The 144,179-nt window shown below is 35.2% G+C and overlaps 1 protein-coding gene across 1 annotated transcript; it reads left to right on the top strand.

Annotated features, from left to right (window-relative positions):
- Positions 1–55,644: 55,644 nt before the first annotated feature.
- Positions 55,645–105,700, top strand: MTPN (myotrophin). Its single transcript, XM_074193609.1, has 4 exons — positions 55,645–56,014; positions 77,412–77,525; positions 78,717–78,800; positions 102,417–105,700. The coding sequence occupies exons 1-4, from the start codon at positions 55,943–55,945 to the stop codon at positions 102,501–102,503; spliced, it is 357 nt and encodes a 118-aa protein (XP_074049710.1). The 5' UTR covers positions 55,645–55,942; the 3' UTR covers positions 102,504–105,700.
- The last annotated feature ends 38,479 nt before the right edge of the window (positions 105,701–144,179 follow it).

Genomic DNA, 144,179 nt, shown 5'->3' on the forward strand with positions numbered 1-144,179 from the left:
AAGCCCAATACATTCTCTACCAAATACCAATTTTGATGCCTTTGTAGACCTAATGACAGTTGATATCTTCTGTCCTCTGAAGATGAACTCAGCTAATTTCACAGTCTCATTACCAGGTTGGAGAGATGGTGTTTTTCCTTACAATTCTCAAAAACCATATACTAAATGGGTATAGTAAATGGGTATTGAATTAAACTAGAGTATTCCAGTTTCATCTAATTTAAACAAATACTTCAGTTATGGTCTGAAAGCTTTCTTTTTACTACAAATATACATTTCTTATTCAGTGAATAATACTGTTCCAGGTTGCCAGCCTCATGCAAATTCCATATATACACTAATGGATGAATGTCATCAATTAAATCATTAATGCCACTTCCCAGACTGACTGATAAGTTTCCAATACTGTTCAGTGATGAAAATCAAATTGAGGGATCATATAATTATAAAATAATAGATATGAATAGGAAGGGCTCTGCGAGATCCACCAGTCAATCTCTCTGTTTTCAAACAGGAGCATACTTAATCCATCTCAGAAGATTGTAATTTTATTCTATATTTAAAAGCGGCCTTTTTCTTCCCTCATCAGCATTTGATGGGGAACTCAAAATATATTTATACAAGATACTTTCCTCCTTTAATTTCTTCTCAATTCCTAATTTCCCCAAAGAGATAACTGGACTTAAATATTAAATTCCTCCCCCCCCCTCAACCTTTATTTCCAGAGAAGATATGCTCCACTGGATTAAGGGGAGTAGAGTTTCCTAGAGACTTCCAGTTTCTATAAGCATAATATAGCCATATTATGTCATAAGTCAAGAGTAGACTGTAAACTGCCTTAAAGACAGAAGCTGTTTTCATCCTAATCTTTTATCTCTTTTTATTTCCATCAGTCAGCACAGTGTCAAGCACATAAGAATTTAAATAATTGTTTAATTGAATTGAAGAAAAAAATCTCTGATTATCAAATTTTAGTATCTGTGATTATTAGAAATAGCTTTTTCCCCTTTGTTTTATTCTCTCTTGGATTTGGGGTGGGAAGAGAAAATTGAACATCAGAAACTATAATTTATCAGCATAGGGAGCTTCCAGGATGGAAGCTCCCTCTACTAATGAAGATCAGTAATTCATCAATAACTAATAGGAGACTAGGCACTGAGGGATAAGAATAGACTAGAACTGTGATTTCACTGGAATAGAATATTCCCAAATAGAGAAATTCTCTCTACTGGTGCAGGCCAACACCTTGACCATAACTTTTAGTCTTATTAAGTTATCTGGAGTATTGAGATATTACAGGACTGCTATTTAAAACATAGTTAATGTATCAAATTTAAGACTTGAACTCACATCTCCCTTCCATTGCTCTATGTGACTTCTCTCCAGAATTGCATATTATGTTAAATTAATCTTGCTCAGTTCAAAATTTGGAAATCTGTAAGGGAGAGTAGGAAAATGTCATTGTCTTCCAAAATGACTAAAAATGTTCTGCCTGTATGTCCCAATGGTAACTATTGGATGGGAGGCAGAAATATGCTAATGATGTGACTACTATTCTCCACCTAACATGCTCTTCAGCCACCTTTCTTTTATTCTGTACTCCCTCTGCTCAGCTGCTACAGATACATATAAAATTACAGTGATTCCCCTCCACCACCATCATCCTTCAACAATACATAAATATCCTAACACATAAACTCAATTTGTGCAACTTGAACAATATTTGAAAATACTGTCCCTTTGGGTTGTCACCTTGCATGTACCATTTGATTTTGCAACTCCATTGCAATGCACATGATTATCTATTACAACATAACACCTCTGTTCCCTCAAGAACACAGTTTTCTGGTTTTAAAAATACATTTTAAAAAGTAGTATTAAAAATTGCCTTTCATTATAGTTCCCATGTGGTACTTCAGGCAAATGTTCATGTCACCTACTCCTGATACAAGTTTTGCCCCCTCCCAGTAAACTAGGGACATTCATTCATGCTTGAATCTGGGGGAAGAGATTTAAATATTATGATGACAAACTGCAGTAATTAAGTAATGGGATATTTTATGCAAAAAAAAATAATGCAAGCAGGCATTTTAAATAGCTTTATTGGTATTCAAAGAGCAGGGGAGGGAGGGAGAGAGGGAGGGAGAGAGGGAGGGAGGGAGGGAGAGAGAGAGAGAGAGAGAGAGAGAATGAGAGAGAGAGAGCGAGAGAGAGACAGACAGACAGAGACAGAGAGAGAGACAGAGAGAGAGACAGACAGACAGAGACAGAGAGAGAGAGAGACAGACAGGCAGACACTGTATGCTAAGAATGCATGAATCCTCCCACACAAGGAAACATTTTATTTCAAACAGCATTATGAATAAATGACTTAAATCTAATGCCATTTCCTGATCCTTTTAACTTGTTTCATTATTTAAGTAACAAAGAAAAACAGTTTAAACTGATTCTTTTCTAATTTTGACCTCTAAACCACATTGCCTAGTTAGGGGGTATTTTAGGAGAGCTATATTTCAACCACAAGTTTGCATCATAAGGCATTTTTTTCCTGTGGGTATGCTATAAATCTACAAGATGAATTATGATTCAGTCCTGTAGGTGTTAGCATGGGATTATGTAAGACTTGTCCATAAAGGAGGAGGAAAAAATATTACTAGAAATTATGGCAAAGAAACTGAATGGAAAAATATGGTTATAAATTCTTTAAAAAATGCTACATGTCCTTTTATGATGGAATATTGGTCAGAGAAAGATAAAATAATTTGCAACAGTCACTAAGCAAATTCCTCATTTAAAGTTCTCTCACAGTGCTTCATAATGTAGGGGTGACCCTGAGCTCTCCAAGACTAGACCAGCAAAGATTAGATTCTTGAAGTTTCTAGTAAATTATGGAACCAGAAAAGGATTGTATTTGTTTTTGAGAGACAAGCCTAGCTCAGTTTGGAGGCCTTTATCAACGGAAGTATGACCACCACATATTGATTTATTTCATTTTGAACAGGGCAGTTTTAAAGGTTAGCTACTAAGGCATTCAAGGATTGCTGTCTGCTTCCATGAGGGAGGGATCAACATATAAAGTCACAAATCATTAACAGTTGGAAGCAAATCAAAATTTTTTGACATCATAATCAGTCAAGTCTTCTCCTCAGTCCTCAAAAAAAGAAAAATAGAGCTCTCTCCTCCTGGTATCTGTCTTTCTTTAACTGTCCTCTTGTTTGCCAGATGAGTTAGATTATTTCTGGTCTCTCATTGTCAGTTACTTCATGCAGTTCAGCCCTGCTTTGTCAATCCAGGTTCTATTCACTTTGGATATATGTGTCACTGTGTCTGTCTAAAATGTTTAACTCCTAAAGGACAAGGACCATGGCTAGGATCATAACTCTTTGGAAAGCAATTAATGCAACGTCATATGCAATGAGACTTTGGAATTTGATGATGGCATAGTCAGCAGATACAAGACTCAGTCATATATACCTTATTATGTGAGTCTTTAATTTCATGTATTGTCTTCTCAGTAAGATTGTTTACTCTTTAAGGTTGAATATCATGCCTTAGATTTTGGTTAAATCCTTCATGTAACGTATTCTACATATAGTAGATAATCAGTAAACTCACTGAATAAATGAAAGGTTGAACTCTTTTTGAAAGGCACCATCCTGACTTCAGAAATTAATCCAACCCTGGTCCATTCTGATTGTCTTAATCAATACCTTTCATAGGGTGGGGGAACTAGCATAGGGTACTTGGATCCCTCCTTTGGTTGGTGAAGATACTTAAGAGCAAGCTTTTGTGATGCTGAAGAGCAGTTATTTAGCACAGTGAATAGAGGGCTTGTCAGAAGTCTCAGTTCAAATCTTGTCTCTTGACACTTGCTAGTAATGCAACACTGTGCCTCATTTTCTTCATCTGTAAAAGGAACTGGAAAAGAAAAATGGCAAACCACTCCAATATCTTCACCAAGAAAACCCCAAATGGGGATCATAAAGAGCTGAACATGACTCAAAAACAACCAAACAATTTGTGGCATTGAATATGCATCCCTCAGCATGAATGCTTTGAAAAAATCAGTATCCAGCGTTTTTATAACTAGGGGGATTTTACAGGAGCTATATGAATGTAAATAATATTTCCAGGACCTGAGGGAACACTCTAGCTTAGCTCTGATGCATATTTCTTGTTGTTAAATTCACCTTCACAGATTCTTCATTTATCTTAGAGAAACAACCAATTTGACAGTTTGAACCTAAAGTAGATACAGTGCATGGGGAAAACAAACAGGCTAGATAGAACCAGGATACAATTTAATTCAATAAACATTTATTAAGGCTCTTATGTGGAAGGCACTGTTTTGATACTGGGGAAAATGTGAAGTTAAAATAAAATATAAAGCCCTAGCTACTTACAGTTAAAGGATATGGGATAGGGACTTAGATTTGTGAGTTTATCAATCTAGGAGACTCTCAGTGAGGTACATCCTCAAAGTTGTACCTTCTCCACAACTTACAGTCTTAGAGAGATACTTATAGCACTAAGGGGTTGAATAACTTGCCCAGGGTCACACCACCAGTATGTCAGAAGCAGGACTAGAACCCAGTTCTTCCTGGCACAGTGACTAACCCTTTATACACTCTATTATGCTGTCTTAAGTTTGTAGGGGAGGTGTGGGAAATTCAAAACACCAATGCAGAAACAAAGCAAGTGCATTTGATGTTTTTTTTTAAGATTAATGAAAGGTCTAACTCAAAAAAGGCTTCCTGAACATATGAATTTTGTGTTAGTCTTTAAAGTATAGCCAGGATTTCAATAAGAAAAGGGGAGAGGGGGGGAGGACATTTCAGGCATAAGGAGTTGTAAGTACAAGCTTGGAGGTAAGGGGCAGCTAGGTGGCTCAGTGGATAATCAAGTACTGGCCCTGGAGTCAAGAGGACCTGAGTTCAAATCCAGTCTCAGATACATAATAATTACCTGGATGTATGACCTTGGGCAAGTCACTTAATCCCACTGCCTTATAAAAAAAACAAAACAAAACAAAAAATGCTTGGAGGTGAGAAAACACAGGATGTGTCCAGAGGTTGCTTTCCAGTTTGTCTAAAATATGGAAGGGAATACAATGAGCTAAAGGAGAAAAAATATCTTGGCACAAAATTGGACAACTTTATTTGAAATGTATTGGGCAATGGTATCTGAATTTCACTTATCAGCAAATATTAAATGCTTGAAGATTTCTGGAAAGAGTTAGTGACATGACCAGATCTATGACTAAGATAAATTGTTCTGAGCAACACACAACATAAATGATAAATTAGAAGAGGGTCAGAAAATGGGACCACAAGAAAACCCATTATTGGTGTATAGTCCAGTCAGTAATAAAGTTCTACATCATGATAGAGTCGATGAGAATGAAGACAAAAGAAGGCTATGTATGTGTTGTAGAGATAGAATTTGCAGACCTTAAACAATTTACAAATAATGAAAAGTGACAGAGATAAAAGAATAAAGTGTAACCCTGAGATTATAAACCATGTTAAATAGGGTAAATGACAACTGTCTCAGAAAAAAAGATAAGAAGCTTTGTTTTAAACATTCTAGTTTGTGGTTCTGGTAGGAAATGCAGATTTCTTGTAATCAGAGGTGCGGACCAAAAGGAACTCAGAAGATAGATATAGATTGTATGTCATCTTCATCAAGGTGATAGTTGAATTGTAGGAGTAATTAAGATATCCCATGGAGTGAATACAGAAAGAGAAATGAGCTGAAGACAGAGTCTTGGCAAAGTGGAAAGTGGTTGGCAAACTAGAGAGGAACCTAAAAAAAGTAATTAGAGAGGTAGGAGGAGAACTAATAAGTGTGGTGCCTCTGAAGCCAGTGAGCAAAAAAACATCTAATAGGAAAAGAAATCAGCAATCTCAAAACTACAGAGGGTCCCAGATGTTGAGGATTTTAAAACAGTCTAATAGATATGATGATCACTGAGCAAAAAAATTCAGTAGGATAAAGAGGACAGAGACCTTATGGAAGGTGTTGAGAAAGCATGTAGTGAAGAAGTTATGACATAAGATGAAGATAACTCTTTTAAGAAGAAAAACTGGGAGAAAGCTGAAAAAGAAGCACCACACCATGAGACACAAAATAGAAATACGCCATATGAAGCAAACAAATGCTGATGATTAAAACCTGACACCTGCTTTCATCAACACCTGGGCTTGAAATATATTAGAAGAGAAATTACATTCCCAGAGAAAGAAATGTCATAGCAACTAATAATCCTCTACCTCCTGTCCACATTCATAAAGTTGGGGGTGGTAGTGAACAACATTTTAACTTTCTTAAATGGTGAAAACTATAGAAAAGAATGCCCATGCCAGTGAAAAAAATACAAGGCAAAAATATATTGTTCTATTCAATAACATGCAAATCAATGACAGTCAAAATTCAGATGGAGCTATATTTGTGACAACAGAAAATTACAATGTGGGGTTAATTCTAAAACTTCTATCATTTAAAGTTCCAGCGAATTCCAGTGCATCCAAATTTACAAATATTCTCCTGCATTTTAATGAAATTTTATGATAACAAACTGCTACAGTCAATATTCTTCCTACTCTAAAATTTATCATCGTTTTCCCTAGTATTCAAATGAAAACAGAAGTACCACTGAAATATAACTATTCATCAAGGATCCCTGACCTAATGTATTCTTCTATGTCATGTGTATCATGATTGACTCCCTTTGCTGGTTCTTTTTACACCAGTGAATTTTTAAAAATATCCTTGGCTTGAATTTATATTTTCTTCCCATAACTTTCTGATACTTTCTAAAACTGATTCATCTATTTAGCAGCATCAGAGATTCTGTCTTCAAATCAGCTCTAAGATATCCATAGATGGCAGAGATCTGGAGGAGGGGACTTCAGATACCTTCTAGTCTAACCCTTTTACTTTATTTTTTTTATTTGTTTCCCTGATTTTTACAAGACAATGGGGTTAAGTGATTTGTCCAAGGTTACACAGTTGGGTAATTATTAAGTATCTGAGGCTGTATTTGAACTCAGGTCCTCCTGACTTCAGAGCTGATACTCTATCCACTGTTCCAATTAGCTTCCCCTCCCCTTACTTTATAGATAAGGAAAATTAAGCCCAGAGAAATTAAGAATATATCCAAGAACATCTGAGTATCACATAGCAGAACTGGGATTCTAAATAGGTTCCCATCACTTCTCTAATCCATATGACTTTGGGCAAATTCCAAACTTTACTGGGTCTAAGTTTCCTCTTCTGTAAAATGAGGAGTTGTACTATAATCACTGAGGGCCTCTAAGATTCCTTCTAATTCTAGACAGATAATCCTTTAGGCATATTGAAGAGCAGAGAAAAAGGTAAATTTCATCACTTAGATTACTGCTTTAGATCTCAGAAAATTTGAGGCATCACCTAAGAATAAACATCAAACAGACTGTGGCAAGATCAGTATCAGAACTCCAGCTATCTTCTCCATCAACAGTGATCTCTGTAGACTATTCCATTGTGTAACAGCCAGTGTGAGTCATTAAGAGAGAGAAAGAAATTAGATTAGCTTTACCATGATCCAATTACTTTAGCCCTATATTCAGATAATTCACACTGGGGTTATTATTCCAGAAAATGTGATTCTTAGAGATAGATGTTGTCCTGAATAAGACACACTGACATGGATCAAGAACAGCAGAAATCCAGCAAGAGCTAAAAATTTAGCAGGAAGGTATTTGGGCTGGGTTGTGTCTGGGTTTAGCTAAAACATGTGGTAGGACAGTCAGAAATGGAAACCTGGAAAATCCCTGACAGAAATTTAATCCAAGGTGCAGTTGGGGATCAGGAAAATGATTGGTAAGCAGAATTTTCCCCAGAGAGAGTATCTTAAAATCCTTCAGAGGACCAGGATAAACAGGGACCGAGACCAAACTAGTGGATAAGGCACATTGAAGCCAAAAGAAGTCAAGTTCCAAGAAGATGAGGCAGAAGCTTGGGCTTAGAGTTGAAGACTAAGAAACTCCATACTTGGGTTTTTATTTTTGATCTGTGTCTTCTTTTACAATCAACATGTAAATATGCTTTGCAAGATTGCATATGTATTAATTATGTCAAATTGTTTACCATCTCAGGGAGAAGGGAAGGGAAGGAGGTTGTTAGAGAATTTGGAACTCAAAATTTTTAAAAAGCGAATACTAAAAATCATTTTTACATGTAATTGGGAAAAATAATAAAATATTTTTTAAAAAAGAAAATTCACACTTAAATCTACTTCCAAGGAAAACTATTGGCAAGGGCATGGATGGGAAGTATACAGATTTTTTCACCTAGATAGGAAAAAAAGATTGAAGAATGATAGAATTCAGGAGTTATATGCATTCTGGGAACTTTAGAACTCCTGAAATGTCAGGGAAAAAAAAACTGTACTTCCCCTCAGTCTTGCTGATTAAGGACTACAGTGGACACAACAAAAGAGCATAAGAACCATGTTGCATCATATCTGTAATCCATCTGACCTCATATTCTCTCTTATCCAATGGTACCTAGGGAGGCATCATTGTTCCAGTTTCTGTCAGTAACCTGTTATAATTTTGTCATCTATGATAACCCCTGTTGGAGCTTTCTTTCTAAGTGTCTGAACAATTTGAGTCTAACAAATTAAAAGAGATATTTCAAGCAGGTTAATACAATAGATTTGAAAGACTGAAAGTTCTTGGTGTCCTGGAGCCAGGTTATCTAGTCCAACCCTATCCTTTTATATGTAAGGCAACTGAGATCTAGAAAGGGAGAATGTACCTCATTTTGACAATTAGCTTCAGGTTTAAACCCCAAAGTCAATGGGGTTTAAGAAGAAAATAAAGGAAAGGAAAAGTACTAGTGAGAGGAAAGGGAGAGTAAGGGATAGAGTGAGGGTGAATGGGAAGTTAAGTCCTATTTGTTACTATGCTGGCTGAGTGACCATGGGCAAGTAATTTAACTTCCCTATGCACAAAACGACTTACTAAGATTATATAAATTGCAGATGAATTGTCCATCTGACTTGGAGGAGGGAGTTTCCAAACCTAGATCTCCCCCAACCTGACTCTTAAATAGAGAAGATAGAGTGATAAACCTGAAGTAGGAAAGCTGTTCAGTCATTCTTCCATCATGACTGACTCTTCATGACCCATTGGCAGTTTTCTTGGCAAAGATCCTGGAGTGGTTTGCCATTTCCTTCTCTTGCTCATTTTATAGTTGAAGAAACTGAGGCAAATAGGGTTAAATGACTTACCCAGGATCACCTAGTCAGTGTCTAAGGTCAATTTGAACTCAGAAAGATGAGTCTTTCTGACAAGTCTACTACTCTGTCCATTTTTCCACCCAACTGCCCAAGAAATAAGAAAGACCTGGGTTCAAATCCTGCCTTCCCTACTTATTAGCTATGTGACTATGGGCAAGTCATTTAAACTCTCTGAAAATCAGTTTCCTTAAATATAAAATAATGTTAATAATATAGTAGTATCCACATCACAGAGTCATTGGAGAGTTCAAATTAAATAATGCACACAAAGCACTTTGTAAACTTTAAAGTGATAGGTAATTGTCACTTATTATTGGATTTGTTGTCTAAAACACCAAGAAGATAAGATTGACTTTGTAAAATAGTGCTGTTATTATGGTTTACATCAATTCTTTGTGTACAGGTTATACCTAACAACAAAGCTCTTTTCCTCCAGTGTCAGCACTGTAGCATCAATAGAGCTGTGGAAGAGAATTGCATTCCCTTCTGACTCATACATCACTTACATAATTACAAGCAAAGATCCAATTCTCAATTACCAGTACAAAACAGGCCTATATTTTAGTGTCCACCAGGCCCATCTATTTCAACAACTTACTCTCTAACTTTGATGTATTACTTTAATACAGGCCAGAGTATTAAAAGATCTCATAAAATCCCTATCCATTAGACCAGAGTCATAGCAGCATAAAATATCAAAGCTAGAAGGAGTTTGGGGATCATCTAGTCCAAGCCCATCCTTTTACATGTAAGGCAATTGAGATCTAGAAAGAAAATGGATCTCATTTTGACAATAAGCTTCAGGTTCAAACCTCAAAGTCAATGGAGAACAACTGTAAGAAGGAAATAAGGGAAGGGAAAAGTACTAGTGAGAGGAAAGGGAGAGTAAGGGATAGAGTGAGGGTGAATGGGGAGGATAATTGCCACCACCTCATTACCAGTGTTTGCTAACATCAGAAGACTAGCCAAAATCCTACAGTGTAATTAATTCAAGTTTCCTGCCAATCTGAAAAACTGAACAAGAGTATACCCATCTCACTTTGGTCAAAGCGTAAATTTCCCTTTGCCTGTGAAGTAGACCAACACAAACTCTCAGTTATAATGCTGATTGATCCACTGATATGGATGACTAGATGTGATTTGCTCATCAAAAAAATATAGGATCATAAACAACAGTCTGTCTCAGAGGATTATTTAAAAAACCATAAAGCTAGATGGGGTTCATGAGAAGCAGCCCAATGAAATACAAAAAATAATCACAATAATAATAACTAGTAGTTGTATTTTTCTTTAAGGTTTCAAAGCTCTGTAGTATCTCATTTAATTTTCATAATAAATCTGGGAAGTTGGTGCTATTCATTTGAATTCACTAAACATTTATGAATGTCTATACTGTACTTAACATAGCTGGGAAGTAAGTGCTATTCAATTGAATTCAATAAACATTTATGAATTAAGTGCCTGTATGGTACAAAATGCTGAGCAAACTAAAGGAGACAAATGACTGTCCCTGCCCTCAAGGGGTTTGCAATCTAATGGGGGAGACAATTAAACAAATATAAACAAAGCAAGCTAAATAGAGGACAAACACGGAAAGAATAGAAAAAAGGGATGGAGAGGGTTTGGGGAAGAGAATTGCTTTGGGGAAGGCTATTTCTATCCACATTATATAGATAAGAAAATTGAGTCAGAGAGAGGTGAAGTGACTTGCCCAGCATCACACACACCAAGTATCTGAGGTCACATTGGAGCTCAAGTCTTTCTAACTCCAGATTTTTAACTCTGTCCAGGGTACCACCCTGAGGTTTAGGACCTAGAATCAGGAGATTTGTGTTTAATCTTAATTGTTTGTGTCATTTAATGTCTCTGATGCTGACATCTGAAGACAGACTTTATTTTCCCCCTTCTCCTTCCCTCCAGTCCTAGAGGGGGAAGGAGAAAACTTCAGAACTGGAGGTTAAAAATTTTTTTTTAACAAATAGAAGCTTCAATCCTCAGACACTTAATAATTGCCTAGCTGTGTGACCTTGGACTAGTCACTTAACCCCATTGCCTTGCAAAAACCTAAAACAAACCAATAGGGGCAGAAGCCCCTATACCATGTGTGGTTCCAATAATATTGGCAGGGAGTTGGAGGTGTGGTCTATCAGATCATTTTTGGTCCAACAGGGGTCTGAGGAAGGATTATATACTTTGGACTTCATTCTGCCTAGAGAAGGGATATTTCAAGGACTGCTTGGCATATTGTAGGGAGTAGGGAGAAGGCACCACAGTTCCCAGACAACTTATAGGCAAATTATGGTCTTAGATATGGTCCTCTGACCACAACTTGACCACAGGAAAAAAAACTACTTCAGACCTGACCTTTCCAAGGACATGACCCAGGACGATTTGGAGAATACACTTCTTATCACCACTCAAAAATGACATCTCAGCTAGATTATTTTTCTGTGAAGGAAATGTTTATTTTTCGATCTTAACCATTAAAAGTCAGCATACTGTACTGGTAAAACACTGGTCTTGGATTCAAGAAGGGCTAGGTCAGTCCAGAGGGAGAGGCAGTGAATATCCCAGGCAACCCAGGAAGGAGTAAATGACCTATCACAATTGAATGTGCCCAAGGTTCCAGAATTCTTAATTCTGTCTCTTCCTCAGTGTTGTTGTGAGGAAAGTATTTTGAAAACCTTAAAGATCCATATAAGTGAGTTATTATTTCACAAAAGTATCTGTATGAGTGTGAATAAATCAGATGTAACTCAATCACTCCAATTCACTATAGTAAAGGCCTCCTTTTATTTGGCATTAAAGTGACCTCTAAGGAATGAGGACAGCTGACTATCTCAAGTCCTAGTCTGATCAATCTAAGGCTCTACAAAATCATGCAATCATAAAAGAGATCTTAGACACGAAGTACTTTAACCCCTCATTTTACAGATGAGGAATGAAGGCCATTGAGGTTAAATGATTTGCCAAAGTGATAAATGGGAGAGATGAAATTCAAATCCCAGTCATCTGGGATTCCAAATAGACCATTTTTTTTTTCCGGGAACCCTATACTGCCTCTCCAGAGGCCTATACTTAGTTATTTCTGAATCAAAATGAGTCCTAAGTAATACTGACAATATAAACAAGAAAAACTAAAAATTACTATGTAAGTCTGGTTTATGGGAACACACTATTTAGGAAAGGGTCTAGACCTATGAAAAGACGAGTACACAATTCCTGATGAGGAAACTCCATCTACAGTACCAACAAGTATGGAATCTACTCTGCAATCTATAGTCCCATGGAGTTCCTGGACACTGAGAAGTAAAGAGACTCGCCCAAAGTCATATTTATGAGAATTGGGACTTGATCATAAAATCATATTCACATGAATGACTTTATTATTTATGTCCTAACCATGTATTATTCATGATATTCTGAGAGAGTCATAGTTTCATTGATGTGAATATAACACTCCACAGTAAGGATGACTACTTCTAATGCTGTGTATTTTAATTATAAGTATAGGGTTAGGGAGATACTGCAAAGGGAACTATTGGATGAGGAAAATTCTCCAACCAAGCATGTCAACACTTTCTTTGCAATTAGTATTCTTATAAAGTGGAGCACTGAGAGGCTAAGTGATTTCCCCCAGGTTATATAGACAGTATATATCAGAGGCAATATTTGAAACCTGGTTTTCCCAACTCTAAGGCCAGCTCTCTTTCCATTCTACATTACCTATCCAATGTATATACATATTATTTCATAATTCTTCCAAGATCTCTTCTCCACCCCCATCAAATGCCCGGGAGGCTTTCCCCTGATACCAAAGTGCCTTTCACACTGTCAGTTCTCTCTTGTTTTTAATATATGTCCAGTCTACTTCCTTTTCCTATTATAAGTATAAGTGCTCCTTCCCCATAACTCATCAGTGTTAGTATACTGAAGCCTATTTATACTCATTAGTAATCTTTCCATTGCCCTTTGGGTTACTTGCAGTTTTGATTCTTTCAAGATCATAGTGCTCCATGAGGCATAACCACATAGCATCACCAGGAGAATATTGGCATTAAAAAGATATGCCTTTCTGGCAGTGAGCAGTTTGGGATAATTGAAAAGAGCACAGAATAATTTCCCAAGTGTAATTCAGCCCCATATCTTTCTACTCAATTCTGAACTCAGTACATTGTCAACCTGCATTTCATGGCAAAACAAAGTGAAGAGAAGGCCAGCCTTGGAGTCAAGAAAACTGCTTCTGACACATACCGGCTCTGCAACCTTCAGTAAACCACCTTATCTCTGAATGGTCCTGGCAATTGAGAATATAAATTATAAGTGAATTCCCAATATGACTAAGATTTATCCCACAAGGAAATTATAAACTCTTGGAATCACAGTCCAGAATATAAGAGATGGACTACCTTGATGTTATTCAGTTACATATCATAGTTGTCATAATATGCAATTTTCATCCACTCTGCTTTTCTAAAATGGACAGGTAGAATAATTTCTTTTGTTTTTCTATGGATTACCCTGAAGAGGCTTTTCTTAGTTCTCGTGTTTCATGTCACTGATCTAATGGCATAATAATGGAATAATGCCTTTAATCATAGAAAACCTTTTCATCCATAAGTACTTCTTTTATTTGATCTTCATGCAGGACATTTTTAAGGTCACCAATTAAAATTTTAGTTAAGCATATTTTTTTTCATTTTGCTCTATGTCTTATTGAACAAAGCTATCTCCATAATCACATTTTAGAGAATTCTGACATCTGCATGGATACCTTATCTAAAAGAAGTCTTTAAGGCTCTGTTTTTTATCAATCAAGTCAAATGTTTTTAAATAAAAATAAATAAATAGTATATATTTATCATATATTATGTTCCTCCAAGTTAATTGTATGGAGGAAAGATGTGGTCTAATGTAGAAAATTGTCTGCAAAAATATGCTTTTGACCTTTCATGTTGTTGTTATCAATTAACCAGGTATAGTTTTAATGCATGCTTAAACAATCTTCAGAAAGATTTTGAAGAGGTAAGACAACAAGCATATGACTAAAAGTTACTGATGCCTCATCTTTCAATAAAATGGGGGGGGCAAGTCAATAAATACTTCTAGATAAAGGTTCTTAACCTGGGATCTGTGAATCTTTTTTTTAAATATTCTGAGAACTACATTTCTATGGAATTGATTCCCTCTGTAATCACGTGTGTGTCTGTGTGTGTGTGTGTGTGTGTGTGTGTGTGTGTGTGTGTGTGTGCTTTTAAAAGCAGGGATCATAGGCTTCATCATCATCAGACTACTGACCTTAAAACAATCCATGACACCAAAAAAAAAAGTTAAGAATCTTTATTCTAGAGGAAGTTATGAAATTGTGTTAATTAGGTCAACTACGTATTTATGTCAATTACCTCACTCACTTATTCTTCCTACTGCCCTATTCTCCCTTGTCAATCAGATTTAAAATCGAGGAATCAACTTTTATTCTTCTCTCTCCCTCATTTCCTATACCTAAAAAGTCAGCAAGTACTTGCAATTTTACCTCCAGATCTACATGCATCACTTTATCTCTATTCTTACTTCTATCATGCTAGTTCAGGTCTTTATCACCTCTGCATGGACTATTGTAATAGCTTACTATCTAATCTCCCTGCTCCAAAATCATCTGTCACATAGTTCTAAAAATATTCTCTTTGAAAATAATATATGCATACATAGACTTTCATTGAAAAAATAACAGTGATTATAGATCATACTCAGGTTTTATATAAGTCACATGAGGGAGGGAGATGAAGTATAATATATATTTGAACAAAGATGACATCTTTGCCTTCTTGGCAGCTGCAATCTAGATGAGAAGAAAATGCATATTTTCAAATAACTATAATACAAGCCAATGTAAGCTATGTAATCTGAGTGGTACAAATAATAAATGTTATGGAAGTTTAGAGGAGGGACACATCACATATAGCTGGGATTATCAAGAAAAGTTTCATGGAGATCATAGCTTAAGCTGAGCCTTGAAGGATAAATAGGATTTCTTTTTTTAAAAAAACATTAGGGGCGCCTAGATGGCTCAGAGATAAAGCACCGGCCTTGGAGTCAGGAGTACCTGGGTTCAACTCCCGTCTCCAGTCTCAGACACTTAGTAATTACCTAGCTGTGTGGCCTTAGGCAAGCCACTTAACCCCATTTGCCTTGCAAAAACCTAAAAAAAACATTAAAAAATTATGTTTCAATCTATATTCAGATACTATCAGTTCTGTCTTTGGGGCTGGATAGAATTCTTTATCATAAGTCCTTCAGAGTTGTCTTAGGTCACAGTATTACTGAAAAAAAGTTGTCATTCACAGCTGATCATCCAACAATATTGCTATTACTTTGTATATAGTACATTTCCCATTGCATCTGCTCATGTCTTTCCATGTTTTACTGAGAGCATTCTGCTCATCATTTTTTATAGCAGAATAGCATTCCATCATAATCACATACCACAATTTGTTCAGGCATTCCCCAACTGATGGGTTTCCTCTCAGTTTCCAACTCTCTGCCACTAGAAAAGAATTACTATAAATATGTTAGCTAGGATGTCAAAATATGGGCATTATTTTAGAGTGTGTGATGGAAACAATATCTATCATGGAGGATTGAGTGAGTTTTTTGTTTGCTTGTTTTTTCCTAAAAAATCCTTGACTGATCCAGAGAATTTAGACTCAAGTATGTAACTCAGTTAACCAGAAGTGCTTTGCTAGAGGAGTTCATAAAGAGTTAAAATCACTCAGACTTAATAGATACCCCACTGCCATGCAAGTCACCACACCCAACATATCCCACTGACAAGACGCATTTCTATTATGGGGGATTGGGGGGTGGGGTAGAAGAAAAGACTACATCTATCTTCACCAGTTTATGTCCTTGTTAAGAATCCTTTCCATGCTATGGCTAAGTAAACCCCCTTTTGTGAAGTCTTACTGTCTCATTTCACTCTCATCTCAAATCAGAAGCACCAGACCTGATTCATGCCAGCCTTCAAGACAAGGGGAAAAGAATGAATAAAACTACAGCAAACTATCTTATGGAAGCATGTGAGTAGACCAACTTGACTGGAGTTGAAGGTTCATATATGGGAATAATAAGAGATAACACCCCACCTACTTTTGTATCCACAACTCCTATACCCTGTGCTCTAGCAAACCTGAACTACTTCTTTTTCCTTTAACATATACTCTACATTTTCACTTACTCAACCCCATAGCTTTTTTTATGCCTCTCTGCCTAGAACACCTTCCCTTAACAAACCTTCCAGATAATTTAAGGATAGAAAAATATGTTCTTCACTATGAAATTTTCTTTGATACCACAATATGCCCTCTTCTGATCCTAAAAACTAACTACATATTGAGTTTTTTTCAGTGGTAGCCATCATATTCTATTTTGAATTATAATTTTTATGTATTTTTCTTAATTTCCCCAATAAATTATAAACACCTTAAAAGCAAGGACTATTATCTTACTCATTCTCACATCCCTGATAACATTATCTCCTGTACATGGAAGATAACCAGAATGTAATGATTCAAAGAATGAATGAATGTTTTAGATTTAAAAGGTAAATGAAGGCTATTTTGTAGAAGGCCTCAAACACTACACTAAAGAGTTTAAACATTATTGAGTAGGTTGGTGTGATATAGTACAAACATCACTGGTTCTGGATTCAGAAGATCTGTTCACAATTCATACTTAGATTTTGTAGAAGTCACAACCTCCCTAGGTCTCTTTTTCCTCATATGTTAAAAATGAAAGGATTATACTAGGTGGTTTCTGAGTTCCCTTCCAATTCTTTGTCTATGATTACTGATGTTTCTTGGGACAGGTAAATCACATGATTTTTTAAGTTGATTAATCTGACAGCAGTGTGCAAAGTGTCACAAGACAGGAGCAAAGATACCAGTTAGAATAGCTTCATAGTTTATCTGTGAAGTAATAAGGATCTGATGAAGATGTTGGCACTATATTTAGTCTTTGTTTTCCCAGACTGAAAAACCACATACATTCTTATTCAGCCCTCTCGCTTGGTCAGTCCTTTGATTATTTTGCTTGTCCTTCTTTTGAATTTCTTCAGCTTTATAACTTTCTTGAGATAGAACAAACTGAAACCACCCATAGTTGTCCTACTTTCGATATCTAGAATATTAAATTTTTCCCAGTTTTGTTTTCAATTTTGTTTCCAGCAGCCTTCCTGATAATGCCCCACATGCTGGACATTTTTAACTATTGCAATAAGTTGCACCAATGATTCAAGGAACCAGCCTTTTCTGAGTCAAAAGAACAGTGACCCTGGAGTCAGAAGACTTGGGTTCAAAGCTCAGTTCTCTAAGTTCAAAGTTCACAATGGATTTAGGAGGTCATTTCAAATTCTCTCCCCTCCCTTCTATATAAAAGAAGTGGTTGGGCTCCACATTTCCAAGATCCCTTCAAACTCTAACATTCTGATTTGGTCATTTTGTGAGTCCTTTATTCAATAAGTACAGTTTTTCCTTAAATGCATTACCTTGTACAGTGAAATTCATCTGTATTCAATGCTACTCAGACCCACAGCTGGGAGAAGTCAAGGTCAGGACTGGAAAGGCCCATGGCTGAATGGCTTGGTTGGTGCTAATTTTACTCTCCTCTGCTTAAGGAGCCAAAGGAAAAAGAAAAAGCTGAGACATTCCAGGGCAAGTTGAGGTCAGGAACCTTGAGCAATGGGTCAATATGAAAAGAAAAAACTGGAAGACAAGTCTATTAAAAAGAGTTAGAGGCAGAAAGTAAATAAGATAGTAAAAGGGTGGCGGGAGGAAGGAAGTAAAAAGTACTGCAACTCAGGGCTGCAAGAATTTAGTGCAGAGTAATAATCAGGAGGTTGAACTAGACAAAGCAAAAGGTTTACTTTTTTTTACATTCAAAGGCATATGGAAGCAATGAAGCTTTCAGGAGTGGCCAAGTCCTCTGGTTTCCAACTTCAACCAAATTCTCTTTAACTGGAGAGTTTCAGTTATCATATGATATGTACAAAGTCAAAGCAAAAGAGCAATTTCTATCTGGGGCAAAAGAGAAGGGATTCAAATTAAGAGACATAAATTGATAAACTAGGCTAGGTTGGTACCAAGAGGAAATGAGTGAGATCAATTGTTGCACCAGAGATTTCAGAGATGGGGAGTTTATTGTAGATAAGGAAGCCAATATTAGAAATACTAGGAATTTAAGCTTATATCTGATTTGACTTGATTCTCCAGAGAGAGAAAGCTGATGGCACAGTGAATAAAGAGCTAGACAGAAGTCAGGAAAAGTTGAGTTCAAATCCAGTCTCAGACTCTAATTGTATGACCCTGGGCAAGTCACTTTAACTTTTGTGTGTCTCAGTTTCCTCGATTGTAAAATAGGGATAATAATACAACCTATCTATCAGGGTTGCTACAAAAATCAAACAAGAATGAAATAATATGTGTAAAAGTGTTTAACAAAGTGTCTGCCACATAGTAAGTACTATATAAATATTTATTCCCTTCTCCCAAAACTTTTCTGTTATTTTGTCTTTTTTTGTGTGTGTTTATTAAATCTGTTTACAATCTCTGCCCCTCCTTGGGGCTGACAAAAGGCCATCATTATGGGAGGGGGTCTGGCAAACCTCTTTTGGACTCAGTCAAGCTTAGAGAAATTATTCATTCCCTTTTCTAGACCATTCATTAAAAATGTTAAATAAGACCAATTTCAAGATGTATCTAAGGTTTTCATTTTAAATTTCAGAGGGGAAAATGCACTTATCCCTATTCCTTTTTTGTTACAGTAAAAAGAGTTCTGGTTCCAGATTTAGAGGACCTGGGTCCCATACTTCCTGTGTACCACCAAGAAATTCAGTCAATCTCCATGTACCTCAGTTTCCTCATCTTTAAAAATGGAGTTAGATCAGCTCACCCTATAGATATCTTCCATCCCTGTATCTATGAGCTTAATTCCTTATCTATGATGAATCAATCATGGGATCATAGATTTGATGACAGAGAGTTACCTGGTTCAATGCCTTCATTTTATAAATGAACAAGTTGAGGCCAAAAAGATTAAATGAGTCATCCAAGGGATGAGAAAGAAAAGAAAGAAACTTATGTTAATTAAATAATTATTTGATTATGAAATAAATATTTATTTAAATTCAGACATTAAACTCAAAAATTCTTCTTTGACATTATCAGTCATTAACATGCATTTATCATATTATGTCAACAAGATATTAAAATAAGTCCAAATGAATCAAATAACTCACAGGTTAACTGAAATAGACTCATCAAGCATATGAAATATAAGGCAGGCGCTGGATATGTGCAAATATTATCTTGTTTTTCACAGCAACTCTGTGAACTTGGGACTATCATTATCTGTTTCTTTTACAGTTGAGGAAACTGAAATTGAGTTACACAATTTGGTAGGTTTCTGAGGCGAAATTTGCACTCAGGTCTTCCTATCTCTAGACTATCCAGTCCTTGCCTCAACAAGTAGTAAATAAAAGAGCCCAGATTCCAAATCAAGTTCTCTCTTTCTACTACATCATACTACTTCCTTTTTTTCCTATTCAATCAATTGATAAGAAATTTCCTTAAAAGTTACCAAACATCTGAGTAAATTACTCTCCCTATTTTCCCTTCATCTTCTCTGGTACAATTATCTTCTCAAAAAATTCAACAGTCATTTTCAGTAGTGTATCAAGAGTCAGCTTTTAAATTAGGAAGACCTGGGTTCAAATCTAACTGCTGATCCTCAAGCAATTATCTTAGACCATGAGGAAAGATGGCAATCTGTACTGACAAAGATAATTTCTTGATCTAGGAATTCTCCATGCTGGTGAAATCCAAAGCTAGTTCCTATTCCTATGCTGTTTCCCAAGTAGGATTTGTTTACTTAAGTGTCCAGCAAGTCTACCTTTATTATGAATTCTGGAAGTTTATCTTAGTATGGAAATTAGATTGCCAGGCGGTGGATGCAAGGTCCTCTCTAGAGTGTTTATGATAGACTAAAATTGACAGTTTCCTTTGCTAAGTTGAATAGTTTCATGGCTCAGCAAAACCTTTATAATGTTCTCTTCCTTCTCTGAATTTCTCTAACACGTTAAGTTTATAATACAAAAGCTTAACTCAATCTTCTGTCTTGTATTATTTTCTAAGCATTTCATACGGTTGATACAATGAAAAGTGTGCTATATTTAGAGTCAGAAAATCAGAATTTCATTTTGACTTGCTACCTATTAGCTGTGAGGTGAGATCATGGACAAATCATAACCTCTCTGGACTTCAGTTTCCTTGTGTGTAAAATACTGGTAATCATACCTGCTGTATTTACATCGCAAGGTAATTGGAAGTTTGAATTAAATTATATGTATACATATATTCATATATAAACATATACATTATATGTTGAGTGAATATATTTAGTATGTAGGTAATCCTTTGAAAAATTTGAAGAACTATATAAGTAATGAGAAGAATCATAGGAGTTCAGTATCTAGAAGGGACTGGGCTAAGGGAAGCTATCAATTCCATTCTGGTAAACCTACATGGGCTTTAACTTTGTCCACACCATTCTTAGCCACTTGACAAATATGCATAAATCGTAGAGCACTGTTCTAAATTCAAGCAGATAGAAAAATAAGATATGGTCCCTGTCTTCATTCTCTGAAACTGGAGCTTATAATATAATAGTTAACATAAAATGATAAAGTATTTTGAGATCTTCAACAACCTTCATTTAATCCTCATGGTAATCTTGTAAAGCTAGATGCAGCAAGTATTATCTCCATTTCATAGATAAGGAAACTGAGGCTCAGTAAAGGAATTTTCCCAAAATCTAATGGTCAATAAGTGACAAAGTCATGTCATGAAACAGAGATTTCTTATTTATAGCCCATATCTGACCTAGTAGTTCAATTGCCTAAGTGATACAAGACCAAATTTGATTAACTACTTCAATCTGCATTCTTACCTGCTGTCATATATCACTTTATATGGAATAGGAGAGCTACTGGCACCTAGATTCCCAACACAGTCTCTGTTCAGATCCCAAGTTCCACACAAGCAGGTCTCACTAGGTCCATATTTGCTCTAGCATTTATCATTTTATACAGACTGTCTCCTGTACCCACTCAATCTATGCCTCCTAAATTCACTCACTGCTTTACTAAACTTTTTCCACACCAATTCAGTTTTCTCATTTTTCCTTACAATCCAATCTTGTACCCACTCAAGAACTCCCAAGCTCCTTTCTTCACCAAACCTAGGCCAGTTTCCAGTTTCCATAACAGTCAATGTGTGTCCAATGGTTATTTTACAACACAAGTGGCAGCTGCATGCACTCAAAGCATGAAATAATGATAATGAAACTTAAACCACATTTTCTAATTTCAAGAACCTTGCTCTAGTATTTCTAATACTTAACACCATCTTTCCTCAGATGTGATAATGCATTGGTGATAAAGAAAAATATGGTATCTCTAGCTCAAATCATAGAATCACACTGTTTCTTCGCATTAGAGATGGAAGAGATCTAAGAACCCAGAGGATCATAGGTTTAGACCTGGAAGCAATATTAGAGGTCACAAAAGAGAACACTAAGGTCCAGCAAAGTTAAGTGTCTTGACCAAAATTCATCCAAATCATAGTTTTCTTATTCCAGGTCTATTTCTCTACTACATGACATTCCTTCCCAAACCAATAATGCCAAATGAATATTCATAGTAATAATGATCAAATCCTTGCTGTCCTTTTATACTCCGAAAAATGTCTGGTTCAGCCTTGGGGAATTAATCTCTAAATCTCACCTAGGGAATGACTTTAAAGGTCTAAGCTTTCCTTTACTACAATATCTGGTCCACAACTCCTCAACCAAAAAGAAAGAACTACTGAGTACCTACTTCCAAAATGAGAAAGGACAATAGACTACCCTGGATTCTTTTTCCATGTAACAAAGCAATGAGGTGTCTTAGTCAATTAGATTATAGTTATTAGAGATAATAGGTCTAAAACATCTAAGGTTTCCCTACTTGTAAAGAGGACAAAAACTAAGCTTGTCAGTTGAGATCCCCCTGACCACTCTTTTATCTTCTTAGCTCTCCAGTGAAAATTGTTAATTGTTTTGCTTCCAATTATACACTGAGATAATAAATTTGGTGGTGGTGGTGGTTGTTATTTTTAATTTTTCAAAAATATTCAAGATTTTCCCCTAAATTTTAGTTAAGGTTTTTATTCATGATTTCTTAATCAAGTAGAATGGTATAAATAAGAAAATTGATTTTTCATTCCTGCACTTTCTTCCAACAAGTCCTACACAAGTCCCCTTCTTTTCTGCCCTGATTCTTTTCTGGAACTCTCATAGCTGAAATTTTCTTTAACTAAAATTTTCAAGGCTTTAAGTTTAAGTTTTCTAATGAATTGGCTTTTTCTCTGTCTATAATATTAGAAGCAGATAAGCCAAACATATGAATGGTACCCTTAGCCACAAAAATTGCAAGGAGTGAAGATGGAACCAGGAATCCCAGGGTACTTAAGAATCTGCTATGAAATCCCAGGAGCAGATTCTTACAAGAACATTATGAATTCACTTCTTCCACCATGACCTGAAGATTATCATACCCACGTTCCTTTAAAATATCCCTGGTTAAACCTTTTCTTTGTCCTATATTGAAGACATTAGTTGCTTTCCTGGTTTGGAGGAAACACTAGATGAATAGATTTGGAGTAGAACTGCCTTAAAACACTTCTCTTATTTTCCCTTCTCTCCCATTTATCCTCTCTTGGACCTCTCCTTGGATGGCCTTTCCTTAAACTTTCTAGAAAAGTGGCCTATTGCTTTCAGCATCAATCAATTCATCTATCTATTCTTCAAAGCTTAGCCCCAGCAATAGATCTACCAGGGTACCCTAGAAAAGTCCTGATTTTTAAGTCCTCTGGCTTTATGCCAGTACAAAGGTTTATTTCTAACAGGTGATATTTAGTGCTATTTCTTCCTCTTTTTTCAATTTGTTTCATGGAAGCAAGTGCCACTCCATCCCCTGTTGGTTATTTCCCTATTTTTTTTCACAGATCTTCACCACTCAACTCTACTACCCAAAAACCAATGCTGATTTCTTTCCAATAAAAATGGAGTGAGGGGCAGAAAGCAAATTGTAAAAAGGAATCATCTCCAAGATCAAGAGAATCTTTGGGGGGTTTTGAGAGAAAGAAATTAGCATATAAAAAGAAAATTTTATTAGATTAATCTCTAGGGGGCTCCTCTATCCCAAAGACTATAAAACACCAAAAATTCTTCAGGAAATTCAAAGCATTAGAATTTCATAAAGAACCAAAAGATAGTGAAGAACTTTAGCTCAGGTCTTTTCAAATAAAATATTTCTAATTATCCCCAGTAAAAGAATTATAGTTTAAAAAATGATACCCATAGGCTATAGATAGATAAGCCCAATATACTATTGGTGGAGTTATGAAATGTCCTAATCATTCTGTATAATAATTTGGAGCTACGCTAGAAAATGGAGTAACACACAGAGGAGCAGTTAGATGATTATAGTAATTAAAACACTAGTCCTAGGGACAGGAGAACCTGACCTCAGACATTTAATAATTACCTAGCTATGAGACCTTGGGCAAATCACAACCCCATTGTCTTGCAAAAACAAACCAAAAAGAAAGAGTAACCCTGTGCTCCAAGGATATCACAACTAATAGCAAAATCCAAGGTCAATGACTGAGAAAGGGCCTATATAGATCAAAATATTTGTAGCAATAATGCTTTTGGTTATGATTAAAAAAAAGAATCCTGGAAATAGGACACATGCCCATCAATTAGGAAAGTAAATTACATTACTGAATATTATCTTTACTAATAGAATCTATGATTTATTTGGAATAAGGAATCCATAGAGATGGGCAATGCAGATGGGTAGTTGGGAGTCTTCTAGAGCTAGTTGGAACACTAAGGTTAATTCAGCAACAAAGGTTAGTCTGGGGCAGGAGCTAAGAGAGAGGAGTTTGCTCTAAGAGGGCAAAATTTTATATCCTCAATGCCACATGATGAAATATTCTTATAAGAAAGGTAAATTGGAAAAAACTGCCTGAAACATTTATTGTGTCTAGTTTATACCAGTGCTAGGATCTGAGGGTACAAATATGAAAAATGACAGTCTATGACCCCAAGGAGACTACAATCTAAAGTGGAAGAAAATACAAAAAAGAAACTGAAAACTACAGGAAGGATGTGAAGAAGGTAGCAGACAAGAGTTCAACACAGAGTCCAGTCCCAACTAGTAGGGAACAAAGGGATGGAAAGAAATGGTTGCTCTTGAAGCCCTCTTTAAAAGGAAGCTTTGGGAAGAGTTTATTGTTCTGCCCTTTGGTCCTCCAATTGGAGGGGCCAGAATAGAAAAGAATAGCAACTTGGGGAAACTTGTTTGAACTAATGCAAGCAAGCAGAATCAAGAGAACAATATAGACATTGTAAAATAAAACTCTAAAAGGGATTAAAATTTAGGGCAATGAAGTAGAGTAAACCTTATCACCAAAGGAGTTGATAAGAATCATCCTTCCCTTATATCTCTGAAGATATGAGATATGAAAAAGAATGAGAGATTCCCAGTATAATATAATAAATGTATTTGTTTATTTGCTTAGTAGTAGGAGGAAGGGAATATGATGTACAATAAGATGATTTTTTTAAAGCATCAAAAAAACTTCTAAAAAAATCAAGTTAATTTTGATTAAAACCATTTTTGTCTAGACATAATATTTCATTCTTGTTAGCAGTTCCCTAGTTAGGAAAACCCCTATACAATGAAGATCTATAACTCTTCTGATACTTATGGTCTTAGAAGATTCCCTGGGGCACTAAGTAAATGATTTGCCCATGTTCACACAATTTGGTGTCAGATGGCATTCATTTCACTTGACTAGTCAGTGCTTTGAGCCCAACTTTACAATTCCTGCTGTTCTTCCTAATTCTGATTACTTTCCAGGAATTCTGCTCTATTCAATGAGTATATAAGGGTTGTAGTGTGGTTCATGTAATAAATGATATGTATGTAGATCTGTGGAATAACACTGCTCTCCAGCCTAAATGACTTTTCATTTTGAATCAGAGAAATGAACTAATTACACTTTTTATTTCTGTCTCTAATAATTTAATGTGAGCTAAGCCCTACTTTAGGTTGTTTGTGCATTCAAATTTTAAATGTAAACTAATTAAATTTTAAACTCTTCCTGCATTTTATCTAATCTGTGGCCTCCCAGTTTTCTAGTTACTAATTAAACCGTTCTTCTCCTTTGCTTCAAACCTGAACTCCCTCACCTCTCCTGGTATAAGCTTATCTCCTGTGAACCAGCTCAGACCAAATAAAAACTAAAAGATTAGTAAGACAAGAAAAATAATAGCACAACCCAGTATAATGACAAGGGAACCAAAGTAATTCTATCCTTATTTTCTGTTTATCCCATGAGGTCCAGATAAACAGTACTGGCCAAACTAAGAAGTAGATGTTTGTCTTATTTTCTTTTCTTCTTCCTCTTCTCTTTGCCTGTGAAGACCAAGGGCTCTTCTATTTTTTTAATCCACTTCTCCTGCCACCCCATCAAAGTAGAAAAGAATCTTATCATTTGTATTACATTATCACTTATCATCTTATAATTTTCACCTAAAATCAATACAGAACAAAGAGGTTGGAAGGGACCTCAGAGACCATCTAAATGAATCCTATCCAAAACATCAATCCAATAAGGTTCCCCTTGAGTACATCCAGTGACAGAAAACTCATTTCTTCCAGGGAACCTCATTACATTTTTAGATAGCTCTAATAGTAAAATAACATTTTTTGCATTTTTGTTTAAGTTCATAAAACAAAGAACAACCGTGAGATCTTTTTTATCATCTAATATTCAGTGATATAATTGAATGTCTAGAGAACCAAATGCAATGTAACAAAAAAAAGTATTTTAGTTATGAAAATACCAACAAAAAAGCATATTGAAAAGAAGCAGTGCTTCATAGTGGAAAGAGTACTGAACCTGAAGTTGGTTTTAATATTCTAGTTACTTTAAGACAAAGAGAGGTTAGAAAGGGAAGGAAGGAAGCAAGGAAGGAAGAAAGGAAGGAAGGAAAGAGGGAAGGAGGAAGGGAGGAGCATTAAGAGCTTACAATGTGTCAAACACTGTGCTTAAGCCCTAGAAATAGAAATATCAAAAGTTACATAGTCATTGTTCTCCAGGACCTCATATTTCAGCTGCTGGCTTCTACACACAAAAGAAATGTCAAAAGTCCTAAGGGTCCAGTAGACTGAATAGGATGAATGTCAAGGTTTAGGGGTCCTGAAACTATAGATCAGATGACAGTTTCTGGGGTCTGGAAGGTACAGAAGCTAGGTAGAAGATTAAGTCTAGTGCATTTTAGAAGTCAGTGGTACAGCAAATAGTAAGACCTGGTGGTCCTCCATCTCACCAGAAGGGAAAGAGTTGGTGACCTCCATGACATCCAAATTGTTTAAACTGTCAAGCAAACTAGTGAGTACTAAACATTCTCAGCTAGGGTAGAGGACGAAATTAAGTCAAGGGAAGAAGTATGAAGTAATTGCAGGCCAAGGAAGAAGGACAGGTTTAAATCCTGCCTGTGACAGTTGCCATCTGGGTAATCATGAGCAAACCACTTAACCCTTTCTGAGCTGCAGACAACTCTCTAGGATTTATCTAAGTTATATATCAGGAGCATATGTGGAAGGAGTTACCACATTCAGAAATCACAGGTCCTTGACATATAATTATTGCAACAGTCAAGAACTTAATTTAAGAACTCAAAGACTTGACTTATTGATTATATTTTAGTGTAAATGAGTGCCAGACAGCTTGTTATCTCAACAAGTCATTTGCATTTTGAGACTTTCATCTCTAATTATGGAATGAAAGGTTTTTATCCCTTTTAAAAGAAATTATCAGGCAGGTGAAGAGCACAAGGAAGGAGGGGGAAAATATAGTGGACCTTTCCATTGCCTTTCAAATCACATTAGCATCAAAATATTTAGAGTACTTCTAGACCCCCTCATTTTGCAGAGAAAAAAACCCCAAAGTCCACTGAAGTTAAGGAACTTGCCCAAGACCATAATGGTAGTAAGTAGAAGAGCCAAGGTATAAAGCTCAGGTTCTCTGACTCTAAATGCATTCTACCCCAGGGAGGGAAGAAGGAACACTGAGAATATATTCTCTAAGTGAAGAAAAGGGAAAAGATAGAGTTCTTTCCACTGCACAATGTTTGTCCTTCACCAGGAGACCAATTCTGAAAGTAAGCCAGACAGTAAGAGTTAGAAAGTACAATAAAGGTCATTTATCCAAAGCTTACTAATTTACAATTAAGGAAATAAGTTCAGAGAATGCATAAATTATCAAGGTCCCATAGGGAAGGTGTTTTCTTTCAAATACTGACTTTGGATTAAAAAAATCTTGGACTGAATCCCACTTCTAGGCTTTACTTTGAGTCTTAGACCCATGTGACCTTGGATAAGTCATTTAGCTTCCCTAAGATTTCATTTTGTCATCTTTAAAGAAAGGAGATTCCCATCCAATCAAACCCATGAACCTAAACTGGAACTCCAACAAAGACGGTCTGACTTCCATTTCAGAGTTCTTTCCAAAGCTAAACTCTACTCTCCTTTCCACAATAGTATAGTATACAAGAACTCCTCCACATTCATACACAAACATTCCCAATATACAATAAAGTACAAACCTGGAATTGGCTTGACTCTGATTCTGGAGGTCTCTTTCCTAGAGTGTTCTAAGAGAAGGGCTTTATTCTACAGATGGGCACAAGTCTGGAAATTGGAGACTACCTGATTTGAATGTAGATCAAGCAAGTTCCTTCCTAAGGAGTTATGTTCCAACCTTCCCTAGCTCTACCTTCTCCCTTCTCATCACATGGATCTCATATTCTTAGATGCCAGCAATCTAAAACCCATTCTCACCATCTATATTTCATACTACCCCTCTCTATTGGGAGACTCCTCCACCAAAAATGGGGATTCTGCTGTTATCTGTCAGCATTGTGACAGACAAGAATGATTGGTGAATCTAGATCAGATCCTAGTTTCATTTTTCATTAACTATGTGACTTTGGGGCATCAGTTTCATCATCTTTAAAATAAGCATGTTGAATTACATGACCTCGAAGATTCCTGCCCACTCTAAATCTATCAGCCCATGACTCCTAGTATCATAGCCTGGTTCTTTCACTGCTTTGATCTCTGTAGTTCAAGTTTTGACTTAATGAACCATCTCAGACAACCTCCATGATAAATATTCTGCTTAAAGGGTCTCAGGTCACAGGGAAAGCAAGACGATTGGAACAAAGGAGTGAGTCAGAGTCAGGACCTTAACCTTTTCATGGATGCAAATACTAGAGGGTGATGAGGATTGAAATACCTATGTTGGGAAAGAAAATTGTTGATAGGATGATGATTTTAGATCCTGAAGAACTAGACTGAAACATTCATTAGTGAAAAGAAAACTGAATTGGTTTCATTTTGAGCCTCTCATTGGTTATGTGACTTTATACCCATTATTTTATCACTCTCAAATTTTGTTTCTTCATCTGAAAAAATGAGAATAATATTTGTACAATAACTTCATGGTTTTATTGAGAAGCAATGCTTAATCAACTGTAAAGTATATATATATATGTATATATATATATACATATATAATATATAAATTCTAGCTATTATTGGTAACAAAAATAAGAGAGAAAAACTAAAAATCTTGGTTTGTCTGTGCAAAAGCAATGCTAATAGCAATTTACATAAATTTCATTAGATTTACACTGAGATAACTAGTCATGTAACAATGAGGAAATCTCATAGAATTATATATCTAGAGCTAGAAGAAGCAACAGAAATCAACCAATCCAACTACTTTGTTTTCCATATGAAGATTAAGTGACACTTGCTCAAAGTTACATAGGTTAGTGATCAGCAGAGTCAGGTTTTTGAACTCAGCTTTCTTTCTTCTGCACTATGCTGGGATCATAGATTTTGAGCTGAAAATGAATAAATGAATGAATGAATAATGAATTTATTAAATGTTTCATTGAATATTGGGAATATTTATGTTTGAATGTGGAGTGGTTCTTGTATACTATACTATTGTGGGAAGGAGAGCAGAGTTTAGCATTGGAAAAAACACTAAAATGGGAGTCAGACAAACTTTGTTGGAGTTCCAGTTTAGGTTCATAGGTCTAACAAGATGGGAGGCTGCTTTTTTTAAAGGTGACAAAATGAAATCTTAGGGAAGCTAAGTGACTTATCCAATGGAAAGTTAAAACAGTTTTTTATCTTAAGAACAGACATTCTAATGGTGAAAAGAATACATTTAGAAACTTCCAATCCCTTCATTTTGCAAAAGAAGCTAAAACCTAGAAAGATAAATTAAACCCTAGGTCATGTGGCCATATAGCTAGTAAACAGCAGAGAAAGAATTTGAATCTTGAGACTTCCTGATTCCAAATCCAATTAGACTCTCAAACTTGTATAAAATGACCCACATTCTACATAGTGAATCTTTAAACAGCATTTTGTCTCTTCATTGATTTTTTTTAAGACTCTACAAGGTCTATACTCAAAAGATCAAACTAATTGACTCATAGCAATTATAGCAATCATATTTTGAGAATAGAACAGAATCGATCACTCCCCCCCCCACCTCAGATTCTTCATCTGTGAATGGATTGGACCCAGGATCTCTAAGATCTCTCCTTGCACTAAAACTAATCTAAAAGCAGTTTTGCTGCATTTTCTCAAGAGATGCAGCACAAAATAGTAACCAGTTTCCAGCAGGTGGCACTGAACTCAATAAAAGAAATGGATAAAGATAGAAAAGCAACATTGCCTTATATTCAGCCCCCCAACCCAAAATGTTCCTGCCAAGAACGTGTCTATCTAAAAGCCCCTATAATGACAACATAGACATTATTTAGTAAATCAGAGCTCTGACTGAAAATAAATTAAATGACTTGGGAAATAGTTTTAGGTCCATGTTGAATTTAACTGAATTATCTCATTCATATGCTTATTCAAACCTAGACAATTCTGGACTCTGGTGTATGACAGGATAAGGTGAGCAGAGGTAACTGTTCAAGGCAGTGTAATCATCACCTGTTCACCTGTAACCAGCAGTCTTAGTGCCAGTTCTAACATTTTCTTTCACACTTTTTTCAGAAATTCTGAAGGGAGAAGGTTAGAATCATGTATTCAGTGTTGACTTACCTTCTTATAAGAGAAAAAGAGAGAGAGAAAGAGAGATAGAGAGACAAAGACAAAGACAGAGACAGAGATAGAGACAGAGATACAGAGAAAGACAAAGACAGAGAGACACAGAGACATTACATTAAAACCTTTAATTTTCTTTAAAGCTTGTAAAACACAGATGATTTCTACCTGCAGAGTAAAAGGGAAAAAGGAAAATCATTTCCCGTCCCTGGACCCCAGTTTTCTCATTAATTACATGGGAGGGGGGAGAAGGATGTCATAGATTTAAAGATGGAATATCAGCTTGTTCAAGCCCTTCTTTTTGCATTTGAGACCAAGAAGTTGAATGACTTGCCCAGGATCAAACAGGTAGTAAGTGAAACATTGACTATTTCAATCCAAGTCCTCAGGTTCCCAATCCCACACACTTCTTCCACTGCACTATCTCTGGTTCTGTCATTTTATGATTCTATGAGTGCTATACTGTGAGATGCCTTTTCCTTCATTTCCAATGCATCTTCACTTGTAATTTAGCTTCACATTTGTCTGCCTGAATTTAGTCTCAATATCATATTCAGTGATCCTAGATCATAGAACAAGAAAAACTTGCTATTCCATCTTCAGGATTAACAAATTCTTATTGATATAGCTTAGCACAACTTATCCAGTTAGGTGGCACAATGAATAATGCACTAGGACTGGGGTGAAAAAGCCCTCAATTCAAATCTAGTCTCAGACATTTATCAGAGTGCGACCTTAATTTAATCTAGTCATTTAACTCCTATTTGCCTCAGTTTCCTCATCTACAAAATAAGATAACTATGAAAGGTTATTATGAGAAACAAATGAGATAATAATTGTATAAGACCTTAGCATACATAGTACCTGACATATAATAAGCACTATATAAATGTTATTAGTTTAGAGATTTTTTCAATTTCACAAATTTTTTCTCAATTACATATAAAAAAACATTTTTAATATTAGGGTTTTTTAAATATTGAGTTCCATATTTCTTCCACCCTCTCCTCTCCTTTCTGGAAAAGCTAAGAAATATTTTATGGATTATGTGCAGTCATGTAAAATAGGCTAGGAATTATAAGAGAATTAGTATAAGGTATAATAGCATAAGAGATAGAATCAAAAAACCCTGAATTCAATATCAGCCACTGAGTCTTACCAGTTACAGACCATGATCAAGTCATCAAACCTCTGAGACTTAATTTTCCATCTGCAAAATGGGAATAATATCTATAAAACCTCCCTTACCAGAAGTGGGGGGGGGGAAGGGGCAAGGTTATGAGGATCAAATAAGATAATGTACTTTTAGAACTCTTCAAACTTTAAGGTAATATATGAAGATCAATGATGATAAGATAAGTGATCTGAAGACAGAGACTTGGGAGTCTAGTTGAGAAAAAAATGGGTGGATTCATTATAACTAACTTTCATAGAGCATATTTTGTGGAGGTGGAGGGGGGAGTTTTAAGAAGCAAATGAATTTTATTCTTGTCTATTAAGTTTGAAGCGACAAGAGACCAACTAGATATGAGTTCAGATTTTCATATATTTGTTTTTCTAAAAGGACCCATGTATACTCTTCCTTTCCTTTTAAGTTATGACAACAATGTACAGAATTTTGTTGTTACATGAATTAGAATTCTTTTTCAATACCTATCAAAGGCAACTTTAATTTACTGATAACAATAAAGGCTTCTTAGGCTATAGGTCAATATACTATTCCAGGGATCTTTTACCTAAATGCTAAAGGTGAGGGTGAGGGGGGGAGTGCATCGAATCTACTAAGAACAGCACATAGAGTCAAAAAGATCTGAGATCAAATCTTGCTTCAGTTACTAGATGTGTAACTATGGGCAAGTCACCTAACCTCTATTTGCCTCAGTTTCCTTATCCATAAAATAAGGATAATAAAAGCATCTATCTATGCAAGGTTGCTGTGATGATCAAATGAGATAATTGTAAAAAAAAAACCAAACAGCACAGTGATTGGCGCATTTTGCTGTTGTTGTTCAGTATAACTTCATGATCCCATTTGAGGCCTTCTTGGCAGGTACTGGATTAGATAGTTCCTTTTCCAGCTCAATTTACAGATGAAGAAATTGAAGCAAACAGGGTTAAGTGAATAGCCCAGGGTCACACAGCTAGTAAATATGTGAGGTCAGATTTGAAATAAGGAAGCTGTATCTATCCAATCTAACCTAGCTATTGAAGCAGTAGATAAATGCTAACTATTGTCATGGTCAGCTAGGTCAGCTAACCACAAGTTCTCAACCTAGGGATAATTTTAGAACATATTAGGACCCAATAGCAAGTCTGTCTCACTTTCTGTCCACTCTTCCACTAAGTCATAATTCTCTTTACTATTCCCATTCCCCAAAATATCACATGATTCTGTCTATAAGTATGTCATAGCTAATATATTTATGCAAGTTTATATACACACCAATGATACTGCCTCTTTCTACCACCATGTTCATGATTACTTCCACCCTCTACTTTCCCAGTCAATGACTAGCAAAAAGAGTGAGGAAACCCATGAGATGAGTCATAAGGATGATGTCTTCATAGCTGCTCAGAGTGTCATAATCATCTGATTAGGAAAGAATGAGATAAATGGTGGTAATTTCTGTGTAGGAGAAACAGAGTTGGAGTGGTAGTCAGGAGACTGGTCTCTAAATCCAGCTTCACCACCAACTACGGGAGTCACTGTATAGTGATGATGACCTACTCCTACGCTTCTCTGGCTAGGACTGACTAATCTCCTCCTCTCTGCCCACTGAGCTTTGCTCTAAGATCTGAAATGTATCTTACTCCTAAATTCTTGAGACTAAAGGTAATCATTAGGAAGAAGCCCAGAGCATTGGACTTGAAGTCAGGAAAATCCATATTTGAATCTTGCTCCCTGAGATATATACTGGCTAGATGTCCCTGAGTAAGACACCTGACAGCTCTTAATCTTAATTTCCTCATCTGTAAAATGGAAATAATAAAGGATCTATACCACCCAGGGTCATTGTTTTACAAACCTTAATTGGATTTTATATATATTAACTATTTATATTATTTTTAATAATTCAACAAAAGTTATCTTCCTATTCTGACTCTAAACTTCTTGCTTTCGAAAAAGGCCAAATGGGAGACAAATGGTGAGCAAGTATTGTCTACAACATTACTAACCAAGAATTGTAAGAGAAGCAGCCAAAAAGATGTTATCTGAAAAATTATAACTGGAAAATAAGGGGAACTGGTTGCAAAAGTGAGAAATAAATGATGAACTGTTCCACTATCCCATTGTTATCAACACAAGTTAGCCAATTAATATTTAATTTCCTATTATGTACCGGGAACTGTACCATGTATTAAGGATACAGAAAAGAGTGAGGGGGAGGTGTGGAGGGAAGAGACAATCCCTGCCCTGGAGAAGCTCACATCCTGTGATGTGCTAGTAAATATTTAACAACCATCTGGGGTTGAGGAGAGCACACAATTTTTAATTTAATCTGCATAATTAACAATTTTTCATTTATTTTCTTAAGCCTAGACTATCAATAAAACAATAAATCAAGTCTAGATTTGCACTGAAGTATTAACTCTCACATTGAAATTCTAACAGTCTTTGGCCCTTGAGAACCTATATGAATAGACATTCTTAAAAAGATATGGAGATTTAGTGGTTTGAAAGTTCAATGTGAGTCAGTATGACACAGGACAGCATTAAGAAGGGCAAAACTTCCAGAAATAGGAAGATTATAGTCCTACTGTACACTCCAGTGGTTAAATTTCAACTGAAAATTTCAGTTCTGGAACCAAGGATTTCAGAAAAACATTGATAATTGAGAGATTTTCCAGAAGTGAATGAGGAAAGTAAAAGGCCTTGAGTCCATATCATATGAAGATTGGTTAAAAGAATAAAATATATATGCCTTGAAGAAGACAAGGAGCCAGGGGGAGGGAGGAATATGATAGTTCTCTTCAAGCACTTCAGCATGTGCCTGTCACATGGAAAAAAATAGACTTGTACTATTTGACTGAAAAAGACAGCAAAACCAAAAGCAGTGATTAAGGTTCAATATCAGAAAGATCTTCCTAATAATTAGAATTGTTCAAAAGTACAATGGGAAACCTTGAGAAGTGGTAAGTTCTTCCTCCTTGGAAATCTTAAAGCAAAGGCTGAATGGTGACCACCTATTGGGTTTATTATAGTTGAGGGTCCCTTCTCATGTATGTATTGGACAAGATGGTACTGAGTCCCTACCAGTTCTAAACTCTATAATTCTATGATTCTGACACAGATGCAATAGAGAATCTAAGCTCTGTGTTGAAGATCCTGCATTCTGTTTCTTGACACTTGTCTTACCTTTTATGACCACTTCCTACTTATTATCTAACCCAAACTTATCTGATATCTTGGTCCTAATTTTAGAATCTTAAATAGCTTTACAAGCCCAAGTCTCTTTCTTGAGAACCAAATTAATCCAAATGTGTTATGACTGGGGTCGTCTGTTGCTTCTTTCATTCTTTCCAAGGACTGGAGCCCTGCCCCCAAATACTAGTCCCTGTGATTAAATTCACCACTTGTTGATAGACATTTCTCAAACTGATTCCCTGTCATTCTGCATTTCTACTCACTTCCACCCAACTTTATTGACACTTTACTTTTATATCTGTCTTCTTGGACATTCTACTGCTCACACTATTAACTTCCTTGGTACTGCCTGCTAGTTCACCCAGATCTCTATCTATAACCTCCTGCCATATTCCCTGTCACCCCAGTAACTTGCTAAGACTTCTTTCTTCCATTCCTAGATGAGACCTAGATCAATTGACTCGCTATTACAGTTGTTGGTGATCACTAATCTAGAGGATCTGCCTGATTCACAGCTCTGCTACTGACTCTTTGTGAACTCAAAATCATCTCAAACCCATTAGCTAGAGTTTCTTGAGCTATAAAATGAAGAGGTTGAACTAAATGATCTCTAAGTTCATTTCTCAATTTAAAATTCTATTCTATGAACCTCTAAATTCGATTCTCTGAAATGTCAACATAAAAGCAGAATGACTAAGCTGGAATGGTGTGACTGAGAGTAGGAAAAAACAAATAAAGAATTCTCCCATAAACCTACATCTCTCACTTCCCAAAACTATCATGGAACTGGATGAGATTGTCTTTTATCCTCCTTCCTCACTGGAAAGTTCATGTCTGCCTCTACCTACACATACTGGATTTGAGGTAAGCAAAGTTTATATAGTGAGAACAATGAAATTGAATATAATAGTCCTGAATTGAAATATTGATTCTGCCATTTACTTCTTGCCCTGTAGCACCTCAAACAACTCCCTAGAGCTCCTTGAGATTCAGGAAAGTCATCTTTGGAATGAGAGAACTAGATTAAATAATCTCCAAAATCCCTTGCAATACATGTACAATAATATTTATAGCAACTATTTTTTGTGGTGGGAAAAAAATTGGAAATAAGAAGGGATGCTCATAAATTGAGAAATGACTGAACAAGTTGTGGTACATGCATGTAATGGAATACTATTTTCTATAAAATATCATTGGGGGCAGCTAGATGATTAAGTAGCTAGAGCACCAGCCTTGGAGTCATGGGGTACCTGAGTTCAAAATACTGGCTTTAATAATTGCCTTGGGCAGATCACCTAACCCCATTGCCAAAAAAGAAATCACAAGCAGGCAGATTTCAGAAAAACCTGGAAAGATTTACAAACACTGATACTGAGCAGAACCAGAACATTATATGCATTAACAGCAACAGTATGATGATCAAACCCTGATAGACTTAGCTTCTCAACAATACTGTGATCAAAGACAAACTCCAAAAGACTTATGGTAGAAAAATGGTATCCTCATCCAGAGGAAAAAAAACTATGAAGTCTGAGTGTAGACCAAAGCATACTACTTTCACTTTCTTATATTGGATTTCTTTTGTTTCTTTGCTTTTTGTTTTTTCTCTTTTGTTCTGATTTCTTTCACAAGACTAATATGGAAATATGTTTAACATGAATGTACATAGTTAACATATCAGATTATTTGCTGTCTTGGAGAGGGAGAGAGAAGAAATGTAGAACTCAAAATCTTACAAAAATGCATTTGAATAGGTGTAATTAGAAAAAAATACTATGAATTGGAAAAAGCTCTGTGCAGTTCTAAACCCTATAAATAATTTTCCTGTGACATGCTATTAGAATATATCATGTACATTACCTTTCTGTTACAGGGAATGGCAAAGTAAGGGGAAGATGAAGTCATAGAGTCATTATTTCTAATCATGAACCACACTTAGCTGGCATTTTATTCATAGGCATTTTGCCTTATGGAATATTTTCATGGACTTATTTGAGGGTTTTTATATGCAGAACAAGCTGTTGTCAGCAATGATAGTGATGAATTATTTAAAATGTTCATTTCATGCAGTTTATAAAACATACTATAAAATACTATCATTGCTACCACTCTATTTTACATGTTTTAGCAAAACCAGAGAACAATACATTTAACTATGCATAATTCCAGGTTTAATTCTCTAACACAATGCATTCAACATTCACATTACAATTAAAGGCAAAAAAGCAAGAACAGAAATACATAATTACTTTTTTTAAAGAAATATTTATTTTCAACTTAGGTTACAATTGAATGCTTCAAATTAAATTCTTCAAAAACTTCTACAAAAATGGCCTTTGTTCCCTTAATAATAATAATAATAATGGAATAGGAAGTGGAAGCATGAAAATGAAAAATGAATCTTTTTATAAAGTATATGTTAAACTCTACCATTATCCCTCACTCAGACCCCAACAGATTATTTTTAAAATAAGGCTGTCAATCAAATACTAGTGTATTTCTATAAAAAGTTGATATAGTTTTATGCATTCAAAGCCTGAAATTTTGTTTAAAAAAGAACAATTTTTTTCTAGAACTTTTTAGGGATAAGTTCTAGAATCCTTGTATAGTAATTATGTAATAATCAAAATTGAATTATTTTTCTTTTTTTGTCATCAACTCATAACTGGAAAAGAACCTTTGAAGAACCCGATTCAACTCCCACCTCTAAGAATACTTTATGAGGATGGACAATTTTCCCTATCTTAAATGGAAATTTTTTATGGTATCTTTGGCTATAACAGATTTATATCATGAGTTGATTTGACAATATAGAAAACTCTCTTCAAGGATTCATGATTTCATGTTTTTATTTTAGAAGTTCTTACACTCTTGGAGAGTCATTTCAAATATCTGAGATTCTCCCCAAGAAATACTTCTTTGTTTAGCCTGACTGGAGTACATGATTTTCAGTCAGGATTTGTGATTTCACAGATGTAGGTAATGTAAATATGTAGCTATTCAGTAATATATAGTCTTAGAAAGCTAGGGTGTATCAGAGGCCAAAGGAAATTGAACACAGAGAATTCTTCAAGGTCAGATTTCTATCCTCTGCCTCTACCTATCATGTGTCATATAGGATTCAAAGGATCTCAGGTGAAAAGACAGTTCTGGTTTCTGCCTGTTTAACCTTGGGCAAATCATTCAGGCTCTCTTTATTTCTCTGTAAATGAGGGGCTTAGACTAAACCCCTAAATTCTAGACTCTATACACTTCTAGTTCTAAATCTGTGAGTCTAGGTGGCACAGGGAATAGAGCAGTGTAGTTGAAAAAAATCAGGAAGACATCTTCAAGAATTCAAAACCAGACCCAGACTCCTATTTACTTTCAGTTCATCTATAAAATGAGCTGGAGGAAGACACTCCAAGAAAACCCCATATGAAGTCATAAAACAATTTATCAATAAGAAAAAAATGAGCCTATGTTTGTGTGTGTGTATACAAACATATGTATGCATATATATATATGAATGTTTCATATACTTAATCTGTGTATGTGTATATGTGTGGTATATGACTTTATCATCAGGGAGGGAAGAAGGAAGAAGGAAAGGGAAGGGAATGGAAGCTGTATTCAACAGTTGCCTGAGCTGAGCCTGTTTGCTGGGGAAGATGGAATCACCCTGAAGCTGCTTTGCTTCATCTGAGCCTGCCTCTAAAAAATACCCAACCTCATTCCTTCCTTTTCAGCTATTCTTTTGCTGCCTTTTATCCTGAGAAGAATCTGCTCTAGTCCAAACTCCTAGAGATACTGATAACCTGCCTGAACTCAATTCTCAATGATTAACAAATTTCCGACCATTTATATCCTCCCTGTTCCAATGATTCTGAAGCTTTTAATTTTAGTTGTTCAAACCGTGTTCTCCATCCTCTATTTTTTGTTCCTTTAATCCTATTCCATTGAACCTAACCCTACCAAAATTTCACCCTTAACTACCTACCCCTTCCACTGTACTCCATCACAGGTGATCCATTGGTGATGATGATGTCCATGTTTGTCCTTCATCAAAATATCTTTCATCTAAAACCTTTTTTCTTTCTATGTCCATTTTCTAGTTCTCATTTGGGTCTGGACCTCTCCTGTTAACACAGTTTCCCTAGCCAAGCACTAATTGTCCTTTCCAAGGAGTTGGAATACTACTCGTCCCCACTGTCATTTTGGGGCTCCTCTGTTACCTCCATCATTCAGTTACCTCTCCTTAGAAGTTCACTCAGTCCATATTTAGCATGCAATCAAGATTCTGTGGCTATCTTCTTACTTCCATCATACTGTCCTTTGTTCCTCAATGAGTTCACTATCTTGCTTGCAGTCTTTCTCTCCTCCCCAACTCCTACCCTCATACTAGGGAACATCAACAAACCTATGAATACTCCTTCAAACACTCTAAATCTTCAGTTTCCTCAACTTGCTCATTTTTCTGTGGCCTACATCTTCCACCCTTAAGATTTACAAAGGTTCCACTTATATGGACATAAAATCTGAAATTGCATTATGTGATTGAAATCTGTTTATTGCCACCTCTCCATATACTTTATGACCCCCAAACCCTATTTTTCATGCTCATCACAACTTCCAATTCCTCCATTCCTCAGTACTTTTCTAGACTATCACCCCTGCACTGGTCACTCTCCTAACTTCTACATCTTGACTACTTGATAAACTAGTTCAACCCTACGCTGTATTCTTAAATTTATCCCCTTGACCCCTTATATTAAAGCTGATCTTGCCCTACCAATTAGTCATAGACTACTCAAACTATCTGATGTCTTTGTTCTCCCTCACAAACTGCTGAATAAATCTGGTGAAAATCATAAAACCACTATATTTATGCTACACAATATCAATTAGGCCTTCCCTATGGTAGAGTAATCTTTATATACCTCTCTGATCATTTCATTCCACTCATCATAATGACTTTTCCAACCTTTTCATCCCTCCTTGAACCTCCCATGATTCCTTCTATTCCATCCAATCATCTAAGAAATTTGGTTGATATTTCATTTAAAACATAAAACCTATTCTCCTTAAGCATCTTCTCCACTTAACCTCATCTCACATCACTTGGATGCCTTCTGACATTATCTATAGCTTCACTCATCTCACCTATGGAGTTGACCCTTTTCTTTGCCAAGGTCAACTCTTCTATATGCACATGATCCCATTGCATTCCTTTTTTTCCAGCAGATGACTGTGAATGTGAATAGAATTAATTCACCCACAAAACCATAGAAGACAACTGAATGAATAGATTAGAAACCAGAATTCAGTAGATGATGATTCTTAGACATAAAATAAACCCACATAAGTTATTGGAATTTATACATACACACACACACACACACACACACACACACACACACACACACCCAGCAGAATTACAATTACAAGGGGCAGCTAGATGGTGCAGTGATTAGAGCACCAGCCCTGGAGTCAAGAGGACCTGAGTTCAAATCTGACCTCAGATACTTAATAATTACCTAGTTGTGTGGCCTTGGGTGAGTCACTTAACCCCATTGCCTTGCAAAAACTTAAAAAACAAAAACAAAAAAATTACAATTATAAAGTATTCTTCACATAAATAAAAGCAGATCTAAATAACTGGATGAATATTAATTGATCATAGGTCACTCTAAATATGATACAACATAACAAAAATGGCAATACTACTTAAATTAATTTACTTATTCAGTACTATACCATTCAAACTACTAAATAATTAATTTATAGAGGTAGGAAAGATAATTAAGATAACAAAATTTGGGGGCGGCTAGGTGGCGCAGTGAATAGAGCACCGGCCTTGGAGTCAGGAGTACCTGGGTTCAAATCTGAGCTCAGACACTTGATAATTACCTAGCTGTGTGGCCTTGGGCAAGCCACTTAACCCCATTGCCTTGAAAAATCTAAAAAAAAAAAGATAACAAAATTCATTTAGAGATACAAAAATGTTAAGACTATCACTGAAATCATTTAAGGAAAAAAAAACATTAAGAAAGGGAGCCATGTAAGACCAGAACTCAAACCATATTACCAAACAATAATTATTAAAACAATTAGATACTAAGAAATAGAATAGTTGCTCAGTGGAATAAATTATATGCACAATAAATAGAAACAAGTGAACACAGTGGCCCATTATTTGAGGAACCCAAAGTTTCTTGGGAAAAGAACTTGCTATTTGACAAAAATTACTGGGAAAACAGAAAAATAGTCAAGCCAAAACTATACTTAGACCAACAATTAACACCATATTCCAAAATAAATTCAAAATAGGTACATGATTTTTGACAAAATGAGCTTGATCATGAGCAAATTGGGGGAGCATGGAAGAAACTGCTTGTCAGAACTACAGATAGGGCAAGAGTCAAGAAAAAACAAGAAACTGAGAGGTTCACAGGAGATAAAAAGGATAATTTTAATTACATAAAATGTAAAGGTTTTTACAAACAAAATCAATGCTGCCAATATTAAAAGACAATCAAAAGACTGGAGCAAAATTTTACAGCAAGTTTCTTGAGTAAAGGTCTCATTTCTGAAATCTCTAGAGAACTGAGGCAAATTCCTAAAAAACAAGAATCAGAAATAACCAAATTATATTTAGTTTTCAGAAGAAGAAACCAAAACTACTCATAGACTCATAACATTGCTCTAAATCACTAATAATTAAAGAAATGCAAATTAAAACAACTCTGAGTCACTACAACTATCAGATTGCTAACTAGACAGAAAAGGAAAATGACAAATGCTGGAGGGGATGTCAGAAAATAGGTACATTAATGTATCTATCGACCATTCTAGAAAACAATTTAGGATGATACCCAAAGGGTTATAAAACTGTGCATACCTTATGATTCAACAATACTACTACCAGACCTCTATCCCAAAGAGCTTAAGGAAAAAGGAAAATAACTCATAGGTTCTTTTTGTGGTCAAAAAGAATTAGGTTGTTCATCAATTATGGAAAGGCTAAGCAACTTATGGTATAAGAATCTGATGGAATACTCTTGTGCTATAAAAATTTATAAAGGATATAGTTTCAGAAAACTCTTCAATGAACTGATGAAATATCAATGAATGCTTCAATGAACTGATAGAAAATGAATTGAGCAGAACCAGAGGAACAACCTAGATGATAACCATAATGTCATAATCAATATGAAAGTTTTAGGAATTCTGATTAATGCAATTATCTACCACACCTCTAAAGTATTCATGATGTAAAATGCTATTGACCTATCAAGACAGAGAACAAATACTTTCAAAGTACAGACTGAAATGTACTTTTTTCTTTTATTTATTTTTGACATTTTTTACAGAATATGATTAATACAAAAATACGTTTTAGATGATTTCATATGTACAATGGGAACCTTGTTTCTTGTCTTTTCAATAGGTAATGGTGGGTCTGGAAGGAGGAAAAACTTGGAACTGAAAACAAAAAATAAAATAAGAAATATCTTAGTCCCCTTAAATGTGTTTGAAAAATAAAGTTTAAAATTCTCTCAATCTGTATCAGGAAGAGTCAGTAGATATGTTTTCCTCTATACATCTTCTAAAAGTATATTATTTTTCCCTTGAGATCTAAAATGGGAAAACTCAATTAAATAAATGTATACTGGTTGATTTAATGGATTTGATTTAGATTTCATATTTTAACATTTAGGGATCTTAAGTTGCTGCACAGGGAATGGGGAGAGTTGGACTTTTTTCTTTACCAGCAAATCACTAATTATGTATTTTACCCTAGCATAAATCCTGTGCCAATTCAGCACTCAATGACTGTTGTATGACAAGACTCTTACTCTTAAAAATTAAATTTTTCCAAAGTAATTACTTGCTTGGAAGATGTTCAATAACCTAGCACTTATTTTCTTTCTATGAGATAGCCATAATAACTTCTTTCAGTATGGACAATTGTGTTTTGAAACTGGTAAACCAGATAACAAAGCAATCCTCTATACTGCTGGGGTTTCAACTTTTTTAGTTTATGAAACACAAAAGAAACTGAATGTATAGCTATAAGCCTCCTTGCTTCATGAAGATCATCTGCCATTGTGACATTTTAAACCCTCCCTCTTTAACCTAGCTTGGAACCCCTTAATTTCTTTTTTGACTTCTCTCTCTCGTCCCTCTCAAAACTTCATCAGAGAATTTTCACCTGGAGTTAAAATAGCTTAGGCATTGCAGCACAGCAATTGCAGTACAGAGGACAGTCAGCCCACAATGGCAATCAAGCTGGGACAAGAAGTGATCTAGGTGACCATCCCCCAAAGGAGGGTAGGAAAATGATGTTTGTCCTTCATTCTCAAAGACCATGACATCAGGGAGGTGATGTCATGACAAATGCATGAATTGGATTTGAATGAAGGGGTGCTATGCTAAATCACCAGCCTCACTTTTTCCTCCAGAGTCATCTATATCCAGTGGCCAGACATGGATCATGATGACTGGAACTGACTTGGATATGAGGCAATCAGGGTTAAGCCCAGGATCACACAGCTCGTTAGTGTAAAGTGTCTGAGGTCACATTCGAACTCCGGTCCTCTTAAGACCAGTGCTCTATCCACTGCACCATTTAAACCCATTCTAGTGGGACTCTTTTGTGTTCTGCTTTCTTATGGAACCAAGAGATATATCACCCTCCCCCACTCCCTGAGTATCAACCGGAGAGAATGGTTGTGAGTAGAAACTCACAAGATAAACACAAGGACAGAAATCTCAACAGGGAGTGAACATGTTCTACCAAAATGCAAATATTCCCCAATCCTTGAGATATCAGTGCCCTCAATTGCCTAGTTATATCTTTGGTCAACATGGCTATAGTTTCATCAACTTCATGTATGGAAAAAATCATATGTAGACCTGGAAGGAAACTTAAAAGTCATCTTGTCCAACATATTCATTTTGTAGAAAAGAAAACAGAAGTACAGAGAAGTTATATGTCTTCCCCAAGGTCACAAAATTAGTAATAGGCAGAACAGGGATATATGACCAGGTCATTTGATATGAAAGTCATTCTTATTTTTCCTGTTCCAGGATCTTCTCATTCTTAGTTCTGTTATAACACCAAGCAAAAATCATAAACATGCAAACACATTGTTTACAAACCCCATTTTTATTCACCTCTACCTTGTTCCACCTATGAGCCTAAACTGACACCAATCATGTTTGTTAAGTGTGAATAGTGCTAATGATATAACTATATTAAGGAAAGGCAAATTATAGAGTTTAAATTAAAATTAAAGTACTAATGTCATCAAATACTAAAGCTATAGAAAGTATAAGAATAGCTAGGTGGTGTAGTGGATAAAGCACCGGCCCTGGAGTCAGGAGTACCTGAGTTCAAATCCATCTCAGACACTTAATAATTACCTAGCTGTGTGGCCTTGGGAAAGCCACTTAACCCGATTTGCCTTGCAAAAAAACCTAAAAAAAAGAATTCCTTATTGTCTTTACAAATCTATATCTTCCTCCCAATTCTCTAAATCAATCAGTTTTTCCTCAGCTCCCTCATATTAAATGAACGTTTTTATTCACTTGTTATTGTTTTGTTAAATTATCAGTACTGGATGCAAAAATATCATTTAACTGCTATTAAATTATAGATGGATGATATTTCAGCTACATTGTGTATTTAGTGGGACTTTATGGGTTATCTACAATGAAAGTAAAAGCCATTCTAAAAATAATGATTGTTATATGGGCAGGACTGGGAGAAAGCATCTATTGTACTAGTTTATTCATTGTAAAGAAATAAATGAAACTGTAACAATATATTACTTTTATTATACACTCCATCATGATATGGATGTAACTATTAACATTTGTTTTTCCTAAAAGAAAAACACTTTTATGAAATTCTGAGCTTGAAGAACCTATCCTAATTAGGTGAATCTCAGCTTTGCCCATTCTTGACCCATATGATAGACTTCATAATCAATAAAATAAAAGGAGGGGGTGAGGGAAATAAGGCTAAGTGTAGGAAACAGGAAAGATTTCAGAAATTAAAATTTACTTAACATTCTTGTTCATTCCATTAATCAACATGTCTTGGAAATTCTTCTTCCAATATTTTTCACATATCTTCCTTCTTTATTCCTTCCAAGGTTATCACCTAAATTCTTATCTATCCTACATTCTTTCTAAACATTCACAAAAAATTTTACAATGTTCCCCTTCCATTCTCTGCTTCCAAATCTACCCTCCCACACAATTGCCAAAATGTTTTTCCTACAGCCCTTCTTGATTATGACATCACTCCTTCTCAAACCCTTGCTTAGAAACCTTCAGAGGATTCACTCAATTTATTGAATGAAATACAGGTTTCTTAGAATGAAATTCAAGGTCTTTTACTTTGTAGCTCCAATCTATCTGTCCATCTTTATTCTTCCCTCTTCTCCAACCCTGTGCTTCGAGGACAGTTAGATGGCATGGTGGATAGAGAACTGACCAGAGCACTGGCCTTGGAATCAAAAGGATGGGAGTTCAAATCCAGCTTCTGGAACTTACTAGCTGTGTAACCTTGGGCAAGTTACTTAATCCTGATTGCACTGCATCCAAGGCCACCTCCAGTTGTCCTGATTCATATCTGATCATTGGTCCCATATGGCTCTGGAGGAGAAATTGAGGCTAGTGGCCTAGCACAGCCCTCCCCCCATTCAAATCCAATTCATGTGCTTGTCATGGTATCACCTCCCTGATGTCACGATCTTCTTCAAGAATGAAAGACAAATATTATTACCCTGTGCTTCAGTGAAATAGGAATGACTCACTATTCTCCCAAATGTTTATTCTCTGCCAGCACTATATCTTTACTTAGGCTATTCACTGAAGATTAAAGGGTCAGAGTTCAAATCCTTCTTGTTTACAGATGAGGTAACTGTGACACAAAGTGATTAAATGACTTATCCAAGATTACAGATTCAAAACCAGGTCCTCGGACTTCTGCAATGCCCTTATAATCCAATCATCTCTGCCTATTAAAGCCAATTTGTTCAATTTATAGATGAGATCAAAGCAACCCATAGTCATACGAAAAATTGCTCTAAGCCATTACTTATTAGAGAAATGCAAATTAAAGCTTCTCTGAGGTACCACCTCACACCTCTCAGACTGGCCAATATGACCAGAAAGGATAATGATCATTGTTGGAAGGGTTGTGGGAAATCTGGGACACTATTCCATTGTTGGTGGAGCTGTGAACTCATCCAACCTTTCTGGAGAGAAATTTGGAACTATGCCCAAAGGGCAACAAAAATATGCATACACTTTGATCCAGCAATAGCACTACTGGGTCTATACCCTGAAGAGATGGTGAAAATGGTAAAAACATCACTTGTACAAAAATATTCATAGCAGCCCTGTTTGTGGTAGCAAAGAATTGGAAATCAAGTAAATGTCCTTTAATTGGGGAATGGCTTAGCAAACTGTGGTATATGTTTGTCATGGAACACTATTGTTCTATTAGAAACCAGGAGGGATGAGAATTCAGGGAAGCCTAGAGGGATTTGCATGAACTGATGCTGAGTGAGATGAGCAGGACCAGGAAAACACTGTACATCCTAACAGCAACATGGAGGCAATGATCAACCTTGAAGGACTTGCTCATTCCATCAGTGCAACAATCAGGGACAATTTGGGGCTGTCTGCAATGGAAAATATCATCAGTATCCAGAGAAACAACCGTGGAGTTGTAACAAGGACCAAGGACTATTACCTTAAATTTAGAAAAAAAAACTGATATCTTATTGTCTGATCTTGTTATCTCTTATACTTTATGTTTCTTCCTTAAGGATATGATTTCTCTTTCATCACACTCAATTTGGAACAATGTATGCCATGGAAACAATGTAAAAACTGACAAATTGCCTTCTGTTGGGGGTGGGGGGGAGGGAAGTAAGATTAGGGGGGAAAGTTGTAAAACTCAAAATAAATAAAATTTTTTAAAAAAGAAAGTACTTTTGAATACCAAAAAAAAAAGCCAATTTGGTAAGCATCATCTGACCAAGAAAAAAAGTGAAATGCTCAGAATGTGCTTGCAAACACTTTTTGCCTCAACTTCCACTTTGGACCAACCCCCAAATTATCTGAACTATGCAGAAGCCATTTCAAAGAGTCAATGCTCTGACTACTAGAAGCTGAGACTTAAGATTTTAGAGTCACATATTCTCTTGTAACTAGTGTTAAATTACAAAACTGTATTTCATTATGACAATCAACTTACTTATTGAATGCAGCTGCCTCAGAGAAAAAAAGATTTATAGACACAAAACTAAGTAACAAATTAGGTCCTATCCAGAAAATAGGATAAAACACAGAGATGGTTCAATCTCATTTATGTACATGGAGAGAGGTGGAAGGTGGGTTGGTTATGTTGCATTTGAGATTAATATTGTATAGGGTCAGGCTGTTCTAATCGTATTCATTAAAGTTCAACTAATTCAGAAATAAAAATCTCTCTCGAATGTCTCTTCTGGATTCCAGGCATATTTCTCTTAGCTGAACTTATGAACAGAAAAATTCTGTTTGTTTCAGAACATGGGAACTACTTGAATCCAAAAGTAATTAGTTAGTGCTGGTGTGTCTGCTTAGACTATTTAATATCTGTATTGATCTTGTGACCTGTGCTCCCAATTTACTGAAGAAAACATATTAAAAAACAGATTCTTGTTGAAAAATAGTGAGACTTTGCTTTCTGAGTAAGATCATACCATAAACTCAACCCAACATGACAAAGACACAGCAAACTAAAACCATCTCTGTTTAAATTTAACTGGGCATGACTCCCAGAAAACTCAAATTCAGCAATTGCTAGCACTTTGGAATAATGAGTATATTTACAATGGGAGCCTTTCAAAAGCTATGCAACTTCTTTTGGGAACTAGGCTAAAATATGGGTGAAAGCCAATCACCTGATTACCAGCCATTTATTAAGTACCCTCTATTGCCAGATGCTAGGCAAGACACTAGGGATATAAGTACAAAAGTGAGCCAGCTCCTGGCCTCAAGGACTTGACATTCTACTAGCTACCATTCAATAGTGGTCCCCTAGTTTTTCAATTTATAGGTCAGTTAGCAATTGTTTTTGTACCTAATATGCTTAAAGCATGTTATTGTGCAATAGAATTACCATTGGTCTATCCTTCTACTGCCAAGTAAGCTCTATGAGGGCAAAAATCATACTTTTATATCTATCCCCAATCCTAGTACTTTGCACAGGACATATATGGGCCATGTATTTGACATAAAAGATAAAACAGGAAAAAAATTAAAATAACTCATTTGGAGAAACAAGATTTAGAATATCTAGGGGAAAATTTATAAGTATGAATCAATAGGGTAATTGTACTTTCAGACCTCAAACTCTATTTTAAGGCTATATCATCAAACCTATTTGGTACAGGTTAAAAAATAGTGGAATAGACTAGAAAAGTAAGAATCAAAATCCCAGTGTTTAATAAACTCCAAAATATCAATTATCATGGAAGAAACTCCCTATTTGACAAGAATTGCTAGAAAAACTGGAAGGATGAGAGAAATTAAGTTTTGCTCAATATTTAATATCAGGGTTGGCCAACCTTACCTTTAAAAGTTTTGATTGAAACAATAGACCATACATTTTGATTTTCCATTTAGTCAGAGCTCTGCTGTAGCTTAGCTTCATTTTACTAAAGCATTTAGTTAAACTACAGGGAGCTCCGAAAATCACCATGCAGGCTGCATGTGCCTGCATTTTGTACAGCCCTGTCTTATATCATGCTTTCCCTCTATTAATTATTCCCATTTATCCTGTGTATAGCATGTTTGTAATAGTTGCTTACTTGTTGTCTACCCATTAAACTGTGAGCTCCTTGAGGATAGGAACTTCCCCCCCCCTTTTTGAATCCCTAGCACTCAGCACAGTGCCAAGCTTACAGTAGGCACTTAATTCTTATTGCCTGAGTATACTCAATACATCACAATAAGCTTCAAATGAATATTTGAATTGAATATTAAAGTTATGAAATCATGTATACTTCATATCCATGAATAGAGGAAGAATTCTCAACCAAATATAACAAGTATATGGTGTGATCAAACACACCATAGCCCTTCACACTTCACAGGAGTGTAGTTTGTGGAGGGTTTGTGGCTAGCTGCTCATTTCAATCTTTCCTGACACTGACAGGTTTGCAATTCCAGAGAAGAAACACTACCACATGGCAACATTCAAACTCTCTCTGGGTCCTAAGGATTAACATGTTGTAGGGAAAAATACAATATTAGTATTGTTAGTACAGCTTTCAAGTACTCATTGATGTGCTTCCATAAATGCAAATCTGCCATTCAAAATGATATTATTTTTAGATTATAAACCTAGACATTTATATAAAGTTTGTCAAATTATAATAACATGTATTCATAAATCAAAGCATGTACAGTAATAATAAAAATATCCCAATCCACACATAAGCCTGGGTCACACTCTCCCATGAGGGAAACCTGACAATTAAATACATGAATGAGGAAAATTCATGTTCTTGAGGTAACCCACAATTCTATAGACTTTGAAGTCATTGGTCCATTGGACCCCCGAAGAACATATATAACTGCTACTCTACTAACTGTTCTCCAGTGGATGCTCATCACTCTCCAAATGGGCAAATCCTCTTCTAATCTTCTCTCAAGCTTATAAAACATTTACAAGTGCTTTCACCTAGCAATCCCTCTTAAAGGGTGTTATACATCATATTTTTTTAATCCAACCAAAGAACTGAAAGCTCAAGTCTGTATTTCTTCTGGGATACAGAGACATGAACAGTCATCTATATTGTCTAATCAACTTGAAGCAAAGAGAGCACATTGCAAAAGTAGTTCAAGATGATTCTTTGAGCAAGACAGACAAGCCCAGCCAATTATTCACTCATCTGGTTTCTGAGTCATAACATTAGATATCACAGCATCTCTGTTGATTCAACCAAGCAGCTGTAAAAACCTCTTTCACCAGATTTTCCCCCTCAGATCAGAGAGAGGCAAAAACCAACATAGATAGTAATGTCAGGTTGAGCATTTGTTTCTTGCTTGAGTTTCTTTTGAAAATACACACACATTAATAAATTAATTAAATAGAAAACTCTAGGTGTCACTGAAGCACTATACCTGAGGAATTCTTAACCAATGAGTTTCAATCTCTCTTCTGCCAATGAGTATCTATAGTTGAAGCCACCTGTGTGAGCTGATTGTTGCCACTTCCTCACATAACTTTTCCAGTCCCTGTTCCATTTCAGTCAAGCTTCTTTATTCAACTCTTCACCTTCATATATTGCCTAGTACTCATTGACTCATTTTTCATTTATGAAACTAAAGATTAACCAAATATCCTCTATGCAGTCAACAATCCTTTTAGGATTTAGACATTTCAGTTATATAGGTTTTTATGATCTTTACCCTCTTGAATCTTAGAAGTTACAGGCAAATGACCTGAGAGGCCAAAAAGCCTCAGGTATCCCATGGTCTTCAAAGGGGTCCTTTCTTTTGGAAAGGCAATGAAGTTAAGTGATTTGCCCAAGGTCACACAGCTAGGTAATTATTAATTGATCTCAGGTCCTCCTGACACCAGGAGGATGTTCTATTCAGTGGGCCACCTGGTTACCCCTGAGGAAGGTCCAATTTTTAGAAATGCATCTCTGACAACTACCCTATATTTGTGTTTTATCCTTTCAAAATAAATGCTATTTATCTACCTCTTTTAAATTATCACATTGTTCCCTCTCTTGCTGACCATCAATATCCACCAGCTGCTAATGCCTTCTACTCTGAAATCAACATCTATCTATTCTATATCTTGTATGAAACCAGCTATTTCTATGCTGTGTCCCCTCATCAAAATGTATGCTCTTTGAGAAGAGGGACTGTTTTTACTTTTCTTTGTATCTTCAAAGTTCACTACAGTATCTGACACATACTAAATACAAAATAAATGCTTGTTCACTGATTGACTGGCATCACCCTTACATCCTTTTTTATGGTAATATAGTCCTTATATTTATGCCACAATTCATTTTCTGTTCCTTTTATAACAAATCTGCTCCAGACTACCTGAAATTGTATTTCTTTACACAAAGATTTTAGTAAATTTTTATTGAACCAAATTTCTTTTCCCACTTCTTTTAGGCATTAAACTGTTCCAAGTAAGAGGCAATACTTTGCATCCCTTATTGGTAGATTTATTTTTCTTATACAAAAATATTATTTGTCTTTTTCTTCATCAATTTCCATAAGTATAAAAGGGAAATTAAAGTAGTGATGTCAATTCAAGTAGAAAAAGATCCCTTTGGTGCTATATATTGAATTGGAGAACTACAAATTAATATTATCCATGTTATAGTGTATTTGTATTTATAGTTAAATATTTCCCCATTACATTTACATTCTTGGGAATTTTGACAACTCAGTATTACAAAAACAATGGTTTTCACAAATAGAAGATAGAATTGATTACAAAAAATAAAGCAGAAATAAAAATTATTTAAGTAAAAATAAAAATGATTTCAGTTACAAGAAGTTAAAAGGCATTTCCATGAATAAAATTAAGATAATAAAAGTGTCTGAAGGGGAAAACAATCTTTTGAATCAAATAGCTTTGATAAAAGTCTATATAGCTAAGCTAAATAGATAACCAATAAAAATATATGAAAACAAGTCATTTCATAATTGGTAAATATTCAAAAAATATAACCAGTCTTCAAAAGAATTTGAAACTATCGTCTACTTTATGATAGATTGCTCCAAATCACAAATGATAAAATAAATGCTTATATAGGGAGAGACAACAGTAAGAATGGGGAGGGAGAAGTAGTAAGGGTGTAAGTGGAGCCTCAAGAGGAAAAAACTGAGTAAAAGGCTTTTATTTTCTTGCCTTTGAATTTGATGTGGCAAAAGATGACATACAGAATATTGTGGGCCAACTCATAAAGGGAGGAAACAAATGCCTCCCCCAAGAAAGTAACTCACATAATTTTGTATATATTTAATATATTCTTTGTATACACATTTTGTACTTGGGAACAAATTGTCTCTTCCAAAAATGTAAACTCTTTGAAGTCAAGGATACGGTTCACTTTTAATCTTTGTATTCCCAGCTCTTAATAAAGGGTCCAGAACATTGGTAGATAAATTTTTCTTATTGCTACATCAAAGGAATCAAGCCTTGATTGATTTATTGCCATTTAAAGTCATTTTATGGCATTTCAAACTTACAAACTTAAAGCATTCACTTAGAAAAATGGAAAGGTTCAACTTAAAGGAACTTTACAAGCTAGAATAATATTAGATAAAAGACGAATGGCAAGCTGTACTGTTTTAGAACAATTCTACTATAAGTATTAAAACAGCACAAATAGATGGTGAATTTTTGGAAGTGCAAGTGTAGGATTAAGCAACCTTCAAGTATAAAAGAAATCCCAGCAGTCTTGTGGAGGAAGATAAGTACTGAAAGTGGAACATAGGACAGATTCTAAATCCTAGAAAAGGAAAAATTCTAAAAGTTATGGAAGTTCTCTGAAAATTTATAATAATCCAATTATAATTATTACTTAGTATTAGAATACTAAGCTGTCAAAGTCCTTCCTATCATCATTAATCCCGTTTTCAAGAGAATTTACCAAGAATTTCTTTGCTATAAAGATATATCTCTAACTTGTGAAGACAAATCTTGTACCCAAGCAACTTGATTAGGAAAGTTGCTTTCATTTTATAGAAATTCCTATTTATAATTATTGGAATATTTTAATTCTATTTAACAACAGGAACCTATATAGTATTATTGAAGGCAGAAAGATATGGAATGCTTAGCTTCTTGGTTATATAACAACTTTCTAGTTTCTCTGGGCCAGTTCCATTTTTGATAGATTTTTGTCCTCAAAAATGTCCCAGGCAAGTTCTGCCCCAGACTTATTTTTGAAAGTAGTTGTAGAAAAGCCTTAAAGTTCTTTCACTTTCCTTGGGAATTATCAACTTTGAACTCTATAATAATAGTACTTCGGACTCTGAGTATCTCCTGAAGCATCAGGTTAGCTATGGAAAAGATTCAAAATTCAAACTTGCTGTAGAGAACACATAAGATATGCTAAAGGAATGTACTCAGCTAGAATTTCTCAGCTCAGGCTGGACTTAGTCCCAATCTGCTCTGTTCCTTTTAACTTACTTTCACCTATTGTGTTCATTCAAACTTGAAATAGATAATAGTAAAATATTATTTTGGATTGAATAATCTCAAGCTAAGGCTTATAGAATCCTGAAAGGGAAAAAAAAGATTTTGGATGGAGTCTCCTGAGTTTTTTTTTTTGTACAATATCCCTATTGATGATGTTGATGATGATGTTTATCCTTTATTCTCAAAAAAAGTCAGGGAGATGATGCCATGACAAGCAAATAAGTTAGATTTGAGTGAGAGGGTGCTGTGCAGTTAATCACCAGCTTCACTTTCTCCTCCAGAGACATCTGGATCCAGTGGCAAAAATTAGATTGGGACTACTCTGGAGATGACCCTGGGTGAGATGCAATCGGGGTTAAATGACTTGCCCATTTTGCTGTGTGACATGTCATTCAGCTAGTAAATGGCATGAGGTTGGATTTGAACTCAGTTCCTGGCTCCAGGGCTCCACTGAACCATCTAGCTGTTCTATGAATCCCTCTCATCTCTAGGGTAAAAATACAAACTTCTCTTCCTGACATTGCTCAGAAGTGGATCCCAAGCTGCCTTTCCAACTGTTTTATATATGTTAGATCCCATTCTCTAGGGTTTTCTTCACTCACACAGGACCCTGCTCTGTGACTGCACAGACTGACCATTAATGGCTCCATCTCATCTCTTAGAATCTCTAGCTAAACTCAGATGTAACATAATACTTTCCTAATCCCTGAGCTGCTATCTAGTGTCTCTTTTCCCAAATTATTTTGTAATTATGTACTTTCTCTCTCTCTCTCTCTCTCTCTCTCTCTCTCTCTCTCTCTCTCTCTCTCTCTCTCTCTCCATCTATATATCAAGAATCAATTAAACATTTATGATTATATAATTATAATTGTATTTTATTATATATTTATATTATATGATTATTATTATATAATCATAAATGCTTAATTGATTCTTTGTTATATTATAATTATTATTATATAATCATAAATGCTTAGTTGATTGATTATATTATATATTATTATATAATCATAAATGCATAGTTTATTGTATTATATATTAAAATTGTGATTATGATTATATATAATCATAAATGCTTAGTTGATTCTTTATTATATTATAAATATTATTATAATCATAAATGCTTATTATATTATATAATTATTATGATTATCTATAATCATAAGGGCTTAGTTGATTGATTCTTTATTATATTATATATTAATATATTATATAGTATTATTATTTTTAAATATGACCATAAGTGCTTGGTTGATTATTATATTACATATTATATAATCATAAATGCATAGTTGATTATTATATTATGATTATCTATAATCATAAGGGCTTAGTTGATTGATTCTTTATTATATTATATATTGATATATTATATAGTATTATTATTTTTAAATATGACCATAAATGCTTGGTTGATTATTATATTACATATTACATATAATCATAAATGCATAGTTGACTATTATGATTATCTATAATCATAAGGGCTTAGTTGATTGATTCTTTATTATATTATATATTAATATATTATATAGTATTATTGTTTTTAAATATGATCATAAATGCTTGGTTGATTATTATATTACATATTATATAATCATAAATGCATAGTTGATTATTATATTATGATTATCTATAATCATAAGGGCTTAGTTGATTGATTCTTTATATTATATATTAATATATTATATAGTATTATTATTTTTAAATATGACCATAAATGCTTGGTTGATTATTATATTACATATTATATATAATCATAAATGCATAGTTGACTATTATGATTATCTATAATCATAAGGGCTTAGTTGATTGATTCTTTATTATATTATATATTAATATATTATATAGTATTATTATTTTTAAATATGATCATAAATGCTTGGTTGATTATTATATTACATATTATATAATCATAAATGCATAGTTGATTATTATATTATGATTATCTATAATCATAAGGGCTTAGTTGATTGATTCTTTATATTATATATTAATATATTATATAGTATTATTATTTTTAAATATGACCATAAATGCTTGGTTGATTATTATATTACATATTATATATAATCATAAATGCATAGTTGACTATTATATTATGATTATCTATAATCATAAGGGCTTAGTTGATTGATTCTTTATTATATTATATATTATTTACATATTATTATTAATATATTATATATTATTATTGTTATTGTTATTTTTAAATATAATCATAAATGCTTAGTTGATTCTTTCTACCTCTAAGAGTCCCCAAAGTTTCCATCAACTGCCTTCTGAGGCAGCCCCACTCTTTACAGATTCAAATCACTTCAACCGCCCTCCCCTGCCTTGGATGCGCCTGCGCAGAGAGAGCTGTCAGTCACGGAGAGCAGCTCCCGCCCCCTTCCGGTTGGTGGTTCCCGGTGGTGACGGGGGCGGGGCTTTGTTCTGGGCGTTGGAAGGGAGAAGGGGAAGAGGAAGCCGGGGGCGGGTCACTGTGCGGAGCGTGAACCGGAAGTGGAAGGTGCCGCTGCCTTCCCTGGCTCATTCCGTTTGGCGCGGCCCCCGGCTCGGAGAGAACTTTGCTTCTCCCGGCTCCCTCGGCCGCCGCGTCCCCCCTGCTCGGCCGGTCGCTCCCCTGTGCCGCCCTCCGCCCGGCCTTCCCCGCGCGGGGTCGCCCCTGCCTTCGCTCCTCGCCCTCCTTCCTGCACGGGCCCGCCCGCCGCCCTCCTTCCCTCTCTCCATCCGGCCGGCCCCGCCGCAGTGATGTGCGACAAGGAGTTCATGTGGGCCTTGAAGAATGGAGACCTGGATGAGGTGAAAGACTACGTGGCCAAGGTGAGCGCGGGCCCCGTAGGAGGGGGTGGGTGGGGGCGGGGAAGGAGCGCCCCTTCGGGGGGGGGGGGGCAGGCGGCGCCAGGCCAGACTCGGGGGAGGCCGCCGAGCCCCGACTCACTCTCCAGAGCGGCTCCGGGGCTCAGGCCGGGGGCCCCGGATTTTTTCCTTAAAGACCTCAGTGATTGGTATTCACCGTTGGGCCCACCCAGAGCCACTAAAGCCGCCCGAGCGGGGCTGGCCGGGGGGAACTTCGTTTTATAAACCTCGAGGCCGACGTAGCCTCAACGTGCCCCTGAAAATGGTAGTTTTTAAAACTCCTAACTCTGGGGGAAAAAAATCACAGCTGTGAGACTTGATATCACTTTGAGGAGCCTTAATTTTGGGTGTGGCTCCTCTCCTCTCCCCTGCCACAGGACTGATGAGCTTTTGCTTCCAGATTGTCACTTGGCATGTGTTTAAGACGGCTTTGCAGTTCTTTGCATGTTGACTTCAATCCAGCCTTCTGACTGAGGACATCTAAAATACTTTTTTTGTTTTTTTTGCAAGGCAATGGGGTTAAGTGGCTTGCCCAAGGCCACACAGCTAGGTGATTTTTAAGTGTCTGAGGTCAGATTTGAACTCAGGTACCCCTGACTCCAGGGACCTAGCCGCCCCTGGCATTTAAAATACTTAATTGTCCAATAGAGTTGTTGTTCAGTCATGGTACATTTGGTGTAAAGGGAAAACCAATTTACAACCAAAGCTACATGTATAAAAATTGAATTTGTAAGTGTCCCAAAGAGAAGTATTTGACTATCTTAATTTTTAGAAAAGAATGTTGACTTAAGTTCCTTTTTAAAAAAATAAAACAAATTACTGTTTTTATGGATATAACAATTTTTATACTTGACTTTACTCTTCCTTTAGTTGCTTAAGAGAGCTATAATACTTAAAATAATTCTCAAAGGAAGTCATACATTCACAGCAGAAACTGTATAAATAAATATATGAACATATATATAAATAAATAATAAAATATAAGACCCTATATTACTGTTTTGCTACCTTGTTGAACTCAACGTTTGACTTTTTCTAAGAAAAAAATAAACATTTTTTTAACCATTACAATTTTTCTTTTAGTTAAATTGTGTATTAGCAAGCCACAAACAAGGAGCAATTGCTGTTTCTGAATGCTTAAAATACCTAAGACTTTGTGGATAGCTAGAATTTTTTTTCTACTATAATATTCAACTCTGAATTATTTAGGCTGTCATCCACTCTGTCAATTATCTGCATCAGATTATGATACTATGGTGTGCCATCTCCCCTGGTGGCATTCTGAAGTCAGATTCCTTACATTTGTCAGTATTAGTTGAGTAATAAGCAAGGGAATAGTGTTCTCTTTGGTTACACTGAAGGGATTGAACTAGATCTCTTAGGTTTCTGTCATATGACTATGGTCTTATGAATGATATAATCTTAGATTTAGAGTTGAAAAGGACTACGATCAACCAATCCAACCCTCCTCATTTTACAGATGTGAAAACTGAGGCCCAGAAAGGTTAAATAAATTTGTCCCAAGGTCACTTGAGTAGTTGTAGGAAAGCAACCATTCCATCTCATTGAGTTAAAAATCCAGTACTTTCCATTGCACCTATCAGACTTCAGAAACTAAACCCAAAGTTAGAACACTCCATAAAACCAAGGTCTCCATTAATATATTCTAAAGGTTTAAGAATGTAAAATATGAACAAAAATTTCTTGTTTATGTTTTTATGTTTTAAATAGATCTTTATAAGTAAAACTCATTGTTTTCATTGCTATCTTGCAATCAGGCATCAGGGGGGAAGGGTATTCTCCCCATTTTCATTACTCTAGCATTCAGATATATGTAGCAGAGAGAAGAAATGGGAGATAAAAAAGACTGACAGTTTGCTCTAAAATATTTGATTATAATATCTTTTAAGCAAGACATTTAGTTTTTTCTCTTTCTTAGATATCTAAATGTGACTTGATATCTGTCTTCAGCAATGAAAAGTATCCAAAAAATAACAAATGTTGACCCCTTCTTTTTTTTCTAAACCACTTTTCTTAGTATCTCCCATTGAAGTCCTACCTTTCCTATTTATTCATGGCCAACCTATTCATGTATCTTTATAAGGTTTTTACATATAAAGTATAAATATGTCAAAAGGTATAGGAGGGAGGGTGTATATTTTGGTTTTTCATACTGAAGTATGAAGACTAGTTTAAATTTTTTTCCTCCTCTACACTATTCTATTTTGAAATTCTGTGACATTGTTCACACACAGACACAACCCTTTTAGTAGACCAGTCCTTCTTCAAATTTTTGTTTAGGAATTTGTGGTTTTCCTCAGCTAGTTGTACCTCCCTTTCCTACCTTAACTTAAATCTATTTCTGGTTTCTTCTCAGCAAAATTGAAAAATTATGGGGAAGCTAAGAAATTGTGGTTCAGGACCCATTTCTGGACCAATGAAAAGTTAATTTAACTATCAAGGATAGATTTAATGTCTGTTAGAGGAGAATAATAACTTTATATATCTATATCCAAGGTAAACATTGAAGTGTTTTAAACATTAAAATTTTGTTAAAAGCCATTTTTAAGGTATTTTAGTTTTAAAGTAGCAATGTCATAATGGCTAGAGAAAGCAGGTCTCAAGTCAGGAAGACCTCTATTCAAATACTTCTGATATGTATGGACTGTGTGAAAGTTATTTAACTTCTTGGTGCATTAAGCAATTCTTAAAACTATAAATTGCAGAAGAGTAGTTGGTCTATATCTGCATCAATGTAATATCAAAAGAAACATAAGTCCATGATGGAAAAGACAAATAAACATTTAACTTTTGAACATGTGCATTTATTGTTGAGTGCCCACCGTGTCTTAAACACTTTACAGGGCAATATAGAGAGAGTCTAAAAAAAAAAACGTAGAAGACATAGTACCCAGTCCTAACAGTGCGGGCTCCAGCCATTTCCCAATCTCTGACACTTGGCTACCATCTTTCTCACTTCTTTGCAATTTTTTTAAGTTGCCATAATACATTTCATAATATTCTTCAATCACATTAATTAATATTCATATAGATTAATCCCTAAGAAGATCATTCTTGACAGTGAAATATGTGAAATGGTATAATATTTGTAAAGTGCTTTGCAAGCCATAAACCATTACATTAATGTTAACTATATTATTGTTTACTCTGTATATTACTCTAATATGTTTTAAATCCCTAACAAGTTAAAAGGTGTGTATGGAGGAATGAGCTAGACCTGAGCTTACAAAGGTATGTTGTATATAGCCTGACAGAAAGGTAGCAGAATGGCTATTCAGTGTATGAAATAAATGATATAACTTTAAAAAACCTAATCTAATGTTTCTTATGTGACTTGAGAAGTTGATCTCATTTTGTCACACTTCATTGTTAACAAAATAATTGATCTTAATAATCATGGATCACAAGTAAATTACAACACTTAAATCCAGAAAAAAAATAAGTATTGTATTGAAAATAGTGCTTAAGTACAGAAAGGATGAGAAGTAAAAGTATCAAGAGTAGGATTGGCCCCAACCCAGGAAAGCTACTAGGAGGAAATGCCCCTCATTATACCTTAACTAGATTTTTAAAGAAATTTGACAATGGCATCATATAAATGCCTACTGTGAACATGTAATAAAACCTTTGCCAGGTTTTGATGATACAACCCCCCAAAGATGAGTACTATTGAAATATCAGGCCAACAGGTCCATGTCTGCATCAGGTCTGATGTGTACTGAGTTTGTTTACATGTACTTCTGTTTCACTTTCTGTGAAATACTATACATCAGGTCTCTTAACTTCCCTTTCTCTGTGGTTTCCTTTCCCTCTCCATCCCCCATTCTGACTGTTGCCTATCCTCTACACTTTAATAGGGCCTCAGCTTTTAAAAGGCAACAATTGTGAGAGAGTAAATAGGATCACTTGAACCTGAGAAAGAAAACATGACTAAGAATTGACTTTTATTTAGGAGTTTGAAAACTTTGGACTCACTTTTCATGTTGTTTCCTAAACAGTATCCAGATTAAAACAGACTACAATTGAATCTGCTTTGTAACTATTGTGTTCAAGAAATTACCTTGCTGTGAAATTAAAATGTACTACTTTCCTTGTATCACAGAATATGAATAGTTTTTTCTCTATAGCAGTAGTGAAAACTGAATCAGATTATTAGATCATACTATATTAATAAGTGCTTTAATTAAATACAGAATAATTACAAATGTAAACTTTTATAAGGTTTATCTCTTTATTAGTATAACCTACCTAAGGTTAAGTTGGTTTTGAGAAAACACAACTTTAGTCTACTCTATTGCAAAAAGTTCCATAAGAACAACATCAGAAATAGGCATTGAGCCAAACAGTACCATGGAGTTTGTATGGTAGATTTGATTATAGGGAAACCATCTCTGTTGCGACAACTTTATGTTAACTTTTGAAGGCACAAACTGCTTTAGTGTTTGTGCATGCTTACTAAATAAATTGACAATATTGGTCAGATGTACAGCTATAATATCTAAAGTGACATACATAACCAAATGTTTACCAGTTGCCCTTGCTTAAACCTCAAACAATATCTAGAATGTTACACAGTATTAAACATTTTCTATATCAAGATAATCTACCATCATCAGGACTATTAGTGAGTATGGGTTTGGATTGATCCACAGATTCACTCTTAATTCATTTCATCCATTTGACCTTTAGCATGAATTTTCAGAGTTTCTAACCAAAGCCAATGGTGTATTTAATCTGTGACAATGAAATGGATTTCTCTCTTAAAAGAGAAATGGGGGTGGCTAGGTGACATAGTGGATAAAGTACTGGCCTTGGAGTCAGGAGTACCTGGGTTCAAATCCAGTCTCAGATACTTAATAATTACCTAGCTGTGTGGCCTTGGGCAAGCCACTTAACCCCATTTGCCTTGCAAAAACCTAAAGAGAGAGAGAGAGAGAGAGAGAAATAAGTTGATCTTGGAATCAACTCAAAATCTTGGTTACTAATAAACTGATTCATGCATGAGTGTGCCACACACTTAATATCACACTTACTTTTATTTACTGCACTATTGTTAGCCATTGGCAGAATCACCTCAGTCACCTTTTTAGACAGCTCCTTTTGGACTTGGGAAACTGAGCACTTTAAATCACTTTATTTGTGTAAATTAGCGCATCAAAGCAATTGAAAAGTACCAAGATGAAGACATGTTTCTATCTCCTTTTTTTGTATGTTCCGCTTCATTCCAGAAGTACTGTGCCATCATTCTGCCTTGAATGCTGCTACCTCTGACCTATAAATGTCTATAAATGCCCATTATAGCAGTGGCCCTCTAGTTAAGTGTCCTAGACTTCAGTATTAGCCCCAATGTCTTCTTTTAGCTCTTAGTCCCTCAACTATTCAAAGTAATTTGAATGAAAATAAATCACTTAATGCCTACTATGTGCAAGAGATCAAAGTTTAGATAAGACAAGATCTTACTTTAAGGTTTATTGAACTGTCACTGTGAGATGGGTAATACTATACCATTTTATGGATTAGGAAATTCAGGCTTTGAGAAATTGTGACTTGCTGACACCAACACCTAAGACAATCATTTATGAGTATATTAACAAATAATGAAGCAAAGTAAGTATGAGGCCTAAAGGGAAAAGATATTATTATAGTACAGAGGGGATTATGGAAGAGATGGCATTTAATCTGGATTTTAAAGGATATTTGAGAATCCAAGAAACCGTGGGAGATAGAGTATTTATTCTATGGAAAGGGACAATGTAAACAGTTAAATTATAATGTTTTGGGGGTCAGGAAGTTTTCCACTGTGACAAAAAGTATATAGGAAATTAATATGACAGGTTGGGAAAGTAAACTAGTGGAAGGCCTTGAATGCCAAACATAGGAGTTTAAATTTTATTTGATCTTTATGTTTTAAAAACTAGTTCTGCATAAGAAAAATTATTCTTGTAGTTATAGGAAGGACTGAAGAGAATTGAAGGTCTGGTTGATCTTGGTAGGTGGTAATGAGAATCCGAACTAGTTATAGGTAAGGGGAAAAAGAATAGGAGACAATGGATAAAAATGATGTTGGGAAGTAGAATCTATAGTACCTTCTAACTAACAGTTTAAGTGGGGAGCAGTTAGGTGGTGCACAGGGTAATTCTTTAAGAATACAGAATAATTGGGGTGTCTAGGTGGTGCAGTGTATAGAGCACTGGCACTGGAGTCAGGAGGACCTGCATTCAAATGTGACCTCAGACACTTAATAACTGCCTAGCTGTGTGACCCTGGGTAGGTCACTTAACCCCCCCCCATTGCCTTGAAAAAAACTAAAAAAAAATAAGGGACAATGAAGATTACATAGCAGGAGATAATTAAAATTATGAACATGAGAATGTGGCTATATTACCTCAGACAGAAATAGTAGTTAAAGGATATGGGGGGAAGGATGACTTTTAGGGTGATGTCGGAATATACTATAGAGAAAACTATCCAGTAGGCAGTTGAAGGTCTGGAGCTCAACATTGATGATAAAAATTAAAGTGTTCCCTTTACTACATACCTTCAAGGAGTGAATAATTGTTAGCATCTCCCTTAATTCTCCTAGGAGAGTATGGTTGTGAAACAGAAATTAATCTCTAAGACAACATAGGGGAAATATTTCAGTGTAGGAGAAAATCATTAGCCAACCCAACCTCACCCTGGCCAAATTTACCAAAAATAAGGCCTAGGCTTTGGGAAGGGAGTATTTCCAGTCCTTGATCTGCTTTCTTTAATCCTAGTTTCCTTCCTTTTAGTGAGATCTAGATTCAAAATAGGGGACCTCAGAAGCAAAGCATCCTTATTTCTTTTCTAGAATACTACACTTGGGTATTCTGGAAGGTGCAGGCTGACAGGTTTACTTCATTTCTAGATCATATGATCTTGAAAAGGATAGATACAGAGATCTTAGGACAGAAATAACATAATAGTAAGTACTAACTTCTGTATTTCATACTGGGAGTTGTTTGCACCTTACCTGCCATTCATTCAACAACACATTGTAGATTATGAGAATGCAAAAACAAAAACACAACAGTTGTCTCTGCCTGAAAGGGTCTACATTCTATTTGGGGAAAAATAATGTGAGCAAAATAAATTAATGCAAAGTATGTACAAAGTAAATTCAGTGGAGTAGAGCACTAGTAACCAAGAAGATTGAGACACCGGGTGGGTGGGTGTGCATGCGTGTGCACGTGTGCATGCACACTAAACCTTGAAGGATGCTGTGAGTTCTAAAAAGAGACAGACAGCCTGTGTGCAAAGGCATACACAAACAGAGCCAAGATATGAAATGATTATTTATAGTGCAGTTTAGCAGGATCATAGCAGACATGGAGGAGAGTATTATACTATAATAGTTAAACAGTGATTTGATTGGCCTGGACTATGATGGTAAGTATTTTGTTGATGTTCATTCCGGTCCAACTACATTGGTGACTATATGACTGTATAAATATTAGATACAATCAAATTTTGGCAAGTAATTGACCAAAGAGAATGAAGAGTGTCATAGGATCTAAGATGACTTTAAGATTGTGAGCCTGAATGACTAGAAGGTTGCTGGCATCTTTTAAAGAAATAGGAAAGTTAGGAAGAAGGGAAGATTTGGGGAGAACGCTCATGAGTTCTATTGTGAACATACTGAATTTAAGAAGCCAATGGAGAGCATATGGAGAGATCCAGGAGGAGTTGGTAAAGTAGGACTCAGTTATATAGAATTGAACCCATATGGCCACCTAGAGAGTCTACCAAAAGAAAAGTGCTCACAGCAAAGCCTTAAGTAATACCCATATGTAATGAGAGAGCTGTCAGAGTTGTAAGAAAACCAAACCAAAAGAGGAGAGTATTCAAGGAAAGAAAGAATGATCAAAAAACGTTTCTAAACTCTTTCTCTTCTCAGAGCCACTTTTCACCGCATTCTCTTGCCTGAAAAAATGGGTAAGATCTGTCTTCTTAGTTCTCCCTGAATTGGGAAGTTGTCTACCATCTGACTTTTTCTGAAATATCTTATTCTTTTAATTCCATCTCTCTAAAAGAAATACCTAGGATCAGTAGAACCAACTGCTTTCCCCCCTTACTTTTATCTTCTTACCCAATCTACTTCTACTAAGGCCTTATCTTATGTCACAGATTAAATATTCCAGCTAAAACTTTTATACCATCTAGCCTAAATTAGCCTAATAACTCTACAATATGAAGTACAACTACTAACAAGACCTTAGGTAGTTAGTTTGGACTACTTAATTATATAAGTGAATGACAACCTTTATTGAATTTCTTCTTTAAATTTTAGTTAGCCAGGATTCACAGTAATATCTGGTTAACTCTATACAGCTAGTTCTGTATTATTTGTAAATAGATTAGCCTTTCATGGAATAGCCACCTTTTCACTGATGAACAAGGAGTTAATAATTGGCACAGAAAATATGTAATATTATCTGAACCATCTTCCTACCATTTTGTATACCAATAGAATAACATGTATTAAAAGTTTAAAGTCTGGGAAAAAAAGTAGTTTCTTATCATTTTTTCTCTCCTCATTCTCTCATTTTCTCATTTTTTTCTCAAGCTTAAAAAAATCACAAAGCGAATCCAGTCTAACCTGCCAACAAAAGTATACGTTCTTTAATTTCTTTTGAGCATCTTTCAGCATTTTTTGAAGTAACATAATGCCATGCTTTTTTAAGAATTATTTTGGGGACGTAAGTGATAAGATATTTTGGATACAAGTATTTCTTAGGAAAAATACTGTTAGAAACCTGTTCTCAGCAGTGAAATAATGTTTAGATACACTAGACAATCTAATTGTGATAGAATTAACGAGCTTGAATAGTTATTGTCACAAGACAAATTATAATAAGTTTTATATCTGAAAAAAGCCTCTTTGTTTGCTTTAGCCTTTTGATCTATTCAGTGAGCAAGAATGAAGCCTTTGAATACTTTTCATGGGGGACTTAAACTGCTTATTCACTTCATTCATGGAAGTTTAGCAATGACTCACTTATATGGAATTCAGCTATCCAGCAAACTGATGGATCCAGAATACAGCTCTTATGTAGCCAAAATAATACAAAGTATTTTTGCCCTAAAATTCATTCATTTTATTCATAGGAAAGTCCTTCAGATCCTAAGTCAGAAATTATTTACTCCTACTTCATACTTTTATTTTTAAAAGTTTGACTATCTGATTTCCAAACTGACGATTAGAAGCAGAAAAGTAGAAACTAGAAGGGGACCTGCCTGTAGTTAGAAAAACTGATAACCTAACAGAGAAGAGATAACAAAATTTCAAAGAAAGACACAAGAACTCAGGGAACAAAATTCTGAGACTACTTTGCATAGGCACATAGAAAACAACACACCTTAATAGGCTCAGAAAACATCACTCAACAATACTCTAAAGCACAAGAACCTTACACATAGTTATTCAATAAATGTTTAATTTGATTCAGCATAATTTTTTTATTTTTATTTTTTGGAGACAGGGTAAATTTTTAAAAACATTTCTGTCCAGAATTTCACTCCTAGTAGATTTCTCATTTTTTTCCTATTCATTTACTACTTTTAAAATTTGTGTAGTTATTTGGGAAAGTTGGCCATCCAAAATGACCTATGTCCCAGAGGCTACAGATAGCTGAAATTTTCCTGTAGTAATTTTGCTAACTCTACTTTTTCTCAGAAAAGTTGTTTGTCTCTACTATCTCCAACTTTTCCATCTAGCCTTTGATAATTATCTTCTAGTAGTTCATAAGGAGATGGCATATACACAAATAAGACAAAAAAGTTGTATACACTTTGTTTATATCACAAAAATAACAATGTAATTCTGTAAGAGTTCAGAGAGAGGAAGTATATCTGGCTAGTATAGTCAGCGAAGGAACAGATGTCTTTGAAGGATAGATCTATGAATATATTTTGTTCATTTGAGAAAAAAATTATAGTTATTGCTCATTGTTCTTTATGAGCAATGTCAAGGAATATGGAAGAGATTAACTAAAAATTTCTCTTCTAAATGTTGTTAAATTCCCAAATCAAAATTTGGTCTTAGCAAGCCTCATAGTTCCACTTCGTTGGCACAAATTTGTTCTGTTGCTTAAACAATAAGGAAGAAATCGAGATTTTTGACATTGCATTAGGCAAAGGTTCTACCAAAGTGTATAATACTACCTGATAATCTAAAAATATTTTGTGTTGATAAAAATATTAAGGGAAATCCCCACCCACAACTGCTTAATGACTCTACCTTTATTTGGTAAGGAAAGAAGTTTAAAATTTTTTACTGATTAAAAATTTAGTAATCTATACATTTTTTATCTCAGTCTCAACAATATTCTGAATTTTGAATTTACAATTTAGAATTGCTGTGGCACATTTATTTTGAAAGCATGTATGAATTAATGACAGTACATTAATTGTTAAAGTGGTAGATTAGTAATTCCTTTCTCCAAACAAATACAGTATAAGATACTCCCAGCATTTGCTATTCTATATTCTATAATTATCACCTCTAATAAAATAAAATTTTGTGTTGCCCTGAGTCGTTTCATTTTTAGCCAGATTCTCTTCTAAAAATGATAACATGCAAACCTTTTGTTGAGCCTTTGGAAATGTTTATTATATAAACTATTCATGTAGTGTAGGTAATTGGACAGCTGCCAGATAAAAATGACATTTTTAATATCAATCTAGTATGAATTTTAACTAATAGTAAGAAAAACTGAGCTGTTTAAGTCATAATACTAGTCATCTGTAGTAGTCTTACTTTAAACAAAAGGTTTAACTTAATGATCTGTATTATAGTCTGTGAACTAAATGAAGTTTAGTCATTAGAATGTTTTCCCTAAATAAGAGAGAAGATCCAAGGAAGAATATGATAGCAATTTTCAAATATTTGAAGGGTTATCGTGTGGAGAAAGGATTAGATTTGTTCTCTTTAATCCCAGAGGACCAAACAAGGAGCAGTGTGAGGCAGTTTGTAGATAGACCAATACAGGTTATATTTTAAAATAAAAAAAATTTAAAGGCAAAAACTTGGAATGATTAAAGCTGTTAAAAGTCTTTTCTTCTGATAAGTGGATGGCTTCTATCTCTTTGGAAGTCTTCAAGTAATGTGGATAACCATATTTTATTATGTTATAGAGTGGAGATTTCTTTCATCCACAAGTTGGACAAGGTGATACTACCAAAATCCTTTCTAATTCTCAAATTCTGCGATTCTTTTTAATATTAGTTAGTTCATAGTAATTACAGACACTTTTCTGATTTTTTTACAAACAAAAATTTTATATTTTGGATGCAACATGCATTTCTTTAAGTATATATGAAATAAATGACTATGTTCACCAGTTGTGAACTTTTCCTGCCTTTTTTCTTTTTAAATTTATTTTCACATTACTATCTCTGGGATGAATTGCATCATAAGTCCATCAGAGAAATTGCTTCAATATTTTTTTCCCTGTTTCATTGAATGTCCATCTTTTTCCCTGAAAGAATTTGTTCAGTTTTGCTGGCTAGTTGATTCCCAGTTGTCATCCAAACTCTTGTCTTCCAGAATATCATATTCCAAGCCCTATGAGCCCTAATGTAGAACCTGCTAAATCTTTTATAATTCTGACTGTAACTTCATGATATTTGAGTTTGTTCATTCTGGTTGTTTGTAATATTTTCTCCTTGGCTTGAGAGTTCTGGAATTTGGTTATAATTTTGCTGGGAGTTTTTATTTTGGGATCTCTTTCAGGAGTCAATCAGTGGGTTCCCTCAATTTCTATATTACCTTCTGCTTCTTAAGATATCAGGACAGTTTTCCTGGAGAATGTCTTGAAAATTGAAATCTAGGCTCTTTTCCTGTTCATAACTTTCAGGTTGTCCAATAATTTTCAAAGTATTTCTCCTGGATCTGTTTTTCAGGTCAGTTGTTTTTCCAGTTAGATGTTTCACATTTTCTTGTAGTTTTTCATTCTTTTGTTTTGTTTTATTGTTTCTTGATTTCTCATAAAGCCATTGGCTTCCCTTAGTGCCATTCTACATTTGAAGAAATTATTTTCTTCAGAGAACTATTATATTTCCTTTTCCATCTGGCCAATTCTGCTTTTTAAGCTATTCTCTTCATTGACTTTTTGGACTGGTTTTTTTTTCCCCATTTGACCTAAACTGATTTTTTAAATGTTATTTTCTTCAGTATTTTTTTTAATTCCTTCATCAATTTATTGACTTGGTTTTCATGATTTTTCCTGTGTTGTTCTCATTCTTTTCCCAGTTTTTCCTGTACCTCCCTATCTTGCTTTTCAAAATATTTTTTTGATTCTTCCAAATCCAAATTGAGCCCAATTCATATTTTTCTTGGAGGCTTTGGATACAAAAGCTTTGACTTTGTCATCCTCTGAGTGTGTAGTTTGGTCTTTAATGGGATCAAAGTAATTGTCTGTAGTCAGATTCTTTTTTCTTCTGTTGTTTGCTAATTTCCCCAACCTATGACTTGCTTTTAACTCTTTGTTAACATGGGGCTTTACTTCCAGGTTGAAGGGTAACACCCCCCCCCCCCATCCAAGAATTCCTTCAAGGTCTTATGAGAGGCTCTGTCTGATCTCCTGGCCTGTGCTCTGATCTGTGACCTCAAACACTCCCCTCTGCCCTGGAGTTGTGAGGAGAGTCCCTGCTCTGCTATGGCAGTATAGGACAGAGTTTGACCTGTATCTGATTATGGAGCCACCCCAGGGATAGCAGAGACATCTGCAGTCTCCTCCAACCCCATTACTGCCCTTAAAACTCTGGAAGCAACTGGTGGGAGGCTCAGCATGTTCCTGGGATCAGGGCTGCTTTGGGCTGAGCTCCTCGCTCACTCTGATGTGACAGAGTTCTTCTCTCCCCCCCCCCCCCCCCGACCTTCTAAGTTGACATTGGTTATCCCTGGACTGAGAGGTCTAGAAACACCACTGCCATGGACCCAGGTGCCCCATGGGCTGTTCCTGGATGTCTGGAACCAGTTTTCTCCAGTGTAGACTGGGCTGCACTGTGGTCCTTTCCAATTCTGGTGGAATATACCTTTCCTATGGATCTTCCAAGTTGTCTTGAGCTAGAAAATTGTTTCACTCTGTCTTTCTGTGGGTCCACCTCTCTTGAATTTGGTTAGAGTCAAAAATTTTAAGGCATTTGGAGTGGTCTGGGAGAGAGCTTCTGGGATTTCCTGCCTTTACTCTACCCTCCTGCCTTTTTTTTAAGCCATCATACATGTGAAAATATGTAACATAAGTGGCAGTTGAATTCCATAATTTTACAGGTGGTGTCTGAAGCCCGATTTGAACTAGCATCTCCTAAGTGTTCTATTTCACACCATCTCTTAAATTTGCTTAGACTTGAACAAAAAATATTTCATTCCAACTTTTTGTTGGTTTTGCCACTCCAAAATTTGATCTCAGGTGTTATTTAAAGTTATTTGGAAGGTAATGTTGAGAGAGTTCAGCTGGGCAGCTGCCCTTAATCCTCTTGGCTCTTCCGCTGTTCACTATCTTTAATGTATATCTGGATGAAGAAATTAAGACTAAGTTCATCAGATTTGTAGCAGGTACTAATAAAAACCTCTGTTAGTCCTCCAATTCTTCATTTCAGAGTGGAGATGACCATTGGTTCTCAAAGGTTAAGGCAACCAAAGTTCCAGCAGGTTCTGTTAAAAGGCTTCATATGGATCTGAAAAAGCAAAAACAAAACTTGCCTTTGGATCAGCTTAGCTAAATTGAGAGTTTTTAACCATAATAATACTCCAAGACTGTTTACTGGATCATAAAATAAAGTTATCATTGTCAGTAGAGAAAGTCATCCTCCCCCCACCCCCTGAAATTGCAGATCCTTGAAGAAATGATACTGGTAGTCTCCTTAGATGATGCTTTTTGTTCACTTCTTTGCATATGCTTTTTTAAAGTTGACTTTTTTTCTGTGATCTCTGTTTTAAAGCCTTGACCCTGAATGTCCTCATCTGGAATGTATTCCTTCCTCTCTTCAGCTTTGTACAAAAGGCTTTTCCCAGTTCCCTCCTACTGTTTTCATGGTGTGTGTGTTTTGTAGCTACTGTTTATGTACATATTCTTTATACCCAAGTAGGATGTAATGTTTCTTCATTTGAAGGCAAGAGATTATTCTTGTTTTTGTCTTTGTTTCCCCAGTGCTAAGCACAATATTTGACATGATAGAAAAGGTAGTAGTTGCAAAGAAGCAACTTTAGGTGTCAGGGAAAACGTCTTAATTAGAGCTCTCCAAAATTATAATAGAATGTCTCACTAGGTTTTCTCTCCCTCCTTGAAGGACTTGAAGCAGAGTGAATAAATACCTTTTTGAGTATATTATAATGAGGATTCCTTCATGTATCAGTTGAACTAGCTAGTTGAGGTCTGTAATTCTGTCCCAATACTTAAAATTATTTCTGTTCCTTTTGAGTCAAGGTAGCTCTCTGCTACTACTTCATGCTGAGAATGGACCACATTGCTTCTGAACCTCATTGCAAAGCTTACAGCTTAAGGATAGTGATTAAATTGAAATACCAGACAAATTAAAGGTTAACAAAATTATCATACTTGACCAGTCCTCAAAAAAAATACCTTTGAAATTTTAAAATCCCAAAATTTTTCTGAACTTTCTTTACCTGAGAAGGAAAATAATCATTACACTTATAAGGATGAAGTTATGAAGTCAACAAATATATATTAAGCATCAGCTGTATCCCTAACACTGTGTTTAACTTTGGTAGGAAATATAAAGAAATATAGTTATATCTATTCTAGATAAGACATATTCCATTTCCTTACATATTCCTAACATAACCGTTTTTTCATCAACCTCTGGTAATCTGACTTCTGTCACTAGTATCCTCCATCACCAAAAGGTGAACTTTTTTCAATCCTATTCAGCTCACCTTCCAATAGTATTCCTTCTCTTTACCAAAACTTCAGAGAGACTAACTTCTTCTGATTTTCTTCTTCTTTAATCTATCCAGTCTTCTTTGGTGGCTTGTTTTCTTTCTTACGCCTTTAATTTGATGTTATTCAAGAGTCTATCCTTGACCCTTGCCTCTCTTTTCTCTATATTTTGTCCCTTGATAAATTCTATAAGGGTGCAAATGGCTCAGAAATCTATATCTCTTATCCTATCATAGTTACATCTCAAATTCTACAGAGGCCATTTCCAGGTGGAAATCACACCAATAACTGACTTAATATCCTCAAGCCAAATTTAGCAACTTCCTCCTGAACCTGTACCTCCCTCTGATGCTGTTTATGATTGAAGCATCATTGTCTCACTCCCTTACTTCTATCAGTTATCAAGTCTTATTAATTATACCATTATCTTTTTTCAGCTTTCCTGTGAAGAATAATGCAGTGTCCTTCTTAAATAGCATCCCACCTTTTCTCTTCCCTGTAAATCCATTATTCCCTGTAAATGCATTCATTGCAATCTAAGGCATGGAACTAGACTTAACACTTTTTGGTTCAAAATTCCTATTAAAAATTAACCTTCATAACTTCATCAATATCTGTCACACAGTAGGTGCTTAAAATATGAATTAATAAATATGAATTATTAAATAACTGTTGGTAATAGTGAAATGCTTCACATCTTATCTAACTTGAGGTTATTTGTGAAATAGAAAATAAAACTTTTCGTAGTAAAAACTACAGACATTATTTACCTCATTTTACAGATGAGGAAAATGAAGAGCATTTAAGTGCTTTTCCCCAGGGTCACACAGCAGTGTCAGAATCAGGATTCAATTCCAGTTCTTTTCTTTACTCAAGTTCAGGCAACCTTCTACAGTATTCTCTTGCCTCTGACAAAGTTCAATATCACTGAACTATAGTTAACTATTCACTGAAACTACAATGATTACAGAGCAAGGAGAGATAACAAATGGGCTAGTTTTTCATGAAGGCCTGCATGAAATTTGTATTTCTTTTATGTTATGTTTATCAAAGCTTTAATAACTGAAACTACACTGAGAATTTTGGAATATTCTCTAGGTCTCTTATTTACATGTGTAACCATCATTCCTAGATTTTAAAACTTCATGGAGGCAGAAATTCATATTCTGTATTTTAGTTATATATAATTCATTCTCATAGCAGAAATTTAATAAATGAAATTACTTAGTTGTGAGTTTGAATATGTGTTTGATAGGAAGGAAGGGAAGGGAACAAACTTAGTTCCTGCTCTGTCCCAGACCTCGTACTAAGTGTTTTACAGATATTATCTCATTTGATCCTTACAACAATCTAGGAAGTAGTTGCAATTATGATCTCCCGTTTCACAACTGAGCAAACTGAGGCAGACAAATTAAGTGACTTGCCCAGGATCACAGAAATAGTATATTTCTGAGGCCAGATTTGAAGAGGTCTTTAATTACTACAGGTAATTTTTTCTACCTAGGTCTTGAATTAATGCACTTCTATTTAGTCTATAATGAGATAATGAGAAGAAAATAACTATAATATTCTAGATCAATAGAGGCCAGGATAGTCTTGTACATCATTTTTTTGAATGTGGTTAAAGATTCATTTGGGATAATACAGTCTTATCCCTTAGTTGCTTTGATAAACTCTTAAGAAATAAATCCTTATAGTTAATTGTATCAAAAAAATATTCTTTTAGGTTATTCCTGAGTGAATAGAAAAAGCTAAAAGTATTCTATACTGTTAGAGAACTTAAAATTTATTCCCATTGAAGAAAATATTGGGAGGATATGGAGAAGTATGTTTTAAATATATAGCTGACATTCATTAAAGTACTAGTAATTTCTTTCAAAAATTTTAAAACTAGACTGTATAATTCTTTTATAAAGAATATTTCATTTCATTTCCTGCCTCCACATCTATACAAGAGCTACCTTATATTTGGAATGTACTCATCCTCCAAATCAAAATTCCTAGCTTCCTTTAAAACACAGCTCAGAAGGTACAACTTTTCTACTCAGGATCTTACTTTAACTTTTACTTTCCCTTCCCCCTTCTGCCCCAATTATAAGCCTTGTTAAAATTATTTTGTATTTCGTTTGTGTTGTTTAGTTGTTTACAGAAGTGTCAGACTCTTAGTGATCCCATTTGGGATTTTCTTGGCAAAGATATTAGAGTATTTTGCCATTTCTTTCTGCAGCTCATTTTACAGATGAGAAAACTGAGGCAAACAAGATTCAGTGACTTGCCAAGAGTCACACTTCTAGTATTTGTCTGAGGACAGATAAACTCAGGAAGATGTCTTCTTTACTTCAGGTCCAGCTCTCTATTTGCTGCTCATCACCTAGGTTTGTATGTACTAAGCTATTTATTGTTGGTTCTCTAGCAGACTGTGGCAGTTTTGTTTTCATTTTTGTATTCTCAACTCTTAGCAAAATATCTTATTTGACATAGATCCTTAATAAAAGATAAATTGATTTGAAGATTCATTTTGAATGAATTTTGAAAAAACTAGGTACCATATTTTAGTAGTGTAGTGTCTTGTATTCACTGATATGACATCGTTTCTGATCAAGAGACCTCAGAAATGGAATTGTTACAAAATTTATTGCTTTCCTTTACTATATTGCAGTGAATCTGTGATAATCTGTGTGTGTGTGTGTGTGTTTATGTATGTGTGTGTGTGTGTACTCTTTTCCAGCAATGAAAATAGAAACCATATACCTGTAAATCCTCCACAGAGAATCTTCTCAATATCTATTATGCTACATCTCATCCATGGTTATGAGAAATGTTTTCATGTGTAACTGCTTAATAGTAACACCATGTGCATGAGAGATTCCTTATTTTTTAGAGTCTTTAATGCTTCATTTTGCTCAGCGAAATTATGATATGTTTTTGTCCACACCTTTCTTTCAGTTAAGTGCGTGGTTGAAAAGGTATAGAGGCAGCTTTTAGATGGCTCAGTGGATAGAGAAGCTGAGCCTGAAGTCAAAAAGATCTGAGTTCAAATGAAATCTCAAACACTTACTACTGGACAAGTTCCTATTTGTCTTAATCTCTTGGGGAAGGAAATGAAAATTCACTCCAAGAAAACTCCATAGATAGCTTCAGTGTGCTATGATCTATGGGGTCATGAAGAGATTGTGGAAGCTTAACTATTTTCATATTTCTATCAGTTTTGCCCTTGAAACATAAGTATATGGATTAGTCATAAAAATGACATCATATGCCATTCAATTGAAATAACTCCAACCTGATCTATTTAAATGAGTTATTAATACTTAAAAATAGAAATTGGATAAAAGAACAGTTTTTGATCTTTAAACTGTCACCATTTCCCAAAGAAGTTTCACCAATATAAGTAAATCTAAAACCAGGAGACCAAAAGAACCTAAAAACTTTGCTTAATCAGCAAGTAGCTTTTTCCTTTCCAAAGAAGAGAGACTACCTATGGTAGCCATAGGCAGTACTGATTTTAAAAAGTTGGTGAGAGGTGTGATTAAGTAAAGATATCTCAAGAGCATTTATGGATGAAACTGGATAGTGAACAATGAGAAGAAATTGTGGTCTATAGGGAATTTTATAACTTCACCATCAGTTAAGTTACATTGATGTTATCACATTTGAATCTTTAACCTCACACTCTCAGATGAGCTATTTAAGGAAATAGAATAGTACTGAAAAACAAAGATGAAAAGAAAGAGCAGGTGGAATAAAAAACAAGTGTATAAGGAGACAATTCATGTTAGAAGCAGCACAGTTTCTTAGTATTTTGAAAGAAAGGAGACAGAAAATGGACCAAACATTATTGTTGCTAGAAAAATTCTGCTGAGAAAATATCAATAACTACTGACCCATGGGTCTACTTTCCTCTCTCTGCATGCAAATAGAGCATTAGCCCTGGAGTCAGGAGGACCTGAGTTCAAGTTCGACCTCAGATAATAATTACTTTGCTGTATGACCTTGGGCAAGTCACTTAACCCCATTGCCTTGCAAAAAAACAAACAACAAAAAAAGAATAATCTATGCTTACATCAAAGACATTCTTGGTAAATGTTTAAGAAAGGAAACTGGGCTTTAATAATGACAGCATACTATAGCTTTAAAGTCATCCTGTTGACTGAAAGATGTAGTGTACAAGATCCCACTATACTTATTACCTAACTGTATAGAAGCATTTGAATTCACAATCTTAAGAACTTTCCTCCAAGTCTTCCATGCATATATCAAACTTACAAAATTCCTTGAAACATACAATGTAGAGCTTTTTTCAGAACCTTTGATTATTAATAACAGGTAAGGTATAAAGCAAGGAAACCATGTTTACTTAATATTTACTTCTATCATGCAAGCTGTCTAGTACAGAGTTGAATAGAAAAGATTTTCTTTAGAAGGGAAGATATTTCTTTTTACAGATAATATTGTACTAACTGTACAGCAAGACCTAGAATACCTTAGATCTTTCTAAATTAGATCAATTATTATTATTATATAAAAATTTGCCTAATTGTCCATTTGAGGGAAATGAAGTGAATAAAGACTCCCTAGTCTTCAGACTCTGACATAGTTGGTTAGAGAGCTTGTAGAGCTTACATCTTGAGTAGCATTGCAATAATTTGAGCCCAGGTTTAAAATGGAGGAAAGATAATAAACTAAGTTGGCTTTGGAAAGTTGCACAATGATTGACTTAACCTTCCCTAAAACAAAGGTCCTTTTTAACCACAGTTCACTTCCAGGAATGCTTTTCTCAAAAACTTAAATGAGGGTCATGTAGGGCATCTAAAAGACAATTGAGAGCTACATGGTGAGCATGAATAGGGTACATTATTACAAATGCTATCTTGGATGAAAGAAACACAGTAAAGGATGTCATCAGAGAGATATGTGACTGTGGGAAGAGAAAGATGGGCCATTCATGTTATGAAAATGGGGACTAGCCAGTATGCTCCATAAGTATCTGTACAGTGTTAAGGAAACTAGAGGAAGGTTCCTTGACATTGAGAAACTTCTTGCAGAGGATTTATTGGAGTAAATGAATTAGAGTTATGTAGAAGGAGCCAAAAAGGTTAGGTTCTGGTCTGTACCATTGGAGAAAGTACTGACATCAGTAAGATCAAAAATCCATTAAAAGTAATGTTGGCTTCTCTTTTTTTAAAAAAAATGTGGTTTGGTATCTTCCCTTTCAGAAATCTTGAAAACTGATCCCTTAATACCTTTAAAATTATCATCTTCAGGATAAATCTTTTCTGTATGTTTATGGTCTGGTCCCAGTCATCCTTCCCAACTTGGTTTTCTATAGTGCCATTTCTTTGTGTAGTGTATTGGAGACCAATGTTAAAGTACAAATATGGTTGTGTTCCTATCATTGAAAAAGGAAACTAGTTTGTTATAGAAGTTCACAGATCTTAATTGGACTAAGTTTTCATATTTTGAATACCAAACCTCTGCATCTTTTTCTAGCACTCATTATCTGAAGATTGACATACAGATTTCAGAGCATTTTTGTACTTTTATTTTATGGGTTTACATTGCTAAGAATTTTCATCTAGTGTTCAATCTACTTGTGATGATGTTTAGATGTTTAGATTGTACCTAATTGTACCTAATTCAATTTAGCTAACTCTAGAACTGTTCTCAGTTACCTTTTAGCACATTGAACTTAACAGAAATATGAAATACAAAAGTTTAGAGAATCCATCCTGGGTGCTCACATGTACTATTTGTACCTCACCAGTAGTAGAACATTCGGAGCTCATTTTAGTCTAATTAATCAGTCAGATACACTATAATTTGATTCTAACACAGTGATGTCGTTTTTCTCCTCTTCATATTAAAGGACAAGAACTACCTAAGTAACTAGCTAGCAGGGTTAAACCTTCCAGAAATTGTATTCCACTTTGCATAGCCTTTGAGAACCAAATTCCATATAATCATGAGGAATGTTTCTGCTTTTATAAAGATTCTAGCCTACTATAGCTTTTACAATACTGTTACCAAACAGTCTCCTACCTAGGTACTTACCAAACCTGATTGTACTTTACTTTGAAAATAAGAAATGTTTGAGTAGATCATCTATATATAAATGTTGTTTTATAGTTATTAAGAATTGAATTAACAATATGAAGTAATTTAAAGTAATTAGTATTATCTAGTTACAAAGCACTGTTTTTCCCCTACACATCTCATTTCACCTCTAATGGGTCATGATTTTCATTACTTAACACTACTAGGTACTGTACTTCATTTCCATTCAAGTCGTAGCCTATTTTAGAAAATGTAATCATTGAATGAAATCCTTATAATAATTTTTGAGGTTGGAGGGTGAACTTCATTTCCCTTTTCCAACCATCATCTTTTCATCTTAAGTTTTTTCCCTTTCTTTTAAGGGTGAAGATGTTAATCGGACACTAGAAGGTGGTAGGAAGCCTCTTCATTATGCAGCAGACTGTGGACAGCTTGAAATCCTGGAATTTCTGCTTCTGAAAGGAGCCGATATTAATGTATGTCTTAAAAAAAATAGGTGACTTAGTTTAGTCCAGTTATGCTTATATGGTTTGGGTAAAATTAGTAATTACACATTTTTTTTTCAAAAAGTTATTTATGAGAGGGGCAACTAGGTGGCACAGTGGATAGAGCACCAGCCCTGGAGTCAGGATACCTAAGTTCAAATCCGGCCTTAGACATTTAATAATTACCTAGCCGTGTGGCCTTAGGCAAGTCATTTAACCCCATTGCCTTGAAAAAACAAACCAAAAAAGTCATTTGTGAGAACCTCATTTTGAAAAAGAAAATTATTTAAAATAAGTGTTCCAATTTCATTTAATTTAGAAAGAAAAGATTAAGACCCTTTAGAATTAGAAGGATAAATTGGCTTGATTTTAAGATTAAATATTGGAAAAAGAATTTATTTTTCTAATTTAAGTTAAGCTATTGTCACATAAGAAAATTACTTTTCATTTGTACATAATATGTCTCACTTTTTTAAAAACTTAGCTTGCTTTTGAAGTTTGCAGGTGATATACTAAAGCTTGGAGAGTTAAAATTGTTTGCAGGCAACTAGCAAGTAAATATTACATAATGGAGTGAAGGCTGTCTCTACATTTAAAATGATACTCATACTGAATTTGAAAACTGAGTTTTAAATCTTTTTTTTCTTTCAGTATAGTTAACAGTGTGATGTGACAAACAAGTTCATCTTAGACTGAACTTGAGAAATAGGATCTGCAACAAGGGTGATTATAATCCCACTATTATATGCCCCGGTCAAACATATGGAGTCTTTTGTTCAGTTTTGAATTAATCAGCATAGTGAGAGAACCTTGCAACACCAGTATCAGTTTGAAGAAACTGAAGATATTTATCTTGAAGAAAAAATTTGGAAGAGAAATAATTATGTTCAGATATTTTAAGAGTTGTCATTTCAATTTCAAGTAATAAAAACAGGAAGTTTTCAACACTATCTGTCTCTAATGATGAGCTAAAATGTAAAGTTTACTTGGCAAGGTGCTAGTAACCTCTCCCTGGAGCTCTTACAGGCAAAGATCGCTGGTTGCTGTTACTTTGTCAAGTATGTTCTTTAGGGATGGCTATTTAGGAGAGTGTTAAAACTTGATAACTTCTGGGGACACAACAGCTTTGGAATGCTTTTAAGTAAAGGAGTTTGTTCATACCATTAATTTCTTATTGTGTAGGCTCCAGATAAACATCACATCACCCCTCTTCTGTCCGCTGTATATGAAGGTCATGTTTCTTGTGTGAAACTGCTTCTGTCAAAGGTAAGAACTATTGCTAATTGTCACTGATTTCTCTGTTACTTGGATTTGTTAAAAGATATGTTAAGGATCTGTGATTTTTTACTTTCTTTGTAACCTTAGTCTTTAACACAATGTCTGGCATATAATCAGCACTTTAATTAATGCTTATTGGTTGACTGATTGAAATAAATTTAAATGTGGTCCCAGATTCTACTTTCCCTACTTTACCCAAACCAAGTATTTACTTACACAGACAAATACACCATAGGAATGGTTTAATCAAATACTGGAGTAGGGGTTTAAGAATTTGTGGCTTTTAGTACTGGTGCTGGCATTAGTCACTTGATGTCTATGGGACTTAGCTTCATGATCTATAAAATTAGCATTTTAGACTTTATGCCATCTTCCAACTCTAGGAATAACTTATCCGCTTTCCTTTCTCAAAAAGAAAACTATATCATAGAACATAAAGTTGAAATGGATCTTAAAGGTCATTTAGTGTCTAATCTTATTATTTCATGCAAGAATTCTTTCTCTGACATCTCTGATAGGTAGTCATCTACCCTCTGCTTGAATATATAGTATATAGCTCAGCACTTTCTAAATAAATTTTGTTACCTTATGATTTTCACTCTTCTTATTTATAACACAGACCTAACCTACTGCTTCCTTCTGCATAGCAGCTCTTCAGATAATAATATATTCCCTTAGTTTTCTTTTCTTGGTCTAAATATTTTCAGTTCTATTCACCATATACATAATAATACGTTTTTTCATAACTTCCATTTTCTTGACCATCTTTCTCTGGATGCAGTCTAATTTCATTTTACCTCATATAATGTTGTGCTAAGAATTGAATACATTTCAGACAACTCTAAATTTACAAATAGGTTGTCTTCCAAAAGTTTGTAAATTAATGATTCAGAATTCACAATGTATATTTATGATAAAAACTAATGTTACAAACAATAATTAGGCTTCCTGGCCAACTCAGAAAAGCCAATATAACTAGCTAAAAATATTTAACCAAATTAATTAGCTAAAAAATGCTATTATTTTATAGTTCTAATAGTAAAGTTGAGTCAGTCAACTATATTGTAGTTTTAGAATGCCTCCATCTATTCTTTTAGTTGTTCTATTAAGTTTTTCCCCCCCAAAACCTCAACTAATTCTGGGCCATTTTTAGAAGTTTTGTAGTTAATTGAGTTGGATTATTTGTTGTCCTATCTTTTCTGCATTTTTTTAAACCTAAGGTCATCAGGTATCTTCCTCTCCAATAGACTCCAATCCTTCTTATATTGTTCATGGACTAATGAAAATTTTTTGTTTTAGAATCTCATCTCTCATGTAATATTCCTTTTGAGTCTGTAATCTCAAGAATCATACCTCTATTTTCTTGAAATATATTTTGGAATGTCTTAAAGGCTAGAATACTTCTCCCGAATTAGTCTAATTTTTCTGTCCTTTATAGTTTGTAATTACAAGATGATACACAGAATCCAAATCAATCTCAAGAATTAACAAAATAAAAATGTTTCAGCTATATAAATTGTAGACTAGGAAGTAACCTAAGAAACTCTTAAACTAGATGTTGTTTGTTTGTAGGAAGAATATACAAGAAATAAATTCTGATTTAAGGAATGCGATTAAAAGGGGTCATATAAATATAGAAGTTTTATGCCAAAGCACTTAGGAAAGGAATCATTTCTCCCCCATTTCTTAAGCTGCAGAAAAGTAGGGAAAATTTGGAATGATGATTGGGCCAGGTAGTGCACTGTTTCTGAAACCTAGAGTTAAAAGACCTTAAAATGCATTGTCATACATATATATATGTGTGTGTGTGTGTGTAAAGAGAAGTAATCCCAAATAACACCATTAACAAGTAACAAAGCATGAATATTCAAAGTTTTATTTTAAAAAAAGTTATTCCTAATAGCAATTAATGACTCAATTAAAATAAGGTTAGACTTTCCTTTTAAAACCTCAATGATTTTTTTAAAAAATATCACATAAATTCCTTTACTACTAATCTCTCCCTCCCAAAGCTTATTCTGTGACCCCTTGACAATATTTGATAGCATACAACCTATTCCATTCCTTTTAGTCTATCTCCTCTCTACAAGATATTGGAGTCCAAATTGGTAATTGCTCTGATCTGAGTTCTGATGTCTTTTAGAGATTTTCCTCCCTTAATGTAATTATGGTCATTGTGTCTATTCTCTTATTTTTCTACTTACTAATCATTTCCCAGTTACATTTTAATCTGGTTGTGACTTCACTGGAATTTTGTTGTTGCCTGCTTACAGCTCTGCTTAACATGACATATAACATGGTAAGAGTTAGAAATTATAGTTGTATGGCCAGAGTCCTCCATTAGTATCTTTGTAATTCCAGGCAAAGAATTGTGAAAGGAACACCTTCAACATATTAGATAGCCCCATGATGAAACTTGAGGCAGATGTAGATGGGTTTTGATTTACATCTTAAAGAGTAAATTCCAGAAGCAGTGAACTCACAGATATATTTCAGTATAAATGAATTGTCTAGTTAGTGTTATTGCTAGGTCAAAAGGTATGAGCAGTTTTAAATTACTTGGTTGGCATTATTCCAAATTGTTTCTCATTATGTAAAGTTAGATCACTTCACAACTTCACCAAAAGTGTAGGTGATATCCCATCACCCCATACTCTCTGTCTTGTATCATTTATCACTTTAAAAGAATAAAAAGGTTGGATGCTAATAATTTTAAAAAAGTATTCTGTATATTTTTATTGGTGTCTTTTGTTTTTTATTCACTTTTTTCTAAATATATCCCTATATCCAAATTTATAAAACTACCCAGAGATCATCTCATATAATAAAGTTTGAAAGAGAAAGAAATGGGGTAGTTAGGTGGAACATTGAAGAGAGCACCACTCTTGGAGTCAGGAGGACCTGAGTTCAAATTTGACCAGAGAGAGAGAAAGAGAGAGAGAAACACATTAACCAACATAGTAGCTCTGTGTTATAACATTTCCCACATCCATTATTCCCTCCTCTTCTCTGGGACCAAGTTTGGTCTTAATTATACAATGGTTAGTTTGTCATTATTTTTGGAACTTACATTGTTGGTATTATGTTTTATTTTCCTTGATTTTGTTCATTCTACATCAGCTCATAGTTTTTCCATGTTTCTCTGACTTATTACTATGCCACAATTTAGTTAGACATTTCCCAGTTGGAGGACACCTACTAGGTTTCTAGTGTTCAGGGAAAAAAGTGACTTTCTTCAGTTAACTTATACACTAGGCAGAAGTTACTGGTCCTTCTAGCATTTTTAATAAAACAAATTTTTAATAAAAAGGTTTTTCAATAATAGTTTTAAAACATTTTTTACTATAGCAAAAGTAATGTGGTTTTCCAGAATATGAACAGAATTATCTATCTTAACAGGCAGGCAAGAGACACTGTTAAGTACAAGTACTTGCTCTATGTCCAATATTGTTCTAGCATTTGTTGGCAGATACTAGCAAAAAGACAGTCCCTGCCTCAAGGAGCTTACAGTCTAATGAGGAAAAATAGCACATAAAATAAAACTGAAAAAGAACTGGGGAGTGGGAGAGAATGGGAAATTCATATCCACATGGAGGCAAAGTCCAGAGAGACAAGGCAACAACCAGGAAAGGGGGGAGGAAATATAGAAGAATGTTCCAGGGTGAGAAGACAAATGAGTCGTAGTGGCAAAGAATCTAGAATATAACCAAGTCTTCTTTGCCTACCAAAAGAATCCATGATAAAGAGAGAGAGATGACCATTTAGAGTAGAAGGACCCATCGAGATTTCTGACCCTATCTCTATTTCTACCACATGCTTTAAAATAGATGACAGAAAGTATATATTCTATCCTAATTTTGCAATGACTGTGTTTTGCCTTAATTATTTATTCTTGTGGCATTTCTACTTAGATGTAAAGAATTTATTTTTCCTTGCATTTTTCTCTACTTTATTAAATTTCCACAGTTCAGAACAATTGTCAAGATGCTTTTAATTTAAGAAAGAAGCTAAAATTTGCAACTTGAAAATTAAATTTTTAACCTCTCAGGTGATGAAATATATCTTCCTAGGTTATATCTCTTAAATGTAATTTGACCTATCCTAGTTAAAATGAAAAGAATTCAGGTACTACTACATCCTGGAAATAACCCTGAACTGGGGATCTGAAAACCTAGTGCTATTTCTATCAAGATCCAGCTGCAGTCTGCACTTCCTTGAATAGTGTGTGTGTGAGAGAGAGAGAGAGAGACAGAGAGACAGACAGACAGACAGACAGACAGACAGACAGACATTCATACAACCAATTTCAGAACCTTTACATTTTTCTTCAAAACATGATTGGAGAAGTGAATAATTATATAATAGTGTATGGAGGGGGTGTCTAGGTGGCACAGTGGATAGAGCACTGGCCTTGGAGTCAGGAGTACCTGAGTTCAAATCCGGCCTCAGACACTTAATAATTACCTAGCTGTGTGGCCTTGGGCAAGTCACTTAACCCCATTGCCTTGAAAAATCTAAAAAAAAACCAAATAGTATATGGAGAAGTAAATTCATCTCTAATAAAGTGTATCTCAAAAGTTGGGATATCAGAGTATGAATTTTGGCAGGTTCAAATATGAGTATGGTAATGAACTATAGCTGCATTTGGAAAAACCATATCATCATTTGCCTGCATAATAATTTAATTTTTCAACTATATTATCCCTTGAAGACTAAATTGTAGAGAGATTGTGTTTTACATTAATGGAGAGATCCCCTCACAGACATCAACAGATCTGTGAAGTATATGTGGTTTTTTTTGTTTTTGTTTTGTCTTACATTTGTGGCCACCTTGATTTCCTCCTATACCTGCATTCTGTGTACTTCAAGGACTATGAATAAGGTACAAAAATATTTTTCTATGATACATGCCTCACCTTATCAACACAACATCACACGCCCACCCCACCCCAACCTCCAAAAAAGGCAGTTAGTGATGAGGCATTTTAATGACTGGATCAAAAAACTTTTGTTTTTTCCCCAACCCATATGTATTCCCTGACAGCCTATATTTTGTCAGCTCAGGCTTAATATGCTTCCTTCTCTTCTCCAGAACGTTTTATGTAATGATACAAAAACTATGACCTTTTCAGGTAATTTCTTAATAAACTTGTATTTATTTCAGAACTACATGCATTTCTGTACAAATCCAAACAACTCAAGCTTCACCTCACACCTAGACAGAGTTAACAAAAGAAAGGAATAAGCAGGCACATAAGTTATCCTTAACCCTTGACCAAAAGATACCATTGGTAGGCATCTACTCGAAGACAAAGGAAGGCTATATTTACATTAAAATATTTATATCAAGGGGCAGCTAGGTGGCGAAGTGAATAAAGTACTGGCCCTAGAGTCAGGAGTACCTGGGTTCAAATCCGGTCTCAGACACTTAATAGTTACCTAGCTGTGTGGCCTTGGGCAAGCCACTTAACCCCGTTTGCCTTGCAAAAACCTAAAAAAAAAATATTTATATCAGTGCTTTCCCTACTAGTAAATGACTAGAAATGAAGATCCTTCAATTGAGAAATAACCAAATAAACTGTGAAATATAAAAATGAAAAATATTTCTGTGCTGTAAGAAATAACGAATATGAAGAATACAACAAACCATGGAGAGGCTGGCTTTTTTAACTGTTGCAGTTTGAGGTAAGCAGAAGTAGGAAAGCAATATACATAATAATTAGAAAAACATAAATGGGAAGCGAAAGGAATGAAAAGAGGGAGGCAAACATGGAGGGAAGAAGGAAGGAAGATAACTTTGCCCATAGAGGACAGAAGAAAAGCCATGGTCAACATTAAAAGATAGCAGATTTCAGCTCAGAAAAAATTCACAATTACAGCTGCTCAGAAATAAAATGAATTGTAAGCCTGATTTGTAATTTGGATAATGGTTAAATTATATCATCTGAGAACTCTTCTAAACCTTGTTGCTTTATTTCCTGCCTTTCCTCAAAATGTCCAGTGCTTTGGGAAGTACCTACCTTTCATTCCTATCCTCTAATCAAAATTCACATTTCCTTGATATATCTTCTCTAAGTGTTATGAAAAACAAGGTGGTTAAACTGATATAGACTAAGGTATAAATGACTACTAGCAGTACCAACACATATGATACAAAGCACTCTTGGAGCCTTCCAGATTTGTTTACCTTTAAACCCAAATGAATCTCTTAATTGGGAAAGATGTATATGTCAACTTGGAAATGCAGGTTTTAAATAAAATCAAGATAAATAGAAACTTAAACTTGTTAGAAGTTGGGATCAAACATTTATGCATGCACATCATTACTCTAAATAGTATTTAATCCTTTGCATATTTGAAACTACATAGTGAAATGGTTATATAGATGTGTTCTTATGCATTGCACTTAAGGAATTCAAGTTCTGTGGGTTTTTTTATGATTGATAAACTGCCTAAAAACCAAATAAAGGAATTCTGTTGACATAGTCAGACTTGCTTTCACACTTTTCAGAAGTGGTATAATAGTTTATTTTAAACCATAAGAATTTTAGAGGTGAAAGTTGAATTATTCAATAAATCCTTGCTATACCTAATTCTTAAACATTAGTATTTTTTGCAGAATTAATTTTAAAATGTAGCCAATGGCATAGAAATTATCCATTAGGGAAAATTGGATTTTGATGATAATTACGAGCCCATGAACATTTATTGTCTGTGTGTCATTGAAAAGTCTTTAAGCATTTTTGAGCCTCATATTACTAAGATGTAAAAAGTGACCAGGACTTAAAATGTTTAAGGGAATTTTTGTGAACAAATAAACCTTGAAGGTTCATATAAATTAAACTCATATTACTGGTAATAATAATCGTAATGAAGTTTCTACTGTTATGGTTCAAATGCGAGGATGATTTTTCTACCCTTCATCAATATTGTCCATTCAATCTGTAAAAATTAGTACTTTATATTCATTAACAGTATGATCAACAAACACTCAACCAGAATCCTAAACTAAATTATATCAGAAGGCGGTAGAGTCAATGTTGTGATAGAATGGCAGCATCAAATCTCTTAAGGTTCTGCCACACACACACATCCTGACCCTGTTTTTACTGCCTCATCTTTTTTCAAAGCTCCTTCATGATCCACATTCAGAATCTGGTGATTTATAATCCTATTTGTTTCCTTGGCACCTTGGACAATAACTAGCATACATATATGATATGTGTTTATTGCATGATTTTATGACTGTACAATTTATATAACTGGTAGTGGCAATGTTTCTGAAGTATTTAAATGCTCTGTTACTTAGTTATATAACTTTATCTGATTTTAAAACATTTTTTACTGATTTCCCTTGGAATAATTAGGATTAAGACTGATTTGCTTTAAAAAAAAAGTCATACTAATCACTGCCATATACCACAATACACTTTTTTCAGTTTTCCCTTTAAAACAACAAATCTGAGAGCAATAGATAAAAAAAAAATAGAAGTTCCACTGAAAACTAGGACACTTTTGTGCTATTTTGAGAAAAAATTGGATATCATTCCAGAAAGGGTAGGTGTTATTCTGATTTGGATTGTTATGTGTGTGTATGTGTCTGTCTGTCTTGTCTGTCACTTAACCCATCAGAACCCCAGACAACTCTAATACTACAAAAGTTGTAGAGACTATGTTGAGGGAATTGTTTCAATAGGAATCCCTTATACCAATGAAATTAAAAGGTCTAATCCAAAAAAAACTTTAAAATACTTGAATAGATTCTCATCCCTTTGTAAATAACCAGATGATAATTTATTGTACAGATAGTTATCTTCTAATTAATTCAATATTTTGTGGATACCAATGTCATACTTAGATTATCTATTGTAATTTCTGTTTCACTTCATAATTTAACCAGCCTGCTTTTCCTATTTCTTATACTTCTTATATTATAACCTTTATTGGTTAATAGTAGGCTATAGCCTACTTTTAGATAAATGGATAGATAGATCTTTCTGTTATTCTTTGAATTTCCTTCAGCCTTGATCCTGAGGAAGAGCTAGGGATAATTAAAAAAAAAGGAAAAAGACAATCCCTGCCCTCGAGGAGCCTATAATCTATTGAGAAAGATATCATGCAAACAAATACATACTAAGCAAACTATATACATAATAAATAGAAAATAATTTACAAGGAAGACATTAGAATTAAATTGGTTTTTAGTCTGTCCAATTCTTGGTGACTCAATTTGGGATTTTCTTGGCAAAGGTATTGGAATAGTGTGTCATTTCTTTCTCTAGCCCATTTTACAGATGAAGAAATTGAGGCAAATAGGTTTAAATAGGTCAGAAGCACTAGGGAACAGTATTGAATAATTATTAAAATGCTGATGTGATTGATACAAGGAACTCAGCATCTCACCCTTTTATTTAGGGTTCAATAATTTGTTGACTAAGCCTAAATAATTATAGCTGACAGTTTATTTAATACTGGAACAAATGTAGACCATGACATACATATCCTGCACCCCCTATTATGCATTGTTCTAGGTCTGTTCCATTTCTTCCTGTCACCTGTCTAATGTCTCAAGAGTAGAATAAAATTACTGATAACTGTGTAGATGTGTGAACAATGACTTCCTTTCTACCTCTCCAGGTGAGAAAGGCCTAGTTTTCCAAGGAATGAAATTAAAGAGAAAGGAGGCTATTTATTGACTTCTTCATCTCTTTTCCACAGCTATTTCAACCAAATTGCAATCACTTCTCTTTAAGGGTGGTTTCCCATCCGTTGGTCCAAAGGACTTCCCAGCTATATAGTAAAAAGTATTCATCTTGCGTACTCTCAATGAAACCAGACTGAATGGATCTCTCACCCCTTGAGGCCCTGATCCAGGAGTCCAAAACCTATTAGCTAGAATATGGTAGAGTCTTGGACCTTGTATGTAAAAGACAAGATTATCCTCTTATTTTTATCCTCCCTTTGCCTCCAAATCCAGTCTGTCTGGCTTTTTCAAATTATGAGAGCAGGTTGTTATTTTAAATGAGGGCGACTCCATTGTAAACACAAAACAGAGTAGTATGCTTCTGTTTTGTGAAAGAAAATGCTTAGAGAACTCAGGTTCAAATTCTTGAATCTTATGTCTGAAATTTAACTTCAAATTCCAGAACCTAATCCCTACTATTTGTGTGACCTTGAGCAAGTTTTTTTGTTTTTTTTTTTAAGGATTTTGCAAGGCAAATAGGGTTAAGTGGCTTGCCCAAGGCCGAACAGCTAGGTAATTATTAAGTGTCTGAGAATTCAGATACTCCTGACTCCAGGGCCAGTGCTCTATCCACTTGCCACCTAGCCACCCCTAAGTTACTTCTTAAGGCCTCACAGTTTATTCATTTAAAAAATAAGGGAAGTAAGATTCCTTCCAACTCTAAAACTATGATCCTGTGATATTAAATAATTCCTGCTGCCAGTCATCTTTAATTACAATATGTATACGTGTATCTACCTTCCCTGAAGGAGTTAAATCACATTTCTATGGGTCAGTAGGGAAACAAGAAGTAAAATGCATTTTAAAAATATAATTGGCATTAACATGGCATCTTTCAGTTAAATACTTGTTTAAATTTACTATTAATATTTTTAAAATTGCCCTCAGCTCTCCTCTTCCCCCCCATACTTTCTTGGTCTGCCCTCCAAATGAAGAAAAGAACTAAAGAATTTTTTATCTGTCTACTTTTTGAGGGGGTGGAGGGGGCAAATAAATGAAAGAAATCTAGCCCCAGAATTTATGAGTTCTTTCAGGTTATATGATGAGTAAAATACAAAGCAGACATTATAATCCAGGACTTAGTGTTCAGATTTTTGCTCAGATGCTTCTTCTTTTGAATGATAATAGTAATAATTATTTCAAATCAGCATATATTACAAGAAAATAGCCTGACATTCATTCAGCTTTTCTCATTTCTTCCTAGAAAGCAAATGTCTTTATAAAATTTTGCTTTTAACTTTAAAAACTTTTACTCATTTTCATTTTTAGCTATTATTTGCTAATGCATAACTGAAATAATACATGAATTGAGATTTGCTCATCTCTGCTACTAGTCTTTCAATTCAATTCCCAAGGAATTTTTCCTCTCTGATTTCCCTCCATCAGGGCATATATGATAGACTTGTAGGTTGTAAGACTATCCTCATTCATTCAAAAAAGGGAATCAAATACTTGATGTTTTTAATTGAAATAATCAGAAATTGAAAAAAATCTGTCTTGTCCCCTAGAATTCTGTATTTGGTTATAGTTTTGTGTGAAGGAGTTAAGATTAGTTTTATCCTCTCTAAAACATACTTTTCAAGAATAATTTACTATTTATTTGTACCAATAGTTTTTGTTGTTCAGTCATGCCCATTATTGGTATGGTTTGCCATTTCTTTCTGCTCATTTTACAGGCGGCTAAACTGAAGCAAACAGGTTATGACTTGCCCAGATTCACAAAGTTTTTAAGATTTGAGGTTAGATTTGAACTCAGATCTTCTTTCTCCAGATTCTCTATATACCCCCCTTTTTACTCATGTTATTTTCCTCTCTTTGTGATCATGTGTGTGTGTCACACACACACACACACACACACACACACACACACACAATATATTTTTCCCATTTGTTCATCTTTGTTCTCCAAGCTGTTTTGCTCATTACTGATCTTTTCCTTCATGTATATTCCACTGAGCTTTCTACACCAAATTGAGAAAAATGTGGATTTTGAAAATATGTAGGCTTTGAGACTTAATTGTGTAGATAATTGAACTGATGATCTCTTTTGTTACTAAATCTTTGCCATGCCAAATATAGTACCTTTCCATAGTTAGAAAAATTTTTTCCTTGCAGCTTTTAGATCATGTGAGATCTCATGATATTCTTAAATTCTTAGTTTTTTTTTTTCCCCTTAAGCATTTATGTGGAAAGGGCCTAACCCATTCTCAAGGGGCAAGAGTTTTAACACTTTTTATGTCATACTGCCTTTTGAAAGGATTTTATACCTATCTCAGAATAATTTTTTTTAATTCATAAAATACTTTGGGTTCCAAAATAAACCAATTTCATTGAAATAGTTGTTCTTTTAAAAATCAAGTTCTTAAACCCAAATTTAAAATACCTGGATAGTCCTCTTTTCCAGTTCCCTCTTTCAGTAAAGTCTGTTTGGAAATTACCCAGGTTCTCTATGGATAAAAGGAAATATTCCTACCTGCTCTCTCTTTATTCCAGTCAGTCTGATATATGTTTTTTGAAAGTGAAAATCACAATAGAACTGTGGTCTCCCAACAGTTAGGACTGTCTTCCTTATTCTTCACTTCTCTTTCACCTAGGAAAACCCACGATTGTTTTAAGTGTGAAGGCAAAACTTTCCTTTATGCTAAGGCATGTGATCCCTTATAGGTAGTTATAAATCTATAATTCTATGAACTACAAAACCCATGCAACCTTGAGTAAGGATGTATGTCTAATTTTTTTGGTTCAGAAAAAAGGAAACCTTCAGTCCTTAATCAAATCTCTTGGTTGTCATAGGATAGGAGTTACTTATTTTCTCTTTGAGTTTTCATTTTCAGTCTCTATAAGGATGTGTTCTTGCCTTCAGGCCCAGCACTCTTATCTACTGTACCACCTAACTACCCCTTGTTTCAAAATAGGAGAGAGTATACCTTCCTCTGAGTCCTGTAAATCTCTACTGTCAATCCTTTGCTAAATTAATTTGTCAAGATACATTGGACTTGACTGCCCATGGACTCTAAATTCAGGTCAGCATAGATGACCAAAAACTAGCCATGGACCTGATTTGAGCAAATACCAGACCAGATGGTGTCTCTTTTCCTTCCTCTGACCTAAGTTAACTTGACACTAATTTGCATAGTGGCATATGGTATAGTTTTGGGCCTCCCTCAGTAGCTCCCATGTGTTATACAACCTATTAAATATGCAGAGATACATATCTCCAGCATACTAATGTTGATCTAATCCTTTGTTTTTATATACTAGTTGTTTTTAAAAATATTATTTATGCTCCATAGCCTTTTCTTTAATGACATTTCTCTACCCTGATTTTTTTTTTCCTACACAAACTCTAGTAACTAATATTCATAGAGCATCCCATTTTGGTGACAACAAAATGTTAGGTTTTGAGCTTTTTTGAAAATTGATATAGTAAATTTGAGTTCAGATTTATCAAAATTGAATTATTTCAGAGATTAACTTGATTTTGAATGCCCTCCCTATTAATATTATCAAGGAAGTTTTGTTAGGTCATTGAAAAATCAGTTCTGTTCTTACAGAAAGCTTTTAACTGCTAGAGTGTAGCTCAACTATTGGTTCATTAGTTTTGAAAAAAATCAAAATTATGAGCTAATGTAAAGTTTCTAGAATCACAACTAATTCATTTTTGCTGTCTCAGTGGATTAGATCTCCTAGATCTAGAGTCAGGAAGACGACCCAAGTTCAAAATTGACTCAGACAACTTACCAGCAAGGGTGACCCTTAGCAAATAACTTAATTCTGTGTGCCTTCACTTCCTCATATGTTAAATGAGGATAACAAGAGCAGCTTACTTCCAGAGTTGGGTGTGAGGATCAAATGAAATAACAGTCATGCAGCATTTATCACAGTGACTAACTAGCATATAATAAGTGCTTTTAATTGTTATTATAAAATTAATTCCATAAAAGAATTTTAAAAGAGTACAAATATGTAATTTTAAATTAATAAATAGTTACTTATGTGACTAGGATGTCTACCTCTTGTACTGACAAATGACAACCAACTATAGTAGCTAAAATGGCAAAAGAATATAAAATACAAGACAGGAGTAAGAAAATTCATTAAACATGTATATAAACTTAAGTCAGCATAACTCACATGTAGCATTATAATTTATGGAATATTTTTATACATTATTTCATTAGATCTCTGTGATAACCTTCTAAGGTTATTAGTGTATTGCCATTTCCATTTTATAACTTAGTAACTGAGGCTCCAAGTATATTTGTGATGCCTAACATAACATAAAATTTTTATGCATAGCCAGTACATGAGCATAGGTCATCTTCCAGTGCTCTTGCAAAGAAATAAGCTAAATGGAACCTGCAAATATCTGCAACTAAAATATATTTCACAGAATCTGTGTGGAATTCAATTTAACCAGGGCACCTTTCTACAACATGTCCATCCAAGTGATAATTCACCTATCACTTTAAAGACCTCAGTTGAATAGGAATCTATTATTTTTATGAGTAGTGCATTCCTCTTTAGAATAGTTCTCATTGGGAAATCTTTTCCTCCCTTGAACCTAAGTCTGTTTTTCTATCTTTTATTCATTGCATTTATTAGTTCTACCTTCTGGAGCCAAAAAAGAACAAGTTCAATATCTCTTATAAATGACAGCCCTTAAGATATCTAAAGATATCTTGTCCCTACCTAGGTCTTCTCTTCTCCAGACTAAAAAACATCTTCAGTTTCTTCAGGTTTTTTTTATCATGGCCTCTGGTTTTATATTTCTATTTGATAAATTTAATTTGGTAATTTCAGACTTATTAGTCCTTCCTAAAATATGGACTCCAGAACTTGAACACAGTATTCCAGCTATAGAAAACTGAAAAGCTTTTTGCACAAATAATCAATACAGTTGACATTTGAAGTTAGAGTAGTAACTAGAGGGGAAATCTTTCCAGCAAATTTGTCTGATATATAGCTATATGGGAAATTGATTCAGCTAAGTAAGAACAATAATCTTTCTCATTAATAGAAAGCTCTCCACAGGAAAAAAATTCAAACTAGTAACAGCAATAATATGGAGGAAATAGTCCAAATCTGGAATGATAAGAAAAATACAAATTAACTCTGATGTACTTCACACCTAAAGATAACAAAACAGGCAAATGATCATTGTTGAAGAGGCCTCAGGAAAAAAGGCACAAATAACATAGCTGTGAATATTAGAATTGGATAAGTGTAAAGTACAGATTCCAAGAAATTAAAAAATTAAAATAACAAAAAATTAAATTTAAATAAAGTCAAAAGAATGGAAAACGATTGTCAAAAACATTCTACCCATACCCTTATATGCATCCTAAATCTAAAGGACAATACCTATAATCTACTTAACAAAATAAGAAAATATTTTACAAATATTTTCAACCAAAAGGGATTTTTCTAATTAAGTCCTTTAAACTAGAAAATTGAATCAACATCTTTCCAAGTTTTGTACTTTGCCAGTTTGTTGACATGGAAAATATATAAAGAGACCCATCAGATTCTCATGGCATCAGGGCATCTCTAGTCCCCTGAGCTTAGTAAATTCACAGTAATTGTTTCTGACCAGTCAAGGAAGGAAATGTCAGCATTTTCCCCATTGGACAAATAAAGAATTTAAATTTAAATATTGAGTATTACAAACAAGTTTATCTCCCTGGATATATTATGTGTCCTGGGACATATGTAAATGAACTTAAAAATGTGTTTAGTATCTATTTTCAGTTTTGTCATTTGTCAATTTTAAATTTAATTGGACTTAGTGATATTTCAACTTAAACATCTGAAATATTCTTATTTTTGTCCTTTGATAGGAGTAATACTTATCTTTCAAAGAGAGGTTTTACAGAATAACATGTTTATTTGTAGCAATCAAATACAACCAATTTTATGATAATACTGTACATTTCTGTAATCTAATCTAATGGTTCTCAAAATATAGTTAAGGATTTTTTTACATTTTTAAGAATTACTGATGATCTACAAAGACTCTATGTGGATCTTTATTAAAATGTCTCAGTAATTATGAAAAAAGTTTTGGATTACTAGATCTACAAAAGGATCTCAAAAATCCCTGGGAAACAGAGGAAACCATATTTTGAGAACTGCTCGAGTCAATACCAACAACTGGATTCAATCAAATAATTATTAAATACCTTCCTAACAAATAATCCAAAGTAAGCATTCACTACTGAGAATCAGTAGTCTTCACAGTCTATAGAACTGATGAGCTTTGAAGGAAGCAACTTCTCAACTACTGGGGATCAGTAGTCTGCTGAGAAGTCTATAGAACTATTGGGATTTGAATTCAACTAGCATTCTAAGTAGTTATGCTAAGGGGGGAAGGGGAGGGTACATTCCAGGAAAGAGGATCATCCTCTAAAAAGGGAGAGATTCCTTTAAAAAAAATCCTAGCACCTAGGTGGCTTAGTGGATAGAGTACTAGCCCTAGAGTCAGGAAGACCAGAGTTTAAATGTGGCTTCACTTAACCCCATGGTACTGTGGAAACAAAACAAAACAAAACAAAACACGCCCTAAAAACGAATTGACTAAATGGAAAAAGAGGTACAAAACCTCAAGTTAAAAAAATAATTTCTTAAAAAGAAAATTAAAGTTGGATAAGTGTAAAACTACTGAATGAAAAAAATTAAATAACAAAAAATAAAATTAAAAAAAGTCAAAAGAGGGGGGCGGCTAGGTGGCACAGTGGATAGAGCACCAGCCTTGGAGTCAGGAGTACCTGGGTTCAAATCCGACCTCAGACACTTAATAATTACCTAGCCGTGGGGCCTTGGGCAAACCTCTACTCCTGCCATTCTGAAAAGCAATTTGGAACTGTGTCCAAAACTTCACTAATATTGCATATTCTGAATCCACCAATACCATTACTAAGCAGATTCCAAAGAGATCAAATAATGAAAGAGCCCATATGTATAAAATTACTTTTTTAGCAGCACTTTTTGATGTAAGGATAACAGACTAAATGTGCCACAAAAGACATGGAATTTGAGACACAGTCAAGATGTAAATTTGTTTTATATGACTGTCCTTACTGTTACAAATAAAGGTTTTTGGGAGCACCAAAGGAAAACAGGAGCTGGTAGTAGAAATTCCAAAAAAGAGAAGAATTTCATTGAAGCATTTTATTAGAAGAAGAAAACAAGAGAGATATAAAAAACAAGACATCTTTAAACTCACCTACTGAATTTATTACATACCTTTAAGAAGCAAGTAAATTGTATGGATTAGAGCTTCCCAGTCCCTTTTTTGTTGTTGTTCTTTGTACATGGAAATATTTGTGTTGGAGTTTATGACATTCAGAGTAACAAAACTTTGCTGCATGAGGGAACCAGTTATCACTGGTTATATGGTTACAAAAAGAAGCAAGTTCAGTCAGTTCTGTCATTTTTTAGATTTTTCCAGTATGCATTTAACATTATTATGTGCCAGGCATTATGTTAAGCACTTTACCAATAATTCATTTGATCCTCACAACAGCCTTGGAAGGGAGATGCCATTATTATTATCCCTAGTTTTTACAGTTGAATAAAACCCAGATAGAGGGTAAATGACTTTTCCACTGTCACACAGCTAGGAAGAATCTGAGGCCAAATCTGAACTTAGGCCTTTCCAACTCAAAAGTTGAACACTCTCCACTCTGCCACTTTTGGCATTAGTGAAAGTTTTGATTGAGAGCTACATTCATTCTAACAAGACCCCTCTATGACTGTAGATATGTGCTTTAATTCATTGCTCTCAATTTTATTCTGATTAAAAACTCAAATACCTGTGCTTCATTTAATGTTGGATGAAGTAATAGCTTTTGTAATTGGATTTTGTAACAATGTAATTTGAACACATTGTTGAGAGGAATGGTAATTATAGATAAAGTTCTCTTGAATGATCAAATGATTAGCATCAAGACTTTACTAGGTACAGAAATTCATTTATTTTTAACATACATTTTATGTAGAATTCAGTCCTATCTTAATCTAATTTTTATAATTTTAATACCATAGAATAACAAGGGATAACTCTAGCATTGATCTACTTTGTAATCCTGGGCATAATTTATAAATCATACTGTTACTCTGTCAACAACAACAATGGATAAGAGATTTTATAAGATTATAAATCTTCCGGGCCTGACTAGATCCAAATCATAAACTATAATAAAATTTTTAATGTTTACTTCCAGCATCCTAAATTAAAAATTATAAAAACTAAAATGTGAAGGTTTAGAAGGATGAAATTTTATTCCACAAACGCAAATTTGCTTTAAGCATTATTCATTTTTATATGGTAAGGAATGATAATATAGACATTATAAATAGTTATACCATATTATGATAATCATCAAAAACATGTGAATTAAGATTTTAATGTCACTGTGTTTAAATTCAGACAAGTATATCTGTAAGTCCCTCTCAGGTTAACAATGTGCTATGTGAGGTGCTGAAGTACAAAAATGAAAAACAGACTATGCATGTGCTTGGGAGATTTACTAATAACATATTTTTGTACACTGCATCAGAAACCAAAACTGTCTCCCATATCTGATATCTTAATTGAGGTTTTTGCAGGTTAAGACCCTAAAATTCTATACTATATTATTTGAAATGTATTGTTTTGGACTGAAAAAAAGTGTTAGGACAGGTCCATCTTATCTTAATATTTTTATAGTGTTATTGACCCCCCCAGAATGATTTAGCTAGAAAATAAATACCAAAAAGGTTTAATGAAATAATACATTTAATGAGGATTATTTAAGTTGATCAGTAATGGAGAATAATGACTGAATTTCACTTTGTCATAATAAGCAGGTATAATTATGATAGGCTGCTACTTTTAGCATTAATTGCCATACTCAATTGCATATCAAGACAACTACCTGTCAGAAACAGGTATCATCTTCATAAAAGGAGAATTGAATACTTGTCTTGTTTCTTTGCTTACTTTGCAAATGTGGAAGAGTAAGTATAATTCATCTAATGATTGTAAGAAACTAGAACACAGTTTTATGTGATTGAAATGTAGAATTTTAGAGTTAAAAGAAATTTTTTAATTAAATCATTTAGTACAGTATAATATTCAGCCATTTCACAAATAGGAAAACTAAGTGATTTGCCTAAGTAGTTAATAGCAGTCAAGAATGGAGTCCCCTGATTCTATTTAGTGTTCTTGCCCTAACTCTTCATTACCTCCTACATATTGTGATAAGCAGAGTGCAGTATAAAGTACCCATAAAACCCTCTTAGTCTTATAAACTTTTTAAAATATAACATTTGAATAGTGTGAAAAGAGTAGATGAATTTACTATTTTAAAGAGTCAGATAATCAAGTCAGGTTTCATAGTATAAGATTAGGTTCTATCACAAATCTCACCGGTATTTTTTTTTTAAGCTCATTTTGTTTGCACTGATTTCAGGTGTTCTTTTCACCATACTGCACTGACTCTTAGGACAACCTTCTCTGAAGAAACTTATACCCTCATAAAAGACCTTTTTATTCAGTGATGTCTGCAGCAAGCTACTAACCAGTGCAGTTAGTAGCATGACAATTTTTTTTGTTTTTATTGATGTTTTCTATTTATTACATCACCATAATGTCACATGTATGTATCCCTCTCCCTACCAAGAGCCATCCTATGTTACAAATTTTACATATTACAACTGTTTCTTTAGAGAGGGATATAAAATCAGCAGAACTTGTTGATATAGATACCTCCCTAGAACTCTGATCAACAAAATGATTAGCCAAAATTCAGAGGGCCATAAAGAAATTATGTTGAATCATGACTTCATGTCCTGGCAAAAAGGAGTACAGGACAAGACATATTTTTTTGGACATGACCAATGTTCAGCAGTGCATATGTATTATAAGAAGTCATGTTTGTCTTCACATACTTTGGGTTGATTTATGGTTCTAGTCTGTCTTTAAACATAGAATCATATTTAATCATAGAATAAAGCAGGAAAGAATCTCAGAAATCGTCCACTAATTTTGCAGATTAAAGTAATTTAGTTCCAATACAATTTTGACTTAACTTTTGTTAAGGTACTTGAATTTCTATATTATGTGACTTGGGAATTGTTTTTAAAAGTGATAGAAATTGTATTCTATTAAGTACCCATTATTTTCAAAACCTACTTTAATGCCTTATTGTAGTAGAAATGATCCTGACTTTTCATGCCAACAAATCAAGAACTTTAGTGGCATGGATGGAGACTGTGTGTGTGTGTGTGTGTGTGTGTGTGTGTGTGTGTGTGTATCTTTTCTGAGGACCAGTCAAGTTATGTTCTGGAAAGTCTTAACCATGAGGTTGGCTCAAACATGATGAAGTGCTATGCCACAACAACTCTGAGAAGACTGTCTCTTAAATTGTAATCTATTTCAGTTGAGAGCATTGCAAAATCATAGAACATTGAAGTATTCAAAACCTAGGGCTAGGTACTGCAGGGAGTTCACAAGTGACTAAAAGTTGCTGATCTCTATAGAATGGAATCTAGTAAGGGATATGGCATATATAAATAATGACAACAAAGGGTCAGCTGCTGGAGTACTTAGAGGAGGAGGGGGAGGAGGAGGAGGAAGAGGAGATTTCTTGAGAGGAATCCAAGAGTTCTAGACATTGGTAGCATTTGAAAAATAGGTTAGATTTCAACTATTGGAAACAGAGTAGAGCATTCTAGGTGGAAGCATAAAACATGGTCAGAATTTTTATAGACATAATAGTAAGAAAATAAGAAAATAACAGGTGGTCATAGGACACTATTTTTATGCCAAAATAAAGTTTAAGGCTGAACAACTATTTGAAGTAACAGTTACTTTTCCCTCAGGAAACTGCTGTTTTGCCTGGGTTACTGATTTCATTCAAAAATTATAAGTAATATCTGTCATCTCTGACAGATACATTTAGTTAAACTGAAAAGGACTAGAGTGGAAGGAAATGTTCCATTTTATTTTGAAGTGTTGGGTTAAGAGTTTCAAATACTTGATTACATATTATGGTAATAATTCTTATTTGGTCTTCCCTTCATGCAAAGTTAACAAAATTTTCTAAGTACTACCTGTTTTATTTTAGATAAATACTTTCCCATAAAATTCTTTCATCCATTTTCCTGACACACCCACATTTTAACACTTAATCTGACTCATTTATATTGTTCATCAAGTAATTAATTTACTATATTAGTTTTTAAATAACCCAAAGACAAATGATTGTTATTAACACATAGTGAGCAAAATATATCTACACCTCTTGACCCCTTGGTCTCTTCTCAGCCTCTTTCTGTTTTAGCTTTCATTTGGGGGGAGCAGGGAAAGATGTTATGGGTCTGTCAACATCAGGAATTCAGTACAGGACTTGGTCTAAATCACCTTGTTTCTCTTGTAATTTCTTATTCCTTGAATTCTTATTCCTCCAACAGGATTTTTGGTTCCCTAAGAGCAGAGGTAGTGATTTTGTGGGGTTTTTTTAGTATCCCCTCTGGTACCTGCCAGTGTTCACACAATCAACCATTATTAAACAGGAGGGATGAGTAGAGCAAGCTTCCCTTGTTTGAAATCTGTTGTGATTCCCCCAACTTGATCTTTACCTTGACAACTCCTGCTACTTCCACCAAATATTTATTGACAGAAACCCTGCCTTTTGTATAAAGAATAGGTAATGCTGAGATTCAGTTGCTTAAAACTGTCAGAATAGCAGGTTTCTGATGTGAAACTTTAAAACAAAGGATTGGAGTGGGTCAGAAAACTTTAAGCTCTCCAGATTTCCTCCACACACACACACACACAAAAGATAGAAAGTTGCTCCAAATGAAGGGGGGATAAAAGTCAAGGGGGATAAGTAAAGGGGGATAAAAGTCAAGAGTAAAACAGTTGCCCTCCTTAGACAACTTGAGAAGACTCCAGAAAAGACCCAACCTCCAAGATTGGAGGTTTGGTCTAAATGAAGTGCAAATACCTCCAGGCCTCTGCTGAATCAACAAATAGGAAGCCCTGTGAGCAACTGGGTTGAGAGTCTCGGTCTTACAGAACTTTCTCCTCCTGGACAGTTTTGGGATCAGACAGCTGAGTTGAGTAGAAGATTGAGGGACTTTCCTCTGTATAGGGATACCAGGCATAGCTTTCCTGGCCAGAAGTGGTTACAGCTATGGGGCAAAGGAACTAGTTTATTACCCAGTGAGTACAGTAGCAGAGGGGCAGGGACCCTGCTCTGGCTGTGGACACTTGTAGGAGAGTAGTCCCTGTTTTCAGTTCCAGGGCAGAGAGGACAGCTGAAGTTTGCAGCCACGAAAGAGACTGCAAGGAGCAAGAGCATTTATGAGACAGGACTGGAAAAGAAGGAAGCAGTCTAGGGTCTTCGTTCAGGTAGAACCCATCCTCTAATTATAGCCTACCCTTTTTTTTTTTGTCATGGATCCCTAGCCCTCTTTGGTAGTTGATGAAACCTATCAGAATAATGCTATTAAATGGATAAAATATACACAAAAAAACTTCCCAAATATTGAAATAGTCTCATCAAAATATTTTGTAAAAGGTACAGAGATTCCCAAGTTAAAAACCTAAATTAGGGCAGAGAAGTTTAGGGAAAAGGTAAAGAATTTAATAAATAAAGGAGATCTTACACACAGTGGACAAGTGACAGTGATTAAGGGGACAGTAGTAGAGCGAAGAGGACATGGATAGCATCTAGTGTTAGAGGCACCATGAACAAGGACTGTGTGGGTTGAGGGGACATATACAGATGATGAGAACATTGTTATAGGATTCACAAGGTTACAGGTGTTACCTGTGAATTAGACAAACAAATATACTTCACAGAAATGAACGCCCAAGTACAAAGACTACACAGTCCAAATGACATCTCGGCATTACACATAGATTATCCATGTGGCAGCAGTTTTCCCTTAACTTAGATGTTTAGAGTAGCATAGAAAACTAGGATATAGGAGAGAATATTTTCCATAACCTGTAATATATTATTTTTAGCCCATATTTTTTATCAAGTAAAGTGAGCAATATTACCTCTAAGAAATTCATCTAGTTTTTAGGATTAGATCAACATCTCACACCCTATACCAAGATAAGATCAAAATGGGCGCAGAATTTAGACATAAAAGGTAATATGATTAGAAAATTAGGAGAACAAAAAATAATTTATCTGTCAGATCTATGGAAAGAGCAGTTATGACCAAGGCAGAAATAGAGAAAATTATAAAAAAAAACAAATTAGATAATTTTGAATAAAATAAATTAAAAGGCTTTTTCACAAACAAAACCACTCAAAAGAAATCATCTCTGAGGTACCATCTCACACCTCTCAGATTGGCCAATATGACCAGAAAGAATAATGATCAATATTGGAGGGGATGTGGGAAATCTCTTATGCACTGTTGGTGCATAATTTTTCTGGAGAACAATTTGGAATTATGCCAAAGGGCAATAAAAATGTGCATACCCTGCAGCAATACCACTACTGGGTCTATACTCTGAAGAGATCATGAAAGGGGGCAAAAACATCACTTGTACAAAAAATATTCATAGCAGCCCTGTTTGGGGTGGCAAATATTTGGAATTTGAGGGGATGCCCATCAATAGGGGAATGGTTGAAGAAATTGTGATATATGTATATGATGGAACACTATTGTTCTATAAGAAATCATAAGGGATGGGAGTTCAAAGAAGCCTGGAAAGACATGTATGAATTGATGCTGTGATGCTGAATGAGCTGAGCAGAATCAGAAGAACATTGTACATCCTAATAACAACATGGGGTGATAATTAACCTTGATGGACTTGCTCATTCCATCAATGCAATAATCAGGGACAATTTTTAGGGGATCCATGTTGGATCATATCATCTGTATCCAGAAAAAGAACTGGAGTTTTACCAAAGAACAAAGATTACTACCTTCAATTAAAAAAAAAAATTCATCCTATGTTTTACAAAGTTTTGCTATCTCTTAATGTTTTCTTTCTTTCTTAAGGATATATTTTTTTCTCTCAATGCATTCAATTTTATTTTGATCTATGCATACGATGGAAACTAAATGTAAAGATTCTCAAATTACCTTCTGTTGGGGGAGGGGGGAATTTTAAATTCAAAACCTTGCAAAAATGATTGGTAGAAATTACTATTGTATATAATTGGAAAATAAAATATTTAAATTTAAAAAAAGAAATCCACCTAGTTTTATTTCTCCTCTTTGGATTTTAATGTGTGTTCATTATGTGTTAATATGCATTATCATTTTCCAGTCTAAAAAAAGAGAAAGGTATAAATAACTGATTCTTTTCATAATCTCATTCCATGTAAAAGCAAACCATTTTTCTTTTCTTCTGTTAATTACAGGTGCTTTCTGAAAAAAAAATTGTATATAAAATGTAATGCATAGACATAATGTATAGACTATAGTACCAGTAAAAGAAAAAAACTTGTGGCCAATAGCCTTACTAAGTGCTAGTTTCCTACATAGCTTGTAGATTGATAAGTAGGAAAATCAATCTTTCCCATCTGATCCATTCCTTCTTCCAACCTATTATAAATTCCTAGACTCCTTTGTACTATGACGGTTTGTTCTTAGAATTATCTTACAGAGCTATAGTATCTTACTGAAGTCTCATATTTTGACCTGGGAAGTACCTTAGAAGTCATTTTATCCAACTTCCTCATTTTGTAGATGAGAAAATTGGAATAAAGACAATTAAGGAATTTTTAATTGTCAATTAAAATATTCATCTAAACTAAGCGATTTTCTTGTAACAGCCTTCCCTTTCCACTTAAAGCTTATGGATAATAACAATTCTTCACTCTCTCTCTCTCTTTCAGGGTGCTGATAAAACTGTGAAAGGCCCAGATGGACTCACTGCTTTTGAAGCCACTGACAACCAGGCAATCAAAGCTCTTCTTCAGTGATGGCTGGATAGACTGATAAATATGAAAGAATGCCTCTCCCGTGGCCTCACACTGCTGCCTGTCTGTCTGTCACTCTCTATCTGCCAGCTTCTTCAGCTAAATACTTTTAAGAGAGGTGAGGGGAGAGAGAAATTCATAATAAATCAGACTACCAGAAAAACTATTTTTAGAGAGGGTAAATCCATATGATCAGGGTGTTATTGGAATTCCTGATCACATCACTCTCTCATGTTAAATTCAACTCGTGCCCTGAAGGGAAAAACAAAATATACTGTTTAACATTCAATCTGTGCAGCTCCCTACCTAGTTTTATTAATTAGATTGTGTTGAAAGGTCTGATTATATAAAGGCCTCCTTATATACTTTGTAGCCCTAACTGTGGAAGCAGTGATGGCTACTATATTGTAAACTTAGGGTGCTGAGATAAGCAATTAGCTATAGCCCTCTGCCTTAAGATTGCACTGTAATGGGAATTTCCTGGCCTGGTTAAGAGTGTTGCCTGTGGTTGGTGACCAAATCTTTCCTCAGTAACTTTGATTTAAACAAAGGCTCAATTCAGATAAGGAGGGGTATACTACTACCCTTAAGTAGCTGGATGACTGGACTTTGAATTTCTCCTCCCTTTCCATGTGGGTTTCATGTGTCCTTAAGTATAAAACTGACCAGTCTTATTTATAAAATCTTTGGGGGATCTGAAGGAGAAATAACATTCCAATATATTCATTTTCTCCTCTAGTTTGAGAATTTGTATTATGTATGAAACACTTTCTAATTCTTCTAGCAGTGAGTGGGGATTTAAAAGTAGAATCATAGCCATAAGTTTGTTAGAATCATAGAAAAAGGAAACAAGTTTCCTTGTAACTGAAGGTTTTCTTCTACTTATTTCTGATTGAAAATTTTCTTTGCAATAAAAGTTTATTTGAAGAATCAAGAAGAATAATTTGAACAGTTGGAACAAAATAACCTGACCCAGCATTGTATGTTAATTCTTATGGAATGAGATTACTTATTATACTATGCTAGGGTGGGGTTTAATATTTGGGTAAATTTAATTTGACCATTTCCTCAAACATGATTTATTACCAAATATCTCAGTTTCTGCTGGTCATATGGCAACCCACCTGGATAATACATTGTAACTTCCTGTTTTAAAATCACGTATTTACATAGAATATGATACACTTTAAAAATGATTCTATACATTTACAATAAGTATCCAATTACAGTGTTTTTATAACTTGAAGAAAATATTGTACACACCATATAATGTTTCCTGATCATTATGACAAAATAAAATATGAATACTTAATTTTAATATCTCACATTTAAATATGACAAAAATCAGGAGTATGCACTGAACAGAAACATCCAGATAAATTTAGTTTACTAATAAATGTTGGATTTTTTTTAAACCAAGTCACACAATTTTGAATGTACCTCAGATTTTTTTAAAGGCCTTGCATTCAGATTGTGGAATGGGAACAATTTAATGAAGATTTTTATACATAGTGCAGCATCCTTCCAGAAAGTTAAATTATTACCAAGAACAACCAGCCTGGCCAATACCAAATCATATTCAATTGTTTCTGATTGATTAACTGTAGTGGATTTTTTATCCAAGATTCTTTCCTTTCTGAGTGACCCCTCCTCCCACTTCCATAACCAGCCACCCCATGATTTCCCTTATTCTGAGAAGCCAATTACTGGATAATTGTTAAAAATGACAAGCATATTTGGATAACTCTGCTGTCTTAATACAGCCTTTTTATATTTAATAAAAACTTATTAATCAGGGCTGGCCTACATCACTGAACTAAAATGCAGATACCACTGTTAATATATAGGGCTCTGTCCATTTTAGTTCCATTAAAGTAGTGCAGTGTATGTGGGTTTTGGTTCAGTGTTTTGTTTTTTTTTTCCCTGTTGGCATAATGCTATTTAAAGGCTTAGAACTTATCCTTACACAGTTTCCCCCTTACCTTTCAAAGTGTTTCGTTGTAGATGACTATTGCAAAATGTATACTGTACTCTTTCCCAGGCCTTTTGCTTTCCTCAGTCATTGTAATTATATAAAACTAATGATACTTTGTACAAGTTATCCTGTTTTTTGTAATATAGTTAAAGGTAGTTTTGCCTTTCCACCTTTTCCTTTACCATCTTGTAAACAAACCCCATAATTATGAAGAGCTCCCTTGCTAAGAGAACATAGTAATGTAGGATAAATTGTACTGACCAAGATAGTTTGGGGTTCTTTTCCCTTTCGTTTTTTAACTAACTTCATTATTTATAATATATCTCTGAACCACTTTGGCAGAGAAATTGACAACAAAACATTAATATTTTTGGGTAAAAAGCTAAAATACTGTCTTTTTTTTTGCACTACATGCATCAGTGAAAGGTCAAATTAACATTTTTGTCCTCTTGAAGTAAAATTAAGCATCTCAGAAAGATATCTTTCATTTTCTTTTGCTTTTTTCTTTGGGTTTCTATTCTTCTGGTCTCAAGTAAATACTTAAAGGTGGCTTACCTTTACCTCACACCAGCACATCAGTGAAGTGTCAAATTACAACCACCACACTTAGACAAATTGCTATGGACTTGGAGATTCAGACAGTCCATCTTTTTCCTTACATACCCATGTATTTCTTCTATGCACAGCACACTTTCCTAAATTCTAGTTGTGTACAAAGGACAGGTAGATATAAAATGTGGAAGCTGCTGGCAAGTAGGCCACTCATTCCTTGTTTTCACCCAAACCATGGTTTAAGATCTATGAGTACTTAATGAGTTTTACATCCTCTGCACCCTCTACTTTGTTAAATTGCATTTGAAACTTAAATTGAGCTGCTACCTTCTCCCATGCAATATTGTCCGCATGAGTGTCTATTAGAAGAAGCTGGTGAGAGTGCACTCCCACATAAGCAATTGCAGTGTTTTGCATGCAAAATAAATAAATAAAGCTGTCCTGATTCTATTTTGTAAATGGAGGAACAATCATATCTTTCTAAGCAGTAATGAAAAAAAATAGTGCTTTTGTGCATTTTGATATATCTGAGTTCATTTTTTTCACAATGTAATTCTTTTGACACAGCTAGGTTTCTCATATTATCCTAGTTCATGAACATCAGAATGCTAAATAATACTGTGTTAAGTTTTGTGTTGCAAGAACAAATGGAATAAACTTGAATTGTGCTACAGTTGGAGAAATCTGCATTTTATTTTGTGCCCTTGAGTCCTTTTTTTTCTACCCTTCTCTGGCATCTCTGCAAATACAGCAAAGCCTTAATTAAAATTAAGCATTTTTTGTTTTTAAAAGAAAAAAGCATTTCTAATAAAAAGTACCTTATTCAGTGTAGAGTTGTCCAGTTCTGCATCAATACTTTCACTTAAAAGAACATAGAAAGATTCCATTATGTCAACATATTCTAGGAAGATTTTTAATAAAAATGAATTTTGACTTAACCAAGAATAGTTAATTCCCAAAGCATTCCAATTAACTCAGATATTTAATAGCCTTTATTCTAGCATTTTGTTTGATGAGCATCATGAATGTGAACTGAGTATTCAGATTCTATTAGATAATAAACAATGGTTTTTGTCATCAAACATTTGAACCACAGAACTGAACAAGGTTTTTTGAAAATCAGCAAATTTGACTGTCGAATAATCTTAACACTATGTTGAAGAACTTTATGCACAATCTAAGCTCAGGGTTGTTCAATCTTACTTTTAAAGGTTTTTATTGGGCCAGCTAGGTGGCACAGTGGACAGAGCACCAGCCCCGGAGTCAGGAGTACTTGAGTTCAAATCTGGTCTCAGACACTTAATAATTACCAAGCTGTGTGACCTTGGGCAAGCCACTTAACCCCATTTGCCTTGCAAAAACCTAAAAAGAAAAAAAAAGAAATTATCTAGACCAAATATTCTTAAGGTGGTGCTATTTAAATATTTTGATAACTGTATTTTGATATAATGTTTCCTTTGTAATCCTAAATATTTTATGCATTTTAGCAACATTGAAATGGCAAAGATTTCCTCCAGACTGCCAAAGGAGTCCATGACATAAAAAAAGATTAAGATCTAGGTTCACCCCTTCTTTTAACAGAAGAAAAAAGGGAAGCCTTAAAACCTCTCACTCCAAACCTAGTGTTTTGGCAGCACCAGACAGGGTGATGCAGTAAGCATTTAACTTATTTAACATGGTTAATACAAACATTACTATGGTGGCATGGTGCTAAAAGCTGGTGATTAAAAAAAAGACAAAACCATAGTCCCTGCCCCTAGGAGGTAACATTTTTAATTGGAGTGAGGACAAAGTGGTAATAATAACAACTGTGCCCATACAATATAAAAATATAGTTATCCCTTCTACATCATGAAGGTCATAGGGACACGGCACCCCTTTATACCAGAGAAAGTCTAATTTTTTTTTCTTTTTGAGGTGCTTACAATTCCTTATTGTAAAAGTTAGGTTAAATATTTGGTCATAGACTTAATGTAAGTCAACATTAAGTAATTAAGTAAAAATACTGTATGAAAAAGGAATAAATATGAAATTTTTAAATGAAACATTTAAAGGAAAACATTTAAAGGAAAATATACTGAAAACACTGCATATATAACAAAAGACTTAAAAAAATAACTATTGAGTAGCTTGTGTCTTCAATGTCCACATTACCTGATCAAGAGGCTGAAGGAGAGACATTGTGTTGGTGGGATTGAGACACCTGTGTGGAATTCATGGGGTTCTGGGTAGCCAGAGGCATTTTCCTTAAAAGATAATCCCTTGCTGGCAAGGTATTTTCTAACCAGCACAAAACCTGATGGAACCATTTAGTTTCTTAATGATGCTGTCCCACAGTATATGAAAACTGATGAGGAAAGTCACAGTGTGGAAAGAATAACTGTCAGTTAAAGAGAACCATGACATCATGAAAGTGAGGCCATATCTTGCATGTAATTTGGATTTAAGTGGGAGAAGACTATGTAAAATCACCAGAGCCATCTGGGTCCAGTGACAAGATCAGGACCACCGGCAATGGCCCCCCACTACACACAGTAAATGGGAAGGAGATGTAGATGACACTGAGAGACCTAATGAGAGCTGGGTTTGAGCTGCTTTTAAAGAAACAAGGGCAGAGGCAAGGAAAGAAAGCATTCCAGGCATGGAAGATTAAAAAAAAAACTGGAAGATGATGTGACAGGGGAGGGATCAGTAAGACCAGTGCCTCTGGATTGTACAGTATATGATTCATTGTAAAGGGCTTCCAAAGCCAAATAGGATTTGAAATTTTAGTTTTGAAGTAAAAGGAAACCACTGAAGTTGAGTAGGGTTAGTAGGAGGTCAGATTTGCACTTTAGGAAGATCACTTCAACAGCTAAGTGGAAGATGACCTGGAATAGCAAGACTAACCAAAACTATTGCAATAATCTATACTCTTATGGCCATAGTGCAAAGAAGAGCTTTCTGAGAGATTTTTGATCAAAATAATATGATTAGATATGTGTGGTGAGTTCAAGAAAAGGTGCAAGAATGACCCCTGTCAGTCTGAATGGTAAGGAGAAAGGTGATACCCTTGAGACTAATAAGAAAGTTGGGAACAAAGAAGGTTTTAGAGGGAAAACAATCTATTCTCTTAGACATGAGTTTAGAGTGTCTGGAATTTTCAATTTGAAATGTCTAATAATTAGTAATGAAAACCTAGAAATCATTTGCATTGAGATGATTATTGCACCCATATTAGTTGATAAGGTCAGCAAAGGAGAAGGGAAGGGCCAGAGACAAATCCTTGAGGAATGTCTATGGATAGTGGGACCCAAATGAACCCAGCAAAGGAAACTGTAGTTAAACAGGTAGGAGAGGAGCTAGGAGAAAGCATGGTCATCAAAAAAACTAGAGAGGAGAAAAATGTCATAGAAATCAGCAAAGGATAAAAATGTAGGAAAGACCATTCCTTCTAGTGAACTAGACCATTGGAGAATTGAAGGTACTTCAAAAGTTTAGCAACTGAGTTTTTGGTGTTAATGGATGAAAATTAAATATGAGGAGTTGAGAGCAGCTTTAAATGAAGAGTTAACATTTTTTGAATACATGAACCCAATAAAATTCTTTTTCCAGAAGCTGAGATCTACAAAAAAAATCTATGAAGCATGGGGGCAGCTAAGTGGTACAGTATAGAAAACACGAGTACTGGAATCAGGAGAACTCAAGTTCATATTCAGCCTCAGAAGCTTACTAGCTGTGTGATCCAGGCCATGTCACTTAACCTCTAATTGCCCTGAATAAAACAAACAAGAACCTATGAAGCTGTACCTAAAAGGAACTTGTGATCTTTTTGTGATTCTAACACTAATTGAACTGAAAATTCCCAGATTTAAGCAAGTTTTAAGAAATTTTGAAAATAAAATTTAATTATCAAAATTAGTAAGCTTTTGTATAGCATCTGTTCTCCTTCAGCTGTAAACCTTGAAATTCTATCCAAAGTATAAACAGAGCAGTCTTCTATGTTGGATGTTATTCATAATTGTTGTAGTGTCGTTTCAGTCAGTCATATCTGACTCTTCATGACCCGATTTGGAAATTTCTTGGCAAAGATACTAGAGTGATTTGCCATTTCCTTCTCCAGTTCATTTTACAGAGTTAGGAAACAAGCAAAAATGAATTAAGTGACGTACCCAGGGTCACACGTAGCTAGTAAGGGTCCAAAGCTGGATTTGAACTCCAGAAGATGGGTTTTCCTGATTCCAGACCTGACACTCTGTGCAACGAGCTACATAGGTTCCCTTATAATAATTATAAGAATGCTATTTATAGCTTTCTATTACCTATTGTTTGTTTTCTCCTTTTGCTTAGATGTACAGTTAAATTAATAGCAGGTATGAATTTTTGTGATTATAAAAATAACTTATTTCCCTACCCAATTTTCATTAATTTGAAAAATGCCAGAAAATCATTAAGTTGTTATAAAATAAATTCCTCACAGGAATTTAGTAAAGCCAGAAAAGAAATGAAAATGATATAGTTTCTAAACCAGGAGTCATTAACTGGAATAAATGAAAAACGAAGTGCTAGAAATATAAATAATATTGCTCTCTGACCACTTACCAGAACTGCTCACATTTGAACAGTTCTTTGATCCCCAAAGCACTTCTTTCATACAGTTCTCTGAGGTACATAGCCTATTATTTTGAAGATAAAGATACCAATGTTTAGAGAAGACCTCATTCGTCTTTGTAAGTAGCTGAGACAAAACTTAGGTCCTCTCTTTGCCAATCCAAGTTGGTGCTTCTGTGGCACCCCCTGCTGCTCAACAGTGTAGCATTTAAACAAAGCTGAATATAAGAAAGCAATTTTTAATGCCCTTATCAAACGTCAAAATAAAATGTTGCCTGTATACTCCAGACAACTACCAATCCATCATTCAAGCATTATATTGGTCCCTAGTAGACCCCCCCCCCAAGAAGATGGTGGAAGGTAGAAAGAGGTGAAATTTAAATCAGTATATTTTGTAGACTAATAGTTGCTCAGCTTAAATTTCAAACATTGGTAGGTGACTGAAGGCATTGAGAAACAGGAAGAATAGCCTTGAATTGTTCATTGGGTTTTAAGAACAGGCACTATCACTAGATTTATCCTTGTGTTTGAATCTTAGTGAAGCATAGAGTTAGTTCTATAACTACTCTTAAAAAACAAACACAAACTGGATACAGCATGTTCTTTTGAATCTTTAAAGTTGAGTTAACATTCATCATTCACTGAGTACGATCATCAATCAAGTGTTCTAATACTGAGAAAAGGATAGACATACTGAGACATTCTGAATCTGAAGCACTTCTGCTCAAAGGTTTAATGCTTCAAGGCTCAAATTAATATTTTGTTTGAAAGAAATTTTAGAAGAAATTTTTCCATATTATAGCAGCCCTGTTTGTGGTGGCAAAGAATTGGAAATCAAGTAAATGTCCTTCAATTAGGGAATGTCTTAACAAACTGTGGTATATGTATGTCATGGAACACTATTTTCTATTAGAAACCAGGAGGGATGGGATTTCAGGGAAGCCTGGAGGGATTTGCATGAACTGATGCTGAGCGAGATGAGCAGAACCAGAAAAACACTGTACACCCTATCAGCAACATGGGGGTGATGTTCAACCTTGAAGGACTTGCTCATTCCATCAGTGCAACAATCGAGAACAATTTTGGGCTGTCTGCAAAGGAGAGCGCTATCTGTATCCAGATAAGGAGCTGTGGAGTTTGAACAAAGTTCAAGGACTATTCCCTTTAATTTAGAAAAAAACATCTGATCTTGTCACCTCTTAGACTTCTCTTCTTTAAGGATATGATTTCTCTCTCATCACACCTAATTTGGATCAAGGTACAACATGGAAACAAAGTAAAGACTGACAGAGTGCTTTCCGTGGGGCGGGGGGGGGGGGAAGCAAGATTGGGGGAGGAATTGTAAAACTCAAATAATATCTTTAATAAAAATAAATTGAAAAAAAAGAAATTTTTCCATAAAAGAAAATGTGTTTGTGTATGTGTATGAACAATTTCTATAATGCTTAACTTGGAAATTTATACATATAAAGGTGATTGGCATTTAACACACAGATGTGTTTTCCCAGAAGGTGAAGAAATTAATATTTTAAAGGCCTCACGAAATTTAGAATCTTTTCAAATGACCTGAAGAATTACCCTCAAGACACAAGGTGTGTTATCACACATCCAAAATCAACTGTAGCAGTGCCAGTAATATCACCCAGTGCTCATCATGGTGGACCACAGCTATTGAATGTGTTATTCCCAAAATTATTTGATGGTGACTCATAAAAAAGGCAACACTGCCAGGAGCACAATTCTTTTAGGGTCTACTTGTGTTTCATGCTTCCTAAGAAAAGCAAGGAATGGCAGAATGTGGTTTTACATATAGGCATTCAATAATGACCCTTCAGTCTTCTGAATAAAAAGAAAGGGGAGATCTAAGGAATGGAGCAATAAAAGTTATCTGAGAAAGAATGGATGATGAGTAGTGTCTTAGTTTGGGTTTTTGATTTTTTTTTAATATACCATGAGATCTATGAGTGAGGAATGATTATGAGCAGAAAGAATCATAAACTTTGAGCAGGAAAGGATCCTATTTTATAGCTGAGACCTAGAGAAATTAAGCAACTTGCCTGTGGTTTGACAAGTGGCAGGGGCAAATTCATTCAGTGCATCTAAATCTAGTACTTCTTTCACTAGGAGAGGTCAGTTTGCAGAATCACAGAAGCTTAGACCAAGAATGACCTTAGAAATCATCTACTCCAAATCAACAAACATTAAAGCATTGAACTAAACCCTATCTTCAAGGCACTTCCCTCCCTTACAGGGGATGGAAATGCAATATGTTCACATGCAAAGAAACTCAGACTGATAGACCAGACAGACCCAAGTCATCTTACTCTTTCATAGATGGCTTTCCTCATTATACTTTGAGCTTCCCTATTTAGGTGGTAGAATTAGATGTAGTGATTCATAGAATCAATGATGAAACATATAGTTAATCCAGGACCTAGTATAGTGTCTTGGACATAGTAAGTACTTGATTTAAACACTTATTTTTTAAGTGGGCTATTTCTTAAATACAACTTTCAAGAAAATCTCAATGAATCTGATCAATCCAGTTCTTATCCCTGGTTTACTAAACCATACATAAGGATCCCTGTGGGCATTATACTGACATTAGAAAGTCACATATGGTTATATGGGTTCTAAGTAACCAATACTGAATCACTTCCCTTCTTAGTGAGGGGGCAGAAAAGAGGGAGAGAATTTGGAACTCTTAAAAAAATTGGGGGAAATAAAAAAACAAAAAAGTTTTCATTTAAATTCTATATTTATTTTATTAAATTTATTTCCCAATTGTAATCCAAAGTTCTTATACTATATCTCCTATAAATCTCATCTAGTTAGTAGTCCTTCACTATCCATGAGGACCATGACATTATATGAATGATGACATGACTTGCACATTATGTTCATTATAGTGAAGGGATTATTGTGCAAATATATCCTTCTCATTGCCTTTTCTAGAACCATTTTGCCCATGACCAGATTTGATAGGAACAGGACTTCTGGTGACGGTCTGGATGCTTCAGGATACCAGCAACACCAGACATATCATCAGGATGTGATTTTCTGGTGACAAACTAGTGACAACATGGTATATCCAATCCTGTCTCTTGATCATCAGTACAACTTTTCCTCTCAGGTCTGCAACCATACTCCCCTCAAAACCCAAAGACTTTGGTTTCCTGGAAGATGCCTAGGAATACTCATGGGAATAACGCCACTGGTTTGCTAATCAGCATCAAAATTAATGGTTAGAACAATAGTACCTGCTCATCTTTGGATATCCCATATGACCAGCAGAACTTCCAAAGAGCTAGCATTTTTGCCATTGAAATATTTTCCAGCAGGAGTATATCCCCATTCTCACCTGAGTGACACAGAATGTCCTCACCTCACACTCAAAAAGAGATGTAGCATATTCCCTTTGCAAGATAAGGTTCCAAGCTGTGCTAAATAAAACGTGAGAATTTGCGAAGGAAAGTCCTAAGAATTCAGGATTTGGGATTTCAGACAGATCATCTAGTCCAACCCTTCCATTTTTTCTAGATGAAGACAAGAAGACTTGTCCAAGATCACACAAGAAAGTAATAGGTCCTGGATTGAGACTCAAGATCTATGGTTTCTAATCCAGTACATTTTCCAGGGAACCTATGCTGAATTAGTATACAACTAAGAAGTCCCAACTAAAATCCCACGTTCTATAGAAAACCTTTCTTGATTATTGTTGTTTAGTCATTTTTCAGTCATTCTGACTCTCCATTACCCCATCTGGGAGTTTTCTTGGCAAAGATGCTTAAATGGTTCTCCATTTTCCTTTTCCAACTTCTCTTACAGATGAGGAAATTGAGGCAAACAGGGTTCAGTGACTTGCCCAGGATATCATAAATGTTTGAGATTACATTTGAACTCAGATATATCCACTGTGCCACCTAGGAACCCCTTTATTGATTCACCCCCCTCAACTTAATTCTAGTACCTTCTCTCTGTTGATTAGTTCAGACATATCCTATATATATATATATATATATATATATCTTGTATATAACTGTTTGCATGTTGCTCTCCCCATTAAACAGTAAACCTCTCATGAGAAAGGTCTGTTCTTTGCCTTTCCTTTTAATCCCGGACTCTTAGAACAATACTTAGAACAAAACAGGCCTTAATAAATACTTGTTATTGACTGACAGAATCCATCTTTTACCAGATTAACTCCAAGACGAAAATACTGTGAGTTCAAAACAGTTGCTCCTATTTAAAGAATGCTATGCCATTTGCTATCAAATGTCAAAGTACTTCCCATTCACATAGTCTTCCCATCCACCAAGACTAGTTATTTCCTTCTAATTAGTGAGAGGATAGTTTATAAGTCATAAAAATCATTCAGTAATTCATTCAGGAAGCAATCCATGAATGTACCCTATGTGCAGAGCACTGTGTTAGGTGGAAGAAGAGGAGGTCTGATGTTGAAAATAGGATGCAACCCTAGTGAAGCTGGCACCACAGGAATGGTATAAACAGTAACAACAAAATTATTTGACTTTTAATAATTTTTCAACCCTAAAGTTTATGAATGGAGGCAATTAGGAAAGAGAAGGTTGTGGTAGTAGAACTGAGTCCAGAATCAATGTTTAATAGACTCTTAAACTAATGATCCCCAGCCAGTGTCCTTACTAGCAGGGAATAAACAATAGAAGAGCTTTGGATGACATTTCTCCTCCTTAGAGTGCTCTGCTAATCAGCAGAGCCCAAAGCTATGGGTTTGACTTGCAAACTCCCTAACTAAATTGCGCTAATGGACCTGGGAATCTTGAACTTCCCTAATGCAAGGCAGAGAAAAAGAAGTATGTACAGAGAGGACTAGAGTTTTATGTGTTTGCCTGAGGGGTGGGTTTGAAGGGATAAAATGTGTGTGCATACGTGTGTGTGTGTGTGTGTGTGTGTGTGTGTGTGTGTGCGTGCACACTCATGCCTTGGGTTTGAATCCTGGTTCTGTCACAATGAATGTAAATATGAGTGACTGGCTTAAGTTAACTTCTCTAAATCTTGGTTTTATAATGGGGGATAATGCCTATCTGCACCACAGGAGGGTTTTGAAGATAAAATGTATTAAAGATTCTTTGTAAACAATGAAATGGAAATTATTATGTTAAATTATGAAATCAAAAATCCTGTGAGGTCATCTCTTTTTTCAACTCCTAAAAACTAAAATTGTTCCATGATATTCAGTTATCCAATGAGGATCAAATGAGATAATATTTATAAATTACTTAGCTCACAATGCCTGCCATATATTAGGTGCTTAATAATTGCATGTTACCTTTCTCTTTATTCTCTTTAGCAGTAAAGATAAACCAGATAATTATCACATAATAATGATGCCACTATCATGTATCCTTAGGCGATCCAATTCACCTCACAGGAACTCAGTTTTCTTATCTGAAAAATGAGGTCCTCTTCCATCCTTAAATTCTAAAATTCTATTAATCCTATGATGTTTAGCTCCCAAGTGTGTTTTCAGAATACATGTCAAATGTATGCTCAGCTCTGGGTACCATATTTAGGGAGAAGGTTAACAATTTAGAGTGATTAGGATGGTGAGGAAAATGGCTATGACCCCAATAAGGCTGGATGATGGAGTAGAAGCAATTTAGCCTAGAGGAAGATATAAGAATGGTTTGCAAGCATTGGGGAGATTTCTCTGCGGACCCCTGAAGGGCAGAACTGGATACAACAGGTAAAAGTTGTGGAAAGGAAAACAGCTCTAATGGAAGGGAAAATTGTATAACATTTAGATCTATCCAATAGTGATAGAAGCTGCTTTCAGAAGCAGTAAGTTCCTCATCCCTGGAGCTCTTCAAGTAGAATCCGGATGAACCTTTGTCACAAAGAAAGAGAAGGAGAGAAGAAGGGAGGGAGGAAGGGATGGATGGATGGATGGATGGATGGATGGATGGATGGATGGGTGGGTGGATGGATGGATGGGTGGGTGGATGAGTGAATGTATGAGTGATGAATGAATGAGCATTGTTGTGATTGCTATTGTACATATGGTAATGTCATAGTGAGGATTTGTGTGGACCAAGTGACTCTGAAGCCCATGCCAACAAAAAAGATGGCAATGGCAAAGAGGCAACTAAGTAGCACAAGTCAAATCAATAGGCATTTTATTAAACACCTACTCTGAACTAAGCTATGTACTAAGGATGAAAAGAAAGGCAAAAATAGTCCCTGCTTCTGAGAAAGTGATCCAGTCTAATGAAGGAGAGAACATGTCAGCAACTATGAACAAACAAAATTACAGATAAATTGAAGGTGATCCCAGAGGAAGGCACTGACATTTAAAGGGGGCCAGGAAAGACCTCTCACAGAAATAGGTTTTCCTATTTTTGCTCCCTCTGGTGCCATTTCTACTGCTTCTATAAGCATAAACCTATATGTTAGGGAATATAGGACTGTGATGAGACATTTAGCAGACAGAGCATAGAGGGCAAAAAGGCCTCAATTCAAATACTAACTCAACTATTTGTTGGATGACTCTATATGGGGAAAGATCAGAAGATTTTTAGAACTGTGCCTGTCTTCTGTCCACCATCTTGACCGAAGTCTGTTGGATGACTCTAGATGAGTTATTTCACTTCTATTGGCCACAATTTTCTCATTTGCAAAATGGAAATAATAATAGCACCTACCTCAGAGGGTTGTTTTAAGGATCAACAAATATGTGTGTATGACTCTATAAGTTTTTGTGTATATATATATATATATATAATATGCACATAATATATATATCAAGTGCATGATTTACAATATTGTAACATGTGCATATAATAGTATTATGCTATATATACAGTATTATATATAGTCTTAATCACTATATATGATCTTATGTGAATAAATATATTTATTACATATATACTATTAAATATATTATATATGTTAAATATATATGATATATTTAATACTATAGTAATAAGCTAATATATACCTATAATGTACATGTCATACATATAAGATCATATATATATATATAAAATATTGTGATGTAGAATATACATATAATATTGTATATATATCATGGAATACTATAAGATTTATATGTTGTAATCTTGTATATCATACATAATTGTATATGATATTCAATAACAATATATAAAATAAAATATACACATATAATGTTATTTATATATAAAGATCATATATTTAAAATCTATTATAGAATATACAGACAATATTGCATATATCACATAATACTTTTATATATGCTATTTGTGCACATTACAATATTATATACTTATCATATGCATATGATATATATACATATTTGATGATACTTAACCCTATGAGGTAAGTGCTATTATTATTTTCATTTTTGCAATTGAGGAAATTGTGAGCAAGAGAGGTGAAATATCTCATCCAGGATTGTATATATTATGCAATTTACTCAGCAAATTTTAAAATGTACTGTGCAATCATAAAAATCTAAAAATAAAAGTCATTCAATCAATATAAGCAACTAAAAATGCAGTTATACAGAACAGGTGACAGAGTTCCATACTGCAAACTGACAGGTACCAAAGAAAGAGCTCTTCCTCTGTGGTAAATAATGAAATTAAAGTGCTAAATTATGACTGGATAGGACCAGTGGCCTCCTGACTCATTAGAAAGGTGGTGAAACTAAAATGTAGAATGAGGCATATATTATCAAGATAGCCAGAGGGGTCATGGATCTTTCTTAACTCTTTTTTTGTTGCAAGAAGAAGCAGGGTCTTACTGGGGTTATAAGAAATAATCAGGAAATTAAAGTGCTATAAAAAATTAAAAACTGAGCCAAAGTAAAGGTATATGTTATATACATTTTCATATATATGTGTGTATATACATATATAAAACATGTATATATGTGTATACATGTAAATATACAATATTTGATGAAAAGATTTCTCATTAAGAAGCAAGGGTTTTGTTTCACAAAGTTGAAAAGAGTAGTACTATCAAGAAGTAGTTATCTGTTACAATTGATAGAGCGTTGAATTTTAATCAAGAAAACCTAAGTTTGAATCCTAGCATATACATCCTTCTATATCCTTTGTGACCCTTGAAAAGTCACTTAACTTCTCTCAGTCTCAGTTTCCTCATCTGTAAAAAAGACATAATAATAGTACCTACCTTTTTTTTGCTTGTTGTCAGGATTAAATGAAATAGCATTTATAATGCACTTTACAAACATAAAACACTATATGAATGTTATCTATTATTATTACTTACAAAAATTCTTCTTGTTTCAATAAACTCTATTTTAAGTTCCAACTTTGTGCTCAGCAATATGTTAAACACTGGAAATAAGAAATTTCAGCTCTCGAGGAGCTCACAACCTAATGGGGGAAACATCATGTTATCAGTGATGCACAGAATGAATTGGAAATGATTAACAGAAGGAAGACACTAGAATTCTTTTCATTTTTTAAGACAATCAGGATTAAGTGACTTGCCCAGGGTCATCCAACTAGTAAGTGTCTGAGGCCCCATTTGAACCCAGATCCTCCTAATTCCAGAGCCAATAACTTGACCCACTGTGCCAGTAGCTGGTCCTGGAAAGCGGTAGAATTAAAAGGGATTAGGAAAGGCTTCATGTTTCAAGGTAGGATTTTATCTAGCACTTAAAGGAATTCTATGAAGGAAGCCAAGAGGCAGAGATAAGGAGGGAGAGAATTCTAGGCATGGGGAACAGTCAGCAAAAATGACTGGACCAGTCAGATGGAAAATCTTGTTTGATGAACAGCAAGAAGGAAATGGAGTGGGGTGCATAGGAGGGAGGGGGAAAATTTTAGAATACTGGAAAGGTGGAGGTAGGTCAGGTTGTGAAGGAGATGATAGGGAGACCCCGGAATTGACTGAGTAAGGGAGTGACAGAGTCAGCCCTGCACAGCTGAGATTGAGAAGATTTGGGGCACAAACCAATAAGCAGGCCATTGCTATAGTCCAAGCAGAAGTTGTTGAGAGCCTGCCCAGGATGCAAATCAATAGACCTTGACAACAGATTGACTCTGGGGAGTGAGAGAAGTTTTGCAGCCTGGGTGACTGGAAGGATGTTGGTACCTTCAGTGGTAGTAAAGAAGCAATGAGTTTGGTCATGGACAATTTTTACTGGTTAAACTTTAAGGGGTAAAAGATTATGTATGATAATAGCCTTCAAGCCTAGAGTGTTTTTATTTAACAGTGAATTTTATCTCTACTTTCCTGAGAAATCTTTGTCTCTGGGTATTTTGTACTTTTCCTAAGTCAAATATGTATCATTAGCTTTACTGGACTCCATAAAATTGTATTCCCTTATCTCAGCTGTTTACTCAATTATAGATAGTCTTGTTCTTGCTGACACATTTCAGAAAAGAGCAGAGCCCAAAAATGTTTTGTTTTGTATTTCTTTCCATAGTTGAACCAAAAATAGCAGCTATCCTTGCCACCCTACCCCCTTCTCGGCTTTGAAACCATTGTCTTTGCTTGGGGGGGGGGGGGAGAAAGCCAAAAAAAGTTTCAATATAGAAATGTGAACTTCATGAGCTTTAACTAAAATTATCATACCCTCAGAACAACTCTTTTTCTTTATTTTGGTGGGGGGGGAGTGGGAGGGCCAGGGGGAGTATAATATGTTTTTGCCTGTGGACTTCAAAAGCCTAGCCATAAACTTGTTATAGCCCTTGCATGCCTATCTCCATGATATCCTGAAGCTATTCATAGATTCCAGGATTAGCACAATACCTAGCCCATAGCAAATACTTAATAAATGCTCATTGATCAGATGAAATCACATCTCAGAGGACTTTAAGTAGATCCTGATTCTATCACTAAGTTCTTTATGACATCCTGGAACATGACTTTGTGATGGAGGTTGAATATGCCCCTGTTGTTTCCCCCATTTGAATGTGTTTCTCTTTGAATCAACAGTTATGTAGGAAAATAATTTGGAATTTTGCTAGTGAAATTTTGGCTGAGAGATTCCACAACAAGGTTTATACCCTATAAAAGTCATTGATAAAAAGAAAAGTCCCATGTATGCCAAAATATTTATAGCAGCATTTTTTGAGATAAAAAAAAGGATTTGGATCATACAAATTATACATTGATAGAGTTTGATCAAACTGTGGTACATAAATGAAACTGGAATGTTGCTGTGCTGTAAGAAGGGAAGCAGAGTGAAATAAGCAGAACTAAGAAAACAATTTGCGCAATGACTACTACAATATAAATGAAAAGAAAAACCAACAAAAAGAATTAAAATTGATTATTACAAAATTACAAATAATATGCACGTTCAAAATGAGCAAATACTCCCACCCTACCTCTTAGCAAAGATGGGAGGTCCATGAGTGTGGTCCATTGCACGTATTTTCAGAACTTTTTGTTGTACTGATCAGTTAATCCAATTTCCCCCTTCTTCCTTTTCATTTTCTTTTTTTCTTATTTGTCATATTCAATGACTCTCAGGGAAGGGAAGAAGGATTCTAAGGTGAAATTATGATAACAAAGAAAAACAGATAACATAGATAAAAACTTTTTTAAAAAAGAGAGAATTAATGGAAGCCAGAGAAAGCAAATGTGTGATATATATACTTACCAGGAGCAGTAGGATTGATTTAATTACTGTTTAATTGAACTCAGAACTAAAGAGAGAAAATGGTACAGGGAAGGAGAGGCTAAATCCTTGATTGTATGGTGACATGACTAGGAAGTAGTGGACTTGAGTCCTGAGAGCCCAAAGTCACAGAATGTACCTTCCATTCTGAACAGAGATGAAAGATAGAGCATGATATTGAGATGAGTTGGAAAAGAAGCTGTAGCTAAATAGAAGGATGATTCATAGGCTCTATGGGGAAAGAGAGGGGACGAAGGAGTCCTGGTAATTGGTTTCATTTTACACCCAATGCAATAACACAACATTCCATGGGACACTACTAGATTATTGGACACTGTTCAAAAATGAACATAAATAAACCAACTACTGTGAAGGTAATTGCAGAATATGTACCAATACCTGTTGCAGAGGGTAAGATATAAATAAATTCTTGGAAAACCTTGACAAGATTCCCCAAATAAAATTTGCTCACAATTTAATTCCTAATGACTTTGGAGCAAAAAGGGATCTTGGTAAGGAAAATTACATTGGAAAGTATTGTTCCAGTTTAAGAAAAGTAAGAGGCCAAGGATTTATTTATAGTTGACTCAGAAACCTCATACCTGTATATCTTGAGTACTTTCTCCAAAAAAAGATTTAGATTTGTTATGAAATAGTAAAAATCAAATGGCATAACAAGAAATGACAATGATTATCAAGACAGCTAGGTGGCACAGTGGATAAAGCACTGGCCCTGGAGTCAGGAGGACCTGAGTTCAAATCCAGCCTCCGACACTTAATATATACCTAGTTGTGTGACCTTGGGCAAGTCACTTAACCCCATTGTCTTAAATTAAAAAAAAATTTAAAGAGAGAAACTAATTAATCAATCAATGAGTAAAGATTATTAAGTACTGTTTAAAGTGCTAGGGACACAGAAAAAGGCAAAACATAGTCCCTTCCTTCAAGGAGTTAATGATCTAATTGAAGAAGTAATAGTCATTCCAAAATCATCCTTTAATAGAAAAGCAGCTGGCCTGTCTAGCTGCCTGTCCTGGCTAAGATAAAGATTATAGTATCAAATGAAAGAATTAAGGATTAAGGTGAGAAAGCAATATTCATATTCATACAATGGCACTGATCAGACATATTTAAACTAGTTATTAATAACATAGTACTGTGAAAAGAGGGCAGTCTCCAAATCAGGACAATCTTTATTTGAATCCTATCTCGGACACATTCTGGCTATGGGACTCTGGAAAGTCACTTAAATTGCCTCTAGGCAACTCTCTAATTGAGTTGGAACTGCCATCTGCATCGGTCAGGAGAGTTTCCTTACCTATAACTCTCTATAATGATGAAATCACAAGTCCAAGGAAAAAAACTGAAAAAATAAATGCAAAACAGTTCCCACCGGGAGAATAAAAGAGCCCCCCAAACAGTCTCAGCCATCAAATATATAAGCCCTTTGTGAAACTGAGAGAAAAGGCAATCAAGGTCAACTGAGGTTTCAAGTACAAGCTCATTTGCAAAATATTTCAGAGAAGGAAGATGGAAAATTCTGATCAGTATCATTTCCAAAAATGTGTAAATCAGTTGAGGGAAAATCAACAATGACTCAGAAGATTCAATTCACGAACACAAGTATTTACTATGTGCCAGAAATTACAAATAGTACAGTTCAAATTTGCAAAAAAAAAAAATATATATATATATATATATCATCTCAGCAGAGGAGAAGGCATTTAACACAAGAATGATATAAAGTCAAATGTAAGAAAGTTAGTTTCTTATGACCAAATCTCCCCTTCTTCCTCATGCTTAGGCAGTTGAGAACTCAACTTATTCCCCATTGTCCATGCCTCCATATTGCAACATTGACCAAAACCCTGAATCAGTTTTCTTCCAGAGCTCCTTGATACCTACTGTTATACCCCTGCCCTCCTACTAGGACATTCACAAATTTCTCCCTGCTAGAACTTTCTCCTACTGACTTCTCAGAACACTTGACTTCCTTCAGGAAATCTTCCAAATCTGTTATCTGTTTTACTGCCACCTGAGCCTCAGATCTGAAACCTTGAAGTCTTCTCTGACCACTTGAGTCCACACAGATCCATCTTCCTTCTTCAAATTAATTCCTATTCCAATTATAATGGGCATGGTGGAGCTGAAAACTGAATCATCCACTCTGTGTTAGCCCTGTCTCCCACTCTATTATAAAGACCAGAACAATTTCTTTCACTCCTTTCCCCTCCCTGTTGAACCCTAGAAAACAATAAGTAAGCATTTGTTGACTGGCTGATTGATTGTTCTAATAGGCCCAGTTCCTGGGCAAAACTACCTTTAGACTACTCTGGAAAAAATGACAGATAACCTATTTTTTAAAGATCATAGAGATGTATCTAAATACCACATTATTTCTGTTACTAATAAGCTGGCAGAGCAGCATCAGTCCTGACCCCCAATCCTACGAAACCTTATTAGTCACCCTTGTCCATTCTGATAGAGGAGATCCTTCCTTTTGAGCTCTCTGTCTTCCTGTTTATTAATAAATGACAACGCTGGTTTTTCTACCCCTATTGTTAACTGTGTTTTCAGAACTCTTTGAAAGTATAAATAAATGATGGTTGTCTCATCTCCTTTCTACCACATTTTTTCAGGACCCAGAATCCTAAGAACTTAAGAGATTTACCATTACAAATGCCAGTTGGGGAGCTCCAATAATCTTCTATTCATGGAGGTGCTTGATAACTCAAAATGCCAAGTCCTTCCAGAAATGCCCAGGAGCTTAATCTAATTTGCTCCTGTGGAGCTACAGGTAGATGAGCCATGCTGTATACTTTTAATAGAGCTCCTGCCATTGTGAAGGAGGTTACCACCACTCAGTAGACCAGGTTAATTCCCAGTAAGTCAAGTTTCTGTAAGGCTTAGGGGAGGAAAAGGTAGGATTTTCAGGAGGGAGGCTATGTCTATAATAATACTATGTAACATTCATATATTACTTGAAGGTTTGCTTTCTATCTTTTATCTTATTGGAACTTCACAATAATCAGTGAGAAAGGTATAATCTGTATAATATTTCAACAATGATATATTAAAGGCTTTAACCATGCGCCAGACATGCTCAATGCTGGAAACACAAAGAATAGCAAGAAAAGAGTCCTTGCCTTCAAGGACTATTTTCCATGAGCAGCTTTTCTTGGCTTCCATGCTTCCGCTCTCCCATCCATTTTCAATTTCTTTTTGTGTTATCTTGCCCTATTAGATGTAAACTCCTTGAGGGCAGGGATTATCTCTTTTTCTAATTTATATCTCCTGAGCTCACCATAGTGCCTTGCCACATAGTATATGCTTAAGAAACAAGGACATGAACTATGCAAGTCCTTTCTTCTAACATATTGACACTAACACATTGTGCCATTTTCCTGTTTTTATCTCCTTGCCACCAAGACAGTTTCTGCAGGGAGTTCTTCCTTGCTGGTCTCAGTCTTGCACATCTGGTCAATGCTAGAAAGAAATCCACTGGACAGGTAGGTGACTGGCTAGTTTCTCTCTTGTTCCAACCTATACCTTCATCTGACTTAGCTAGATGGCTCAATATTTAGAGCACTAGACTTGGAGTCAGGAAAACCCAACTACAAATCCTGCCCAAGTCACTTCCTGGCTATGTGATCCTAAAGTCCTTTTACTTCTCCAGTACTCCAAGGTAAGTCTCCTGAAACTAAATATCAGGACAATTGTTCAGCTACATTAAAAGAGTCAAAACAACAAGCAGAGTGGGTTACTTCACTAGGTGGCCACTATTCCAATAAAATCACACATCTATCAAGCAACTCTCCAGTGCCTATAAAGACACTCTCATAAAGATTTTCTAGAGATGAAAGTAGACATCTTAATCTTTCCTAATCTTCTCTTAGTCACCCTTTATGAATATTAATGTTCTGTGCTATTTTCCATTTTTCAAAATTTTCTTCTTTTTAATATACATGTTATTTTGCTTGAAACTGTTCCATTAGAGTTTCATTCCTTCGGATTTTGAAGGCTTGTCAGTTTTTATGGGATAATAGTTAACGACTAAACAATGATTAATTTATCCAACTCTTAACCTTCCCAACAAGTGAAAAAGAGTACACCTGTGGAAAGCTAGTCAATGTGCCACACACACACACACACACACATCTTGTCATGCCTACCATTGAAGAGTACTGAGGTATCAGAACTTAACTCAAGCTAGGACAGGGAATTTCGACAGAAACTATTCTGTGATTAAATCAGTACATATTATCGGGGGTAGCTGAGTGGCACAATGGTAGAGCACCAGTCCTGGAGTCAGAAGGACCTAAGTTCAAATTTGACCTCAAACACCTGCCACTTACTAGCTGTGTGACCTTGGGCAAGTCACTTAACCTGATTGCCTTGTATTCGGGGCCATCCCTAGTCATCCTTATCCATATCTTGTCACTGGACCCAGATAGCTTTGGAGGAAAAACTGAGACTTAGCACAGCATCCCCCCCGACTCAATTCCCCTCCCTGATGCCATAGTCTGCTTTGAGAATGAGAACAAAGGACAAACATCAGCATTATCAAAAAAAGATAACAGGTTTGATGTGTGTTTATGTTTTATATATGTTTTATTTATTTTATTAGTATAATGTATATATTCTATTGCTATTCATATAATTTATATATTATATTTATAATTTATATATTAAGTTAATTAGGATTATCTGATAACAATTAACAACAGATTCTGTAAAACTGAATCTCATCAGAGGTCTGGTTGAAACTCAGAGGGAATTGCAGATTACCATTGCACCACATCGCCCCCTGGTGGCCTTACCCAGCAGTCCCTTCCCTCAAGTACAGAGAGACATGATGGATTAATGTTTATGGCTGTGCTGCTGTGGAGGAGAAGCTAAGAATGGAAAATTCATCTCAGAGGATATACACAGTACCAATTGAGACACTGTCATGACGAATATAAGGCTTGCCCCTTTTTTCTCCTCTTCCCAGCAGGAGGAAAAGGCTGTGTCCCTCCAAGAAAGCTCTTCAGGTCTTAAAGGGAATTCAATTTTTCTGTGCCATTCTGATGCCCTCCTGAAAGTACAAAGGGATGATGGCTCCCTGGCAGGAAGCCACAGGAGAGTTGTCAGACATCCTGATAAATAGGGATGATCTCTATTTTCAGACTTTGGCCTTGCATCTCAATCGTGCTCCCTGACATGCCAATCTTTCACATGCTGCCAGTGTCCTTGATGTCCCCATTGCTCCTGGGCCATTACCCAACTCAGCAGCAGCTGCATGCAGATTTCAGGAATAGGGAGCAGGAAAAAGCCCTAATCACCCCTCAATATGAACCCCCAGACTATTTCCACTTTCCCTTCTTGGACCCGTGCTCTCTGGAAACACCAAATTACCCACCCATTCCAGCAGTAATAACATGGACTTGTCTCCAGGAAGAACAAGGGCCATGGATGTATAGGAATCGTAGATATTCAAGCTGGAGGGCAACCTCGGAAGTCATTGAGGCAAACCCAACCCCATATTTACAAATGAGAAAATTTGTTGAAGATCCCACTGTAAGTTAGTCACAGGACAAGAACTAGAGCCCAGGTCTTTGGATGCCCATCCAGTTGGCTTTCCATTGCATAAGACAACATCTCAAAGAGGAGGTAAATTGTCTTCAACATTATCTTCAAAATAAGTTTTCTTGAGCTGCATCCCTGAAGTCTTTTGCACTTTGATAAGTAAGTAGTTCAGACTTCAGATCCTAGAACTTGAGTTGAAAGGGGCCTTAGAGGTCATTTGGCCAACTCTTTCCCCCTTTTTACAAATGAAGAAACTGAGGCTCAAGGTGGTAAAAGGATTTGCCTAAAGTTATGCATGCAGTAAGCATCAGAAGCTTGAACTCTAGTAGTTCTGCCTCTAGCACTTCTGCTCTTCCTATTGTATCACAGAAGTGGTCATATTTTGTATGTGAAGAGGTTATTTTTAAATAAAAAATTTTCTAAAGCCTTGAAAACAGCAAGTGGGAAGAACTTAAAGATGGAAGAAGCTAGAGCTGCCATATTGCAACTGAGTATGTTTGTCTTCAACATTCATTGGTTGGAAACCTATAGGTGGGATTAACATTAGGAAGATATCTATTGGCTACTAAAAAACAGGACACTCTAATAGCTATAGGAAAACTCACGTTTCTCTCACGTTCTGCAGATTTCATAAATGACTATGACTGTTTTACATGGAGTGGAACACTAATGGATTTGACTTGGTATTATTGCCCATACCTATGGGATTTATCAGTGACCCCAAAAATAGTCAGCATGCTAGAAATTGTATCACAAGAGTATTTGCATACATCAGCTTTGGGGACCAGAGTTTACTTATGCAAACTGTGGCTCAGAACCCCTGAAGGTAGGCTCGTGTGAACTCTAGGATTTGATCCCAAAAGGATTATTATATCCTTTGACTTGTTGCCCCCAACTGGAGTTACTGCAAGAAAATTTCCAAAGATAGATTAGCTATGACTCATATCTAGGTTACCTAAAATGTGAATAAAAGAGTCCCCAGATTCCATTCAAGCATCCAACTGAAAAATAGGTGTGAGACAACCAAAGTAACTCACAAATAAATATAAAAAAACATATTAGAAACTCAGATAGCTCTGGGGCAGATAGGTAATACAGTAGATTAAGCACTGGACCCATAGTTAGGAAGATATAAGTTTATATCTAGACTCAAACTCTTTGCTAGATTATGATCCTGGGCAAGTCATTTAACCATATTTGTCTTTTTTCCTTATCTGTAAACCAAGGTAGAGAAGGAAATCTCAAACAACTCCAGTATCTTTGCCCCCCCAAAAGAATCCTAAAAGAAGTCACAAAGAGTCAGTCACAACTGACATTACTGAACAATAACTAATAGCAATATTGGTTCACTTCATAAAGGAACTCTTGAAAATTCAAATGAATTTTCTCTCTTTTTACAAGAGTTCAGCACAATCCTACTGAGATTTAGATTGTCATCTCTGGTCTAGTCTTCCCCCAGAATGCTAAAGGCACTTTGGGATTGATGAGCAAATAGCCCCAATACCAAACAGACCTATGATGTATGATCAGTTCACTGTTTTTGCACTCCAAGTAGGATGTTGCTCCAAAAATATGGAGGTGACCTTCTTCTTCTTTCTCCAAAGATCAGGTTTCTTCAAGAAATAGGAGGCATTTCTTTAGGAAAGTTTGCCTGCTGAGTTCTCCAATTTAGGGACTCTTGACCCAAGGGTTAGTCATGAGTATCTCCCAAGATTGGAACTCTTCCCCTAGATTAAGTGAATAAACTCATTGTCACTTCAGCCATGTGCCCCAAATCCCATAGTGCCCCAGCTGGTACTATCTCTTCAGCTAGAAAAATCAGTTTTCTACATCTCTCCTCTCAGACTGAGTGAAAAAAATTCCACATGTTATCTCACCCATTAGAAGGGAACTCCTTAAAAGAAGGTACCCAGTTTTTGCCCTTCTTTTATTTCCATGACTTATCCCAGTGGCTGGCACATGGTAAGAGTTTAAGTGCTTGTTGCTGACTGACTTCTGCCTGTCACCTATTTTCTTTTAATGGTTGGGGAAAAGTGAAAGCATAGATTTGAAGCTGGAAGTTTCATTAGAAACAACATCCAACCCACTCATTTTACAATGAAGAAATGGAAGGACAGAGATTTTGAGGGACTTGCCCAGGTCACACAGCTGCTAAGGGTCTGAAGCAGCATTTGAATCTAGCTCTTCCTAACTCCAAGTTCAGTGATCTATCTTTGGTGTCACATATCTCTACACATAAACAAGTCCTTCTTCTCTCACCACCTCCCACCCCCTCCCCAATCACAATTCAGTTCATTCTGCTACGTACTGGTTTTCCTTCAGAACAAGGAAAAAAAGAATGACCTCCTTGAGGTCAGGGACTTTTCTGCTTTTTGACTGTATCACAGTCCTGAGCACATAATATTTACCTGATAAATGTTTATTGAATTAAATTGAGTAAAACTGGTGATGATAGTCATTCAAGTGGCATTGATATCTATCCATATTATTTGAAATCCTTCAATTTTCCATCATCTGTAATTCCACAAAAGGAACAATCAAGATCAGATTTTAGGCCTGTCCATCTAGTATGACCAGTTTCCAGATCCGCCCATAAATTTGCCACAAGGTGTCTGCCCAATGTGCAAATTTTCTTATTTTCTTTTGATTTTGTAAGGATACCAAGGGAGTAAACAGTTTGCCCATTGGTTTTTCTTTGGTCTAACAACATAACCAGCACATTTTCTGAGAATATAGCCTCCAGTCAAGAAAGCCTGAGTTCAAATTTCCTCAGACAATTCCTAACCATGTGATCCTAATATCTCTCTGCCTCAGTTTCCTCTTCTGTAAAATGGAGAAAATAATAGCACTAACTTTCTAAGGTTGCTTTGAAGATAAAGTCTGTAAAGTGGTTTGCAATCCTCAAAGCATTCTATAAATACTAGCTATTATTGTTAGCTAATTATCTCCATTTCTAGTTATACATTCTTATTGATATTTTTAATTCCAACTCTTCTTCATGGTTGCTTTTTGACTATGTATTCCTATCTGCTCACTTCCATCATACCTCTTCATTCTCCTTTGAGCAATTTTCATTTTTAATTTTTCAAATTCTATTTTGTTTCATGATTTTCAGGTATTTAATAACACCATTCAGAAATGAGCCTTTATTTCTTAGAGAAGTTTGTCAGCTTTGCATAAATTGGAAGTCAATTCTTTAAACTCCTTGAGTGGCCTCTCCGAGGAAAACCTGTGAGCCATATTTGCATTTAGCTTCAACATCCTTCCGAATTTTGGTTTCATTTGTTGTGAGAATGTTATACCATCTACTTCTTCTAATAGCATATCCATTCTTTGGTCCTTGGACAAGGAACAATTATTTAGAAGACCAATAGTTAATTTAACACTTCAAGATGGTTCAAAAACTGTGTGATTCTTAGAAGATTCTCCCCTTCTCTTCAGCTAAACAGTTAAAGAACTGAGGGTCATTTTGCATTTTTCTTTGTTTCCTGAGTGGGCAGAGCCAATGAACTGATCCCAAAGTAGACAACCTACTGTTGATGAGGCTCTCCAAACTTAACAATGCTGACAAATACTAAAGTAAAAACAATGGGAACCTTGAGGAGAAGTGACAAGGGTTATGCCAGGGTACAATTTGTGAATGTGTGGGAGGATAAGCAATCAATTATAAAACCACCAAGGCAGAATGTTCAAAGGAAAGCCAATAATGTTTCCCTTCTTTACTTTGTGATTTATTTTGTGATCATCTTGGCTCATTCTTCTCTCCTTGAACCCTGATTTCCAATTAGTTGCCAAGTCTTGTCAATTATAGTTCCAAAATTCTGTATCCTTCCCCCATCTTTCCACTCATATGACAACTACCCTAGATCAGGGCCCTCCACTTTAATTCTTAGCTGGACTTCCACAAGAGCCTCCTATTTGGTCTCCCTGCTTCCAGGCTCTACCCTCCCAAGCTATCATCCACCATCCACATTGTCATCCATAGGATAAAGAATTGGGTCTAGACTCAGGAACACCTGACCTCAGTCACTTGCTAGCTGTGTGATTCTGAACAAGCCATTTAACCTGTGTTATGGCACATAATTAGCTTTATTATTGTTTTTGATGCTAAAATGATCTTTCTAAAGCACAAGACAAATCCTCGCTCAAAAACCTTCAATGGTCCCATAAAGAGACAATTAAATTATGCTGTATGAACAAAAATTAGACTTGTATATTTTACTGTCTATATGACCATATGCAAGTCATTTGAGCTTTGTGGATCCTAGTTTCCTTATCTGTAAAATGAGAGAATTGAACTAGATAACCTCTGAGGTCCCTTCCAGTTCTAAATGGTATGAAATTCAAAAACTAAGATAGAAACAGAATTTAAGTTTGAATGATGGGTCAAATCTGATGAGGTAAAAATCAATACAAATATAAATTTCTGTGCCAGATTTTTTTTATTTTTATAAAAACAATCAGACCCTCATGGGAAAGGAGAAGCATGGTGAGGCAAAGTTTTGAAGGACTACAAGCTCAATAAGTCAGGAGCATGATTTTGTACCCCTTCTAACAAAGGAGCCAAACCCTAATGCTATCTTAGGCCACAATCAAAACACAATATCCAGAGAGAGGGAGATGATTGAACACCCCACTGTACTCTCCTTTAGTTAGAACATGCCATGGAGATCTGACATCATTTGGAAGTTCCATTCTGTGAGAACACTAAGATGGACTCTCTACAGATGAGGGTCACCAGTTAATGTGGAAACTGAAAATCCTTTCATGCAAAAATTACTTAAAGGAAAAAAAAATAAGTACATAAGTACATAAATAAATAAATGAAAGAATTAATTGAAAGAATTAAGAAAGACTTCTGGCCAAGACTTCTCCAGCAGAGAAAAGACAGGCACTATGCTAAGGTCTCCTGATCTTCCTTCATATTATAATATGAAATTCCCTCATATTATAATATGAAATAAACATCTTAATAGATATTTGATTGACAAAACCCAGAAAAAGAAGCCAGGAGAAGAACACCTACCTCAAGGTTTGTCTTTGGGGATCATGGGTGAGCCAGGGGCAGAGAGCAGAGAGCCTGCCAGGTGAGAGCCAGACTAACCTAGGATCAGCTGAAGAGGCATTGACTGTGGAAGCTGTGGTCCAAAAGCTAACTGGTGCATGGAGGCTTTGGCTGTATTTGATGGTCTGGGTGCACCAGCAGGACTGGAGGTTGAGTTCCAGCAGAGAGAGTTGCAGACATGGTTCCACTGGGTTCCTCTGGTCCAGAGGACCTCAGATTCCACACATTCATTTCAGCTGAACCCCCATCCCAGAACAAACACAGTAACAGTCCACCCACCCCCACCCCCAGGCTCAGGCATGGGCAGCAGATCTCTCACAGCTGAATAGGGAAAGCAATTACCTTGCCTCAGGGCATAGCTCACATTGTTCAAGGACAAAAGTATCCAACAGTGCTGCTCACCCCCTCCAGGTCAAGGGGAAAGGGCCTCAAATCAAGGTCACAGACACTCCAGAGAAAGTAATCAGCACCCCCCTACTAGTCAGCCTACTTGGAGCTACTAAGGCAAGCTAGCAAAGCTTCTATGTATCCCAACACCAAACCTCTGTGAACCAGACCCTCCTCCAACACAAGATCTTAGGAAAATGAAGAAAGACCAGTGGAAATGGAGGTCCATAGAAAAACACCTAGAAGGTAAAGACCCTAACTCAGAGAGATCTAGAACCTCTGAGGAGATTATAATTTGGTCTCCAGTCCAGAAAGATTTCCTTGAAGAAATCAGGAAGGAGTTTAAAAATGAATCACAAAATTTGGGAGAGAAAATTAACATCACAAGAAAACAAATCCTTGGAAAATAAAATTGGACAAATGCAAGAAGAAAATAATTCCCTTAAAACCTCAATTGGCCAAATGGAAAGCTCTTTCAAAAATAGAAGTGACCAATTAGAAAAGAAGTTGAAAAAGGTAAGTGAAGAAAATTCTTCTCTAAAAAAAAAGAGTGGAATCTGTGGAAATTAATGACGTCATGAGACAACAAGAATATATTAAACAAAACTCAAAAATCAATAAAAAATAGAAGAAAATGTAAAATACCTCATTGGCAAAGTCACTGTCCTCAAGAATAGAACTAGGAGAGACAACTTAAGAATCATTGGTCTCCCTGAAAATATCGAAGAGAAAAAAAGCCTGGACTTAATATTATAAGATTTGGTGATGGAAAAGTACCCTAACATCATGGAACCAGAGGGCAAAATAGTTATTGAAAGAATAAATCGATCCCCTCCAGAAACGGATCCCAAAATGAAAATGCCAAGGAATATTGTGACTAAATTCCAGAACTATCAGATGCAAGCAGCCAGAAAGAAACAATTTAGATCCCAAGGAGCCACAGTAAGGATTACACAGGACCTGGCTGCATCAACATTAAAGGATTGAAGGGCCTGGAATGCAATATTCTGAAAAGCAAGGGAATTTGGAATGTAGCCAAGAATTCACTGTCAAAACTGAGCCTTCTCTTCCAAGGGAAAAGATGGACATTTAATGAAATAGGAGAATTCCAACTTTTCCTCATGAAAAGACCAGGGCGAAATAGAAAATTTGAACATCAAACAGGAGATTTAATAGACACATGAAAAGGTTAAAAAAAAGGTAAAGAAAAATACTGCTAGCCAATAATAAGAAAATGGCTATATCCCCACCTGGGAGAAAGATTCTCGTAACTCTCAAGAACTGTAATTCTATTAGCCAGAAGTGATGGGTACTCATGACTTATCTGTAACTCTGATAAAATGATTTAAAAAGAATATCTCCTTAAAATGGAGGGACAGTAAAGAGATGGGAGGATGGAGGAGATTGAAGGGGGTAAAACACATTACATAAAGAGGTACAAAGGACCTTTTGCAATAGAGGGGAAGAAAAGAGGAGGTGAGAACTGCCTGAATAATACTCTCATCAGATTAGGCCAAATATTAACATACATTCCCTCAGTTAAGTTAAAAAACTTATCTTACCTTTCAAGTATTAAAAGTGGAGGGAGGAGGAAAAGAGGAACTAACAGAAGGAAGGGAAGGAAGAAGGAGCAAATAGGAAGGGGAAAGAAATATAGAATATAGGGAGGCAAATACACTGAAGTACTATTCAGAAACAAAATACTAAAGATAAAGTGAAAAAAGGGAAAAAATACAAACAGAAAGAAGATAGCATGGAGGACAATAGTTAGTAATTATAACTTTGAATGTGAATGAGATGAACTCTCCCTTAAAACAGAAGTGAATAGCAAAGTAGATTAAAACTCAGAATCCTACAATATACTGCTTACAAGAAACTCAGAGAGATACATATAGAGTAAAGGTAAAAGGTTGGAGCAAAATATATTTTGCTTCAGCCGAAGTGAAAAAAGCAGGGGTAGCAATTCTTATCTCAGACAAAGCAGCTGCAAAAATAATTGTCGTTAAAATAGATAAGGAAGGAAATTATATCCTCCTAAAATGTACCATAAACAATAAAGTGATTTCAATAGTAAATATGTATGCACCAAATGGTATAGCATCAAAATTCTTAGAGGAGTAGTTGAAGGAGTTACGGGATGACACAGACAGCAAAACTACTGGTGGGAGACCTCAACATCCCACTCTCAGATTTAGATAAATCTAACCATAAAATAAACAAGAAGGAAGTTAAGGAGGTAAATAGATTGTTAGAAAACCTAGATATAATAGACTTATGTAGGAAAGTGAATGGGGATAGAAAGGAATATACTTTTTTCTGCAGCACATGGCACTTATACAAAAATTAACCATGTACTAGGACATAAAAACCCAATAATCAATTGAAGAAAGGCAGAAATAAGGAATACATCTTTCTCAGATCATGATGCAATAAAAATCACATACAATATTGGGTCAGGGAGATATAGACCCAAAACTAATTGAAAACTAAATAACCTCATTTTAAAGAATCAGTGGATCAAAGAGCAAATTATAGAAAGTATTAATGATTTCATCCTAGATAATGATAATGATGAAACAACATACCAAAACTTATGGGATTCAGCCAAGGCGGCTATCAGGGGATATATTATATCTTTAAATACTTAACATGAACAAATTAGAGAAAGAAGAAATCAATGAATTAAACATGCAACTAAAAAACTAACAAATTAACCCCCCCCCAACTAAATGCCAAATTAGAAATTCTAAAAAATTAAAGGAGAAATTAATAAAATCTAAGCAAGAAAACTATTGAATTAATAAATAAAATTGGTTTTATGAAAAAACCAACAAAATTGATAAATCTCTGGTTAATTTCATTTTTAAAAAAAAGAAGAAAACCAAATTGCTAGTATCATAAATGAAAAAAGTGAACTCACCACCAATGAGGAGGAAATTAAAGTAATAATTTGGAATTATTTTGCCCAACTCTATGCCAATAAATTTGATAATCTAAGTGAAATGGACAAATATTTACCAAAATATAATTTGCCCAGGTTAAAAGAAGAGGAAATTAAATACCTAAATAACCCTATCTCAGAAAAAGAAATTCAACAAGCCATTATTGGACTCCCTAAGAAAAAAATCTCCAGGGCCAGATGGATTCACAAGTGAATTCTATCAAACATTTAAGGAACAATTGGTTCCAATTCTATATAAACTCTGGGAAAATAGTTGAAGACAGAACTCTGCCTAACTCTCATCAGGTTCAGCTTAAAGTTACCATACATACATATACTCAGTTAAGTTAAAAAACTTATCTTACCTTTGAAGTATTAAAAGGAGGGAAAGGGAGGGGGTAGGAAAAGGGGAACTAACAGAAGAAAGGGAAGGAAGAAGAAGCAAAGGGAAAGGCGAGAGAATAGGAAGCAGAGTTGGATGTAGGGGGGCAAATATACTGAAGGTGGTGGAATTCAGAAACAGTGGTGCTGATGTGGTGCTGATACCTAAACCAGGAAGAGTTAAAACAGAGAAAGAAAATTATAGATCTATCTCCCTGATGAATATAGATGCAAAAATCTTAAATAAAATCTTAGCAAAATGATTACAACAAGTTATCACTAGAATAATACATTATGACCAAATAGGATTTATCCCAGGAATGCAGGGTTGGTTCAATATTAGGAAAATTGATAGTTTAATTATATCAATAACATACCTATCATAAATCATATGTTTATAACAATAGATACTGAAAAAGTTTTTGACAAAACACAGAACCCATTCCTACTAAAAACACTAGAGAATGCAGGAATAAATGGATTGTTCCTTAGAATAATAAATAGTATCTCTATGAAACCATCAGCAAGCATTATATGCAATGGGGATAGCTTAGAGACATTCCCAATAAGATCAGGGGTGAAACAAGGATGCCCATTATCACCACTACTATTCAATATTGTATTAGAAATGTTAGCCTCAGTAATAACAGAATAAAAAAAATTGAAGGAAGAGACAAAATTCTCACTCTTTGCAGATGACATGATGGTATACCTAGAGAATACCAAAAAAAAATCATCTAAAAAACTACTAGAAATAATTAGCAACTTTAGCAAAGTCACAGGATATAAAATAAACTTTCATAAATCCTCAACATTTCTATATATGACTAGCAAGATACAGCAGAAAGAGCTAGAAAGAGAAATCCCATTCCAAGTAACCTCAGACAATATAAAATACTTGGGAGTCTACCTGCCAAGGCAGACTCAGAAACTTTTTGAAAACAATTCTCACACAAATAAAATCAGATTTAAGTAGCTGGGCAAATATCAACTGCTCATGGATAGGTTGAGCTAATATAATAAAAATGACAGTTCTACCAAAATTAAACTACTTATTTAGTGCCCCACAAATCAAAATTCCAAAAACAATTACTTTAATGAGTTAGAAAAAATTGTAAGTAAATTCATATGGAAAGGGAAGCAGTTTATGACCAAGGAAGAAATGGAGAACTTCAGTAAAAACAAGCAAGATAATTCTGATTACATTAAATTAAAAAGCTTTTACACAGACAAAACCACTGTAACCAAGATCAAAAGAAATGTAGTAAATTGGGAAACAATTTTACAATTAGTGTTTCTGACAAAGGACTCATCTCTAAAATCTACAGAGAACTGAGTCAAATTTTGAAAAAAAAAAGATAAGCCATTCCCCAATAGACAAATGGTCAAATGATATGCAAAAGAAATTTACAGATGAGGAAATCAAATCAATTCATAATCATATGAAAAATTGCTCTAAATCACCAATTATTAGAGAAATGCAAATTAAAACTTCTCTGAGGTACCACCTCACACCTCTCAGATTTGCCAATATGACCAGAAAGGACAATAATCACTGTTGGAAAGGATGTGGGAAATCTAGGGCACTAATACATTGTTCATAGAGCTGTGAACTCATCCAACCTTTCTGGAGAGAAATTTGGAATTATATCCAAAAGGCAATAAAAATGTGCATACCCTTTGATTCAGCAATACCACTACTGGGTCTATACCTTGAAGAGATCATGAAAAAGGGTAAAAACATCACCCATTTGAAAATGTTCGTAGCAGCTCTAATTGTAGTGGCAAAGAAATGGAAACTAAGGGAATGTCCATCAATTGGGGAATGGCTTAACAAACTGTGCTATATGTATATATGATGGAACAATATTGTTCTATTAGAACTCAGGAGAGAAGGAACTTCAGGGAAGCCTGGAGGGATTTGCATGAACTGATGCTGAGTGAGATGAGCAGAACCAGAAGAACATTGTATACCCTAACTGCAACATGGGAGTGATGATCAACCTTAATGGACTTGCTCATACCAACAGGGCAACAATCAGGAACAATTTGGGGGCATTTGTGATGTAGAATGCCATCTGTATCTTTATCCTGAGAATGAATTGTGGAGTTTGAACAAAGACCAAGGACTATTACCTTTAATTTAAAAAAAAAAGTTGTCTTATTATGTAATTCTGCTAAATCTCATACTATACTTCCTTAAGAATATGGTATCTCTCTCATCACATTCAACTTAGATCAATGCATACTATGGAATGATGCAAAGACTAGCAAAACTGCCTTCTGTGGGGGTGGGAGGAGGAAAATGAGATTGGGGGAAAATTGTAAAATTCAAAATAAATAAATTTTCTAAAATTAAAAAAATTAATATTGCATCTAAAAAAAGAAATAAAAAATTGAGAATTTCTGGGGTTTTAACAAAAAAAGTACAAAAGAAGTTGGCTTAGCCCTACCAGATCTAAAATTATATTATAAAGTATCAGTCATCAAAACTGTCTGGTATTGGCTAAAAAATAGAGTGGTGGATCAGTGGAATAGAATAGGTGAATAGCAAGAAATGATTATAGTAATCCACTGTTTGATAAACCCAAAGAGTGCAACTTTTGGGATAGAAACTCTCTCTTCAATAAAAACTGATGGGAAAATTGAAGTTAGTATGGCAGAAATTTGGATTCGACCAACACCTCACACTCTATACCAAGATAAGATCAAAATGGATACCGGATTTAGACACAAAAAAACATTATTATAAGCAAACCAGGAGATCAAGGAACAGTTTACCTGCCAGATCTATTGAAAGAGAAGCAGTTTATGATCAAGAAAGAAATGGAGAACATCATTAAAAACAAACTAGATAATTTTGATTACATTAAATTAAAAGGCTTTTTGCACAGACAAAACCACTGTAACCAAGATTTAAAAAAATGTAATAAATTGGGAAACAATTTTTACAACTGGTATTTTTGACAAGGGACTCATTTCTAAAATATACAGAGAACTGAGACAAATTGTTTTTAAAAAAAGCCATTCCCCAATTGACAAATGGTCAAAGGATACACAAAGGCAATTTCCAGATGAGGAAAGCAAAGAGATCCATAGTCGTATGAAAAATTCCCCTAAATCACTAGTTATTAGAGCCATTCAAATTAAAGCAACTCTGAGATGCCACTTCACACCTCTCAGACTGGCCAATATGTCCAGAAAGGACAATGATCCATGTTGGAAGGGATGTGAGAAATCTGGGACACTATTACATTGTTGGTGGAGCTGTGAACTCATCTAACCTTTCTGGAGAGAAATTTGGAACTATGCCCAAAGGGCAACAAAAATGTGCATACCCTTTGACCCAGCGATACTGCTACTATACTGGTTCTATACCCTGAAGAGATCATGAAAAAAGGGTAAAAACATAACTTGCACAAAAATATTCATAGCAGCCTTGTTTATGGTGGCAAAGAATTGGAAATTGAGTAAATGTCCATCAATTGGGGAATGGCTGAGCAAATTGTGGTATATGTATGTTATGGAACACTATTGTTCTATTAGAAACCAGGAGGGATGGGAATTCAGAGAAGCCTGGAAGGATTTGCATGAACTGATAATGAGTGAGATGAGCAGAGCCAGAAAAATATTGTACACTATAATAGCAACATAGGGGTGATGATCAACTTGCTCATTCCATCAGTGCAACAATCAGGCACAATTTTGGGATATCTGCAATGGACAATACTATCTGTATCCAGAAAAAGAATTACGTAATTTAAACAAAGACCAAAGACCTTTAATTGTTTAAAAAACCCATTATCTTATTATGTAATTCTGCTCTCTTATACTTTATTTTTTTCTTAAGGATATGATTTCTTTCTCATCACATTCAAGTTAGAACCATGTATACCAATGTAAAAACTAACAGACTTGGGCAGCTAGGTGGCATAGTGGATAAAGCACCAGCCCTGGAGTCAGGAGTACCTGGGTTCAAATCCGGTCTCAGACACTTAATAATTACCTAGCTGTGTGGCCTTGGGCAAGCCACTTAACCCTGTTTGCCTTGCAAAAAAAAAAAAACTAACAGACTGCCTTCAGTGGCAGGGGAGGGAAGTGAGATTGGGGGAAAATTGTAAAATTCTAAATAAATAAATAAAGTTTTTTGAAAAGAAAGAATTAAGAATGTTTAGCTTAGATACGTCATAGTAGGGACGTAAGATCTGTCTCCCACAATTAGGATTGTCACATTAAAAGGGAGATGAGATTTAATTCATTCTGCTTGATCATAGAGGACAGAATTAGCAGTAGTAGGCAGAAGACACAGTGAAGCAAATTTTAGCCTGGTATTTGGATAACTTTCCTAATAATTGGCACTGGAATCCAAATCCCAAACTGGAATTTTCTGCCTTAAGACCCAATAAATCTCCATGTAAAGGTAATCTTCTAGCAGATACTGGGGGTCAATCTAGGGATGCTGTAAAGGGGATTTGGGCACACAATGGGTAGAGTGCCAGACCTGAAGTCAGGAAGACTCATCTTTCTAATACAAATTTAGCCTCAGACACTTATTAGCTATGTGACCATGGGCAAGTCACTTAAGTCAATTTGCCTCAGTTTCCCATATGTAAAATAAAATGGAGACGGAAATGGCAAACTACTCCATCATCTCTACCAAGAAAACCCCAAATCAGGTCACAAAGAATAAGACATGACTGAAAACAAACAACAAGAAGGGATTTCAGTTCAGGAACTAGTTGCCCCTTCCAACTCTAAGATGTGATGATTTGATAAGTACTATGTCACCTGGTGGCAACTACCTCAAGGGACAGCACAGTGCCTAGGAGGACTTAATTTACTTTTATAATCTTAGCCTTCACCTCTTCTCCTATTTCATCTACGGAAATAGCAAGCCAGACTGAAGACTTTGGATTGGCCAAAGGAAGGTTTTTTAAAAATTCATGAGTAGAGAAGCAGTATCAAAAAAAAAAAGACTACATGAGAAATAAAAGCAGAAATAAGTAAATTGGAGAAAAGAAAACCAGGTAGATGGCTATTGCAATAATCCAGTTTCAAAACAGGAGGGTCTAGTCTAGGGAGAACCTAGACAGCAAAGAAAAAAACAAGAGTAAAATCATAAACTACTAAAAAGATTTTTTTCAGGGAAATCACAAAGAATCTTGGTAGTAAATGAAAATACTATCAAAGTATTTTCCCAATATACAAATAAAGTGCTCACTGTAGGCATATTTTGATTATGAAAAATTTTTTAACCAATGCATTCAAACAATAGGAACAAGAGATAAAATGGAGAGAAATAATGGAAAAGAAATTGATCTTATCTACATTGAAACTATATCTGAAATAGCAGAGAAAGCTGGCATCCAAGCCTTACCCTGTGCAAAGTATATATACTTCTAATTAGGATTTTTGGACCAGAAGGAATTTCATAGGGTAGAAAACTCTTAGTGAGGAACTTCTAGTGATTCAGATTAGCACTGTCTGTGCAACTTGAGTCTTGGAGAGTCTCCTAGGATGCTGTTAAATGACTTGCTTAGCATCACCCAACCAGAATCTGTCAGAGGTCTGACTTGAATCTTGGTCTTCTTCACTCAAAGACTAACTGTCTATTCCCCTTGGCTTGCCACTCGTCAAAATTAAAATCTTATTAAATTCAATTAAATCCTAAAGCCTCAGATCTCAGAAACAGCTAGGTGGCATAGTGAATAGAGTTGGAAGGACCTGAATTCAAAACCAGCCTCAGACACTTCCTAGCTATATGAACTTCCCTTATTTCAATTAAATGAAATGACATTATATAACTACCTACTTCCCTGCTAGACACCAGTACCAAATGATCAACCAGTGAAATAATAGTAGAAAAAGGACAGGGAATCAGGGGACCTGGATCTGAGGTTGGACTCTGACATTCCCCAGCTGTGGCACTTTCTACGCCTTTATTTTCCTTATCTGTAAAATGGGACTGATAAATGCTATATAAGATCACAGTTTTCAAAAAAGCTCCCAAGAAGTCCTCTAGACTACCTTCTACATTTTATAGATGAGTAAACTGGAATGCAGGATGGTCAAAGAATGCAATACAGACCTTCCTCCTGGCCACAGAGGAAGTAATCATTAGAGGCTGGATTTGAATACAGGTCCTCTGACTCCAAGAACTGATATGTTTCCTACTGTGCCATGATACAACTATTCAATGAAATTTTGCCCCAAGTGTTGAATTTGGAGTAAGGAAAACATAGGCTCATTTACTAACTGTTTGTGATCCCAGATAAGTGACATCACCTTTCTTCAACTGTAAAATAGCCACAAGATATATAGGGAAAATTACAGATGCTTTGATGAAACTTTCCTGAACTGAGGAAGAGTGTTTATACATCTAAACGTTGAATCCTTATCCAGGTAAATGCTACACATCATGCAACTGCAGTCACTGCTAACATGAGTAACCACTTAATAAATGTTTGTTAATTCATTGATTGCTACATATCCACCCAAGATTCATTCATTCACTTTCTTACCATTATTGATAAATTTAAAATAAATAACATGAAGCCAGCCAAGATTATCATGAATCATGGCAGGTCAGAAAATAGGAATATGGAGGTTGTTCAGGACTTGGGGGCTAGAGTTACACAGAAAGCATGATGCTGCAACAATGACAACTTCTTTCTGGTTTTGGGGATTGGTGCTATAGGTAAAATGGTGCTCTAAATTACAGCTGATGAAACTATCAATAAAAGAAAGAAAAGAAACAAACAAAAATTGTCTTCAATATCCCAAGCACCTTGCTAAGTAATTTGCAAATATTATTTCAGTTGATCACATAACCATTCTGGAAGATAGGTATTAATAACTTATTATCATCATCACTAGCCTCATCATTTTGCCCTTAAGAAATCTGAGGATAGCCAATATGACCAGAAAGGACAATGATCAATGTTGAAAGGGATGTGGGAAATCTGGGACACTAATACATTGTTGGTGGAGCTGTGAACTCATCCAACCTTTCTGGAGAGCAATTTGGAATTATACCCAAAGGGCAATAAACATGAGCATACCCTTTGAACCTGCAATACCACTACTGGCTCTATACCCTGAAGAGATTATAGAAAAGGGTAAAAATATCACTTGTACAAAAATATTCCTAGCAGCCCTGCCTGTGGTGGAAAAGAATTGGAAATTAAGTAAATGTCCTTCAGTTGGGGAATGGCTTAACAAACTGTGGTATATGTATGTCATGGAGCACTGTTCTATTAGAAACCAGGAAGGATGGGAATTCAGGGAAACCTGGAAGGATTTGCATGAACTGATGCTGCAAAAGATGAGGAGAACCAGAAAAACACTGTACACCCTAACAGCAACATGGGGGTGATGATCAACCTTGAAGGACTTGCTCATTCCATCAGCGCAACAATCAGGGACAATTTTGGGCTGTCTGCATTGGAGAATACCATCTGTATCCAGAGAAAGAGCCATGGCATTTGAACAAAGACCAAAGACTATTACCTTTAATTTAGAAAAAACATTATCTTATGTAATTTTTCTGTCTCTTATACTTTATTTTTCTTCCTTGAGGACATGATTTCTCTCTCATCACATTCAACTTAGATCAATGTATATCATGGAAACAATGTAAAGTCTAACAGACTGCTTTCTGTGGGGACTGGGGGGAGAAAAGCAAGATTGGGGGGGGGGGGGAATTGTGAGACTCAAAATAAATAAAATCTTTCTTTAAAAAAAGAAATCTGAGGATAACAGATATGAAATGATTTGCCTGGGGTCATACAGTTAACAAGTATCTGAAGTCTGATTTGAATTTGAGTCTTCTTGAATCCAGGCCCAACATTTTATCCACTAGTCCATCTTCCTGCTTCCTTGGCAAGATATACCTGTCATGGAGAAGATACCAAGTTCATAGAGGACCCATAAAAAATAGAGACATCTTTATCAAGTGACAAATTAGAAGGAGATAATTAATGTGGCACTAAGTGAGGAACTAAACCCTAAAGGAACAATGCTAGGAAAGGCACCCAGAATATGTGTGTGTATATATGTATGTGTATATCTATATATATATGATGAAAAATGTGGATGAAAATAATGTCATCAGGGGTTCAGAGAAGGAAGAGGTCACAATATGGTAATCAGTGAATAATACCAAGCAAAATCTATGACTTAATATATTGGAAACAATGACAGGTACTCGCCAAAGTCAACAAAACAAAGAGGCAATGAGATGTGATACAAAGATCACTGTACTTAACAACCAAGACTAAATAGATGTGAGAGCTTGGATAAACAATTGGCTCTCTGAATTTCAGTTTCCTCAACTATAAGAAAGTTATAATAACTGCCCTGTCCTCCACACAAGGCTGTTCTGAAATTGAGGTGAGATAATAAATCTACTTAGGAGTTAGTTATACTCTATTTTTTGCTCCTATATCATCAAAGTTAAGTTCCCCTCTGCAAACAAACAAACAAAAAAGCATATTGGTATTTCCTTTATTTCTAAGTGAACTTTAATGGTTCTTTGTCTTTGGACAGGACATATCACACACTAATTACAGAAGCACATTGCCCAGTCTTGAATGGATGTATGATGTGTGACATTCACTCATCATGTAATTTATACTTTATTATTTCCTCCCTTAATGACTGGATACTTCCAGGACTAGGCTAGATTGTGTGATATAGTAGGAAATATGCCAACTGATCTTTTATTCTATTCTCAGATCCTTCAACTTTAAGATGATATGGTTGGATTAGGTCTTCTTTATGATTCAGTTTAACTCAAATCTGACCTCAGATACTTATTAGCTGTGTGATCCTGAGCAAGTCACTTAACCTTGTTTGCCTCAGTTTCTTTATCTATAAAATGAGCAGGAGAATAGAAAAGCAAACCAACTCCAGTATCTTTGTCAAAAGAACTCCAAATGGCGGCTAGGTGGCATAGTGGATAAAGCACCGGCCTTGGAGTCAGGAATACCTGGGTTCAAATCTGGTCTCAGACACTTAATAATTACCTAGCTGTGTGGCCTTGGGCAAGCCACTTAACCCCATTTGCCTTGCAAAAACCCAAAAGCTCTCCAAATGGGATCACATAGAATCAGACTCAACAGAAAACAACAAAACTCTAAACTTCTGGGTCTATGAAAGGACTTTTAAAGTGCTATATTAATATGTTATTTTGGTCATGCATGAGTTTTTACCTCTCCAATTTGCCATTTTCTTATAACCAATTTGGACACTCCACTTAGAAACTGATGAGACTTGAAATGAGTAGAGAAGAGACAAATTGGAATGGTGGAAGCTCATAAGCTTATATTCTATAACACTTAGAAAATTCTTTTTTCCAGATCATAGAAAATTTAGCTGCTGCTTCTTTCTGGAATGAATGGTTCAAAGGTAAAGTATGTGGTTTTAAGCTTATATTTTTTCTTAAAGCGTATAGACTATCTAATTTAATCCAGTCATTTTTCTTCTGAGGGAACTGAGAGCTAGATGGGGTTAAGTGGTCTGTCCAAAGGCACCAAGTAGTTAATATAGAACCATGAGTAATTAGAAGTCTTGTCTCCTCACAATTCTCTTGCTTC

This window comes from Macrotis lagotis, chromosome 7 (assembly GCF_037893015.1).
Source record: "Macrotis lagotis isolate mMagLag1 chromosome 7, bilby.v1.9.chrom.fasta, whole genome shotgun sequence".
Taxonomy (NCBI): Eukaryota; Metazoa; Chordata; class Mammalia; order Peramelemorphia; family Peramelidae; genus Macrotis; species Macrotis lagotis.

Bases quoted from the DNA above. Each gene is read 5' to 3' on its own strand.
- MTPN (XM_074193609.1), top strand. From the start codon at position 55,943: ATGTGCGACAAGGAGTTCATGTGGGCCTTGAAGAATGGAGACCTGGAT. The intron at 77,526-78,716 runs GTATGTCTTAAA...CTTATTGTGTAG, and splicing joins TGAAAGGAGCCGATATTAAT to GCTCCAGATAAACATCACAT. The intron at 78,801-102,416 runs GTAAGAACTATT...TCTCTCTTTCAG, and splicing joins TGAAACTGCTTCTGTCAAAG to GGTGCTGATAAAACTGTGAA.